The sequence below is a fragment of the Haemaphysalis longicornis genome, unplaced genomic scaffold (assembly GCF_048455015.1).
Source record: "Haemaphysalis longicornis isolate Haplotype H1 unplaced genomic scaffold, Haemaphysalis longicornis Haplotype H1 scaffold_3, whole genome shotgun sequence".
Classification (NCBI taxonomy): domain Eukaryota; kingdom Metazoa; phylum Arthropoda; class Arachnida; order Ixodida; family Ixodidae; genus Haemaphysalis; species Haemaphysalis longicornis.
The window spans coordinates 108,489,862-108,611,757 of NW_027526335.1; the positions used below are offsets into that span (position 1 = coordinate 108,489,862).

At 47.5% G+C, this 121,896-nt stretch overlaps 2 protein-coding genes across 3 annotated transcripts; one reads left to right on the forward strand and one right to left on the reverse strand.

Moving 5' to 3' along the window:
• Positions 1–2,341: 2,341 nt before the first annotated feature.
• On the reverse strand, positions 2,342–10,560 carry LOC144175374 (solute carrier family 22 member 6-like). The gene is made up of 3 exons (XM_077704457.1): positions 9,829–10,560; positions 6,210–6,242; positions 2,342–2,386 (listed from the first exon to the last, which is right to left on the reverse strand). Exons 1-3 carry the CDS (start codon positions 10,558–10,560, stop codon positions 2,342–2,344), a joined length of 810 nt encoding a protein of 269 aa, XP_077560583.1.
• Positions 10,561–59,838: 49,278 nt separating this feature from the next.
• LOC144175009 (apical endosomal glycoprotein-like) lies at positions 59,839–118,070 on the forward strand. Of its 2 annotated transcripts, XM_077704015.1 has the most exons (24): positions 59,839–60,020; positions 61,550–61,702; positions 61,791–61,964; positions 63,202–63,300; positions 64,236–64,384; positions 64,980–65,064; positions 67,403–67,561; positions 68,404–68,509; positions 71,666–71,816; positions 74,554–74,647; positions 76,695–76,820; positions 78,109–78,359; positions 89,559–89,790; positions 93,228–93,350; positions 95,345–95,481; positions 95,866–95,983; positions 99,846–99,929; positions 102,899–102,982; positions 108,855–109,058; positions 109,709–109,831; positions 111,431–111,580; positions 112,106–112,217; positions 117,346–117,401; positions 117,901–118,070. In XM_077704015.1, the coding sequence occupies exons 1-24, from the start codon at positions 59,930–59,932 to the stop codon at positions 117,909–117,911; spliced, it is 3,072 nt and encodes a 1,023-aa protein (XP_077560141.1). In that variant the 5' UTR covers positions 59,839–59,929; the 3' UTR covers positions 117,912–118,070. The 2 variants fall into 2 exon arrangements, with proteins under 2 accessions (XP_077560141.1, XP_077560142.1); XM_077704016.1 differs by lacking the exon at positions 109,709–109,831.
• Positions 118,071–121,896: the final 3,826 nt, after the last annotated feature.

Below are 121,896 nucleotides of genomic sequence, written 5' to 3' on the forward strand. Positions count from 1 at the left end.
CAAATAAATCCCCGATCTCCCGATGAGAGCCAAACAAGCCAGGAATGAATGAGCGCTTTAGAACAGAAATAGCTTCCAATTTGTCTCAAGGCAGCCGATTACGGCAGGTTAAAAAGAAGTTCATTGTTCCCTGCTTAAAGGAATGACCCAAAACCACGAGACGGACAGGAAACCCGGATGCTGCCCCCCGCTTTCCGATGCTTTCTCGCGCTGCGTCGACGCCGCTATCTGGCGGGCATATATAGATATCGGCGTCGCTCGCGCGTCAGCTCGCGTCTCCATGCATTTTTGGCCACGCGCGCTGACGCGCGCTGACGAGGGTCGACGCCGGGCGACGTCAGCGCGTGAAAACGCGGAAAGTACGCTGCATGTGGCTGGGCCTTTATGTGTGCGCAGCCATGCCCGAACCCGTGCGTACCCGTTGCTATAGGGCGACACGCACGTTTGCCGCCATGCGAGCCACGGAATACAAGCTTTAGGTGACGAGTACATGTTAAAAGACCCCCCATTATCAATACTCGGAAAAAAACATCATCAAGAAAAAAAAAAAGGTTACGCGTACACATAGACAACAAGCTCAGTTTTACTTCTCCTATTAACTATATATAAAAAAGTAAACATTATAATAGTCTACGAAAATTTGCAGCCTACAATTGAGGACTTGCCAGCAAACATGTACAAAAATTATATCAGAGCTATAGAGACCATCGTAGTTTATGCCGCTCCAATTAGGTATAAGAAACAGCTCGTAGTGACAAAAAAAATATCTAAGATGTATTCAGAAAACAAGCCTCCTTAAAATTACCAAAGCATTCAAAACAGTATCCTAAAACAGTATCCATTTAACAGTATGCATTTAAAACAGTATGTCCCACCTATTCACAAAACGATCGAAAAAGAAATTGGAACATTTGGCGTATACTCTCTGCCGAAAAATGTTCTCCCGGAACAACTGCGTCTTCACGGGAGACCAAATAAGCAATAAGGCAGATATGCGGCAGCTTCATCCGCCAAATAAGAAATCTTTCACGTATCTTGCTCAACCAATTTTGCAGACAGACTTGCCAGTTTTTGCAGATGGCTCGCAAGGTACAACGGACATAGGAGCAGCTTTTATAATTATCGCTAAAGCCCGCATAATAATTGAAACTAAACAATAAACACTTCCGGAGCACAGCAATAACTTTGAGGCCGAAGGAATCGCTTTTTTAAAAGCCATTTAGTACCATTGCGACAAAGAAGGGAACGTATAGTTCTTTATTCACAGCATATCAACCCCAAAAGTAATACGCAATAAAAATAATTGAAACCCAAATACATTTAGAATTAAAAATGTCGTAAACAGAAGAGAAAACCAGCTCAAATAACATTAACGTACATGAAAGGTCACAGTAGCATTGTTGGCAACGAAATCGCGGGTGAAATGGGTAAGAAAGCAGAAAAATATGGCGGTAAAAGTGACTGGCCTGTACCGTTAAAATTATCAAAAAAATCTCGGGCTATCTCTACTAATGTGAAAAAAAATTACTCCCACCTCCCCTCGCTGGAACCCGTATGTAGACGCGACGCATAGGGGGTTCCGTTATTTCCGTTAGGTTGATTCTCCCATCGCGTGAAACGTGCCGTGAACCCCCTGCCGCGGCTATGACGCAACGTGGCGCGGCTATGACGCAACACAATCCAACACGATCCACTTTAATCCAATCCAAGCCAAGCCAAGCCAAGCCAATCCAATCGAATCCAATCCAATGACCCTCGCGAGAGAGTGTTCGCTACCGAGAGGAGAGGGGATGAACGGCGGAGAGCGCAGCTCGCACAGCGAGGAGAATGGGGGAGGGGTGTGGACGCACAACAACAACTCCGTATGGAGGGAAAAGGCGAGTGAATGAGATGCAGTCGCATCTAAAACCTGGAAAGGGGCGGATCATGCAGTGCATAAGCGTATTCTTGGGGCCTTGGCGTTTTTGCCGACGGAGATTAAACCCTTGGGGGGTAGAGGTATACAGCTTTGCTGTAAAAGTCTCGTGTCTTTAAGCACGAAGCGTACCAGCGCGAGGCGTAAGCGAGGGTCCCGACGTTTTATTAGTACGCCTTACGAACCGTAACAGTGCGAGTCGTAAACGAGTATCCTAATGTATTTTTAGTACGAGTTGCAAAGCGTTATAGCACTAGTGCCCCGGTGTTTTTTAACAGCGAAGCTGTTTAGAAAATCGTAATTTTTTTGTCCGCAGTAAAAAATACCAAGAAAATGCCAAGCGCGCTGTTGCGACCGGGTAACAGCGCGCACGTGAACGCAGGCCTCGCGGCGACCGCCCGGCAGTTAACAAAACCACGAAAATTCCTAGCGCTCGGGTGTGCGTGCCGCCCGACGACCGCCGGGCGTCTCCTGCGCAGGTTTGTGAAGACAAGCATACCAACTTAGAGAGAATGGTCAAGACTGCGGCGACCTCCTGGCAGATAAAAATCAAGAAAATGCCTTGCGCTTGTTGTGCGTGCCTCGCTCAGACCGCCCAGCGTCCCCGGCGCACTTTTTTCAAGCCAAGCATACCCACTGGCCAAGATTGAAAAAAAAAAAAGGCAGCATCTCCACTCTGTAGATAATGGTGAGGGTGCTGAGTATGGGGACTCGAAATGACTTCCAAGTCACCCCGAGTGACATTAGGTTTGCGCCCCGACCATTCGATTTGAGCCGTGAGTTGCACCTTGATTATTCCCTAAATGAAACTGCAACTCACGGCTCAAATCGAATTTCACTTGATATTCACTTAATGGTGGTGTGCGCACGGATGGATGCGGATGGACATTGAGAGGTTCTAAGGTACTTCGCACTGTTACAAGCGAGGGAGTAAGCCATTTGACTCTCGCGTACTAACTCGCGGTCGTAGCCCAAAGGGTAAGACGACTGACACTAACTCTGTCTGGTCTACCAGACACAGACTAGAATCCTGCCGGTGCCTGTGTGATTTTTTGTTATTGTAAATGCTATGCGCACGGACGCGGACGGACATTGTGCGGTCCTAAGGTGCTCCGCACCTAAAATAGCAAAAAAAGAAAAATAGCTCCAGCGTTATCTTGAATGGGGGCAACACTTGCTCGGAACGGGAAAGACACGTCACAGCGTACGCCCCTCTAAGGTGATGTCCAAGAAGGTGTTAATTGGGACAGCAATTGCCTGCATACCACGCAAGGCTAGGTCCACCCGTTAATCAACATTATCATCACCACCACCACCACTTCGAGCATCATTTTTATTCTGCATGACTATCACGCGAGTTGCTACTTATTTGTAGTAGGTTTGCGACTGTTTCCATTCGCTATACACTTTTACAATGCTTCTTTTGGAAGGCCCAGCTAGAACAATTGCTGCTTCAGCAATTAAATATGCTAACCGCTATATTCTTGAGTTTGTGAAATGATGCTTAACATTTCTGCATTTCTTCCTAATTTCTGTATTTTTTGGTGTTTTGGGTTCTGTTCAATTAATTATTCTCATGTAGGCTATTTTAACGGCAAAGGGCAACCACATGCATATTGTCACGAAGCCAGGGAGGACGCAGTTGTTTTGGAAAAGAAACAAGTTTATTGGAGCGAACTTGTGCTCCCCTAACAACTCAAAAGAATACAGAGGCGGCGAAGCAGCGGTCAACAAAGTGACGTGCGTCGGCGAACGTCGCAGAATCGAATACCCCGCATTTGCTCTGCAGGCTTTTTATCTTTCGGCGCGCGTGGTTCTCGAACCGTCGATTCGCATCGAGAACATTGCAGATCCAAGAAGATTATTCCGGGCTGTTCACGTTAGATCGGAATGCTCTCCCTATCAGAACAGATAACACATGCGGCCAGAAAGAAAGAATGGAACATGCGCTTCCCTTGGCACGGAGATAACACAGACCGGCGCCGCCGGGCGGTAAAAGCAAAACACAAATAAACAAACCCAATGCACGGTTCGCTGCAATATCGACGAGCGATTCGGAAGACGTAACTCACCGAGGAAGCAAATATGTACTGTGGGGGATAGCAATTAGCAAAGATTGATTGATTGTGGGGTTTAACGCGCCGACGCAACGCAGGCGATGAGGCGCGCCGTAGTGGAGGGCTCCGTATTAATTTTGACCACCTGGGGATCTTTATCGTGCGCCAAAATCTCGTACACACGGGCGTTTTTGCTTTTCGCCTCCATCAGAAAAGCGGCCGCCGCGGCCGGGAATCGAACCCGCGACCTCGTGCTCAGCAGCGCAACGCCTTAGCCACTGAGCCACCGCGGCGGGTAATTAGCAAAGAAATATGTATACAGAGGCCGCCGGAAGCGTCGACAGCGACAGCACCGGGACGTCGCTTTCGTTTCGTCAACCAGAAGCAGGCCACAAGCGAGCGACAGCAACGAAGGCACCCGAGATGGCAGTGCATACATTTTTATTTTTTCGCTTTGACTACGCTGTCGGTGCATTTGGTTACCATGCAGTTACTATACATGTTAATCGCGCCAATTATGCACTTCCTTGAAGGAGGGGTTACACGGCTGGTTGTTTTCAGGGTTTTCTTCTGGCCTTCTCTCGTTTTTTAAGGCTCTTTTATTTTGGTTTCTTTCTGCTTCACAATCAACAAGAAAACGACGCTTACGGGCACCGCCAATAGGCTGACTTGTGCGCCTCCCGACCTAACCCCGCTCCCTCCAATCTGACAAAAAATAAGTGAATGAACCCAGCCCCTCGAACACCTTGTTAAACAGCGCAAACAAGAAACCGCCCTCACTTACAGGACGCCGGCAGTCAACGCCACCTCATGCTCACATGAGAAGTGCGCGGGAGGCTTACAAAACAATGAAAACGGCAGAAACAAACTGAAAAAGCTCATAGACCTCCCATCTCGCCAGGCGTATGCATATGGCGCCGATTTGCAGCGAGAAAATTGGCACTACTTTTTGTAATCGCGTCGAAAGCATTATCCACACGAATAAAACACAATGCATCTGCTGCGCTCCGTTCTCCACAACACCAATACTAAGCGGTACACAAATAACAGAATACACCAGCTGATCCGCAACACTCCCACCGCCCCTTTCCACGTAATGTCCAAGTTGATCTGTGATCATTCTTTTGGTGACCCTAGTACTTGCCCACCCACTCCCAACACTTGCTATACGGGCCAAGCTAACGCAGCACTAGACGCCCCTTCGCCTTCACTGAACTTCTGGCTGTCGTGGCCAGCCTCACTCGCAGCACCACCCGAGGAACAGACCAGATTATATATCGCACTCTTCACAATCTCGACGAAAAAGCCCTCCAAGATATCCTCCAACTTTACAATTACCACTGGCAAGAGGAACCTCTCCGTGAGCAGTGGTTACTTGGACATCACTCTAATTGAAAAAAAACCAACAGGTCGCTGGTGCCGACTACTCTGTGACCAATCGCCTTGACCTCATGCAACGAAAAACGTTCGAAAACCCTGTCCATCAGGCTTAGCTCTGCACCGTAAGTACGGTAGAGCGCAATCACTGCTTTTTCGTCATGTTTTGTTTTAGGTAATAGCTATCTACATAAGACGTCCTCCAATAGCTCAAGGAACAGGTGATTGACCACCCGAGCCGCACCGCATCCAAAACAGTCTTAGCCATCGACGTCAAGCGTGCATTCAACAACGTCACTCATGCAGCTATACTGGAGCTATACCATGAACTGGGGCGTAAAGACCTTCCCAGCTGTAAAAGCTTTTCTTGGAAACAGAACAGCTTCCCTCCGATTCGTCCCTCTACTCTATCCCACATTCCCCACTTCGGTAAAGGGCATACCACAAGGATCAGTTATCTCTCTCCTCCTCTTAATTATAGCTCTGCTTCATTTTACCGTCAAACTAGGAGCCATTCCCGGCCTATTCCACACATTCAACGCCGAAGATCTGATGCTTTGAAGCACCCAAGGCCTAACGGCGAGCAACATGACAACCTCCAACATGCAGTCCACACCACCGCCGCCTACCTTCACCGCACTTTAGCGTGACCTGTAAGTCATCTAAATATTCCCTTATGGTTCTCTGCGCCCGCACACGAGGGCGCCCGGCCCCACCCACACCAGACCTAGAAGTCACCATAAGTGTCTTTTTTATCCCCAAGCCACCACGCTCAGGATAATAGGTGTTCCCTTCGAGTGGGTTGGTGCAGGCTCTGCCCTTCTCCCCAATTGCTCCGCATAGCCTCGGAGCTCACTTACCTTATACGCCGAATCCCAGCCTCCGCGTGCGGTCTGAAAGAGCCAGAAAGAGCCAGACAAGCGCCCATGGTCAGCCGTCTCACCTATGGAACCTTGCTTGTGAATCTCAAACCTCAAGAGACTTGCAAACTCGACCTCCTAATCCGCAAAACATACAAAGCTGCCTCGGACCTCCTTACATTTACCTCGAACGATGGCCTACTTAAACATCGGCTCCATAATACCTCGAGTGAATCTCTCGAACCCCAACGAACCTCGCACGCCAACGTTTGGCCTTATTTCCACTGGCAGGAACGTCTTTCGCAACATCGGCGGTCCACCCCCTCCGCAACCCACGAACTTCAAGGCCTACGTCTTCACATTAGCCTGGAACTGATGCTGATCTGGAACTGATGCCCAGACAAGCCACACGGATATCTCCCATACTCCCAACTGCTTATACACCATCCTAGTCACGCAGGGCTCTACTGGTGACCTCACCACTGCAGCCACCTTCAAGCACCTACCTTCCCACAGAAGAGGCCCTTGCCGTCATTAACGCCACCACCACCCACCAACAAGAGCCCTACATGGCCATCATCACGGATTCCCAGCAAGCGTACCGATGGTACCAATTCGGCCTCGCATCCCATCAAGCTTTTCCTATTTTTCGCCATCTTCCCGAAGAGACCAATGTAACAATCCTCGGGAGCCCTGGCCACTGTGGCCTTGCTGCGAAGAAAGCGGGCCACACCGGAGCCCGCGCTCTCCTTAACACGCAGATAGCTAAGCCAATTATACATTTTTGGGCAAATGCAGGACTTTACAGTGGCGCAAAGAAGGTACTAAGCATTTAATGCCATGCATTAAAAGCCTCGAATTAGGAGTCGTGTGCGCATGCTCGGAAAGTAACCATAAACACTAGACTTCTTGAATTGCGGGAAATAAATTTTTCGTAAATACACTCACGCCAAGACAACAAATACAGCACCGTAGATTTGCCGCGAAACGCGATAACCACAGCGTTCCAACGGGCTGCATTATGCATCATAGCTCACTATATTGATAGCTGCAGCGGGAGCTCTGGATGAATAGGTGCGCACTGCCGACCGGCAGAGCCTCCAGGAATCAGCGAACGTACATTTGGTTGGGTCGCGCGACGGCCGGAGCCAGACACGAGGGGGGGTTATAACCGCTACCCTAGTTGCAGCACGAAAATCTTTCACCATTACCACCAGTCTGGACTACACTACCACTACCCAACCTTCACTTAGTCCCCCAGATATTCGATTATGGAGGGCGACTAACCCGCTACCGTCTACCATCTCCTCTACCGCCATCACGTATTCCCTCTTCTACTACCTCTACGACTTTACCACCTGCTAAGTGCCGCAATCTGCAAATCATCATCATCATCATCATAATTTATTGTACCCTTAAGGGTCCCTTGCGGGGTATTACATAAGCGGAGGGCAAGTACAAAATTCCCCGCATTTCCCCGAGGGGAAGAATGTGAAAGTGCGAATGCACGAGTTGAATTTGCGCGGTTCGGTAATGTTCGCGAAAGAGAGATCACACACACACACACAACTACAAAGAAAGAAAGATGCATTTATTCACAGACACCTATTTGTGTTGTCGTTGTACTTGATTGCTAGAGCGCATCTCAGCTTTGAAATTTCGTGTCAGTACTCCTTTAAGCGGGTGCATTAGCCCTTCTCAGGCCCGATTCCTGGCCAATCCCCCACGTGGGTATGTGCCATGTCAGCGGCCAGGCAGCGCGCGCCCATCTCCCCCCGTTGCCAAGGAAGACGAGGAGATTCCTGGCCAATCCCCGACGTGGGTATGTTATGCGGACATCGCCGGTGGACGCAGGTTCAGGGTCGCTTAAGAAGTGCATTCGCACTTAAAATTCCACAATGGGCGATGGTACAGGCATACACGTGAGGCAGGTTCTATTGCAATGACCGCCTCTCACGCCCTCCATCTTCTTCTACCACAGGACAGTGGGAGCACGGGCTGACCATCTCGTGGCTTGGAGAGGAAATCACCAGGAAATACCTTGTGATTCAGGCGCGAGCAGCAGTGTAACGCTTGCCAACCTGAAAAAAAAAGACATTATTTTCTTTACTAATGTTTCAATACGAGTGTACCACCACTAAAACACCTCGCCTTAACTTCACGCACTTTAGAGGCGTAACGTAATCATGGAACCTACAACAGTTTAGCTGCACCCGTAGTTGCCTTGTAGTGCTAATTTCTCAATGAGTTAAATCTCTTTCTTTTATCGAGACTATCTGCACCATAGGAAAAGAAAAACAAGAAACGACATGCACTTTACATCATCTAGCTGTATTTAGATCATATATTAGTTTGTTTTCTTGTCCCGCAGCGTGCAGTCACGCATGTGCGACAAGAATAGTATATCCCACGGGTAGTTAAAACGTCCACAAGGCTACGAGACTAGCAACGAAAACAAAGCCATCCCTAACTAAAGAGCATTCCTAGTCTGACCACTTCTTTGTTTGTCCCAAGGATGGCGGGTCGTGAGGGTAGGTGGCTCTCGGGAAACACGCCTTCCCATGAATTCTTCCCGTGATGACGCAAATGGCAGGTCGAAGATCCCTGTCTGAGAGTCGAGTGATCTATTATTGCGGCTTGTATACGATTTCTTATACATCTCAGAACCGGTGACCGAAGTCCTCGATGCGCGTGCCTCCGCAGGTCCTTTGGGAAGTGGTTTCAGGGTCTCTTGCAGTGAGCGCCTAAATGCTGCAGCGGTGAGAACAAGAGAAGTGGTGTCAGAGGAGCGTCTCCTTGCAACGGCTGGCATTCCCGCCTGTCCAGGCAAATACTCGGCCAAAGCCACAAATAGCGCTGTTGCAAACGCAGTGACTGCAAACAATAGCCTCTTGAGGTGCTCTGGAACGGATAATATCTGCGCTATAGTGTCGCCGAGAATCATGCTGCTCAGGAAAAGGCTGATTGCTGTACAGCGAGTTGTCACGGAGTACAATCGAATAATAAGTTGAAAAAGCACTGCCATGGCTACAATTACCGATACCCGCATGATGACATAGAACACGTCCGTGGTCGCCGTTTCTTCCTGCGTGTATGTTCCCGCTAGGCCGACAGTCGCGGAACTCAGTAGAAGTCCAGAAACGACGACGACTCGTTTCGGGCCCAAGATCGGCAGGTAAATGAGCACCGGCAGCAGCACACCGGCCGAGAAGGTGGTGCTCACTACTTTTGTCGGAAGGTTAGTTTTGATGATTTCACTAACGACGAATACAGCAAAGACGCAAGTGATTGTCACCGACATGTAGCCTATGACAACGGTTTGTACCATGTATCTCGGCGAACAAAACCCTCTCCGTTCCCATGCGGCTTGCTCCGGTGGCCAATTTTTCTGCAGTGCGGCCTTCTCGTGGTAATGTGACTGCATGATTTTGTTGAGGCGCGCGGCACGTGACATAATCTTTTCGGCACTTTTCAAGGAACCGCTCGCTATAAGCCAGGCGGGTGACTCGTAGACTGTGCACAACAGGACAAGCGTCGCAGCGGTAGGGATCAAAAGCATGAGCTGAATCCTCGCCCAGCCACTTCTTCCGAGTGCCGCAATCAGAAGTGTCGCCGGTACCATCACTATGCAGGCCAGAGAGACTAGCGCTACGTAGAAGGTGAACTTGTGAGTAGGCGACACCTCGTAAAGCAGCACGAAGAGCGGAGGAACCAGGGCACACGTCCCGGCTGAGACGATGCTGCGTACGGCCACGAAGAAGGAGAAGCCTTCCGGAATGCCGCTCGCTGCGCCCGATATTATCACGACCGGAATCGTCAGGATTACGACGGTCCGACGGCCGACGTGGTCGGCTGCGATTCCGGCAACCATGAGCGCGGTGATGCACATTGCGCAGTACACGACGCTGACGACGGAGAGCTGCCAGGCTCGGTCGCATACCAGGTTCCACTCGCTCACGGCGTTCTGTCCGTATGGCGCCATGTCAAACTCCCATGAGGAACAAGGGACGACGCGGCTTTTGTAACCTCCATCTGGAGGGTCGCGCACGAAGCACGGCTTGTGTTTGTTCTCGTCGTCCAGGGGGGTCGCCAGCCACACCCACTCCTCCACGCTGACATTGGCGAAGGACTCAGGCCGCTGGCACCAGTGATCCATGACAGCGAACGTGATCTTGAAGCTTCGGTGTTGGAGCAGGAAGCTACACGATCCGATTGCAGCACTAAAGACGACCAGCAGTTGGAAAAGGCCGTCACCGAATGGCAGCTCGTTGCTGCTGGGGTGCCGGTGGTCCTGTGAGGCGTCCTCCGCAACTGGAATGGTGCGTAGAACGGTCGCATCCGTGGCGTCCATTCTTGTTCTTCTTCCTCGTCATTCATGCAGTACAATGGCACGTCAATACCAGTAAAGCACCTGTCCAGCTCAGCCTTGTATTTTTGTACCGATAAATGTAATACCCATCACTCGTACTTCTTGAATGATGAAAAAAGGAGGTGCAACTAACAGAACAAACGTTTTGTTTTATTTTCATGATTACGCAAATTTATTTTAGTAGGGCACCTTGCAGTTCTTGCAGGGGGACATGCCTGAACCCATGGAATTGTGAGAAAGCTGGGATGTATTTTTTCTGAAAACGATGCGCTTCACAGAATTCAATCGCAACCCAAGTAATGTGTATTGTTCTGAATATGTTTTATGCCTGCGAGTTTTTGCATTGTTAGTTCATACGTTGAAAAAAATTAAAATTTTTTGCCGATGTTTAAATCATGAGCATGTAATGTTTTATTAGGAATAACACTCAGGCATAGAAAACGAGCTACATGGATCAGAGAAGGAATTAGAGTAGAAATCATAGTTACACACACAAAAAAGAAAGGGCTGGCCATGTAGTGAGACGTACCGACAACCGGTGGACATTAGGGTAACAGAGTGGATACCAACAGATGGGTCTACACGAAGGGAAGGCATTAACCCGATGGAGGGATGAAAGAGAGACATTGGATGGTAAAATGTGGACTCGTGCAGCGCTGGACAGGAGCGGTTGGTAGTCAATGGGAGGGCCTTAATACTGCGGTGTTCCTGAGTGGGCTGGTGATGATGATGATATTTGCTAATAAAATCTGTAGGCCAAAGTAAATTCAAGATAATTTTAAATGCGGAGCATTTCTTAGGATCGCCTGCTCCTCCGTCGTTGATGGCGGCGCCGTCCACACGCTCACTGCGCATGCGCAACTCTCCTCCTGACACCCACAGCTCCGTGATACTACACTATAAAAAAAGAAATAGTTAGCGGCGCCCGGTTTCGATCCCACGACTCTCTGGACGCAACGAGAGGTACGCGGTGCTCTTCCCACTGCGGTACAAATCCGGGACAGGAGCAAGTGCTACGAACGCGCCCTATGTCATTGACTCATTCAAACTACGTCAAGAAGCTACTGATACAACGAAGGCACGCGAAGCTGAACGTCAACGGAAACGACGAACTGAAAAATTTAGAGGGGGATGCTGAATTTCCCGTGGGAAAGCTGTGGCGGGAAGCGCCACGCGCCTTGCAGCTCAACCAGCCCCGCCGGCAGCGCCTCTGATGCTGATTGTGGCAAGATGCCCCTAGGGATTGGCCAACCAAAGAATCCATCACGAGATAGGTTCGCGTTCAACCACCGTCGTCATCTTCCCGTAGGGGAACCGCCGAAGAAGAAGAAGAACGAGAAGACAAAGCTGCGAAGAGGAGGGCATGTACATTGCTCTCAGCCGGTGCACCAATGTCAACAACCTTTACCTCACCAAAGCTGGCGTAGAATACTGATTCTACCACAGAGACAACATCGACAAGAACATGATGGACGAGTTTCGGCGCCTCGAGAACCACCGCCTACTCACCGTAACACAACAGCACTTGCGTGCCTTTGCCACCGGTGTGGACCCGGACGCGGAATTCCCTCTGGCGCTAGTAAAAACCAGATCACTCAACATAACGGCAACACAATGGAACCACACGGAGCCGCCACGATGCTTCGCATCCTCATCAGGGTTCCCCACGGGAAGATGGTGTAATTTTTTTGGATTTTGGAAGGCTTGAAATAGCGCGTTTCCTAAGGTCGCAACGTAAAGTTCACGCTCTTGCTAAATTGATCCAAAGGGTGATTTGACGCCGCCACGTACGGGCTCACCAAATGCTCGGTGTTACTGTTCGGTAAGGTACAGAATAGATATAGTCCAATACGGGGGATTGGTCAAGGGTGTCACTCTAGGTAGAGTAGTAAACGAGAATTCACAGTGCTCGAGACGTTGTCAAAGGCCCATTTGTAGTACAATGCCAGCATTGCCACGGGGGGTGTCGGGTGGCCTGGGCCATGACTTGTTCTTTAATCTCGAGGAGAATGTCCTGGGTGGAGAGGTGTGGTCTGAATCCAAACATAGAGGCTGGTATGAGGTCCTGATCGTCTAGGTGACGCTGGAGGCGAGCGAGGACGATATGCTTCATGAGGTTACCGACGCAGGATGTTAGTGATATAGGTCGTAGGTTGTCAATGGAGGAGTGTTCGGTTTGGGAATGAGGTCAACGTAGGCGAGTTTTCATTCTCCAGAGATCTTGCCCTCTCGCCACACACTATTGTGGCACGCGGTGAGGGACACGAGGGAGTCGTAGTCGAGGTTAGCTAGTAGCTTGTTGGAAATTTCATCAGGGCCTGGCGCGGTGCTTTTCCGTGTGCGGGACGGTGAGGATCTCGTATATCCGAGATAAGGATGTCTCGATCCAGTGCGAGGTTCGGCGATCCATCGTAGTCTATGTGGTGCTGTTGCGGAGCGGGCGGGAAGAAATTTTCCTCGAGGTTCGTCATAAGTGTGCCGGTTGAGTAATTGTGCAGGAGGGCACGTTGTTGCTTTGATGACGCTGCCTTCGAAGTGGAGGGGTCAAGGAAGTAAGGAAAAATTTTCCAAGTTTTTGAAGTGTGATCACGTGGTTGTCGACGGCGTCACGAAGGGACAGCCAGCTCTCACGGCACAGTTCGCGTGCGTATTTTGCCGCCTTTTCAGTGAGCTGTGCACTGCGGGGGCGGAGTTTTTTAATGTGCCGCTGCTCTTTCCAGCGCATTTGCAGGCTGCGTTTAGCTTCCCATATGTGTAAAAGGTGCGCGTCTACGCAGGGACTGTCGGTAGTTGTTTTGATGTTAGTGTTACCGGCGGCGTGGTCCTGAATGAGTTGAGTTATCCATGCGGAATATTGATCTCCCTCCGTCCGAACTGCGGTGTCCTCTGTACGGCGCGACGACCTCATTTTTCGAAAGCCGGGCCAGTCTGCCAGGACGGCACGTTCCACTGTGCGGACTAGCTCAAGGCTTGGAATGACTCATTCAATCAGAAAATGATCACTGCCGGGTGCCTCTTGCTTGTTTCGCCATACCCACGTCACCTGCTGGTTGCTCAAGGAGAGGTCTGGCGTAGTATCGCGAGAGATGCTTGTGACCGTGCGAGTGGGTATGTTGAGCTCTTTGAGTATCAGCCGGGTAGCGGCTGTTGATGCTTAATTCACAACGTGACGTTAGGCCTGTTCACGCCCCGCTGTCGAGTCGACCGCCTGCGTCCCTCCTCCCTCTGCTGCACTTCAACCTTTAGCGAAGGGGGCGTAATGGAGCTGTCGCCAAGATTCGCAGGCAAGCGTTTTCACTTTGTGAACTTCACCCACAATCATCATCATCGCCAAAGAAAGACGGTTTTCCTCCCGGGCGTATTGGCGCACAACGGCATCACTGAGGACAATAAAGCTCGGCTTTAAAATGATCATAAATATATTGTGGCCTAGACATCTTAATAGCACATGACACTACCCAATAAAACCCTCCAGTCATGAACCAAACATCTGCCAAAAACCTCCTTCATATAATTTTCAACGTATGGAGGTACTATTGCGCAACTCACAGGCTCACAGCATACACATATTATTAGATATTTTTTTGTGTTTGTATTGCATACCGCTTTGGGCAAAACACCCCAGATTTCTCACCATTTCATGGGGATTGGGCATTCTCTCCTCCAAGAAATGGTAGACGCCCCACTAACAGCAATTTGCCCAAGAATGAAAACCAAACATAAGAGTTTATCATTTTGGTTGCACCTACTCTTTTCATCGTTCACAAAGTGCGCGTGACGGGTGTTACATCAGGTGTTACAAAAATACCAGGGTATAGGCCTTATACAAAAGTGCTGCCCTCTGTCGCAGCCGAATCGAACCCTCGCTTCGACGCCATGTTTAAGGATAGCGCCGGTCGGGAATACGTGTGCTATAAGGTGCTGCGCGTGCGTGTTATCGCTTCTTGGTGACTCGCTGCACGTCTCGTGCTGTGTTGTCGCACGTAATGACTGATGAATGGTGTGTTGACTTGTCTGCGTTGCCCCGGTTCCCGTACGGCTTCGCGGAGACATATTACGCGTCCAAAACGCAATCGCAACGGCACCAGGAGCGCAGTTAAAAGTTCGCCACCGAATCGTATGTTTGCCTGCCGACGATGAAGACGAAACGGTGCGCCGGGTTTGTTGTTATTTATATGTGCTTTTGAGTTTGCGCAGATGTTCTTTAATGGTTCCTAGAATGAATTACATTCTAAAGCTTACCGAGCCATCAATGGTGCCGCACGCAAATCGAAGTTTTGAAAAATCAGTCGCTCGGGCAGCCGCAACACGCGTGTTCCGTTTCACTTCATGTGCGTTTCTTATTTTATGCAATGAATATTTGGCTCACGGCTCTTGTTTGTTCAAGTAGCGCTGGGGTATCGTGTTTTGCAACAAACAGTGCGGTAAATCGTCCTTATGAAAGCGAAAAAAACATTGACGAATGCTCGCTCTTCCGCGATTCAACTTTGCGCTTGTTTTTGTAACAGCAATCCTGGGTCTCTCGCAAAAAAAAATCCCGTTTTTAAGAAATCAAATAGCACTGCAATGCTGCAGCCCGGTGCAGAGTAAATTTTCAATTGATGGAAGCGTTTTGAATGAAAAATAAATACTAAGGAATTCTTGCCACGATAATGAATGTGCAGATTACAAACGATCGAACAGGGTGTATTCACAGGGGCTTGGACCGCGCGGCGGCGCTACCTGCGCGGCGGCGGCGACGCCATATTTGAGGTTGCATTCCGCCGCGCGGCCAGCGCGTCTCCCGACGCGAAACATGGTTTGCGGTGTGGTGCTAGCAAGAACGGTCGTGTGGACGGTGTTTTTCTCTACGTGATTCGTGCGTTTGAGAATGCCTGGTCGTAACGAGAAGCCAGCATTGTTTTCGCTGCGATATTCCGGATGTGCTGTTCACGTCTCCCACAACCGCAGACCTGAAGCAGGCCAAACGACGAAAGCAAGCGCGCCGTTTTTTTTTTGTTGTTGTTGTTTCGAAGCGAAGGCCAGGGCAGTGCTTGAAGGCGGTATGATTTCGCGCGACGAATGCAACTGTCCGATGGTTTGACAGGCGCGGCCAGCGGCGTGCATAACCCCGTCCGTTTTGGCGATTTCGCGCTATCTCGGTGTCATCCCCGTGCGCCGATTTCTTTATTTCCGCCCTTGCTTGAAGCGACCGTGGCGCGAGTTGAGAAAATTTCTTCACCCAAGGCTGCGAGGATATTTGATGTGGTGGTGGCGTGTGAGATGAGGAGCTGGTTTTACCGTGCCACCCAGGCATGTTGCGCGCTTCTTGAGGCGTATGAGAGAAGGTGAGGTGATCTGGCGACAGTGTTCTGCGCGTTGAACGCACGAAGGTCGTCCATTTGAGCTCCTAATGAAGTGGAACAATTACGCACAGGGTCTGGGTGGAAACCATCGCGAGGTAAGTACGTGATAAAATTAGGTATGGTCGCAACGACAAAGATCCCACCGGTGATTTTCAAGTGTTTTCCTTTCCGTAAAGACGAAGCGGAAATTATAAGCACAACAAGATTATGGAACACGCTTTGGCTACTTCGAAAGCAGCGCAGAGACAAGTGACAAAGGCTGCTCTAGTTTGTCTCTGCACACGTTAACGTTTTAGTCTCTGCGCTGTTTTTGAAGTAGTCAAACTGTGTACCCAACGTCAAGCTTTAGTGTCTGATCACGTAACACGCTTGGTCATTAGAGAACAGTCGAAGGCGACGAAGAAGAATTGGATCAATTTGGATGCCCGCAATTACATGGGAAGCGATATTGCGCACGCGTGCGTTCACCTTAATACTCGAAGTAGCCCATGTTGAGGCTGGGAGCCCAGTATGGTTCGTCTTATCCATAAAGTACGCCGGCTACTTTAATTTGTGAACATTTTAAGCGTGCGAATGTTTCAAACATGTGACGAGGTGCGAGGTGAAAGCTCCGACGCCCATCGTCCCGGGGCCCACCTGAATGAAACGGGCTCAAATAGATTCGGTACTGATTAGCCATATTATCGATAACTTCTTTGGGAAATCGTCGAATGAAGACAGACAGCCTTCAAGCACTGCCCTAGCCGTCGCTTCGAAACAGCGAAAGGAAGAAAAAATATACGGCGCGCTTGATTTTGTCGTGCGGCCTGCTTCGGGTCTGCGGTTGTAGGAGACCAGCGCAGTCCGGATTTTCGAAGCGAGAACAATGCTAGCTACTTGTTACGACGAGGCATTCGCAAACCCACGAATCACGCAGAAAAAACACCGTTCACACGAACGTTCTTGCCAGCAGCACGCTGCAAACCACGTTTCGCGTCGGGAAACGCGCTGCCAGCGCGGCGAAGTGCAACCTCAAATATGGCGTCGTCGCCGCCGCGCAGGTAGCGCCGCCGCGCGGCCCAAAGCCCTGTGAATACACCTAATAGAACTAACGCTATGGACTGCGGGTTGCGCTTTCTGTCGCGTGCCTTGCGAGCTTCTTCACCATCAGGAATGCAGTGGAATGACACCTGCAAAAATGAGATGATGTGATGATTGCCATGGAGGGAAAAAAACAACCTCTTTAGCTTGTTTTCCGTACTGAAAGTGTGTGCTAGCTTGTAATCGCAAGTACGATACGATAGGTTCACCTAAGGAAGGTAGCAAAGAAATACTTGATAAAATGAGAGGGTACAATGGTGGTACACCCCAGAGAACAATGTCTACGAAACAGCTACCCCCTCCTCCCCTTCGTTCTACCTCCTCAATTATGCACTGAAAATGCTCAATAATCATTTATTGCGCTAATTGCAGAACTAAGGCATGCAATAAATGTACCTAAACTGCGTCTTTTTCCATGTATCTTTTTTCGTTAGAAGGGCATCTATTTTTGCGCAGCGTTTTTTTTTTTGCATGTGCTTTTGGCCAGATAATCGTCATTCATGGCAGGAAAAATCGCGGATCAAGCGATGGTTCGTGTTCGGCACGGAGTTCGTTCACGCGACCACTCGAACTCATTTTGCCCTGCATTTGGTGTGAACGCAGAATGCTTACATCGCGTGCAAACTTCTCTTCGTTGTGAGAATGCAAAAAACGAAATCTTTCAAACAGTACATAAAGTATACGTCCGGACATGAACTGTAGCAGCGACGTTCGCCTTGAAGTCGCAAAGCATGTAAACACAGCGGTTGCACTCTCTATGTTCAAGCCAGTTTACACTCCTGCCTTCCGAGGGATCAAATCATTTCAAACACCGGACCAGGAAGCACGAACGCTAATTTATCAGTATTACGCGCACGAGCGCTGGCCGTTCCATTCAGCATTCGCTGTAATTCTTTTGATAGCTTCGATCGCGTTCGCGCCGATCACAGAAGTAGTAGTCCGCAATAGCCGCTGCGTTAGCGCGACGTAATTCTGGCATATTGAGAAAAGCACGCAGTTCTTTGGTAACCCCTTTCATATCAAACGGACATAATTTGTTGTTGTCATTGTTACATGAACGAATTTTACACGGATACGATTCGCTGCGCGCGCGACACGCACGCTGCGGCACGCACACACGCGCGCGCGACACGCAATAAACATTAATACTTTGACTTCTAGCATTCTTACCTTTGCCCCTTGAGCATCCTTGTTCCCACTTTGTGTGCAACATGGCACACAACAGTATGTAGGCTTCCTGGACGACAGGAAACGATAGATCGCCGGGAACTCGCTGCAGTTCGATGCTCCGCTTTCCAGTTGAGCCCTTGAACATGGCGGTCGCGCTTGCGGTGGCCGCGAGAGGGCAGCAGATTTTGCATAAGGCCTATACTTGACGAGTGCTTCAGTGGTATTGAGGTGCCGTTGTAGTGCGCAAATGACGAGGAAGAAGAACAAGAATGGAAGCCACAGAAGAAATCAAGGACATTGGACAATGGGCACAAACGCTAGCCGCAGAAGTGAACACCTACACCAAGAATATTCAGACAAGCATCGAAACGCCAGCAATTGACAACCATCTCGCACACTTATGGGAGGCGAGACATAGCTTAATGCGGAGGTGGAAACGCCAACGTCATAACAAAAAGCTCAGACGACGTATTGCGCAAATCAACACTGAGGCAGCAACATATGCAGCAAAGTTATGCCACCAAAACTGGGCCCACATGTGCGATGGCCTCAGTGGCAGACTTAGTACCTCCAAAACGTGGAACCTCCTTCGCTACCTCATAGATCCTGCCCGAAGTAAAAAACTTGCAAGACAATGCAAACAATAATGCATAAATTTCAAGGAAGCGAGCAGTCACTCATCACTGCGCTTAGGGACAGATACCTCCCTGAAGTACAACAGGATCAGCTCCCTGATTACACAAGATCCCCGAACTTGGAATTAGACAAGCCCATCACCACGGCAGAGGTACGAGCAGCACTTCTCAAACTCCGCAGAAACACCACTCCCGGCAAAGACAAGATCATCAATAAAACACTGATGAACCTCGTATATGAACGAGTGTTGGACCGGCAGCAAGCTTCCCAAAGAATGGAAAGAGGCAGAAGTGAGGCTCTTGCCAAAACCGGGGAAAACACAATGTATAGAGAACCTACGCCCAATTTCTTTAACATCTTGCGTGGGGAAACTCATGGAGCACGTCGTTCTACAGAGACTTCAGAACTACCTCGAGGACACCGATCGTATTCCACACACAATGTTTGGATTCCGGCCAAAGCTATCGACGCAGGACATACTACTACAATTAAAAAAAGAAATTTTTGAGACTGCAAGCAAGAATGCACCCAAGGTAATTCTCGCACTTTACCTAAAGGGAGCATTTGATAATGTAGCCCACACAGCCATACTCAGAAATCTCGCCTCCTTAGACTGCGGAGAATGTACATACGGCTACGTTTAATATTTTTTAACAGCCAGACAGGCGATCCTGAAAGTAGGCGACCTGCAGTCCAACCCCCACAAATATGGAAGCAGAGGCACGCCGCAAGGTGCTGTATTATCTCCGATGCTGTTCAACATCGCAATGATAAACCTGCCCCAAAAACTTGGAAGCATTCCAGACATAAAACATGGTCTTTATGCAGACGACATCACAATATGGATAGCCAAAGGGTCGGAAGGGGAAATGCAGGAGAGATTGCAACAGGCTGCACATACTGTACACACGTACGCGAAAGAATGCGGACTTGCCTGCGCTCCCCAAAAATCTGAACTCCTGCTGGTGCAAAAACGTGGTCATGACCTATCTACCTCGTTCTACATAATGATGGATGGTATACGCATAGAACCCACCGATCACATCAAAATTCTCGGCATGACCTATCAAGAAGACTGCAAGAACACCCGGCTACTCCAAAAACTGGACTCATCCACTGCTCAGATAACAAGAATGATCCGCAGAGTATCGACTCAAAAGTATTGCCTGAAAGAACAAGATACGATAAAGCTCGTTCAAGCATTCGTTCAAGCATTCATAATTTCACGCCTCGCATACGTAACTCCCTACACGATCCTCCAAGCAGCAGACAAACAAAAGCTCAACACCCTTATTAGGAAAGCTTACAAACAAGCCTTGGCCCTCCCACCTACAACATCCACCGAACGTCTTGCAGCACTAGGGATACACAACACCATAGAAGAAATCGTGGAAGCCCATCTCACGGCGCAGCAAGTCCGGCTCAGCCTCACGAGCACCGGTCGATCAGTTCTGACCTCTTTAGAGCTTAACGCTCTCACGGAGACGGAAGATGCGGGCATAGTCCCTCTAGAAATCAGGACAAGACTGCAACTTCACCCCTTGCCGAGGAATATGCATCCCGAACACCATCAAGCACGAAGATCGGCTAGGGCAGAAGCTCTTCAACGTCAGTACGGAAAATCCGAGGAGGTGGTATACACTGACGCCGCGGACTATGCCCGGTATAAAGTAAAAGCTGCGGTAACCGCCACACCCCACTCCCTCCTCAGTAGCTTAACATTACGGAAGGCAACATCGCTGCAAGCAGAAGAGACGGCAATCGCCCTCGCAATCGCCCAAACCCGAGCATCCACCATCATCACGGACTGCTAAGCCGCATACAGAAATTATGCAGCAGGAAGAATTTCCACAATCCCTCTCGGCATCATCCTTCAACACCCACCTCGGAGAAACATCAGAATAATCTGGACCCCAGCCCACTCTTCTCTCTGCGGAAACCAGGCGGCGCACGCCTTCGCTCGAGATTTGGTCAGCCGAGCACCGTTAGAAGAAGAGGAAAGGACAATATACCCCCTTCTCACGTACAAGGACATCACACAGCATTACCGCCTTGGTCGAATGCGATACCCTCCAGTTTCTGAGCAACTAACCAGGCCCCAACAGGCTGCTCTTCGTCAACTCCAGACGAACATGAACCCACACCCTACGAGGCTGCACGCTATACACCCCACCCTCTATGATCCCCTGTGCAGACACTGCGGCGTCCCTGCCACGCTTTATCACATGGTATGGGAATGCCAAGTTAACCCCCACATTGACCCCATCCCAACCCCCTCCCGAGAGCAGTGGGAGAGAGAACTCGCTAGCTCTTGCCCCAGCAGACAGCTGCAGCTGATCGAACGGGCGAAGATGGAGGGTTGCTCCAATGGTGCTCTGGACTGAGGGCTCCACCCACAAGGCTTTTCGAAGCAATAAAAGTTGTACTCCTCCTCCTCCACAGATGCGACCATTCTACGCACCACTTAAGTTACAGCGGATGCCTCATAGGACGTCTCATAGAGGACGCCGCTGCTGACGCCTGCACGCCAGCAGCGGTGACCTCCCATTCGGTGACGGCCTTTTACAACTGCTGGTCATCTTTAGCGCTGCAGTAAGATCGTACAGCTTCCTGCTCCAACAGTGAAGTTTCAAGGTAACGTTCGCTCTCATGGATCACTGGCGACGGGGGCCCGCGCCCTTCGCCAATGTCAGCGTGGAGGAGTGGCTGTGGCTGGCGGCACCCCTGGACGACGAGAACAAACCCAACCGGTTCTTCGTGCGAGACCCTCCAGATGGAGGTTACAAAACCCGCGTCGTCGCTTGTTTCTCGTGGGAGGTTGACATGACGCCGTACGCACAGAATGCCATGAGCGAGTGGAACTTGGTATGCGACCGAGCCTGGCGGCTCTCCGTCGTCAGTGTCGTGTACTGAGCATTGTGCATCACCTTCCTCATGGTAGCCGACATCGTAGCCGACCATGTAGGGATTCGGACCATCGTAATCCTGACGATTCCGGTTGTGCTATCTAACACAGCGAGCGGTATTCCGGAATGCTTCTCCTCCTTTGTGGACGTGCGCAGCATCGTCTCAGCCGGGACGTGTGCCCTGGTTCCTCCGCTCTTCGTGCTACTCCACGAGGTGTCACCTACTCACAAGTTCACCTTCTACGTAGCGCTAGTCTCTCTGGCCTGCATAGTGATGGTACCGGCGACACTTCTGATTGCGACACTCGGTAGAAGTGGCTGGGCGAGAATTCAGCTCATGCTTTTGATCCCTATCCTTCCGACACTTGCCCTGTTCTGCACAGTCGATGAGTCACCCGGCTGGCTTGTGGCGCGCGGTTCCTTGAAAAGGGCCGAAAAGATTATGTCACGTGCCGCGCGCCTCAAGAAAAGAATGCTGCCACATTACCACGATAAGGCCGCACTGCAGAAAAATTTGCCACCGGAGCGAGCCGCATGAGAACGGAAAGGGTTTTGTTCGCCGAGATACATGGTACAAACCGTTGTCATAGGCTACATGTCGGTGAAAATCACTTGCGCCTTTGTTGTATTCGTCGTTAGTGCAATCACCACAACTAACCTTCGACAAAAGTAGTGAGCATCACTTAATCGGCTGGTGTTCTCCTACCGGTGCTCCTTTACCTGCCGATTTTGGGCCCGAAACAAGTCGTCGCCGTTTCTGAACTTCTACTGAGTGCTGCGACTGTCGGTCTAGCGGGTACATACGCGCTGAAAGAAGCGGCGCTCCCTGACGTACTTTGTCATCATGCAGGTATCGGTTCTCGTAGCCATGACGGTGCTCTTTCAACACTTCATTCGATTGTTCTCCGTGACGACTCACTGTACAGCAATCAGTCATTTTCTTAGCAGCATGGTTCTCGGCGACACTATAGTGCACATACTATACGTTCCAGAGCACCACAAGAGGCTACTGATTGCAGTCACTGCGTTTGCAACTTCGCTGTTAGTGGCTTTGGCCGAGTATTTCCCTGGACAGGCGGGAATGCCAGCCGTTGTGAGGAGACGCTTCTGTGATACCGCTTCGCGTGCTCTCACTGCTGCAGCATTTAGGCGCTCACTGCAAGATACTCTGAAACCACTTCCTAAAAGACCTGCTGAGGTGCGCGCATCGAGGACTTCGGTCAGCAGCTCTGAGGTGTATAAGAAATCGTATACAAGCCAAAATAATAGATCACTCGACTCTCATGCAGGGATCTTCGACATGCCAGTTACATAATCAAGAGGCTAACTCATCGAAAAAAGTGTCCCCCGAGGGCCACCTACCCCACGACACGCCATCTTTGGGATAAAAAAGGAGTGGTCAGAATAGGAGTGCCCTTTAGTTAAGGAATACTTTGTTTTGTTTGATAGTCTCGTATCCTTGTGGGCGCTTTAAGTATCCATAGAATACACGATACTTGTCGCACATCCTCGCCCACTATGCAATATATGGGACAAGAAAACAAACAAGTATAGGATGTAAATAAAGACAGAAGATGTGAAGCGCATTGGTTTTTCTGTTCTTGCTGATAGGCAGAATCTTCATGACATAAGAAACAGAGTTAACTCCTTTGCGAGTTAGCACTACAAGGCAACTCTGGTTGCGGCTGTAGTTAGTGTTCAAATTTCAATGATTTAGTTACGCCTCTAAAGGGCATTAAGTTATGTCGAGGGGCGCACGTTACACCTCTGCTCAGGTCAGAATCACGAGGTATTTGTTTTCTTCAAGCCGCGAGGTGGTCAGCCCGTGCTCCCACTGTCCTGTGGTAAAAGAAGATAGAGGGCGTGAGAGGCGGCCATTCCTATGCAAGGAGATGAGTAAATTCCAGCACTTACCAGGTGGTAAAGTTGTAGAGGCGTTGAAGAGAGAATACGTGATGGCGGTAGAGGGCATTGTTGACGGTAGCGGGGTTTTGTTTGAAGGCGCCCTTCATAAACGAGCATTTGGGAGTATGAGTGATGGTTGGGGAGGGGTAGTGTAGTCTGTACTGGTGGTAGTGGTGAAAGGTTTGGTGTTGCAGATTTCTATTTGAAGATATAGGCGGAGTTGGGTTGAGCCTGCTTTGCCATGCAAGAACAGCCGGGGTTTGACGTCGTGGACAGTGGCCTGGGTGGCCCCATTGCACCGAAGGGAGGCGCATGACCTATGGCGTGGAAACCAGTTCCACATAAGGAAGATGCTGGGTGCACATTGTTCTATAGTTCCGAAGTGCTTGCTGGGAGTTTGTGAGAAATAAAATTACACCCATCTCCCCGAAGGGAACCATGAGTAGGATGCGGAGCGTCATGGGGGTTTCGTTTGCGTTTCCGTGATGTTGGTTAGCCAAATTTGGTGGAAATGTAGTGAACCCCGTAATGCTCATATATCCTACTCATGGTTCCCTTCCGGGAGATGGGTGTAATTTTCCTTGTTGCATGCGTATATACGCAAATGAGACGAGATTTAAGTGGTATCTAAAGGTCTGTTAGTGTTTGCGCTGATGCTCTCACTTAATTGCGTCAGCACACTCACTGACGGGGCTGTTGCTTCCATCCTACTTCATTTGAAGAATCACGTAGTCAAGCGCAAGCACAACCGGAGTCAAGCGAAGGTGGTGGTGGTGGTAAACTTTATTGACAAAGGTAGAAGAGGAGGGGGTGGAGTCAAGGGTAGAATCCTATTTCCAGGACTCCAGTGGCGAAAGCCCCTAGCTTGGCTCTTTCCAGGAGTTCTCGCTGACTGGAGAGGTCCGAGCTGGACAGTGCCGCTTCCCAGGACTGCATGCGGCCAATCCCTAGGCCAATCCCTAGGGGCATCCTGCTAAAATCATCACCAGAAGTGCTGCGGACGGGGCGACAGCAACGTACACGGCCTCCTCTTCGCAGCTTTGTCCTCTTCTCCTTCTTCGTCTTCAGCGGTTCCCTTATGGGAAGATGACGACGGTGGCGCATGCGCAGGTTGTGTGCGGACGCCGCACCACCGCAGACGCCGCGGGACATACCCCCGAGCATAAGACGCTCCGCATCTAATACGAAGTCTGCAGATGTTGTAGTGTTTGCAAGGGGGATAGCGGTATGGTTCAACTTAGTCTGTAGGGCAGTTGGAAAGGTAAGGGACGTCATTATGACGTCGTGTGAGTCGGTTACGGCGCGTGCATGTACCGATTGATGAGTTTATCCTGCTAGGACCCTATTTCAAGTTTCAGGTTTTCGGGTGAAATCTTCGGTGCAGCACATGGACCGGGAATGCCTTCTTCCTTGGAATTAGGTGGGGCGCATGTGCCTGGCGATTCGCAGGGAAGGATGTGATTGCTTCGCGGGAGGCTCGTGCAGCGCGGCCAAGGTAAGAGGGGACAGAACAACCAGTTGACGTAGGTGCGGAGCAAGGGGTTTGGCTAGTCTGCTAAGTTCCGATATTCGGGTAGGGTGTTGTGAAGGACGGGACACGGGCTGCGAGTGTAAAGCATGGGAGGTCATGTACTATTTCCCTGCATGCGTATAATAATTACGAAAATTTGCCCAGTACCTGAGAACACTAACCACAACTACCTGTACCTTCTCAAAAATTCGTTATTTGGCGTAGTCAACACTTCTCAGAAATTCATTATTTGGCGTAGACAACTGCTTACTGTCATGAGGGTGTAAGCAGAGATTTCTGGCAAGAGAAAATAAAAGAAGCAAAACAATCAAGGAAAGAATACTATAGAACCTAATTAACAAAATCTATACTTCTAATAATCCTTTCTCACAGGTTGAAGACAAAAAAAATCCAAAATCAGCGAAAGTCGAAAACATAGTGATATAGCACGGACCTTTTTTTTTTTAATTCGCATTTTTGCCATGCGGCATATAAGGAAAAGATAAGACATTAGGTAGAATAAAAATACCGGGTACAAAAGCACAGGTAGTCAGGAAAGCACGGACCTGTATGTGCCAAAAATGTCTATTTAGCGAAGGTAACATATTCATTCGTAATATTTTGAATACGTACAATTATACGAAGAAACTAAAAAGGAACGGCATATAGAAAATGACAATATGAAGAAATGAAATAACCAAATAAATAATTATATTTCATACAGTTTTCACAGGACAACGGAAAATAACAAAAAAAAAAAAACCCGGAGAAACAAAATGAAACGAACAAACGCTTTCATCACATCAATATATCCCACGAGTGACCCATTTTTGAGACATACGCCTCGAGCTTCGCGATCGCTGCGCCGCCTGCCGCCGCTTCTCAGCGGCGTTTACGGGATTTGCGCTGCGTGGCTGATAGGGACTCGTGCACTGTTTTGGTTATGTTGCGCTTCTTTTCGCATTTCCGCGGCCAATCAAACTTGTTATGGTGACGTCTATAAGCAAAGAGTATGTTTAGGTCACTTAAAAAGCAGCTGCGTCTTCGTGGAGTACTCGAACGCCAACAAGAGCTACCCGAGGACGCGGTTCTGCGCGCTTCGTCGCCGCTCTTCCGGGCGTCGGCGACAGCAGCAACATATGACCACTGTCCCCTCCGAATACGTCAGGCAGAAGTGAATTCTGCTGTCGCCTCAGACCTAATACTGGCACAGTCAGATGTTGGTTTCGTTTTGCAGCGCGGACAACGAATGCGGCTTCGTTTCGACAATATACATCGCAGAAAAATATGTTTCGGTGATGCGATTCCCAATCCCGGACAATAACTTATGCCTTTTATAACTATATAAGCCACGCGAAAATGAGAAGTATATTACAAGGCTGTGCTTCGTTAAATATGTGCCCGCTCATGCCTTATAGCAAGAACCAAGGAAGGTAATGAAACTATGGAAAAATAAACGCTGTGCAAGTCCGGAAGAAACAGAATAGCTCTAATGGAAATGAAAAAAAAAGAAAAAATCACGCCATATCCACGGAATGAATGATGATAAGTGGGGCGAAGCTCGAGAGGGGGAGATCATCGGTAATCGTAACTCTCCCGTGAAAGTTCGCCCATTACATCATTAAGAAAGACGTAAGACTGTGTGCGTACATTGTACAAATCAACTTTTATTTTGTTCTTTTATTTTATTCTTGTTCGTTTGTTGTTGTTGTTGTAGGGTTCGTGAGGCTGCAAGCAAACGCTCGTATCGGCAGGCAAACCCCGATGCAGTGAGAGCTCACGAGGCGGCTGCAAAACGCATCAAGCGAGCTCAGCCCGAAGCTGCCGACGCGCGACTTTCTAGACGAGATATTTAGGGCGAACTTGTGCCCGAACAAGACGAGAGGAAACGAGCAAAGGTCCTTGCGTCTCGTTAGATCTCCGAGAACGACTGCCTGCGTTCGTGGCGTGATCTCTTGCGTGATCTCCCCCTCGCAGTGCACGTGCGCTCGCGCCTCCTTTGGCGAACACAGACAAGCTCGCGCTTCCGGTGCCGAGTTTGTGCTGCCGGTTGCAGCCGGTTCTTGCGCGTGCAACGCGGCCCACTTTGCGACATCTCCGAAAGCATGCGGCGGTCACGTACCACGAGACACAAGGGATGGACAGACCCATGGCTTTAGGAGCTTCGCCCCTAAAAACAGTGCAGCTCCTGATATGCTAAAGACGTTCGTCGAAACTTAAGCCAGGCAGGACTCACCAGACCAATAGACACGAACTGCGCTGCTGTTTCGCGAAACGTGAGTGTGAAGGGGGGGGGGGGGGAGGGGGACGCTGTGTACAAATGCGGAGCGATATAAAGCAATGAACGTTTTAGTAATCACACACACAAATCTCGCGTTCACTTTCCTTTTTTTTTTAATTCATCGGACAGCTGATCGTTCGGCGGACGCGTATTTGGAAGTATACAGGGTAGGCAGTTCACAAGCGATGAAAGGTGCCGTTGGAAGAGTGTGGTATCTGATAAGGCCCTCTGATTTCAGTTTGTTTTTTATTCTGCAGGCTCCCTGTCATATGGCGATGTTTTGAAGAAGCTTTTAGTAGCGGTCGCAGATTATATTCCAAGCCCGTCTCGGCGCTGGTAGCGGAGGATATATGTAGCAGTTGAATGTTTACGGGCGCTCACCTCACGACAAGACGACCCTTTGTCGCGTGCTCATCCCCGAGTATAATTCTGCATTATCCATCGTACTTTCGTTGAATGTTCGCGAAATTATGACACACTGGCTTGTAAATGGCGGTGATCAATATATTAGGTATGATATTGGCAACCGCAACGAGCGTGCTGTCAGGTATGAGTGCTCCGCTAGATTATGTATGCGCACAAAACCGATTTGCATCGTAGCGTATAGCCGTATCATGAACATATGAGGAAACGCTAGTTACAGAGACACTGTTAGTAAATTGCAGGTCAGTGTAACTACAATCGTCTCCATCATACGCCGGTTCCGCGACGCTGGCCTGTCAAGCAAACCTGGCGCTTACGCAGGCCGAATGTACCACACTAAGATCGCGTCAGAAACATTTAAACTCTCGTAAACACACCCCATTTGTGAACAGAGTGACTGCTCCACGTAAACATGGATTTACAACGCCCACAAACGGTAAATCTCAGTCGCGAATGTGCCGGCAAAGCAGCGGCGACAGTGGGTAGCGGGCCGGAGACTCCCGCGGCTGCTTTCGAAACGGGCCGCGAGGGGCATTTCAGTAGCGCCCCTACAGGCAGCACTCGAGGCGTATAGCTGAGTCGGGCTATCAAATGGCGGGCGGCGAAAAAGAGCCAAGAAGGGATACGATTTTCGCTGCACCGCCCCCCCCCCCAATCAAGAATATTATCCGTAATAACATTCAAAAGATACAAAGACAAATTCTGGCACACACGCGAAAAAAAATTCTGGAGTAATCCAGAGCATTATCTACTAATGCTTAGCATTCTTATGCCGCTTGCCTTGAATGTGAGTTTTTTCCAGCCACATTTTTGGGTTTTTCTAAATCCTGTCCGACCAATTATCGCGATTTACGCTATTATAACGGTTGGAAGTGGAAATTTCGCGGAATCTCTATTATTGTGTAAACGCAGGGTGTTACAACTTTTGTCATTTCCTGTAATTTTTTTTTATATTCTTATTTTTTAGTGTTTGCAAATTTCTACCAATTACCTGATTTGCGCTAATATAACGATTTTAGGTGGAACTTCTGCTGCAAAATTTGCAATACTGTGGAAATGCCATGTGTTATACGTTTTGCCTATTTCCGTAATTCTTTATATTTTTCTTATTTTTTAACTTTTCGAAATCTTGTCGGACCAATTATCTCTATTTACGCTATTATAACGAGAACAGCTTGAACTTCCGCGAAATCTGCATTGTGAAAATGCCATTTGTTACACGCTTTGCCATTTTCCGTAATTATTTTATATTTTGTTGTTTTTATAATTTCCAAAATTTAGTTCGGCCAATTATCTTCGGTTACGCTATTATAACGATTACAGTTGGAACTTCCGCGAAATCTGCATTGTGAAAATGCCATTTGTTACACGCTTTGCTATTTTCCGTAATTATTTTATATTTTTATTGTTTCTATAACTTCCAAAATTTAGTTCGGCCAATTATCTTCAGTTATGCTACTATAACGGAACTTTCGCGAAATCTGCATTATTGTGTAAATGCACGGCGTCATATGTTTCGCCATTTTCCATAATTTATTTGCACTTTTTAAAATTTTTTAGTTGTTCAAAATTTCGCGCCACCAGTTATCTCCATTGACGCCATTATAGCGATTACAGGTGGAACTTCCGCGATATCTCCATTTTTCTGGAAATGCACGGCGTTACACGGTCTTGGCTGTGGGAGTATTCGGCAAAGAATGCTGTGAAAGCGGTGCAAACACATGCATACAAAAACAAAGTAACGGTGCAATCAAAATGCACCTACCTGTGCACGCCTACAATTAAGGTGAGGCAACAAATAGAAAAAAAAAAGAATCCCAAAGCGCTACAAGAATCCCGACAAAACTCGACGACATAGGGCGGAACAGGGTACGCTGGACCGTGTATTTATACATACATTCACGGCCAAGAACTGAAACACTTCTTCTGTTCCAATAGGCCTTCCCGAACAAGTAGGAGTTGAAGAATTTCAATGCCCAGCCTATGGCGCGATACTCTTTCTCTATTGCCGAGTACGCGCGTTCCCTCGGGAGCAACTTCCGATTCATATATGGCAGAGGGTAAAGCACGGGGTCTTTTATCTGCTGTAACATCGCCCCGCCCCTTTAGTCGGAGGCGTCTGTGCGCAGCACAAACGGTGGGTCGAACCCGGTGACCTGCAATACAGGAGCGCCGGAAAGAAGCCGCTTCAATCCATCGAAGGAGCGCTGCCATTACTCCCGTTACTACCAGCACGGCCTCTCGATGGGAACAAGGTCCGGCGTGCATGACTGCAGAGTCTCCAGTTGCTGCCACTACTTTCGGCGGGGGCGCCCCACATCGGTGACGGCTGAAAGTCGGTAGGGGAAAGTGGGGTTTACACAACAGTTAAAAAGCAGGTAAAGGCAGCAGAGACGACAAAGTGGGCACAAAGAATTGAAGCGAAAAAAACCCTGGAGACTTATAAGATTAGGAAGGAAGGTTTCTATGGGAATACGAGAGGCAGAGCATTGCTCTTCGAAGCCGGACATACACGGGTGTCGGCAGGCAGCAGGATGAAGCATGTGCATGCTGCGGCAGGGATCGGGAAACTATAGACCATATTGTCAAGGGCTGCACATAGATACGACCACCGCACGAGGAGGGGGAAACGACGCTGGCGGAGGCTTTGGGATTTGGGGCGAGGGGGAACCTCAACTTGAAGGCCATAAAAGGGACGAACCTTGTTTCCATCGAGCGACCGTCAGTCTTGTCAGGTCCTCAGAAGGAAAAGTCACCGGTAAATTGCCGAAAGTAGCCAAAAGAACCGTACTTTTAACACATTACTTTTGCAATTAAAAAATATTATTTGCCGGACTTTCTACGATCTTTTCGTGGACACTCGTTTCGGCCGTGTTCAGGAAACAGATCCCGTTGCCGGCGGCCGTCAAACAACTGTTATATCGTGAACCGTATTAGTTCGTCCGAGTATTCCTTCCACTTGCTAATCGCTGCGAGAAATTAAGAGGAAAGGTGGAGGGGGACAACTGTGTGAACAGAGGAACATGTAAACGTCGAGATTACAGATAAACATTCCTCCGAGGTTCTTGCTCACGCAATCTCCCAGAAGTATACACCCCTGGCAGGGTACTCCGTTTATGGATCGGGTACCCATAAACATTTCCGAATCCCATCACGGGTACGTGACGCTGTCATAAACGCCTCGGTGTGCACGGGTGCATCGGTCGTGTAGCTTTTGCAACGACCAGCAAGAACCCGCATTGCTTTCCCAGGACACTCGTGTCTAGAGCTGTGGTGTTGTGGGACGTATGTTTAGGGCGGTGCAGATGTTTCCTCAGCTTCCCGATCGCAGTGAACTTCGGGCGTGATATCGCTGTTAATTGATGTGAAGGCTATATTACATTCGAGGCCGAACTTTGTTGTATGCAAGGTAGAACCTTGAGGACGCGCAAAACGTGGCCAATAAAAATAACGGAACGGCCACCAGTGACGCACGTTCAGTCAAAACTACGCAAGCATTGCAAAACTAGCTGGTCCGAACTTTGTCTCCGTGTGCGTGCGCACTCTTAACGGTTTATTTTAACCCTTATTCCAACAAAATTGTGTCTGTACACGATTTTTAAGATTGGAAGAAGCGTTCTTACGACCCAAACCGAAACTTACGATGCATAGGGCGCCCAACGGTCGGGATAATAGTGCGCAAGTTATAACTGGACACGAGGTAGTCGCGCAATCAGCTCTCTCCGGGGGGAGGGGGGGGGGGAGGGGGGGGTGGGGCGCACAAACATGCTTCTGCAATAAGCAGTGTTGGTGGCACGAAATACAGCATGATGTGTCCGAGTGTGTGCGCGCGTATGTTCATGGACGCAAATATTGCTGACAGGGACGGCATTGCGCTGAGCACACATTAAGAGTCGGAATGCCCAGAGGCGTCAGTCGCCCTTGCAAGCATTCGTCTCCGTGCAAACGAGGGTGACTGGCCATTCCTCACTGACGGGCAATAACTTTGCTCACCAGCAAGCCTGCGCCTTGTCCCTCCAGGCTACTGAGGATACCGAACCGTCCGTCCCTCTACTGACTTTTCAGGACATCACTCAATATTACCGGTTCGAGAGACAGCACTTCCCTCCTCCGCATCCTAAACTCTCAAAAGAAGAAGAATCCCTACTTCGCCGACTGCAGAGCAATACGTTCCCTCACCCAGTCCGCCTCCATCGCATGTTTCCCACGCAATTCCCGGCCACATGCAAGTTCTGCTTACAACCCGGTACTCTTCCCCACATCATTTTAGAGTGCAAGCACAACCCCAACCTCCCCCCTCTTCCATCCCCCCTTCCAATCCCTGAGCTGTGGGAGAACCTTGTGACCAGCAGCGATCTGGACGTCCAGACACGTTTGGCCTCCAGAGCGAAGGCTGCCGGCTCATCGCATGGCTTCCTGGAATAAGGAACCACTCCCACTTCACCGGCTCAATAAAATGTTTCTCTCTCTCTCTCTCTCCGTGCAACGACAGCCATACACGGACCCTTGTCACTTGCTTTCCTACACAACGGCCCTTCAACAAGGCAGATACTGACGGTCACGCTCCTAGCTGGGAATGCCGGAGGCTCCTTTAAACAAGGGTAGCACCGTTCTGCCAACATTCATCTGTCTCTCTTCCCGCCGGGCTGGAACGGTCTAGCACGCTGCCTTTCGAAGCAGGCTGCCTGTGCCGCCCGTGGTAGGCACGGCGCAGCGTCCACACAAGGCATTCAAAGCAGTGCGGTAATTTCTGCTCAGCAGCAATACTGTAGTTAAGGTCCGCCCTGATAACTTAACTAACGAACTGTATGAGAATAGGCATCTTTTGTATATAGCCATTCTTTCATCTTTCATTTGTCGGCCAACTTCAATTCTCTCATCCGCTACCCATGCTCCTTCTTCCCCTTCAACGTCCCAGATACAGAAAAGCTCACCAGAACTAATACAGTCATAGCGACCTTTCTGTGTTTTTATTTTTCATTTCAATAAAATTTCTGTCTCTTTAGCTTGTTTGGAGGCAGTAGTCAACCGCTGTAGCTTTCCCGACCTAACGCAAACGAATAAAATTTGTGATACCGTTTTCTTCTTCTCAGAATTTCAGCATTTCTTTCGCGAACGTGATCAAAAAGTACTTACTAGCATCGCCTTGCTGAAAGTGGCGACTTTTCTGGTTGCTTTTCAAACATGCACTGAGGTGGCGACGTTTCTGGCTACTTTCGTCAATTTGTCAACGACATTTTTTTTTTTCAGAGGACCTGGCAACCCTACCTGCAGGAGATCTTTAACGTGCGCGGATATGACGACACACGAGAGTTTTCGCTTTTCGCATCCACCGGAACAGCAACCAACTGCGGCGCAGGCCAAACTCGCGTCCATGGGCTCAGCAGCACAACGCCTTAGCTATTGAGCCACCACGGGGGTGAGTGCTTCTGTATCCGGTTCGGCCTCGAACCCTGTACTTAGGGCTTCGGTGATTGCGAGATTATACAGAAAACAGCCGGTTGATGACAGTTCGAGCAAAAAAGGTATTTCGATATATCGATGACCCTTTACTTGTATTTATGATGGGCAGTTGATATAGTTTTAAACATTTTTACCCCTCAAACCAATAATCTGGTTTTTGAGGCCTTGAGTTATTGTTTAACATGATTGATCCTGTGTGATTATGGTACGCCCCTCCCCCCCTCACCCCCCCACTTCCCTCCCCCCGTCATCTAAGGGCTAGAGCTGCGTTATTCCTCTGCGTATTGAACTTTCAATTCAGATCAAGCGGGCTGTTGCCAAATGCTGTCTCGGTGCCGCTCCATCAGGGACGTGTGATCACGAAGCGGGTAGTTGTTTCAATGCCTAGGCGGAGCGACCAGACAACGTATGGTATACCCACAACGAGCTCTTGGGTGTCCCTAAAGCCCTGCGAAAGGCAATGTTGAATCTGACTAGGAAGGAAGACCAACATCATTCTTCTGCCACAGCGGCAGCTCCACATACGCATCGAGTGTCATCGGCAAGGCAGCTGTTACATCACTTTCTGCGGGGCCTAACAAACTGAGGTAAAAACGTGGATCAAGAAGCCATAAAAATAAAAAAAAAACTTTCTATAACAATTACATCGAAAAATACGCCAGGCGCTGTTGTGGTCTACGACATACGACTTTAATTTGACTTAAACGTTCAATGCGGAAACTATACGAAGACAATGAAAGAAGACCAGACAATGCGGATTGTCTCGTATTCCTTCTTTGTCTTCGTGTAGTTTGCGCATTGAACGCTGAAGTATTATATGCCAATGCACCCGAACCTATACTTTGTTCAATTTGACAAATGTCACATCGGACAACTGATAGCATGGGCGCGTCCGTTCAGTATTAGGTATGTTCCGAGGCGACCGTCTTGAAGCCTGTTAGCTTAAATTGAGCTGCGCTCCCAGGCGATATTACGAATAAGGGGCGCAGGAAAATCACCGGTCCAATAAAATTTCGGTACATGCAAATTGCATCTGCACATTTCATCTCCCTTCAGACCAAGGAGGGTCTGACCCGGGTGAAGGCTTCTCGGGCATCACATAGATTCCCGGACAACGGTTCCACTCTCACCATCAAGGCACTAACATGTTTTCTTTCTCTCGGACCAAGGATTGACTTGTTCTGCGCCGCATCCAGCCAGCAAAGCAGCCAGCCTGCCAGCCATCCGACAAAGCGAGCACTGCTGCTTCAATCCACCGCGCAGCACTGAAGTCATGGCTGGGGATATTACGAAAGTTTGATTTGACGTAATAACCGGAAGTGATATAGCGTTGGGCTATCACACTGATGTCACAGGCAGTTATGACGTATGTTTTGTCATTAATTATTCTCGTCAGCCCCCATTCCCTAAGGACACCTTTGAAGCTAGTGAAGTTGATGGGGAAAAAAATTGCGCTAGAAAGGACATGAAGAACAGAAACAAGACACGCCACATTTCCCCGAGTAGTGTGTATTCTTTCCGTTCATCCCGTCCTTTTTAGTACATTTTTTCCCTCCATGTCAGACCAACTAGCCCGGCAGATTTTCAGTGAAATTGTATGCGTGACCGCGTGGGTTCACATAAGACATGTAAATTTTATAAATGCTCGGACACAATCTTTCCCCGTGCGTGCCATCTGAACGTTTCCAAGCGAGTTTCGCCACCGCTAACTGCACCGCACTACGGCTGACTTTTCGCGCGTGGACGAAAACGAAGGCGAGAATTACAATCCTCTACATTCGTTTACATGTGGCTTCTTGTCAAATACTTACAGATGACGCCGGCAAGGACGCTGACCGTTTATAATTTATTCATTGAGGTTTGTTGGCGGTGATGACGCCCACAAACGACCAGATTGACCATACTAAAGCGTAATTATAGTACGTTTCACAGAACCGCTTCCGGTGACACAAAACTGCGTGCTTCACCAGAAGCTGCAGCTGTGGCGTGGCCTCATGGTGGACCCACGGCGACAGTGGAAAGCCTGGTGAAAAGTGGGATCGTGAGATAGGGCCAGGTCGACGCGCTGCCGGGCGGGACTCTCCTTCCGCAGCAAGAACTGCCGGAACGCCGACTCATCGTCGTAGGCCTCGCACGTCGACTCGGCGTACGAGATGAAGAATAGTTGCTCCGAGGACAAGTTCTGGGCGTCGGCGAGGCGGTAGTCCGTCATGTTGCCATGCAAGGGCTGCAGGGCCTGCCGGAACTCCAGGTGTGCCAAGGCCACAGACACGTGTTCTAGCACGTCTGTCTCGACCGCCTCGGCGGGTTTGTGCACTTCCAAGCCCTCCAAGGGGTCGAGAAGCGTCGGAAAGCGTGCCATAAAACAAGCCTGCTTGCCACGGTATCGGGAACGCGCAAGGGGCGACCACACGGACCCGTCGTTACTGGTCCGTCCGAGCGCTGCCTCCATGAGTGCCCTGGCAAGCCGAACCCTAAGGCGTGTATCGCGAAGGAGTGACACGTAACCCGATGGGGCCTTTGCACTCGTACTAGGGTTTACAGCCACCAGAGGGACGTGCAGCACTCCGTCAGGACTAAGCTCGATGCGCTTAGAGAAGAAGCTGTGAGATTTCCGTACGCCGCCGTCGTCGTCTATAATGCGCTTTACGGAGGACACGAACTCATTTTCCACGCACCGCTGGTAAAGGCTCAGGGCGCCTGTGGTGTGTGATGGCAGAGGAGGTGGCCCGCCGGGCATCGAGCCTGAAAGGAGGAGCTCGGGCGGGAAAGAGAATTCCACTGTGGTTCTCCGCACCCTCTCAATGACCTTAAGCTTCATCTGGTGGTCCATCCAAGAAAGAGAACGGATGCCCTCCTCGAGACGCCGTTTCGTTTCATTGGCTAGCCTGCGAAGGTGGGTAAGATTGAGGCGGTTTTTGTACACCGCGTACCCAATTTCGAGAATTTGGCGTGGCACGGCCCTCTTAGTCATCTCGAGACAGATTCTCTGCCTTTGGAGAGGTGGAACGACATCGCCCACGCTCGCTGGGGAGAACGCCCAAAGGTGATCGACTGCGTAGTAACCCAGATAGTTGAGAGCGGACCGTAGAGGCACAACAGCCATCATTCGCCTCACTTCGCTTCCGTACTTGGGCGATCGAAACTTTGCGTGGACGTTCTTGTTCTTCAAGTCGATGAGGTCGCCGACTGCAGCGTCAAGAAACGTGGTGAAGGGCGCCTTAGCGGCAAGTGCGTGCGCAGTTTGACTGCCGGAACTTATGCTTGCAAGTCTGAGCACAAAGGTGAGCACTTCCATCGCTCTTATAGCAGTCTCGTTTCCATCCGGGGAAAGAAAACTCATCGATCTCTCGACTCTCTTGAGGAAGCTGGTGGTCGTGGAGTTATCCCGGAAGTCGCGAAGACTCAGTGGTGCCTCCGCAGGCCCCAACATGATGGTCAGAGTCGGGCGGGGGCCGCGCTCCACACTCAAGCTCAGCAGTGCGGCCAGTTCGAGCAGCCGCATTAGTCGACCAGCGGCCCGCCAGGGGTTCAGAGCAGCCGGTGCCTTTTCGAATGGCCAACCCGACAAACCGGACGAATGGAGGACGTCTTGGAATGGAGTCGAACCAAGCTCATTGATGGCTGCCGTGTTCACGCAGCTTGCCCAGACCGCAGTGGCGGCGTGCTTTTTGGATTTGAACAGTTGGATATGTCTCCATACGTTGTCCTGGATATCATTCAACGTGAGTTCGTCCGTGCTGCGCAAAGTTATAGGGGTCAGCGCCCATCGTCGCTTGCAGACGTAGTCGTAAAAACTGTCACACGGCTTTGAGGCTAGCATGTTGGCCAGCCGGCTGGCTTCGGTCTTACAGTCCGACGAGTGGCAGAGCTTGTACGCGTGCATGACAAGCGCTGACGCGGCCCCCGACACGTTGAACAACCAGGGGCTATGCCACAGTGTTCCTTCGTCTTCCTCTTCACTGGTCACCTCACGACCCCTTCTCTCTCGGCCGGAGGCGGACTGGCTAATCAGGGCCAAAACACAGGCGACGATGCCCAAGACGAAGATGACACTCATCACGAGGCCACCTTGGTTAAAATTGCCCTGCACAAAATTGTACGGTGCCCTCCAAGAGCTGTCGTCGGGCCCCTTCACCGGAGGTCCAACCGTGGCACCGCTGTACGTAGATGCCGTTGACGAGAAGCTGGAGGGTTCCCGCTTGACTGAGTAAAGAACCTTAATGCTGTCGCTGCTGTTAGTGGTGGGTTCAGCTCTAGGCGGGCCAGTTTCCTGTTTTCCCAGGAGGGGCGCAGACGCCGTGTAAGATGTCGGTACGGCCGTCGTGGCGGCCGGAAGCTTGGGCTCCTTCCCTACCTCAATTGTGAGCGAGCGCTGCTCAGTGGGTGGCCGTCTGGTGTGCGACCGCTGCATCATCTGAGGCACTCCGAGAGCCTGTTGCACTGTGAACGAAGAGTGCGGCCTCAGCTGCGGAAAAAACGGTGACAAGCCTGGTGTAGGAGATGGTCTCATGCTTGGTAACGTAGAGGGTGGGATGGGTGGTGGCATCGGCAGCATGTTAGCTGTAATCGTCAAAGAAACGGGAGGAGCGCCTTCGGTGGGAGGGAGTGGCGCGCACGGAATGTCGCCCATAACAGGCGGTCCGTAGCCTTCCACGAAGCGGGGATAGCAGGGCGGAACGCGCTCATAAGAACGTCCTTGGCGCGGCCGACCGTGTAACATAGGACCGTACATGTCAAGTGGCGGGACGGGAAGCCTATAGGAGCCGAGCTTCCCAGTGATCTTGCGGTTCATTCTGTAGGGCAGCAGCTTGTCGCGGCGGTAACGCCGGCGCCTGCGGCGGTGACGTCTGCTCGAGCGTCGAGACCCGGACGACGGGCTACTCGCAGACGAGCACGAGCAGTGGCACGTGCTCCTCGATGAGCGCGAAGAGCGCGACGAGGGCGAAGAGCGCGACGAGCGCCTAGAGCCTGACCGGCGCCGCCTCCTCTCGTGGGACCGCGATCGACGCCGTGGCTCGCCATCGTAATCGTCGTCTCGCACACTTAGCCTTGACGATCGCCGGGAGGGAATCAACGGGGCTTCGATGATGACGGGCCTATGTACTATAACGGGAGGCGTAATCGGCGCCCCGCAGTTGGTGCATTGGGAAGAATTCCCCTGAACAGGCGCTGCCCGCTGAACCGGCCCGTCCCAAACCTCGGGAGGAGGTTCCGGCTGGCCCATCTTCTGTCTTGACCAAGACCTGGACAGAGCATTCTGAGGGGGCATTTGGGGCAGTGGGGCCATCTGGTAGCTTTTCTGTGAACCCGACGGGCCCATCTTCTGTCTGGACCGAGACCTGGACCGAAAATTCTGAGGGGGCATTTGGGGCAGTGGGGCCATCTGGTCGCCTTTCTGGGAACCACTGCTGCCTGAGCTGATCTGAATACTCCCGTCCTTTAGGACCACGTTTGTGACAATGCGGTATTTCTTAAAACTCCTACTGCTGCTGCTGCCTGAACTTTCGGAACTGGAGCGTCGACGATGGTGCCTGCTGCGCGACCGCCCTTCGCTCGGCGGAGGAGCGTAGGCCTTGCTCTGGATGCGGCTTGGCGGGCTGCTCGGTATGTCGACCGTCTTTGTCGAATTCGTACTTGGTGTAGAAGCCAGGCTTTCATTCGTGGTGGGCAGGGGCGCCGTAGTTGCTGGTGGTGCTTGCGACAGCGTGGGGCTAGATGAGGCCGCTGATGTGGTAGTACTATCAGGGGTTTCGGATTGCGCCTTAAGCTTCTTTTTCTTTTTCTTTTTCTTGCCCTTCTTTTTCTTCTTCTTAGACTTTTTCTTCTTTTTCTTCTTCTTGCTTGACTTTTTCTTCTTCTTTTTAGACTTCTTTTTCTTCTTTTTCTTCTTCGACTTCTTTTTCTTCTTTTTCTTCTTCTTCGTCTTCTTTTTCTTCTTTTTCTTTTTCTTGGCGTCATCTTCCACGGCATAGGCAACAACTGTCGTGCGCAGTGGGTCCCCAGCGCTAAGTGCACCCCCTTTCGCGTCGGAGTAGTCTATGTCGCCCATGACACGGCCGACTGCTCCCACCGAACCAAAGGTAAGTTTCTCCGCGTTTCGGGCCTGATTACTGTCCTGCGCTCTTTCTTCTTCATGAACCCTGTGGTACATACCCGGCCGTTCGCGTTGCTCCCCATCAGTCCTCTGACGTGGGGCCGCTTCTGTGATTTCTGTTCGCTCTCTACGGCTCCTTCGAATGACCTCTCCTTCCAAGACACCTGCCGGTTCACCTATGACAGCTGTGTCCATTGGCCTCTGATGGATATTTCGATTCAAAACCGAGTTCAAGGATCGACGTCTTGCTTCGCCTGCAGGCATGGATGGTACACCAAAGACTGAAAGCATCGTGGCAGATGTTTTTCTTCTGGAGCGTGTAGACACACCCGTAGACCTGCTGCTATTTTTAGGTGAAACATCACTGTCTTTGCTTTCGCTGCTGTCCTTGACTACGTGATGCTTTTCCATGTGGTGGTGCCTGTGACTGCCGTCTGAAGCCATTACATTGCTTGTGGGACGTTCGTGCGGTGGATCGGCGATACATGGTGAGCTGACCAGCTTATGCACAGCCGCAAGGCTTGACCTCCTGGATTGCTGCACCCGCCGGTCACCCTCCGAGGACAGTTTCTGGGCGGACACGACCCCTGCCTGACCCCAGGAAGCATAGTCGCACTCGTGACCTGCAATCGAACGAAAAACATGGCGGGCTTTCAGATTGTGGGACTCTCCTGAAGTCACGTTAGCAAGGTTAGTCTGTTAAGCTTAGGGCAATGGTAACGTAAAATGAACCTGAAAAGAATTTGTAGTTGTCGTTTCACTGCGGTAGCATTCAAGGGCAGGCGGACGGTAGGATGGACGTACGGACAGATGGATGTTGCAGCCACCACATATAGAACGGAACTCAGACAATCTAATGCATTATTTCAGAATGAAATCTAAATCTTAGGCGCACTGTTGTATAATAAACAGTTTCAGTTAAGCGTTCGCGAGCATTCGAGAAGCCAACCTTCCGCTTTTGAGACCTGCTCCGCAGCGGCGTCTATGTATAACGGTTTGTGCTGTACACGATAATGCTTCCTGCTCTACCTGTCCGAAGCAATGCGAGCACTACCTCGCAAGAAAAGCAGCCTTAAAGGGACCCAGAAAACCTTTGTGAAGGTGGCAATCACATGCATTCAGGTGGTAGAACACACAACGGGGAATATTTGAGCCAAGTGTGAGCCCCATACGTTGTACGGATAATTTGTAAACAATTTTTGAAGATCGCCTTTCTCAGCCGATGAGCCCGACGCCACAGCGAACCGACCGCGGCTGACGCAACGCCGACCGCGTCTGACGCAATGCCGGTCGCGGCTGACGCAACGGCGATGCGCCCCCCTGATTCGGCCGATCGTCGGCCGCCGGCAACGTCACTGCAATCGGCTTCCGGCTGCTCTTCCTCCTTCCTGCGCGATCCCGAGACAAAGGCGGGTCCGCAGCGATTGACGCGTGCCTAGGCGCAGGAATGTAGCTAGCGGAGAACAGAAGTCGAGCGTCGCGATGTCACATGGCTATTCCCAGTGTTTCCAGCTGCTTTGAAAGAAGCAGAGAGGGAGAAGGAATCAATCGGCAAGGGGGGAGAGGTGCACTTAATTGCTTCTCGCGCAGCTAATACTGAATGTAGATCAATAATTCCAACGGCATTGCATCGCTATATTGGTACTACGCGACAATACAGGCCTTTTGTAACTTTTACAAAAGGCCTGTTGCCGGTAACTTTTACAAAAGGCTTGTCTGGGTCCCTTTAACGAGTGATTTATCTCCTGTGGAAGCAACCTGCGACGTTTACAGTAGGCGAGTGTGCGCGCCCTACACTCAGCTAAAGCGATGAGGTTCACAAGGTGAAACGGAACAGTAGGAAAGCAAGTAAAAGAGCCCCATGTACTAGAACTCTAACGCAGTAAAAAATTGGCCGCGTATCTGCTCCTTTCGTTGCAAATGTCGTCAAAAGACGATAGTCTTTATCGACTTTTGCCACGTAAATGCCTCCCTTCGCTTTACCGCTCACCTCTCATGTTCTTCCTCTTGCGTCGCGCTCCTCCCAAGGTAAAGACACCAAAGGTTTGCTTCAATCATTTTAAATTTCCCGCGTTCCACTGCTTCAAACCGGGTGTCTCGATGCGAACGCTGCCGTACGGCAAAGACGCGCGTTAATCGAGGCACCCTACTTCAACGTTTATAGAACCGTGTTTCCCTACTCCACGTGCGTTGCAAGCAGAACGTGGAAACTATCTAGTGGAACCTTGCGTAACTGTTGCCGGTTGATTTCTTAAAATGGCGCCAGAAGCTATAGTGGCGCTGGCGACAGCAGGCGACGGCGGAGTGAATTCTTTTTCTGCAGTTGATGAAGTATTTATTTTAACAAAAGTCAAGCATGTTTGAATTTTTATAAAGGAACACTGCAAATATCACTTCTGTATTGATGTGTTGTCTCATATTTGCGTAATGTCTTGTTCTTCTTCAACAATGTTGACAAGTATGAACATTACACCGGACCAAGACGGGTAGATTTAGCTGTGACTATATAAGACTATTGTGCAGGCATTGTTTTGCTTTGGCCGGGTGCCTGAATCGAGTCACAGACAGACAGACAGACGGACAGACATACAGACACACAGACATACAGACAGACCAAAATTTCTGGGTTTAAGTAGCCCAAGAAAGACTATCGTCTTTAATAAACCGGAGATAAACCACTTGTTTGGAGGCGTTGCACCCTCGGCTGGACACGGGATGAGAATCTGCAAGATTCTGCGTTCTGAATGGAAACGCCAGGCCAGGTTGTTCCGGGACTTGTTGTTCTTCAGACTGCACAGCGCCGAGACCCATCACACATAGCACAGAAGAAATGGCGCGAACTCTGTGTCATCACCAGCCGCACAACGGGATTCATATGGCAACACGCACTCGTTCAGCTCCGGGCTATCTCTCCCAAGAAGGCCTCTCCTCCAAGCAACCCCTTCCACACATCGTGTAATGTGCCCCTTCCGGAAAGTGTCCAACGTGTTCTACGCTTGGGTCCCAAGTTCGCCGTGGAGCCGCACAAGTCGCCCCCGGAGCTGCTCACGCTAGTGTTGCCAGGCGAGCCCCGGAATCTGAGACTGAACGTTGCGTCAGCGCTTGTCCTGTGTTCTTCGTCGTCCTCGCCTCCCGCGCTGTGAACCATTTTTCCAAAATGTTTCACTCCACAGTGGTTGCAATAACGGCGAAGACGAAGCAAATTGAAGAAGCAGAACGAACGAATGGAACGCGCACACTTAAACTAGGCGCCCGCAGGGGAAACGTGTACCGTATCACGTATTCTGTGTCCAGCAGGTCGCGTGATTCCTCTCCCCACAGTCACAGCCGAGTGAGTAAGCCGTTTGACTATCGGGTACTAACTCACGGTGGTAGCCGAGTGTCGTAGGCTAGTGGGTAGGACGATTGACTCTAAATCCGTTCATCTACAAGGCACATGTTTCAATCCTGCCGGCGCCGGTGAATTCTTTTCTTTATACTGTTATACCGAGTTTTCTGAAACGCCGGAATCAACGATTTGCTAAACAACTTCTCCATTAAAATGGTCTGTGCTGCTAAGAGAAAATAGATCACCAGTACATCCCGTTCGGACAGCCCTGAGCAATGAATAAGCAGTAGACTATAAACACAAAGTACTGTATGGCAAACAACAGCGAAACAACAAAGACTTGCAAAATGACACCAGACATGCTCGCTTCCTGGACTTTTGGAACCCCCGCAGTAGTAGTAGTAAAGACTTTTATTCGGCTAAAACTACACGCCGAGCATGTCGACCTCCTGGACGACCAGTTGACACTGGTCTTCTTACTGCTCTTCCCATTGGATGGAAAGGACGTGGGAGGTATAGAGGCTCGATAGCTAAGCCGCAGGGCAGTATAAATGGAAATGGGATAAATCTAGCGTAAGCAGTGGGGCATTTGGGGAAAAAGAGAATATTACACCCAGTTCGATGCGCTCCACGTTGCTTCCCAAAGGTGCATACATAAACCATATGGGACATTAACAAAAAGGTGATTTAATAGGGCCTCCATTGCAAACCGTTCCTTGATGAATAACGCTAAGACTGAAGCAAAATGGAGAGACGAGCTAGTTGGTTCGCAATTTCCATGAGTGAAACTTAAGCGCAAAATTTTTCACAGGGACGAGAAAGGGAACGACACAGGCGCTTACTATCAACTGAAAGTTTTAATGAAAACGAAACACATTTATACCACCCCCAGACTGAACAACCCAGCACGTGTGCCCTTCGCACATGCGTACGGCCGTTCCCTTTCTCGTCCCTGTGAAAAATTTTGCGCTTAAGTTTCACTCATGGAAACGCTAGGACACCATGGTTCGGACGATGATTATGCAGTGCGCGTGAATCACATGAAAACACGGTAACAACGGAAGCAAGACTTCAGAAAATGCTCCAGGCAGTTCGTACTAGCTCAAAGCATAGATGGCGCCGTGTACGGCCCGATGCCCGTTTCCTAGCGCATTAGACGTCACTGCGCTCGTCCACTCACCAGAGGAGATGTCGAGGTGGCCCCCACGCCCAAACCTCGTGAGCTCCAGCAGCTCGTCGAGGCTGTCATCGGACGCCATCGCAGCAGCTCAGTGCTGAGCCGAGTCGCCGGCGGAGGAGGCCCCTAGCCGACGTCGGCGAGACTAGACGCGTCCGCGTCGACGCCCTCCACGGTGTCTCCCAAGCCGCAAGGGCGTTCAGAAACGGGCCATCCAAGTCCTTGGGCTCGATCGTGAGCTGGCGTTTCGGCGCGCCTCTTCCTCTTTGCACCACTGTCACCAAGATGACGATGATCACGTCCTAGGAGTGGACCCGCTAAAGGGGTTGCCCAAAGCTCACAGGAAATGACGCACCCTAAACCCCCTCTCTCTCTCTCTCTCTCTCTCTCTCTCTCTCAGAAGGTCGCTTCTGGAATGCCTGTGCTCAGTATAGCCGTGGAACAAGGTACCGATATCAACCGAGTGTTGAATAATAAATTAGGGGCAAAAAGATATTACATTTATTGTAACTAATAGATTGATACTTTTAATTTTTAATGAAAGCAAGCTATCACACCGTGCGAGGCTGTGACGTCTTGTTTTATAGCCATGGCATGGTGTGATTGCTTGTTTGATAAGAAACCGCACAGCATATCTTCACAAGCAAAAGTTATATCTCTAGTGTTCAGACAGCCTGTCGGCAGTTCATAACTGAAGGAGGTCGCAGACATAGAGTTGCGTGCTAAAAAGTGCTGCGGTCGCTGAAGCGCCGTGCCGTCATGTGGCCGCCGTATCAACTTCCTGTGTTCTATACTTACTTGGTTTGGCTCAAAACATGGCGTCTTGTCGCTCCGGACGACCAAAGCAACAACAGGGATATCTTTTTTGCGTCTTTGTCTTGGACCAAGATTTTAAATGTTCCTGGAAAGTAAATCTCTTAGGGGACAATTTTTTTAGCAGCGAAGCTGCTTAGCACATCGTCATTTTTCGTGCCCGCAGTTAAAAATACCAAGAAATTGCCGAGCGCGCGCACGTAAGCGCGGGCCTTGCGGCTACCACCCAGCAATCAACAAAGCCAAGAAAAGGCTGAGCGCTCGTGTGTGCGTTCCTCGAGACGACCGCCCAGCGTCCCCTGCGCACGTTTGTCAACCTAGCATACCCACTTACAGAGATTGGACAAGACTGCGGCGACCGCCCGGCAGTTCAAAAAACCAAAGAAAATGCCGAGCGCTCGTATGTGCGTGCCTCACTGCGACCGCCCACAGTCCCCAACGCACGCTTTTCAAGCCAAGCACAAACGCTTAGAGAGACTGGCCAAGATTCCTCCCCCCCCCCCCCTAACAAAAAGAAACTCCACCGCTCACCGTAATCGTGGCAACACTTGCTAGGGCAGAGAAAGACACGTCATACCGTACGCCCCTCCAAGGTAGGCAATGTAAGTGATTATCACTTCCAAAAAATGGAAGAAGGTCACACTTTTACCAAACCAAGAATGATGGTCTGAGACAATGTACTTGCGGCAGCGGAGAAGAAGCAAATCGACTCCAATCCTGAACTTACACCGTCGTAATGCTCGTGAAGGTTGCGTACAGCTTACGCGTTATTAGAACACCTCTTTACTGATCCTACCTGTCCATCCTGCGGGGCACTCGACACTCACTACCATTCCCTCTGCGAATGCCCCGCAAACCCGTACCCCCGTTCCCTCCCCTCACTGGGAGCAGATGTTGCGTGACCCGCGGGAGTCAGGCCAAGTCCTGACCACCTCCCGGGCCCTGGCGGTCGCGGCGGCCCTGTGGGCCTCCTCCACCCCCAACACCTGATCCCGATGGACCAAAAAACGTATTCCTTCATTCCTTCCTTCCTTCATTTTTGTAAGTCAAGTGCTTTTGCGTTGTGTAGCAAACACTTTGTAGTTGTTTTTAGAGATAGGCTTTCACTTGTGTGGTCGGAGTGCTGAAAACGGGGTCTTGGTTTCCAGCGCTCATTTCGAACTTGTGTTGCTGTTACTTGGTTCGGCGGTTTACCGGCGTTGCCATCCGATGGAACTGCATACCCCCGTGGCACGCACCTCTTGGGTCGTTTCCTTCCAGCCCCGAAGCAGCTGTATTCGCATAATCGGGATTAGCATCATTAGAGCGCACCTAGGCGTACGCGAAACCGCACTGAGGCCTAGTTCCCGGGAACGCTCGGTTATTTTTATTTATTTATTAAACAACCACAACTAAACACAATGCAGCGGCTCGTGGGCGAACGGCGACGCATGTGATCGCCCGATTTGGCCAGTAGGGTCGCTGAACACAACACACAGCAACATCACTGCAGTTCAAAGTTTACAAAATACTACAATTAAAAAACTGCTCCAAGCGGGAGATCCATGATAACAAACAACAAAAAAGGCACTGTGGCATTTCTATTCCATGACTCGAAGAAAAAATAAAAGCAAATAAAAAGAAGAAAGACAGCGCGAAAGGGGCCTAAACAGTAATGTCTCAAACAGTATTCAATGCAAAGTGTTCAATTTTCAAAGTATTCAAAGTATTCGATACTAAACAACAGTATTCAATGGAAAGTCTATTTTTTGGCCGAAATACTGCGGTTTTCCGGGTGGTATGTTCGTAAAGAGCTTCTTAGCAACGTCAAAAGGTAATAAGGCGTGTTTGCTGGGACCGAAATTTCCGCTGTCAGAGGATAAAAGGTGGGAAGAACATGTAAGGCACATGTGGCACCTAGCGGTGTTCTCCCGTAACATACGGCGGGAGTCGAAACCGCCATGCAACCCCGAACGCCTGGGGCGGGGGGATTTTTGTAGAGCTCAAGAAATCGCAAGAAGAGCGGTTTGAACAGTTCTTAAATTTTCGGCATTTTAATGTGGTGAAGGTCATCAGCACCTGTGAAAGCCAGTGTATATGTGCTGTTTAATTTTGCGTAATCCGCAGCGTTCTCTGCGTGTTTTCTGATTGTTTAGATGCAAAATGACGATTATAGCTAAAGTGTATCAAGGTGAGGGGTTTGTTTATCGTCATTTCTTGCATATTATAGTCGAGCCCAGCACTGACGCGTCTAGGCAGAGTTAGCCTCGACGGCTGAAAGGTCATAGATGATCCTCTTTGTGGAAAGTAATGAAAGTTGAAAGTTTATTGCGACATGCACAGGAATGACTATACAGTTGTTGAGGGGAATGGTCAGAAAGGCTGCAATAAAAGCCTGACAAGGTGACGTCCGCCTCCCCCTTCCCATTTTGGCACGACTCTGCGGGAAAGGCAACGTCCTTTGTGACTATACAAAATAACAGAAGAATGCCCGTAATTATACACTTGATTTTAGAAAATCAGCTTTCAGTTTTCAGAAAGAAACAATAATTACAAGAACTACACAAGAAAAAAACACAGTAGCTTGCAGATTTCAGAAAACAATCAGTAGAATTCGAGATTTCACAGTAAGAAAAAAAAGCCGCTCTCAGTTTTAATAAATACAATACAATATACAATACAACATTTCATGGAGCAAAAAAATTACCTATAAGTTTTTAGAAGCAAACACAATTACAATAAAAAGTTCTAAAAAGTACCCGTCCAATTTCTTTTTGAATGCTTGTTTGGATTGTGCGCCTTTTGTCATGGTTGGAATTGCGGGGTGATGTTTAAAAAGTTGGGAATCTCGTAGCTCAATTTCTGGTGAGCGTATTTTGTGCGAGTTTTTGGTTTTGTGTATATTATCTTCCTAAACTCGTATTCATGCCTTTTTGACGTGTATTTGCTCTAAAAGTCATTAGGGTCAGTCCTTATTTCGTGATAAATAGAGTTTTTTATTTAGAATGTTCATGATTGTCAATACCTGATGTTTCTTAAATAATGGAGAATTGTCACTGATATAGGGTGACTTTTAAATTATGCGGAAGACTTTTTTTTTTTTGAGCCGGTATAGGTTTTCTGTTTGTTTTTCCTCTTGAACCCCACACTAGAAGGCAGCAGTTAAGGCGAGACTGGACTAGACTGTAGTACAGTTGCTTTTTTTAACCAAGCTGGCAGTAAATATTTCAGCTAAAAAATATTACCAATGCACCGGGATCAGCTGGGCAGGGAAATATGTAAAATCACCAATACTAAAAAGAGCCAGAAAGTAGCCAAGTCGCCACAAATTTCTGTCACCACGAATTTCAAAAAGTCGCCACTTTGGCGACAAAGCGCCAACCAGGCAACCCTGGCGGCCGTACTACCAGCCTCGACCCTCGTGCGCGCGCGTTCCATCTCGGTGACTGGGCCATAAATGTTTTCTCTCTCTCTCTCTCTCTCTCTCTCTCTCTCTCTCTCTCTCTCTCTCTCTCTCTCTCTCTCTCTCTCTCTCTCCTTCTCCATTTCTAGCACACACTGTGCTGAGCGACCTTTATCGCCCACCGCGCACTCCCTCTCATACATGTCTTCCTCTTAGCGTCTCTCGCACTCTACCGCTCTCCCCACTCCAAAAAATTACCGAAGGGCGGTACAATCGAAGCCCATCTTTACGAAGGGTGACTATAAGCTCGAAATCTTTCATTCTGCCTGCCACAGAAAAAAAACACACCCGATTCCCGCTATTCTATGCCTCACGCCCGGGCCAATCTTGGTTAGCAGTCCTGCTGTCGACGCCAGTTTGTCACGGAATTGAGAGGTAGCTTAGTAGCCCATGCCTCGAACGGGAGGAGCGACAAACAACTCCCCCCTACGTGCGAACCAGATGATGTAGTTCGGACTTGCCAACTGGAGATAGGTTCACGCTATATCAGCCCTTGGCGCAAGGCACGAGTCGAGACACGGGATGTGCGTAACACGAACACGTACTTTTACTCAGACAGGAAATGCACTCGCGGGTCACGGCACGCATGCTAGGTGCAACACACCTCAGTCGAAACCCCGTTGGGGTCAGAGCTGACATCAGACCGACACAGAAGGCATGAAGACTAAACAACGCACTGCAGTTGACACCACGTTGGGGCCAGAGCTGTCAAGAGACCGACACAGAGCACCTTGAAGACAGCGAAAGAAACGGTACTAGACGTTACGAGCCCAAGACGGCGACAGTAGATGAAGGGGTAGTAAAGTGTACAATAGGTAGGATTGGAGGCTTCCTCCCACTGCTAACAAGGCCCGCGAGGAACACATATGGCATGGTGCACCGAAGGAGGCGGATACAGAAGGCCGTGCAGTCCGCTTAGAGAAGCACGACAGAGCAGACGATTAGAGAGAGTCCGAAGTGCAGTGGTCAAGGGGGAACAGCTTAGCTGCGGTCCGCCTGATGGTCTAGCCGAAGTGACGCGTAAGGCTGCCAGCCGTCTCGGATGGGGCGCCGCACATTAGCTACGCAATTTGGCCGAACTTCGGCCGCGCACTTCCACCTCCTTGAAGCGAACTTCGAGGGCCCGGAGTTCACCGCCGTCTTCGCTCGGCCGCCCCAGCACAGCCCTCAAATCCGACGCCGGGTCCCGACCGTCCGTCTGGCCACCGCCAGGTCTCATTCAATTCTCCCCTCAAACCTCGCGCTGCCCCGCGCACAGTCTTTCGGGTCGCGCGTCTTCAGAGAATCCGTCGGGTGTAGGGTTTTATTGGCCGCGGGACTCCCCGCCTACTCCCCTCCACGAATAACATGGCCATCCGACCCACCTGACGTTCAGGAACGGTGGACGAGCCCTACTGCGCATGCGCTGACGGGACATCGAAACAAATTTACTTTTTTTTGCCGGGTTTGACGTCATAGTTCGAGAAAGATGGCTGCTGTTGTCGGGTTTGTTTCTTCCGTGCAGATCTCGTCGTGGTTTTTTTCTGCGTTTTTTTTTTTGCGGGGGGGGGGGGTGGAGTTCGAGGGAAGGGGGGAACACGGAGCCTGTGTGCCCCTCCCCCGCTACACCCCTGCCCGGTTGCCGACGAGGCCTTACGAATTAAGCATAAAACCTGCTTACTTAGTCAATAATAAAAAGAGCAGATTGCTTTAACAAAACAGGACTTCAATCTTAAGTTACTGGTTACGCTGATCGCTTCTCGATGGGAATATTGCATCTTCTGCAGGGGAGCATGCCCAGTCCCTTTAGAATGGTTAGAAAGCTAGAATGTTTTTCGATTAAGGATACCAGTGATCAGGAGCGTTTAGAAGGACTCCATTCGTATTTATCTTTTTGTCTAGCTTGTGTGCCTTCGAACAGTGTAATTTCCAGCGCAGATTTGCAAACATTCTATGCCGATTGGGGTGTCCGCGGGCTGAGATTCTGAAGAAGACCCGGATGGCCTAGGATCAACTTTGTAGAGCGCCCTAACCCTACAATGACCCCTCCCCCCTTTATTCATAGTAGGCAAATGATTTCCCGTAACTTACTCATGCAAAACTTCTGACGTTTTTTTCTAATGTGTACAATGGAAACCCTATTCTTTCGCGGTTTCATCATATAAAATAGTCATGTACACTCGCCCTTATTATACACAAAATACTTTATATACTTAGGGTCTTTTGCTGCCGTATTGCTGCTACAGACACTGCTAGCCGGCTTGGGCATCAATTGGCGATTTGATTTTTTCGCACTGAAACAATGAATACCGATACCACGAACATTACGTTACCATCAATTCTTCTATCACTTTTTTCTTTATTCCTGGTCCAGACATAATACATTACTGTGAAATTGTGAGTAGGACGAAGAGCGGAGGAACCAGCGCACTCTTCCGGGCTGACACGATGCTGCGCACGTCCACAAAGAAGGAGAAGACTTCCAGAATAGCGCTGGCTGCTTCAGATATCACGACCGGAATCTTCAGGATTACGATGGTCCGACGGCCGACATGGTCAGCTACGATGTCGGCTACCCTGAGGAAGGTGATGCACATTGCGCAGTACACGACGCTGATGAGGGAGAGCCGCCAGGCGTGGGGGCCCCCGCTCACGGTGTTCTGTCCGTACGGCGTCATGTCAAACTCCCACGAGGAACAAGCGACGACGCGGGTATTGTAACCTCCATCTGGAGGGTCTCGCACGATGCACCGGTTGGGTTTTTTCTCGTCGTTTAGGGCGGCCGCCTGCCACACCCACTCCTCCACGCTGACATTGGCGAAGGAATCAGGCCGCCGCCGCCAGTGATCCATGACAGCGAACGTGACCTTGAAGCTTCGGTGTTGAAGCAGGAAGCTACACGATCCGACAGCATCGCTGAAGACGACAAACCGTTGGAAAAGGCCGTCACCGAATGGCAGCTCGCCGCTGCTGGCGTGCCGGTGGGCCTGTGAGGCGTCTTCCGCAACTGGAGTGGTAACGGTCGCATCCATGTCTCCCATTTTTCTTGTTCTTCTTCGTCATCATTCATGAAATTGACCGACACGCCCTATCTGGTAACGAAGCTGTTCTGTCAATTTTATTTGGTTTCTTCCGAACCGATTCGGTATTCACACATTTTTTGCACTTAGGTGATACAATCGCAAGCATTTGCCAGCTTAAGTTTGGGCTTCTTAATCCTGAAGAGTGTGGATATCTCCATTGGTGATTTTCTTGGAGGTTCTGCATGGAAGCATGTCCAATCCTCTAGACAATGGCGTATGCAGGCGGCGAGGGCAAGTGTAGCTCGTCCACGGAACAAGAATTATTGAGGAGGCGAAACAGGGCTTTTTCGGGCGGGTGGTAAAGTCAGGGCATTGGGCACAGCAGAGATTTATTTATTTATTTATTTATTTATTTATTTATTTATTTATTTATTTATTTATTTATTTATTTATTTATTTATTTATTTATTTATTTATGATACCTTACGAGCTCAATGAGAGCATTGAGTAAGGGGGGTACAAATTTCAAAACGTAATAGGGCGGTCATCAACAAGCACTAGGAATACACCGAAAGTAATACAGCGTCCTGACAAACATTGCATAGTAACTTGCACTCAAAACAAATGTAATAACGCAAAGGTTTGCCTATATGGAGAAAAATGGGATAACTAGAACTTCAGGGTACACAAGTGAAACAGTAAAAACATTCGGAAGGCCAAGGTATACAATTCAAGTGAGCGGCAACGGCGGTGTGATTGAGCGGCAAAAACTGGTAGAACAATTACTTAGATACATCAGAGGAAAACACTGTAAAAAAATACTCAGAAGGCCTAGGTCTACAGTCGCCAGCGAAAGTTTGCGGGATGTGCAGCGCGTGGCCGAGCGGCGCGAAACTGCATTGCTGCGCCATCTGCAGTTAGCGAGCGCCGGGTCGAGGCTTAAGGAACTGGCGTGCTAGGTACACTTTGCTCATGCCTGTCCTTTATTTGTTACCGGGCTTCTCTGATCACTCGCTTGCCCGTGATATGCTTTCGATATTCGCGACAGCCGCTGTAGCGCCGCGTGACCATCGCCGTCGTTCTGCTATCACTAGTGCTACAAAATACGTAGCCCGCGGCCGCCGTTTGCTCGGCACTGAGCGCTGAGCCTGAAACTATGAGGGCTTTCTACGAGTTGATGCCGCAGAGGATAGCCGAAGGGATCTCTGCAAGTTCGCGGGTTATTATTTTGGACATAAGGTTCTCAACCTAAGAAATTTGCTTCAGCAAGGACCTCATTGTAAATATATCTCCTTATTCATCATCTGTTGTTTAGTTCTTGTTTACACTTGTTAATGGCCTAGTAATAATTCACCTACAAAATCACCCTTGGGTGCGTAATCTCACGTTTGGCACCACCATGGATGCCCGATGGCGCGTAAATTCTACATGCAACAGGTAAGCATTCTGGCACAAGATATTACAGTGGTGGCGGTCGCATTTTTCCGATTGCGGAACCTGAAAAGGAATCATGTGCCGTACGGTGAGGGCATGTGGCAATAAATTACAGACCCAGATGAGTGCGAAGCACTGTTACGTGCCTCCGCCATAACAGAAAAAAACTCACAACTGTTGAGTGCAGAGCAAATACTCCAGTTCGTACGCAAAGTTTTTCCTATGAGGACGACGAGGTGCACCGGCTGTAACAGGCGGGACACACACCTATGTTCAATTAAAATGAAATGGGAAGAATTCAGAGCCCTTTCAGTCTGTGATGAAGCATGACAAGCCGAATTGGGCGGAATCCAAGAAGGTCACAAAAGAAGGAGGTTTGTGTGTAAGAGTTGCGCCTACTTTTTAGTTATTCCGCTGAATAGAAGTAAGGTTCTATTATAAAGGACAAAAGCGGGGCTGAAAGTGGGTCGCAAAACGTTGTAGTCATCTCAGCAGCTAATTGCCACAGAATTAGTTTTGGGGTAGGTCCGACAAAACAAGAGTTGCAGCCATTTTCTGGAACCGTACCTCCTCCTTAGGCTTTCATGTATTGACACCACACGGGAATTCCGTATCGTTTACAGCTTCCCTATAAACTAACTATGGCAAGTAAATGTGATTTGGCGTAATGCTAACGTCGTCCTCTCGGCCAATTTCAGGGATATTTTTACACGACACCTACATTAGACTGAGAGCTAGACCATTTACCGGAACGTTTTTTTGCCGCAAGATTAAATTTGGCGACGCGAATGTTGTCTATGCACCCCATAGACGGACGCAGTTTACAACAGGTAGCCTAAATAGCGCTTCTAAAATAAATTTAGTCGCCAACCATTACATCACTTGGAAGATAACATTTCTTCAACGTTGCCCGCCGCGCGAACGGGGACCGCGGGCTACGTATTTTGTAGCGCCAGTGATAGCAGAACGACGGCGATGGTCACGCGTCGCCACAGCGGCTGCCGCGAATATCGAAAACATATCACGGGCAAGCGAGTGATCCGACATGCCCAATACCAAATAAAGGGCTGGCATGCGCAAAACGCGCCTATAGCACGCCAAGTCCATAGAGTTTCACGCTAATATATACTAGAGGGAAATCTGTCGCTACAGTCGCGGGCCGCCGTGGTCGGCGCCATCGCCGCTAGCGACGTTCCTGGCATACTTGGCTTAGCTAGCCATATGGCTTCTGTTTTGTCTCTAAGCCAAAATCAACGAAAAAGGGTAAATTTTTTTTTCTTGTCCATCGTACATGAAGCTTTTAAACAACTAATGACAAATTAATCTTTTCGGAGGTTTAATTTTATAAGAACAAATCAATTTCATGAACCATCTACGGCAATATTGTTGCTATTCTGCAGCCAGAGCCAATTTTCCAGCCTGGTCAGGAGCCATGCCAAGGACAAGTGGAACGTGCCCGCTGGGTACATGACGGAACGCTCACTGAAGCGCTGCTCCCCTAGACAGTGGCGCCAGATTTCCCTATAGTATACATTAGTATGAAACTCTATGGCCAGTTCCTTGAGCCTCGGCCCGGCGCTCGCTGGCTGCAGATGGCGCAGCAATGCAGTTTTGCACCGCTCGGCCACGCGCTGCACATCCCGCAAACTTTTGCTGGCGACTGTACAACGCACGCACGCATTCTCCAAAAGCACATATTGCCAGACATACGAAGGCCCGTAGCAACATCAAATGCGCCCTCTGTCGTGAGTTAGAAGGCCGTTCGCTGGCGATTAACCACAAGCGCTTTACGCAGAAATGGGTGTTTCTGGTACGTTATCTTGCGCCTCTTCGCCGTCTCCAGATGACCTCAAAAACTAACGAAAAAGACGCGTCACATACTGAGCAGTTACCTCCTCGCGACAGGTCGAGTTGGCTTTCTCAACCAAAGAAGAGTAGCTGGGACAGTACGGAAATACTGAAGGCACGGCGCCTAGTAACACGAAGGCCGTAAAACTCCGACGCATCAAAGACAGGCGATGCTGTGTCTTGTGCTGCGCATGGACCGAACTTTAACGTGGCAAAAAGAATGAGCTCCCACAACAGCATTTTTATGGCTGAAGCACATGGAATTTTACTTGTTTAACATCACATCGTTCAACATCAAATTTCAAAGTCCCTAGTGTTTACAGATTCTCTTAGTGCTGTACGTGTACTTTTGTCCAGAAAACGCTCAAAAAATTATGTAATCAATCTTGTTTTTAAGGCCCTTATGTCGGCATACGCCTCAAGTCTTGAAATAACAATATGTTGGGTTCCTGGCTACTGTGGAATAGCCGGGAATGAAACCCCAGATCAAATGGCCACTGCTGCTGCACTCTGGAATACAGTGGACACAGCAACAGTGCCGTACAGAGACATGAAGCCACACATTAGACACCAACTTCGCAACGCATGGCAAACACACTGGAGTGAACAGATAACAAGTTACACGTGGTAAAATCACACTTGGGATCATACACTACTGACTCACACAACAGACACATTGAAGTTACCTTAGCTAGGTTGCGGATAGGCCATACACATGTAACACACTCACACCTGCTCACTAGCTCTCCAAGACCCGTGTGTAGCAGGTGTGGGAAGGGCCTATCCGTAGTCCACATCCTAATCACATGCAAGGCACTCGACACAACAAGACACGTACTTCAAGGAGCTATGCAGACAACACATTCCGCTACAGCCTTCCTTGTTTTTCGTGACAATGCCGGGGTTTTTGTGCAACGCGTTTTTAAATATTTGTCTGATGGTAAATTTTTAAACCTCAATTCCTATCATGCGTAATCAAAACTGGCCCTATACACCAGCCATCACCATTGCCGTTAATTGATTTTGTTGTTATTGTGGCTTTAGTAGCCACTATTTTCTTTTAGATACTTCTGTTTGGCGCTCTTTGCCCCAGCTGGCCTTGCGCCAAAAAACTCAAACCATCATCATCATCAACAAAGGCCGTCAACGTTTATCTCAAGGACGCCGCCCAGAAATACTTCTTTTTTGGTTGGCACGTCCCACCAGACTGCGAAATTTTCTGTTTTAGCGAAGAGAGAGAGAGAGAGAGAGAGAGAGAGAGAGAGAGAGAAAGAGAGAGAGAGAGAGAGAGAGAGAGAGAGAGAGAGAGAGAGAGAGAGAGAGAGAGAGAGAGAGAGAGAGAGAGAGAGAGAGAGAGAGAGAGAGAGAACATTGATTGAAGTACCCGATGGTTCAGAGGAACTACAATAACACTCTTCCAGCCATGGCGCCTGGAACAGGACCAGAGAAGCGCACTCGAGGCTACACACGAGGCTACAACGAAAAGAGCAGTTAAAATCGGTTGGAAACCAATGTAAATTCCTCATAGTGGACGTCTTGTAAGGCGTATTTTTGCGGACTACGTCGGTGAATACGTGATGGCAGTGGTGTGCCGTGCGTTGACAAACGAGAACATTATTTCTCAGGTCAGAAGCGCAGCAACCTGTGGCTGCCAGCCTTTTCAAAAAGGATGAATACGACGGAGCACCGTTGCGGCCGTCCGTTCGCTAGTCATGGCTGGCTTTAAGACAGTCCATGTCGTTTCCAGTTTCGAAGAAGCCAGAAGAGCTCCTCTCCTGATATGTTGATTTGTTAGCGTAAAAAGTATTTATTTATTTATTTATTTATTTATTTATTTATTTATTTATTTATTAAAATACTTTCAAAACCCGAAGGCGTTACAGAGAGGAGTAGTTAACAATTCATACAACATTTTTTTTGCGAGAGTTTGCCTTACGGCATAAAAGTTATATATACAACATCACATTTGTTTCACGCAGAAACATCAGCAGAGACCGGTACTGATGGCCCCATATCCACCGCTGTAAATCAGGGGGTCTCCCAGGATGGAGCCCTGTGCCCCGGAGGCGTTGCAGGCGAGAGGTTTGAAGGGCAGGGCAGGTCCATAGAAGGTGGCTCCTGTCGGCTTCGGACGCAGGGGCCGTACAAAAGGGACAGGTGTCCGCAAACGGTGCGTGATAGCGGACAGGCCAAGCGTGGTTACTGCTGGGGATAAGACCACCCCAACTCGAAGCCTCCGTAGCAGGACGAAGCCTCCCAGCGAGCGGGCCCACTGGGGAGGTCCGTTCCACGCGGTGGAAGTAAAGCACACGTGGCGCGGCGGAGGCTCTCCTTTTCCACCACCAGTTCTTCTAGGGTGGACAGCGGAAGAAGTGGTAGCGGCCGTGGAGGGTCTATACAGCAACAGGTGCGATCCGCCGCTATGTGGGCACGAAGCACGTCCCGGCGAACCCACAAAACACGCACAGGGCATGGCTATATGTCCAGGATCGCGTGAATATGTGCTGACATGCTGGTGCTACGCGCAACGCGACGTATACATCGCTGTCATTGAGTCCGTGTAAATTTCCAGTTTCACACCGGTAGTTACTGCCGATGCAAGCGCTTGGAGACCATCCCGAATCGCAGTAAGTTCTGCCAACAGGCTTGGTAGACGGCGGAAGGTCTCGTATGCGCAGCACTGGTTTAAGATTGGGTGAGAGGGACAAGGCAAGGCTGTGGTTGCGAGGCAGTCGTGTGCCCCGGCGTCCATGAAAGCCTGCATGACTCGTGGCAGCGTCGCAGGCGCCCAGTGATGGACATGGAGGGCTGCATCCGGAGGTTGATGAAGGCCAGAGGTTTGGACATGTAGCCTTGCCAGAGGCTTGTTGTCCGTCACCTGATGGTAGAGCCAGGGTGGTTTAGCGCAGAAAAGGCTGGCATTGTATAAGGAACGTGGCCCATATATGCAGCGGGAGCGGTACAGATCCACGCTTTCGCAGGCGAACGGAACGACGCTGATGGATGATCTCATCTAGCGTGTTTAGCTGGGCTTCGGCTTGTAGCGGTGAAATTGGTGTTATGCAAGGGAGGCCAGTAATGGTGCGCATAGCGGCCCTGTTGATGGCCTCAAGCCGAGCTCAGTCCGCTTGCGTCATGTGCTGGAACTGTGCCCGATATACAAGCCGTGGCTGTAGTACGGCGCGCACTAGGAGACGGGCAATCGTCCAGCAGGCCCCGCCAGTCTTCTGAGAGATGCGGCGAACGAGGTGGAACATCTGTCCGGCTTTCTGTCGAGCAGATCGTAGCCACTGAGCTGCTGATTCTGATGCCTATATTTCTAGTCCTACGACACGAAGGCGATCAACCATGGGTATGTCGTTCCCATTCAGTTGCAGTAAAATAGGAGACACTGCAAGGAGGCGGCGGCCCCAAGCGTTGGCCACGGGAAGTAAAGCCGCCTTCTCTTGCGAGAGAGTGAGGCCCGCATACACGCACCATCTCTGGCAGTCTGTTAGGGCTTGCTGGAGGCACTCGGCTTATCGGGACTGGTCTGGATGCACTCACCACACCGTAATGTCGTCCGCGTACGTGAGGAAATATAGATCTCGGATTGGAGCAATGTGCCAAGCTAGCGGCAACAAGGCGATGTTGAAAAGAAGCGGAGACAGCACAGACCCTTGTGGTACGCCGTTATAGCAGTCGTCGCACGTCTTGGGCATGAACGAGTAAAAGTTGGGTTTGCGCGACAGTAAGGAACAGAACCCCTACCGTGTACCTGTGATCTTCACGTGCGGAGTTGTAGGATGGAGCATAAATGAGAGCCTGTTTTAGAATGAGGTTAGTAGAGTAAATTTTATGAAAAGGCGCAAGCACGCACTTTTCCTTCTAGCAGCAGGGTTACTGAGTTTAAGAGAAGATTTAATTGACGGCCCGTTCCTGAATGGCTTCCAAAGATGAAGGCAACACCACCATATGAGGGTCCCAAATCGATGATGTATATTGTAATTTTGATCTAACAAGGGTTTTTATAGTAAGAGGTTCTTAAAGACGCTGAAGCAAGAGAAAAATTACGGCATAAGATTCCAAGCATGCTATTAGCATTATTAGTAACATAATTACTATGTTCATGCCATTGCAGGCTAGTGCTAATGTGAACGCGAAGGTACTATAAGAAGCAGAATATAATTGTATCTTGTTAAATTCGTACGAAAATAGGGAATGGGGTATACTGCTTTACGCCAGACGAAACTGTCGCCTTGAAAAACGAGAGGCACGGAGCGATCGCGGACTTTTTCGAGTGTAAAACTGTTGACACGCCCTACGGCTTCCCGATCATAGCGTACTGTTGCAATGTTGTACTTTCATTATTCCTAACTTTCATTAATACGGAAGGAGGTGGCTTTCGCCTGCAGTTCGAAATTACGAGGTGTTACTGTACCTCAGTAGTACGCATTTTTTCGTAAATAAAGATGGTATTAGATGGTTTAGGTTACTGTAGGGGCGATGCGCGGTATATCAACACGTCCGCCAACGTTCTCATCGCACCAGAAGTGCCGGCCAAGTAACAACTGTCTGGGAATAAACACCGCTAGTAGTCCCATTCGAGATTGAGAGAACCGGCGTGGTTCTTGTGACCTCAATCAACCAATGTCTTGTTGACTTAATTTCTCATTTGCTTCGTCGCATGCAGGTCGGCCGGGTAATTGTTGTATTAAAGCCAGTAGACGATTTCTGTCGGAAAAGTGGAATGAGTCTGATTGTACGAAACAACTTAATAGGCGTGTTGTGGTGCCAGTGTAGGCTGCTGAAAACTAGAAAAATAAACAATCCCAACTAAAGGAAGGATGAGAAATCATCAACTATGGCTTTGTTCGGAAGACATGTTTGGCAGTGTTTGAGTGTTAGTGAAAGCGGGTGGTATGTGTACTCATGTGAATTAAATTTACACGTTCCGTAATTTACACGTGCATTAAATTTACACGTTTACAAGGGCGTGAATAATATTCGGAAGCTGATTTTTGGAACTCCGGCCTGTTAGTACCAAGTGTCATGTGGTGCGGCACAATATTCACCGAAAAACTAAGTGTTTCGAGATATTGAATATATATTTTTTGAATTGAATACAAATCAAATGCAAATAACTACTTGAATATGGTTCAAATATCCAAATTTGCACACCATGTCGAAACATTCATTCGCATAAATACATGTCTTCCGCGCATTACAGACCGAAGTTTCTTAGTGTATGTCAAGAAAAATGCGATAAGATAGCAACGACAGGCGTGCCAGTAGGGGAGTATGACGAGCTATTGTTTCGGTGAGTGGTCTTATCATACCCACTGTCTGTTGCCTTTATCTCCCGTATTCAGAGGTCGCTGAAGGGTTACGTATGCCAAGAAGCTGATTGTATTGGTTTTTGTTGGCGCCAGAGCTAAGCATGGCATTGCTTTCACTGTACGGAGAAGCGTGAGGCCGCTGCGTCTAGGGGGCTGCCATTCCCGCTGGTAAAATGCGCAGGAATCGAAGTTTGCTCCCTCCTAACGGGTCAGAATTGTCGACATTGGCACTTCTGCTGGCGCAGACTTGCACCGTACTATCAGGTAAGGTATGCTTGCATGCACTGCTTTCGTTTGCGACACTTCTTTTTGCGGCAGACACTACAGAACAAAAAAGAGGGAAGGGACGCAATTGAATGATGCAGTTTTGTGCTCAGCGGTCATAGAGAAGGTTCTGTTTATTATATTAGATCTAGACAATAAGAAAACGGGCACTCATCTCGTTATAAAACACTGATGCTCCAACTTTCCATATGAGCCACCCGCAATGCTCCTTAATCTTTTCATTAGGCGGATGGAGAGGAAAAGTCACTAACTATGTTATAGCAAAACTAGCGATATGTGGGGAACTTTCGCTGTTATGTTTTAAGTCAGCATCAAGTTTATTTACACACAGTTATATCCTTATTGTTCTTTAGTGGGCACAGGAGAATAACTGAATGGCAATGCTTGCAAACTTTCCACAACAAAACCTCCCGTGTCCTTGCCTTGAGTGCTGTTGCTCAGGGCATGAATTTTTTTCTAAATCTGCGCCTAATAATAGTGATGGCTGTGAATGAGCTGACACGACTTGTTTGTAAAGGTTCTGTTGAAAGTATATTTGATATAAATAGTTCCAATGTAAGCCGCAAGCATTCGATTTTATGAAAGCGTGTAAAGTTGGCGCTCTGAGACGCTGTTTCTCTACACTGAAGAAAAGCAGGCTCAAAGCCCACGCCCCAAAAATGAATGAAATATCGAGACTAATATCCTTTTTACATCCTTAGGTGCACAGGTGCCGTAGAAAGTAATTGGAACATGGTCTCGTAAATTTACAAATATCTCTTCCAGAAGCTGCCTGGCTGCACTGGTGTGCGTTTAAAGGACTCCTCCATAATAGAAAAAGCTTCCTGTAAACCGGTAATCGCTGTTATTAAGCCGGTAAGAGAAATATTTTGTGATATTCACGAATCCTTTTTCCAGTTACTTATGACGGCACCTGTACACCATTCAGAAATACATAATCTGAGAAATGAAGAAGAAATACCTACTCATTATTTATTTTTACGTCAAATTCTAGGACCCACCTTCCTATCTTGTGTAATCGTCCTGCACGAACCCAGACAGCGCTTTATGTCTCCCGGAGCGCCGAAAGGGCAGCTGCTTGAGTGGAACCCAGGGGGACTGGTAGTCGACTGATGCTTCGAGAGCTACAGGGAAGTAGGATTTGCAGCTCAACTGCTTATGTAGGCAGCGAAGCTAGCGCATGCACGTCATGCCTGCATCACCTACCAGGAAATAGGGGAAAACTTTGCTGGCGGAACGCAAGGGTGTGTGCGCGTTCCGTTGTGTGTACTACATAGTTACATAGTTAGGAATTCACTTTTTACACGTTTTTAACGCATAATGTGCAGTTTTAATAATATAAGGCCAATGAATTTGAAAATACTTAAACCAATAACCAATTACCGCGGCAGCCGCATTCAAGTTACGGTGCAATATTGGGACCGCACGGCAACGCGTTCCCGTGCTTTGTAAACTGGCGTTCGCAGACGTTCTTCAGACGTTGATTGCATGCTACGAATTTCTCGCAGGCCTCTCTGTCTCCCCGGCAACGCCTGCGGTTCCTCCCAGTGTTTGCAACCAGCAGGAATTTCAGTGCAGTGACAGTACGCAATGCGTTCCACTGGAACAGGTGTGCGACTTCAGAAAGGACTGCTCTAACGGTGCTGATGAAGACCGTTGCGGTTAGTTCACGCGTCTAGGGCGCTAAATTTTTTAGTACTTCTGACGGTTAGCCAGTACCTCAATACTCGATCGCTAACTGCACTACAGGTGCCTGTGACTTCACTGATGACCTGTGCGGATTAACAAATTTGGATTTGAACGCTGGCTTTGGTTGGAACTTGACAAGGGCGCAAGATGTCAAGCAGAACAAGATCTTTCCTGACAGAGACAGCGAGGGGAAGGAAAACGGAGCTTACGCTGCCTACTCTCTGTGGAAACAAGGTATGATCTGCGCTGTCTGTGTCACAGTATTCATCTAGACTGCACTGAAGGGGTACGTACCACTTTAAGGCGACTATCTTCGGGCCAAGATATCAGCATGCGTATAGGAAACGTCTGTTTAAGAACTAATCCCTGCAGAACGGCCAAACTAAAACATCTCGCTTATTACTGAAAGAAGGAAAATGGAGAGACGAGCTAGTTGGTGAACATCCATGAGTGAAACCTAAGAGAAAACAGACACAGGGACGAGAAAGGGAAACGACACCAGCGCCGGTGTCGTTTCCTTTTCTCGCCCCTGTGTCTGTTTGCGCTAAGTTTAACTCATGAAAGAAGGAATCAAGCATGAGCCCTGTTTGCCTTTCACACACTACGCAAAAAATGCGCTTCAAGGGCTCTTCTCCTCCACAACGCGCCGCACAAAAGCAGCCCTTGTTTATTTTGTCAAAATGTTTCAAACTACAAATGTTTCGTGGAACATTGTAACTTCACACATTTCCAGTGATATTCCACAGGGCTGTGTGAAGAAAATGATTGAGAACGCAAGAAGTGCATCTGTGTGCTTTGTATTTGTGTTCTGAGCTCGAATGATTGAAGAGAATATTACGAACACTGTATTAAATTCAGTCATCAAACTGAATACTTAAAAAGACAAGTGACATACGGAATCTTCAGTACGGGGAAGTACAGAAAACAGAAAACAAACAAACATGAAAGCAGTTGTAACAAAAAAGAAGATCCTGCGTTTTTTTATTGCAACTTTATTACAACTTATTTATTGATTCCGCCGTACAGAAGAAGGTTTCATTTATAATGTTGCTTTTCGGCTGAGCAAAGTCATCAATGAGCTGTTGCTGGCTCCAAATTTAACATTTACAGTTTTTCTGTAGTTTCTTCTTCTGAACCCCACTGTTCGCGCATGATCGTAGTTGATTTAAGAATGATGCAGTCGGTTCGTGCCCTCTTGTTTTTGAGAGGCATATTTGACAAAACAGTCGAAGTTTGCCTTCAGGAGTGACGTCGTTTTATTGGATATCTGTAGCTGTCTGGTTTGTGAATACGTAGTTAGAAAAGTAATCTCTCTTTGACCATCTGTTAATTTCCCAGAAACCGAACAGAGAAGGACAGCGCAAGCAGTAACTGAAGTTTTGGGTATCTTAATTCCGCAGTCGTTTTTCAGGTAGACTAGACCAGGTTTAATTTGTCATTATAACTCTTGGAAACATTTTGAAAATTGCAGATGCTCCAGTGTCGAAGTACAACTCTATGGTAACACCACGGCTCGGCGCGATTGCGCATTCTTGCATCGTCAGTTTCTATGTCTACGTTCTTGATACAGGTAAATAGGCTCTATTGCACTGCAAAAAAATCGGTCTGCCTCAAAACGAGTTTTATTTTCCATTTATTACTCACCCCTAATCACGCATGCATCCATAACAGCATCCCGACAAGCAATCAAGTTGGTTTTTTTTGCCGGGTGCCTAATTTTTGCATGTGTGTGGTTTGAATACTACAATGGTTAGATATTGAAATTCTCTTACGCAATTATCCGTGCTGACACACTAGTTTCCCGATAGCCAGTTAGGGCAAGTTTTACAGTCAACTAACCAGGATACAGATGCGTACAGCTTCTGACTGAATATATCTATATATACACGTTTCGGACGGGGACCGTCGGACTGGTGGACGGTCTGAAAGTCTGAAAGAAGCGTGTTAAAAGTATGTTAGCCGCAGGGGCACATAGGCTGAACTGCTTTACAGTGTATGTACGGGTATGTGCAGTTGAGGAACGCCTTCGGTCAGAGCGAACCGACGGGTGATTGTACAAAATTTTTCCGTTTGCCCGATAACGTGGGATTAAGTTAGAATGTGTTGGGATTAATTATTAAAGCCTTTCACTATTTAGGAAGTGGAGCGTTGTCGGCGGTAGTAAATTAGTATAAAAAACAGAGGCGAGAAAGAAAAAAAAACGTAAGAAACACGTACGAAGGAATACGTCTGCGCAAAAGACGAGGACGAGGATAGAGAGGACAAGACGAGCGCTCGTTGCGCTCGTATTCTCCTCTCTATGTTCGTCCTCGTCTTTAGCGCAGACTTATCCCTTCGTAGGTAATGAACCAACTAGCAAGCAATCAAGACCTACTACCTCAGGAAAAAGTTTTTGCGAGGGCATAACTTCTTGGTTGAACACGAATAAACTAATGCATCAAAAATTTTAATGATGTTTACAAGTGACTCACAAAGTGTTTGGCTCTGGTTTTTTCTCAACAACAGGAAGTCTTGTCGTCGGTGTGCTGACACAGTCAGTGGATGGTACAGCGCCCGCTTATAGCGTTCCGCTGGCGTCTGTGAATGGAAGCGCACTGAAAGGAAGGTGGCACAAGCTTTCTGTGCCAGTAGGAAATTGGGATGCTGGAGAGAGAGTGAGTCGAGCTTGTCGCTACAGCTTTTTCTTGTTTTGGCGGACTTGCGTGACCAAATTATCGTTGAGGCATCCTCCGAAAAAATTGTTCCATTCCGGAAAAAAAAAAAACTCCTGAGTTTCAAATGGAGAAATTGTATGTCTCGGAGAAATATTCATCAGACAATTTTTTTTGTGTGAAAAATATGCCCGTATTCATTATTTCGTAAAAACGAGAACATTACATCAAAGAACTGGGGTGTCCCTAACGCGCGCAGAAAGCCCACAACAATGTTTTACTTAGGCTCGGTTTGCGACTGTTGGCTAAAAGTAACTCTCTCCATGAAAAACGCTTCCACCTGCCATCAGATAGGTGTAAATTGAGCCCCTCACTGGTCATCTCGTTTTTCTGAGCATGGTAACTATTACAATGTAATGAAATGCCAGTCGGAAAGGACAATGCAACGAGGGCATACGCGACTGGTTACTATGTAAGGGTGGAGCGGCAATCTAGCTTAAAACAATACAGTAACATCTGCACCTTCATTCAAAGTTTAGCTACGAATATCGCTGTGACTTTTCATTTACTAAGAACCATGTAACATTGTTTTTCAAAGTTCTTCTACAGGACAGACACCTTGGGCACGAGCGTTGATGCAATCAACTACAGTGACTGCCATCCGGACACCCGGGCAGAGGGATGTGAGTACTGCCTTGCGACTAAAGCAACATCTGGCCGTTTTATATTCGCATCAGTAATTAAGCCTCCAAATATTATTAGCACTAATTCAGCGTACAATCATTGTTTTAGCATAGGTTTCCTAAACCTCTCACTGAGGGACCTCGCAAAATGTTATTCAGGAAATCAATCCCGTCATTGATGTGGTTGATTCGTACGGACTTGACAACGTCAAATGAACCTGGTTTAGTTGGTGGAAATATAGCACATTAGATAAATACTTTAAGCAGAAACAGGAAATTTTCTAAAGCCGCGCAGGAATGACGTAATTATTTCTCCTTTCCACGCTGTTACGGTTTAGCAACTCAACTTCAAGCATGTAGCAACTGCAGTAGGCGCACGCTACGGCAATTTGCAAGAAAACCATGAAAATTACGAAGTATTTATACTTATTCAGAATTCTCGTTCCACCTTGGTAATTTCCCCTCAATTGGTTCATCTTATATAGGTAAGTTTTATTTTCTACAGAAGTGGAATAAAATTAGAAAATGAGATAAATTCGAGGTACACTTTATATTCAAATGACTTATAATGAGAGGCTGACAGCAAAAACGGCCATGATAACAGTGTACTTTGATAATGTTTATGCCATTTTTCTCTCTTTTAACGCACCAAAAAATATGTTCCTCTCAAGGACTTTGCAATATTCTTATAAATAAAAGTCCCAAAAAGTTGCAAAGAAATCTGGCGCCAAGGCAACACTGTCTCTCCAACCGTTCTTAATCTTACAGTGTGCACAGGCTCGAGCACTGACGCGAAACTCAATTGACTACGGCCTGAGCTTGGTAGAGAAACTGTCTGGTTACAAAGATCGCAATTACAAATTTACTCACATGCAAACGCACTTCGAGACGCGATTTTACATCTGCATGCAACAAACTACTGCGCACTTTAAAAACTGGCAACATTCTGTGCAGTCTCATCTGGAATTTTTGTGACTTCCCGAAGCACAGGCGGAAGCCTATAAAATTATTATTTTTTTGTTTTTAAAACGTTAAGCCTTTTTTCTGTTCCATCTTTCGTTGGAATTGTGTTCCATGCATGACCTGCGGCTCTTGTACACGTCTGTTCCCCCGCTTTCCGTCTTGTTTTAGAAAAGCTTAACGAAAGGTGATATACGATCATCAAAGTGGGCTAATCGGCCGGGCGCTTCATACTGACTTCAATTTGCCTTCACTTTATTTGTAATAAAGCTCGAATGGTGCAAATAGATCATCAGCGCTGTACTTTGGGAAGTAGTAGCATCGGTGTGAATACAACTTCAATTTTTCATGGTCACTGCCCCAGCTTACGCCGTAATCAAGATATAATTGTCGTTGAAAAGTTGCCACAGTACTTGAAAAATTTATCGCCTTTTATTAGGACCATTCATATAGAGGAAAGAAACCAGTCTTCTGCGCCCGCTTGCCTTATGCTACGGGACGCCCCTCATTCCAGAAGCACCGCTCGTGTTGCGGAAGGCGCTGTCGCAAGATCGTAGAACAGGAATAACTCCTACGACGGAAAATGTTTACTTGTTGCCTAAAGCTGTGTACTGGCCCACACAAAGGAAAGTTTAGTTCATAGCGCGGTTGTACACGCCTGTGCTGACTAGATTTAAGAAGATGTGGAAATATATATTGTGGTGGCGTTTCGGGATGTATACCTCTTGGTAAGACGGTCGCGACGTCTGGCTTGGCGAAAATCCTAGCGAGCACAACGAGCGGATGCTTTTGTCCAGACAAGCTACACGTCTTCTAGTTTCTTCTTGATTCAGAATGAGCACACGTTGAGCGGTTGAGAAACCGTCCAGAAGCAGGTGTTAATCTTGGGAACAGTCATGAGCTTTCGGAACGAAACCAGTGAAAGAGTGTGCGCTCTTTGGTGTTACTCTTTGCTACAATATATATATAAGGGCCAAGAGACAGAGCTATAGTGACTCATCCTCGTCCGCCTTCTGAGTGATGATTTAATTATCATTAGCAGACACCGACCACACAAAGTAGCTGAATTTCTCTTTTCATTAGTACCAGAACACTTACGGCAGTCGAGTAACTGCGACAGGCTCGGAAGAAAATTGTCGTGCGTTTATACTCGGGTGGATGTCTTACTCGATAACAGCACTAATTATACTTCATAAACGTTTTCTGAGCTTCTATTTCGGTATAGATGGCACATTTTGAAAGATGAAAAGCCTGCCAAGTTTTAGTTACCTTCCGGGAGAACATAAAAAGTACGCGCGTTTATTGTATTGCACCCAGCTAGAAAACGCTCTCAGCGCTGCCAAGGTGCTTTTTGTGCATTTTTCTGCACTCTTTCCAGCCGAAGCAAGCTTGAAAGTGAGCTGTGATTTCTCCAATCCCTCCGTTTGCGGGTGGTTCCCTGAACGCCAGGACAGTGATCTGAACTGGGTGCTGTTCTCTGGAGCCGCTGAGCAGACGAGACTGAGGTGGCAGCCGGCGGACAGTATGTCTCACAGTGGTGCGTAGAATTTAAATATATGTGAGAATTATATCAAGTGCTTTCCCGCGTTGGACGTTAAGCATTTAGGAGATAATGACGATAGCGCAATGAAGCGAACTAGAAGAAATCAATGACCATAGTTACATTGCCGCTTGGAAACCTCAAACTCCTTTCTACATTTTTATCTACTTTTTAATTGTTAGCATTTGTCAGTCAAATTGGCGCGTGGGGTCGTTTTTTAGCCTTTGCAAATATACTAAGCACTTTATATTCTGCCTGCGGCGTTGGATTGGACCTGTCTTATGTTTTCTTATTCAGAGATTTACCCTACAACCAAATTGGGGGCCATGAACGAACTTTGCATGCCTCAAAGAAGCTTACGAAATTTGAAAGAATGTTGCGGAGAGAGTATAATATCTGCCCATTGCACATTGCTTCATCTGGCTTCTACTTTGTTCATAGTATTCGTATAAGTCAGGTTAAAATGCGCAGTATCCGTTCCTGCGGTATCCATTTCTGCGTTACCTGTTTCAATGGTATTTACCTCGGAATGACCAACTTTTAGGATTTTCAGTCTCCGACTAAATGGAGTAGTCTTTAGTTTTGCTTTGAATTGTTGTTTTTCGGTAACAGAAGTAGGTTTTCTTAAATATTTTAGAGTTTGCTACGTCATGGAAGAAAAAACACTATTTTGTACAAGCTGAACTATTTTGTTGCATTCATGGAGGCACATTTTTTTTAACTTATTTTTTTCCGGAATGTCTTCTTTGCCTATTTGATTGTCTATCTTCTCGTACGCTGTCGTAAAAAAGAAAAAAAAGGCGGGAATTTTAATTTTTTATTTGCCGGAACCTTTGCAGGTGCCTACATGTATACCCACAACCCATTCGCCATCCACACGACCGCGCATCTTGTATCGATCAAAATGAGCCCCACTCCGAAAGGCGGACGTTGCATCACTTTCTGGTAAACATTCTTCCACTATGTGCGCGTGCTTGACTTATGTCACCCTAATGGCGGCAGTAAAAACAGCTTGATTACTAACGTCGTTATAAAAAATGGTTGCAATGAATGGCTTACAATAAAATTGACTTTTTTGGATGAGTAAAAAGAACGCAAGCATGAAAAGTCAAATTTTCCCGATCAAGGTTTTTACTTTTCTTGCTTTGTTTAAAAAGTCGTCTTTGATGTTCAGTTAACTTATTGAACGAGTCCGATCATGGTTGTAGACACCAAACTGTACTAATGGCTTTACCAAAAATAGAATGGCAGAGTTATAAAACAGGGAATTCCGTTCTGAAGTCAATGTCGAGGGCGATCAAGTTGTGGATACTGCTGTTTGGCATACGTAGTTTTCTTTATAATCGCCTACTGATCTGTGGTATTGTTAAGACAAATGCAAAATTATATTGCACATAAAAGTCCGCCTTATTTAGCAAGAGTTTTGGTTCACAAGCAACACGAAAGTGTCTTAGGCGCTTCTTCGCAAACTACCTCTAAACTACGTTCGGGAAAGAACGAAAAGAAAGCTAGCGACACTAACAATCCTTAAAAACGGTGGATTTGCTCATTGACCCATGTAACAAATGCATAGAATTTTCCATTTACTTTTCTATTCTACTTCTTGTCTGAAAACTGCGTAATGTTTTGTTTATCTCCTGCCCCACAAACATTTAAACGTTCCATTGCTAGATTACCATTATCTTACAAGAGTAAACGCATCGCACCGGAGCCTCCACATTATTAACGGCGAATACATCCGAATCACTCATGCAACTCCAGAGTTATAGCTCTTGATCTTGATATCCTGTATTACAACGTTCCTCTAAAACACTTTTCACCGTACATGCATTTCGGTGCTGACATGTTCCTGTCCTGTCATCGCAATTTCATTTCGGGTTTATGACCTGAAATGCTACTGCACTCTTTTTATGCAGCCCTCAGTTTTTGAATTAGTTCAGGTAACCGAATACATTATACCCTAGTTTACTATGTGGCTTTGACCAGGGAAAGCTACATTTTTACAATTTACGTCTTTTGAAGTCGTCGGATGGAATGAACAAGAATCAGATAGTTCTATGTTTCTATTTTCCTCGTACGCTTAACTAGCGCTGCCATATGTGTGCGTAGGAAGTAGCCGGTTTCTCAGGGTAAGGTTGATCAACAGGAATAATGACCCTGCAGAAGCAACAGACGTAACAAAACTGACGATAATCCAAAATGAAACTGTTGGCATACATCAAACTATTCCGGGCATGCGTGCGGGTGTGTTCACGGTGGCGTCAGGACGCCTCATTCTTTCATCTTCATCAATCTCTCACGCACGATGCGCGCAATCTCCAAACTTAGCTAAGCTGTTGCTTGTATTCACTGGCGAGGTGCGCATGCAGGCAACCGTGTGAGTGAGCCGTCACTCGTTATGTGTAGAGCTTACTTTACGGCCGACAAGTTCGCGAAAAGGCGTCCTTTCAGCATAACTTTGTTCTTCAAACGTAAGAACCCGCCAAAAAGTGTTGGAAGGCAAACGTTACACTTAAATGAGGTTAGTGAATACGGGGATAAGTCTTGCCAGCGCAGGCACGGGCGGACCCACATGTGCTTTTAGATGCGACGCTGAGAGTATCTCTTGTCGGCGGCCCTGTCCTTCCTGCGTGCGTCCGTCGTCGTCGGCGTCCGCACTCTCCTCCGCTCACCCCCTCTCCTCTCCGATAGCAAACACTCTCTCGCGAGGGGCAATAGATTGAATTCGATTGGATTGGCTTGGATTGGCTTGGCTTGGCTTGGCTTGGATTGGATTTGGATTTGGATTGGATTGGATTAAAGTGGATTGTGTGGGATTGTGTTGCGTCATAGCCGCGGCAGACGCACTGGCGCCGGCGCGTGCCCAGGTGAGAGCGAACACTCTCTCTCAACATCTGCGGGTGTCCGGCCCAGCGCGCTCTCACTCCGCCGATGAGCGGCGCTGCGTGCGGTGCTGCGCATGTGCAGTACACTCTCTCTCTGCGGTCTCCTCTCCTTCGGGCGCGCTGCGCATATAACCGGTGTGCCGCTCTCCGGCGACCTTTCGGTCGACGGTTGCCCTCAGCTTGCGCTTGAACCCCCCTTCAGCGTCGCATCTCACCAGGGTTCCCGCGAGGGGAGGTGGGCGTAATTTTTTTCCTTGTACTTGCGAGCGGCAGCGTCGCAATAAAAGCGGCAAGAGGAGTACCATCGTGCTCAATGCGGTGAGCAAATAATCATCACCGGTCATTTCGTGCGAAGGAACCAAGCAGCCAACATCCATAATAGTAGAAGCTACCTGGGGTAGAAGCAGCAGGAGCAGAAAAATGCCTGAAACGGCGGGAATACTGTCATTGCTACCAAGGAATTTATGACAACACTTGCAGGCTTTTTTCAGAAACGACATACCTCGCGCACATTTTGTGGGCATGTGCCCTTAAAGATTTCAGCAAATACCCAGCAATAAACATAACTACGCCAAAGCAGTGGGAGACCGTTCTGATCAGTTGCGACTCGGACGTCCAGCTCCGGGTTGAGTCACTTATCCGGCCGAGATGGCCGAAGACGCCGCCAGAGCCCAATGGCTTGTGGCCACCGTCTGACGGGGGACGGTTGAGGAGGACTCCTACCTCCCACCTTACCTGAACCAATCTTTGGCATAATAAAGTTGTTCATTCATTCATTCATTCATTCAGTTAATTCGAGACAGAGCGAGCTGTGACGCTCACCCGATGCTCTCCGCCACCGCGAACACGCAGTAGTGTGGTCTGGGAAACGCGAAACGCGTTCTTAACCACGCAAATTTGCGTGCGCTTTTTTGCGTTAGTGAGCACGTACCTTTATAAAGGTGGCGCGATCCCTGCGGCGGTTAAAGCGCTAAGCACGACTGGTAAGTTTGCACAGAAAACGAGAAGATTTTGTGCACTTCTCAATACATGTGCCGCGATGCAAGCTGCCACCAGACGGTGACAGGTGTTGCTACTTCTTTTGCATTTCGCTAACCAGATTTGGCATGTCGCTGTCACTACATCCGACCACAGAATAAATTAGAAATGTGTCAGAGGTTTTAATTTTATCGCGAGTGAGATGTATATACGTATAGCCGCGCCGTCACTTTGGCAGGTACAACATGTGGCACCCAAACAGCGGCGTCTTGAATGTCTTGGAACGAGTGAGCGAGGTGTCTGTGAACCTTCTGTGGACTCGCTCAGGGCCGCAAGGCAAGGCTTGGCAGCAAGGCCAGGTTCAAGTACATTCCGACGTTCCGCACCAGGTACGAAGCCACGGCAATGTTCTATATCTCATTCTTTATTTTCATGAATTACCTTGTTATTGAACGTTCTACAGGAAAGCAGAACAACAAAAAAGCTTTCGTTGCACGTTGCTTTGATTCTGTACTTTACAATTCACTCAAAAGAACAAAAACTGAGGTTTCCATTGGAAGCCAGAAGTCTACGCATTTGAACACGAAAGGAGTGTGAAATGGCAGTTGTTGCAACTGGAAGGAATTATTAGTGTCGTTAACCCCGACTGTAGGTTGAACACACCTGTAATCGAAAGAAACGATATCAAAAGATTTTCTGCAACGGGGACACGAAGTTCTCAACTGGGAGTGGGCCTGCAAGAGCTCGCAGAGATCCGTAGGCCTCGGCCCGGGTCAAGAACGCATCTTATGCAGGCAACTTCAACCTACAGAAACATCCGCTCGATGTGCACAATTTATGATTGCTGAGACCCTGTTACCTTGTGTCTCGTTTGTGACGCGCCCAGCAAGCAAAACGAGTCACTATTGCAGATTAGTGTCGCAGCGGTAATTTGTGTTGGCAATCAGACGTCATGGTTAGTGAAGCGAAAAGAGAACCCCAAGACACGCATCCTTACGAGCAGGCTTTATATGTGCGCAGGTATATATTCTGTTCGCTATAAAAAAAGGAGGTGAAGCATAAACTCCTATTCAGCATATCTACAGCTTCGTTACTGCAGAGGCACCTGGCTTCAAAAAATGGAAAGGTGAATGACATTACGGTCCCTCCTGGTAATTTTCTTTATACATGGCACAAGTTCGTTGCAGCACTGCGAAAACTAGCCGGATTTCAACCCATCAGGAAAGTGAGCTCGTCAGCTTTGTGTTCTTCCGAACTCGCTTTCAAGCGAGGCCTTGTCCTATAGGTTGAATGCCGTCGCCTTGAAATGTTGTGATTTTTCGTGAACTTGGGTTCAGATCCGAAAAGTTCCAACTCCAATAGGTTCAAAGAGCCGCTCTGAATCATTAATTTTTGCTGTCTTAGATCGAATGCTCCGAAAAGATTTAGAAGCGGCGTTTCTTTTATTTGCGTTTGATTGCGTGCCTAGAGGATGCACGACTCACTCTTCGCCTGCAATTCCGCTTGCAATGACTGGTTCGAGCATGCGCATTCATAGCTTTTGCAAAACCTAATGAACATATGAGTTATTGAGGAGAAAAGTGCAGTTTGCTCGTCAATGGTCATCATGTGGCCAAAATTAACCCGGAGCCCTCCACTATGGCGAACCTCGTAGGCAAGGCATAGCTTCGGCGTGTTACACCCCCCCCTCCCCCCCTATTTAAAAGTCAACATTACGTTTGCAACAGCACATAAAGGCAGTTTTGGCCCTTTTAATTCTTTCCGGCGCATTCGCTTCACAGTGTTCAAATTTCCAAAACGCTTTTTCTACAATCTTTTCAGCAACAGCATGTAAAATTAGTCTTGACCCCTTCGAATTATTTCCGGCGGATTCGCTTAATAATTGCCAAATTTCCAACGGTTTTCTTGGCTGTCAGCAAAAAACGGAACTTCAAATTCTACACTCAAAGGATTTAAACCACCAAGATGAAACTCTCTTGCTGGATCTGAAGTCACCCCGATATTCACAGCAGCGTCTACTTGAGTTACGCAACCAGGAAAAGACTGAAAACTTCAAAGCGCGCAAAAACGGGGACAGACAGGAGCGGCACACACATGCGCTTACACACAGCTACCGGTTTATTGAAAAAAAAAAAACACAAAATTTATACGTGAACACAAATCATAGATTAGACAAACATGGTGCCGATTAGCTCGTGCTCCTTCTCATGAAGAGTGATAGATGATTTGCTTACACACTTGTTATGTTCCTTGATAAAGAAGGCCTCGACCAGTTTCCTGACAATCTGATCATTATGCTGTACAGCACCACAGTCTCATCAACGAAAGGGTGACACCCACACTTTACAATGCCCAGGAACATTGGCGCTTGTTGAATTTGTCAACTAGCCCAATTTGCGGTATCGCTTCAGGAAAAGACGCATATAATAAGGATACTGTATGGCACTGTACACGGACCCCGCCACTGTACGCTCTGCAGCATTAGCCCTGATGTAACCAACTTTTGAGATTGAGTATATAGTTTTGGATCATTCATTTGCGCGAATTATGGGTACTCTGGGAATGTGCAAGGGGCGTCCTTGGGCTGGTTTGAAACGGAATCTTGGGTATGCTCGTGAGTAATTACCTTTACCAAAAGCGGTTCATTGAGTGCAAGCAAATTAATTTGAACAGAATGAAGCACCCACTGCCTTCACTCTTCGAAACAGTCTAGAACTTATGTGGCTACGAAACGTACGTGTGTAGAAATAATTACACCGGTACTGCAATGAGTTGTGTTTTTCAATTGCGATCACTTAATGGGCAGCAGGTAAAGGAATGCTTCTTAAAGCAAGCCATGGGGAAAATGTGATGCTTGTTACGTTGCACGCCGGAGCTCACAGCCACACAAACGCTTAAAGTCTAACGAAATACACGAAAATATTTCCATGAGTTTTTCCATGGAGAAAAAGCCATGAGTAGTTCCATGAGTAACGCAGAAGTTTTTGATGCTCCTTTTGGCTGAAGTGGTATTTGCTATATGGTGCGTATCGAAGTGCGGCACTACTGAGTACGTTAAAAATGGTTATTACTTTAGGTGTGGTCAACCAAGCTCATGCTATTTTTTGTCTAACCCTCCGGCCCCAGCTTGTTTTCGAGGCCATTATGATGCCTTCAGTGCCTGCCGTGATCGCCGTTGATCAGATTACACTTAAGGAAGGCCCCTGTGACACGGGTAAAGGTGCGTGCTTCTGTCTTTTATTCTTGATCTAGCCTGAGAAGTGCCCGAATTTCGCAGACTATGTAATTGATACGTTGATCTGGCGAAAATTGTGAGAACCTGCTGCGAAGCTCTGCTGCTGCTGACGCTTTGAAATATTAAAAACGAAATGTAAAGAACAGAAATAGGGCCACTTTCGAACTCACGTTGACCCTTTATAGTTGTATTTATGTTGAAAAAATTTACTGAAAAGAAAATACTATTGATTAGTTTGGGGAACCCAGCCAAACCTATTTGAAAGCGCGATTTTTTACATACAGCGAGGTTTCTCCTTTGCAGCGAGGTTTCCCCATTTGCATCGAAGCGCCGCAAACATTTGCTGAACAGTCGAAAATTTTCCATATATCTTCGTAAGTCGGATTGCTATAGAGTACGGCTTAATGAATTTCTTCTCGACTTATACTGGTAAAGTGATCTCCAGCCATGATATTCCACCTTTTTAAGTAAGCTGTCCGCTTACTTGAAGTGGGATACTTTACAGGCCACAAGAACGTCCGAGTTATTAGTCGTGAAAGTAATGTCCCCGGCAAGAAGCCTGCACTTGCCCCTCACAAAAAAGGGAGAGGAATTACCTAATTCTGTTTTTCCCTTGGCCGTGCGACCGAACTAACCTGGAATATCGTATATTAGGCGTTGCTCCAACCGGTACTGTTACATTTTTGGAGCTGAGTGTGAAGTGAAGATGAGGACGGAGGGGAAAAAGAAGGATATCTACTTTGCCTTATTCCTCCTGCTTGGACCTTTACCTCAGAAACAGGTGTGGGCGTTTCTCCATTTCATAGAATGCTTAATTAAAGCGTTCGCTTTAGATAACCCAACACTGCTTGCAGCACGTACTCGAGCTGAGCGATAGGAGTGGTTGGTAGAATTTGTGACTCGTAAAACCCTCTATTGCATTGTAATTTATTAGGTATATTGTTATTTTTTTATTAACAGGTGTGATTGCGAAGGCTTATGTTTTTTATGTTTCAGGAAATATTTAAATCAATCTGACAGAAGTCGTTAAACTATAAGGACGATGTGAAATGTGGTAAATGTTGATAAACGGCTGCTAAAGTTCTGAGGAAAAGCGACCGTTTCATGAAATTGGACAACTACGACAAGGCAAAAGGAAGATCGGAATTTTGCTTGTACCAGTCAGCTTCATTGGGACCAGTGTCAAAGAAATACCACGATGAGTGATTCGCCTCCAGTTCGGGCCGGGGGTGTCTCGCGGCCAGTGTTGTCGATTGCCGTCGTACGACACACTTTATAAATTGTTTAATGGTACCCCTTAATAGAAGTGAACAATAGTAGAATGGGAACGTGCGTGACGGAAGTTCTATGTGCAGTAATGTTTTCAACCGCTAATACTGTAGCTATATTTACAGCGTATAATTTCCTCTGTAAAGTTGCGAGTGACTGAGAATGAATTTCTGAACATTTCAATTGGATAATTTGCCATTACTATTTCACAATTGGTTATTAGGGCTTCATTTTAGTCCATACAAGTATATTTTTTGTTTTGCGTGGCCATAAACATAGCGCACCAATTTATGGAGCGATTCAGGTGTTTGAAAACGAAGCCCGGAGCATAAAGGTAGTGAGCCTGGTAACTACTCTTCCGTAGAGAATTTCTAACTGGCTAAAGCGTGACCGCACAAGAACATGTGCTTGTTAATCTTCGGCGGCTGCAATTTCTCTGATTGTGGTTAAAGCGAAACACGCTAGTGTGCCTGGATAGTATGAGTGTACCTAAATTATTCAGTACTCCTGGAGGGCGCTGCGCAGTGGGCACCAGATCTGGCACTAACACTCAAAATCCATATTTGTACTTTGATTTTGAAGAGTTAAAGCTTTGTAAGCAGCTGTAAAAATCCTGCACATAAGAGAAGCAATCTGTGATGTGGCTGGAAAGAAATTTACAAATAGTAGACAGTTAAAAACACACAGAGTGATAGTAATGGCCGAGAAATGTTTTTTCTAGACTCTTCTGTGAATTATCGATAAATTTTCCCCCTCTGCATAGCTTGTACATTTGAGTCAGGCTCATGCGGCTGGCAGTTGCACAATTGGGAACTTTCCAAGAGCAGACTCGGCAAAGGTGGCATTGTCGCCCTCCCTGAAGTTGATCACACTGCTCAAGCACCCACCGGTAAGTTCTGTTCTTCGAACGATGTTTTTATGCGCAGGGTTGTCCGTTCTTTGGCTCGTGTCCCACACGCAGCGTTGTCGTTAGAAAACTCCCGCTGTTAAAAATGTATGGTCCATGTGGCCTTGGCAGCGGAATGCGTCGGAGTGCCATTGGCCCATTGCAAGAGATCTGATGTAGAACACAGAGAAAAACACATTTCTCGTTCTTTTTCCACAGAGTATTTAGAAATTCGTTTTGGGTTCGAGGAAACACGTCATTTTTTGTCCGTTAGCTTCTATGAGTAGTAAAAAAGATTGTTGATGTTTTCATAACATGCCTTATATTTTTGCAAATTCTCAGTGCTTGTTAGGCATACTTTGTGGCGTGCATTTTTGAACACTTCACAAACGCATATTTAGACCAGAACAAGCATTTTGAGAGGAGCTGGCCAGCGTCCAGTGGTAGGTGTGTCTCCTCTCGTTATCAGTATAATCATGTTCTCTTTGTCACGTCATTTTCGTCTGATTGCTGTGACTCAGAGGCTTATTCGGAGCAGCGATAACAGGATGGTTAGATGGACGCCAGCGCTGAATGTCCGAGGAACAAGAAGGAAACTTGTGAAAAATAACAAAACACTGCATGAAGTCAGTCAGGGCCAGACCGCAGGTGTTTAAAATAGTTCTTCAAAATAAACTTGGCCTTCTGTACGAAGACGTTTCTTTAGAAACGTTTCTATAGAAATTTCACTTACGGTTTTCAAGTGTTCTCCCAATTAGCAACACCATTTTTACCTATTAACGCCTCGCCATTCGTATGGTACCATCCCGGATTGTTACTGAATGCGCTAACGTCGTTGAAAGGTTAAGTATTGCCCATTTTTACATACCTTTAATTCAAATTTAACAACCCCTCAGCTGCTACCTTAGCATCCCACCTCTTTAAAGAACTATGAAGACATCATAGAACTTTGGTTTAATAAAAAGCGTGTGTGTTATAGTACCCCAAGCACTTGTAGTGCAGCAAAAGATTTCACTAAGAAAAAAAGACATTCAAAGTGTCAATGCTGCAGTGGCATCGCATGTTCTTGGACATCGGCAAACACATATTGAATACTTGAAACAGAGTTAGTGTTTTGTTTTTATATTCCATCGAAACGGAGAAAACCAACAAGAACTGGAACTGACTCTTATAGAAGTCCATGCCAAAACCGCGGCATGCCAAAAGGCCTTTGACGATTTTAATATAAATAATGCATTGCAAGCTGGGCTTCTGGGATTTTCTTACGCTCCTTATGTAACCCAATTCACAGGAACCTTCGCCCTGTTAAAAGCTTCTGGTGGTCGCATGTTGAGCGCTCCCGGTTGGTACGACGTGTCGAAGCACAAGTGCCTTCGCTTCTGGTACTTCATCGCTGGGAACGATGACGAAGCGCTGAACGTCACACGACTAGCCAGACGAGGTGGACAACCCACCATTTGGTGTGGAACGAAGGCTGATGCCCCTATGGCGCGTTGGTACTCTGCTGCAGCTGCTTTGACAGGTTCGCCCGGAAGCACAATGGTAAGTGAGCCACAAGAAACTGGGAGTTAAAGGGGGCCTGAGATGGATTTAAAAGTGTTTTTGTTTGTGTCAGAAATCTACGTTATAGTTCTTGTAGAAACAAGTCCCAAAATAGTAAGCATATTCGCTCACGCTAACAAAAGTTATTACCCCGACGAGACACAACTATTTGTTGGCTCGGCGGCTTGCGATGACGACATAGTCCGACCTCGTCCGAGGCGAAGCACTCATTTCATGGTTGGCCGCCGGAATGTCCGCGATTTTTGACGGCGGCGGTTTGGTTTAGAGCGTCGTCGTTACCATGGTTACTTCAGCGAGTGGGTCGCACATGAGACGACGACGTCCTTTTTTTTTTTAAGCTACCTTTTCAGTCTTTACGGACTTTGGGCAAGAGATACTGGTGATTGCGGAAGTCGACCTTGCATGCGCGAGAGTTTCCGTGAACGGTAACTTATTTTTACCGTCGCAACATAGCGATACAGAGGCTAGAATTTCTACCGACTGTAGTAGCGAGTCCCCTGCGCCGGCGAAATGTACGCTCGCGTTTTGAGTAGATTACCGGAAAGTTCCGAGTGAACGCCTTCCCCCGAAACATCGCCCACCGGCCCTTTTACGGGTGAAATATTCAATTTACTGAAAGACGCGCGCGCCCACCCCGTAAAATCCATGGCTTTAGCGCCGATGAGTGAACAAAACAAACCCGAATCATCTCTTCATGTGTAGATGCGGTCACTTATTCGTCCTTTCCGCGCTTGACCCGAAATTTCGGTCATCTCGTATTTTTCACTTGATATCACTGTACTTAAATTTGGGTGGGCGTTCTTCTGGAACTTTACGGTACAGCAAATGCGCTGTGCTCTGCGCTTCATGCAAGCAATCTTAGTTGATGTTCTTTACTACATTCTTGCTAAATGATGATCAGGAGCACAATAAATGACAATTTTTTTTAGAATGAGCGAGCAAAATTTCCGCCCCTACTCCAGCTTCCCACGCTTTTAATGGTTCATATGCCTTTATGAACTAGCATAGCTCTTTTATGCTTTCAAAATCGTCTTGGGCAAGGTAATATACGTAACTGCGGAATCATTACAATATATCTTACTCATTTTATATCGAAATATTTAGCGGTGGCGTGAATTCTGGTTAATGCAATACTTGGTCCTAATTATTCCCACTAGATGGCGGCGTCAACGTCATGTTTTCGATTTTTTAAGCTCTACAGTAGAAGTATACGGCTCTTTTAAAAAAAATTATTGTATTGTGAGAGTTCAATCTAAGACGTCTAAGATTCAAGCCATTTCAAGCGTAAGCGAACAGTTCTGGGCAACAAACGTTTGTGTCATTTGCTTTGCGACAAATTCGCCAGATGTCGCTACTCGGCAGAGCCGGTAAGCCGGAATGCAGAAACCGCAGAGTGCAATCCTTTCGTTTTCAGCGGCAAACGGCTACTCTTGCTTCATTTAACACGGTAAACGGTAAAGCGCGCTAAGGACACTAGGCAACAGGTTCATTCAGAAGGCCGGTGCAGCAAACCACACTTTCTGGGATCATGACTTGAAGGGAAGCAATGAAATGAAACTCTTTGGCAGTTGTCGTTACGGGATGAGCATGCTCTTGCCCTTGTCGCGACCGCCGCAGAGAATCAGCTGCGACAGCGTTTGGGCTTGAACTGATTTATACAGCCCGCGTGAGCGCACTTGAGCGTGCGCCTCGTGATCACGAGCAGTGCCCGGCGTCGTCCAAGCGCTGCGTGCGGAGCTCCTCCTCCGTCGTCGGCGCGGCGCTCCGCGCCGTTCGTTACCACCTCTGAAACAACGTCGAGGATACGCTCGAAACACAGATGGTGCAAAGAATCCTTTCGGGTACAGCGTCCAAGGAAGCAAATGCAAAGAAAACTGATGATACTCTAACACCAGACACGGAGCGCTGAGCGATCACGCTGGCTGCAAGCGTCGTTGCTGCTGCGCTCACTGTATCCTTCCGCCCTTCCGCCGAGAACGGAGGAGCGTCAAGCCCGGTTTGGCCCGGTGTGTAAGTGCTTTACACTCCGGTATAAAACAAACATGTGTGACTGTGTAAAAGCACCCACACACAAAAGATGTTTTTTGTAGCTTTCTGATGTTTTTACGCTAGTAAAAAATTGATTAAATCAAGAGCGCACAAACACGTCACGATTAGTTCAAGAAATAGCCGTTGCGCTCCGATACCATCGACCCCCCAAAAACCCCCATCTCAGGGGCCCTTTAAAGTGCATGTGTTAATTAAACCAGCAGTTTCTCTTTTTTCGCGGAATTTGTAATTGTATCAAAACTTAATGAATGATGAGCCTAAACAGACACACGGAAAAGGGCACCAACACATAACGGGTAATTCGCCTCCAGAATATATAGAAACAAACAGCGACCCATTGTCAGTTGTGCGAAAGTTTGATACAGATATCAATACAGAGCCACTTCAGGGTTGATTTCGTAAAATGCGGGAGTTAACATCAAACCGCTTGATTATAAGCAAGTATTTTAAGTCCCCTGCATCATTACTATTCCTCTTTTTGCCGTGAATATGCCAAACAATAGCAATTTCTTTTTGTTCATCCCCAATTATATTCATGACTGGAACCCGCTACGTCGGCTCGCTTCACGGGCCTACGACAGTCATAGTCTGGAGTTTTTCACACATAATTTTTAAGTTTTGGTAACATTTATTGGCAGGATCTTTGTTTGGCAACCTTCACCTGTAATGTACCAATTTCTTAAAATGTTGCTAGCGCTGTGTTGCGTTTGAATTGTCCCGTGATGTGCACACTCCTAGTAAAGACGCATTGTTGCAGTCACGGAGAGTTCCACGGGAAAGTTGCTTCCCGCATAGCTTTTCAGGCATACGGTGGGGCTTTTTTAGCTATTTTTTCCCATTATGACATTAAAAAGTTCCTTGCCCAATGCTTGTTTTTTAATGTACAGCGTGGGGGTTTTCTATCGTTTGGAGTATTTGTATAACGTTCGTTTTGCGTCCCTTTTGAATTCCTGATCCCCGGGAAGCTTTTGATATGGTTCAGAAAAACGGCGGGGCCTTTCTATATTTGCAATGTATTATTTTTCAGAAATGTTGTAATTTATTCTGGTGAACCAGAAAGAAGCAGCTTTACTTATTCGATCTTGTTTCTTATGCTCTTTGTTGGCTTCACTGATTTGATCCGTACAGCACATGTGAAGTCTGGCGCCAAGGGATCAATATACCTTTAAGTTTACTAAACTGTCACCATTTGTACTCCAAGCTTTGGCTGAATATTCAATTGTCCTTGGCACAACGCCAATAACTGCACGCGATGCAGAGTGCAGGATTGGATAACAAATTCAATATTGCGCACAGCGACTAACGTTCGAGTAAAATTCAACTACCGTTTGTTTCTTTTCTCTAATGATGCAAATTTACACCCTTATAGCGTTGAATTCCCTTTACTTCGCTAATTGTCTTGTTTTTACGAAGATGCAAGGTGTACAGCCTGGGCCGTCCCTGTCGTTTACGCTATCGTTTATTCGTTCCTTTCCGGATTTCTTTCATTTATTCTTCGGATTTAGGGGGAGATGTGTAAGATGCAAATTTTTGATTTTGTCAGATCATTTTTCTAAAAATTGTATTTTTTCTTTGGTTCTAATTTTCTGGTTTTACAAAATTCGGTCGGGCCAGTAATCTCTATTTACGCTATTATAACGCTTAAAGGTGTCGCTTCCGCCAAATATGCATTTTTGTGGAAAGTCAGGGCTTTACACGGTTCGCGATTTTCGCTATTTTTAATTCGTATTTTGAACATTTTAGATCAAAGCTGGTAGCCTTTTGTTGGTTGGAAAATTTTATGCCGTAAGCGAAAAACCGAGGTAGGACCCAGAAGTCCTCGCCCAAGACGTCTAGCACATGCGTCAGGCTAATCAGGCGTGCAGCAGAAAAAAAATTCCCTCGCACTTCCCCGAGGGGGAGAGTGTGTAAGTGCGAATGCACGGTCGTTGATTGCGCGATTACGGTGGATATCGTGATCTTAATGAGTAGTCGAGAGATTACACACACGCACACAACTACAAAGAAAGATATTTCACTCGTTATTGCTGGTACCGTTGCCCGGTCCGCCATCATCGTTATCGAGATGCAGGAACAGCGACCGCTCTCGACGACGGCGCGCGCTCGACTAATACCACAGAACAGGGAGGATTTTAGAGAAGCAAAGGTCTAGCTTTGCCTGTAGTGCCAGAAAAAGCGTAGTGGCGGCGTCGTGAACTACCCAGTACGCCCGCTTGATGGCGCTGTAAACACGGCTTTGTAAACATGGCGGATGCTTTTTGCACAGGCCGCTTGAGCTCCTTAATAACATGGCTGCCCTCGGACGGCGGCCGCCGGCTCGCTGCTCCACGGCCGGACTCGACTCTCCTCCTCCCGCGCGCGAAAGGGGCGTCGAGTCCGGCCGTGGCTGCTCCTGCTGGTTCCTGGCTGGCACGCTGGTCGCGTGTTTACTTGCGCCGCGCTAGTGAAGTGATGTTACGCCAGGTGACCAGATGGCCTCGACTGGCACAGACCACAGTGAGCAGCAAGTGAGAACAAATCGTTTATTGACATCCGCAAGTTTACAGAGGCCAGGACATCATTTCATTTCGATCGCTGCAATTGTACGTCGCTTTCATGACAACATTTTTTTTTTGCCATAACAACTCGTTCACTTGCGCTAAGATTTCGAACGAAGGGCACGAATGAGGTATTGACGGCGACAACGGTTTCGTTTGCACCGTCTTTCTAGCGGAGTGCATAACACTCACCTTCTGTTGGAAGAATCAAATATTCTGGCCTCGACAGCTGTCTTCCGATGCGGAATTTCCCACATTTGTCACTCAACAAGCACTCAATTCCCGTGTTTTGCCAGTCCTCTCAACAACTGATGGATGCAAAAGCACATAACAGCAATAACAGTCACGAAACCAGTGCTCCGCGCACATAGAAACGGTGGGCCGTTGCAGCGGTTTCAATTTGAATTGGCGGCTTTGTGGTTGCGAATTCAGAAACGAGGTGGTGCACCAGTCGGCTGTTCGTAAAAAGTTGCGTACATTTTTGCTCAATGGATGTTTGATGTGGAACTTGTTAATAATATTTTTAAATAACACATTGTAAGCGAACTGCGTGGGCTCTTTGAGTCACGGAATTAATGTTTTGTATTCTATACCAAAAGTAACCTTTCGCTTGCGCCGTCTGGTGGGCTTGATGGTCGAAAACAGCGCTTTAGGTTGGTCAGGTGGGGCGTCGATTTTTACGCCGCCTATAGGGAAACCAGGGAACGTCCAAGCTTGCGAGCCCTGCTAATACCCTCCCGCGGCACGCGGCCGCGACACGAGCGCCCTCACGCGTCGCGCCCGCCGTTACGGCGAGGGCTACACGAGCGCCCTCACGCGTCGGAATGCGGAGCGCCCGCTACGCGAGCGAAAGCTCTCCCGCCCGAAGTGGAGAGGAGGCGCCCAACACCTGCAGTCACTGAGCTGAGAGAGGAGGAGGAGAGTAGCGCGCGCCCATCTCCCCCCGTTGCTAGGGAAGACGAGGAGCGCGCGCACCCGCAGCTGTTGCTATGCGGACGACGGCGGCGGACGATTCAGGCTCGCTTAAGAAGTGCATTCGCACTGAAAAAAATTTTTCCTGACATATACATGTAAGGAAAAAATTCGTTAAAGCAAGCATCGAAACAGCATGATAGATGATAAGGCGCCGTAAAACAATGGCACCCCTCTATGTGTTCTGGTAAAGATTAAGTTTGCAGCTTCCCTCAAAGAGGGAAAGGGTTGAGGTCACTCGAGGGCTAGCGCATGCGACAGGCTAGAGAGGACCCCGCAGTTTTCGCCGAGGACGCCAAGCGCATGCGTCAGGAGCCAGCATTCGCCCCAAAGAAGCCGAGTGCAAGCGACAAGACCGCCAAGACAACGAGGAATATTCTACGCCCTCCCCCATCAGCATGTGTGGTGGCTTAGAACAGCTGCGCTGGACCTCCACTTTCTGAGGGCGGATGATAACCATTGTTGTTCTGTAGAATTTTTACTGCCAAGCAGTATACCAGTAACCAGCCAAGGAAATTTTCGTGTCCGCGTCAGCAGAAAAAATTACTCCCACCTCCCCACGCGGGAACCCCTGTTTAGATGCGACGCATAGGGGGTTCCGTTGTTGTTTCCGTTAGGTTGATTCTCCCATCGCGTGAAACGCGCCGTGAACCCCCTGCCGCGGCTATGACGCAACGTGGCGCGGCTATGACGCAACACAATCCAACACAATCCACTTTAATCCAATCCAATCCAATGCCCCTCGCGAGAGAGTGTTCGCTATCGGAGAGGAGAGAGGGTGAGCGGCGGAGAGCGCAGCTCGCGCGGCGAGGAGAATGGGGGAGGGGTGTGGACGGGCAACGACAACGCCGTATGGAGGGACAAGGCGAGTGAATGAGATGCCGTCACATCTAAAACTCCCACGCTACTACTGGCTACACAAACAAACATTCATGGCTACTACTGGCTACGACCCTAGCTACACAAATTACTGGCACCGCCAGGGATCGAGCCTGGGCCCGCATAGAGAAGAGGAGCAAGAGCCCGCCGTCTTGCCGATTAAACTACGCCCCACATGGAGGCTGAAGAGGCAGATGGTGGTTTGGATTCAGCGTTTGGGGAGGTGGAGGGCGCTCTTTCGCCCCGAGCCGTAGGATTTAAAGGTATCACAGAGGAAGTGGACTTCAAGGCTGTCGAGGGGACGAAAAGAAGATTAGAATGCTGGTGGACGAAAAGCAGAGAGGGAAATATTGCCTAGGACAGTTACCACTTGTAACAGAAAAAAAAAAAGTATTTTGTGCCTAATAGGCTTTTTGTGCCTGCCCTAAGCAGCGCTAGTATTGAACCAAAAGTGTAAAACATAGGTATATTAGTCTTTTTTGGTAAGATGACATGTCATCACCCCGATACAAAGGGGAAACCAATAGAAATCATCATCATCATCAGCATTAAACAAGAGTGAGGGGAAAGCAGTGAGAGAGTTGACTCGGTGGTGGTGCTACTTTATTAGGAAAGCAGGGAAGATTAAAGAACTGGGAATATTGTTGAACTCAACGGGGTGTTCACCCTCATACAACCCAGTCCAGGAAAGGGAAGTGGGTGTTTCAGAGGATAGGAAGAGAGAAAGAGAGGGAAGAAGGAGGTGGGTGGGGGTCAGTCTGTGTCGCAGAGAATTGACGCCAAAGACACGCGTGTCGCCCTCCTTCCCACCCTTCCAAAGACGCTAAAAGTGGCCTCCATAAACAGCGCGTGCCGGCATGTGCGACGTGAAAGCAAGTAAAAAAGAACACACCTCCCCCTCGCGCTGTTCCAGCCAGTTGGCGCGCGGGTACTGCGAAGGCAGAAAATTGTAATTTCACTCTATAAGCCTCCGTTCAATCCACCAATAGAGGAGTGAGTCAGCGAGGCGAAGAGGGTGATCGGTGGTAGTAGTGAGAGGGTGCCACGTGTGTGAATTCAAGTGACGCCGTATGGGTAATCGTTGTGGGTGTCGTTTACAGCTTCAGCTTCGCAGTCCAACCGCCTTCACAGCGTGGATTGGAGGCAATTTTTTTTCGTTTATTGTTGTGTTTTAGGGCTATTTTTTATTTAGTTAGATGAGCTTTGTAAGAAAGCTTCTGGTTTTATTTCTGATTTTTTGGTTTTTCAAAATTCTGTCCGGCCTATTGCCTCCATTTGCTCTATTATGACGATTAAAGGTATTGCTTTCACTAAATATGCATCTTTCTGGGAGTGAAGGGCGTCGAATGGTCCTGGCTGGGAGCGGCACTCGGCAAAGAATGCTGTGCATTAAAACGACAATGATGGGGGACGCGAAAGTTTGCAAACTTAAGTCCAGCACCAAATGAGCCATCGCAGAAGCTTGCGGATCCTACAGGTCGGGATTATGGCGTAAGACTGTGCACTGTTTATGCGAACACCTGTTCCTTATCGGGACAGTTTACTGCAGTGCGACAGTACTCTCTAATGCTTTACTCACACGGACATTCCATTGCTTTCCCTAGCGGTGAACTGTCGTCGTCTTTAGACAAAGGGGTGCATTTTTGGTCTAATTTTGCGCGTCCATGCACCATTGCACAAATATAACTTCTTCGACCGTGCTGGAATGGCGCTGCCGGAAAGTCGTCGGCGTCATAACGCGAAGGACCCAGGTGTAATCGGACCACGGAAAGCATTTTAATTTTTACGCACTTCCCCCCACCCCCCCCGACGATCATCATCGTCACAAAAAGTTGGCTTTCCTGCAGAGCTTTTGGGACGGACTACATACGAAATCAGTGAGAGGCTTACAGCTTTGCGTTAAAAAAATACTGGAGGCACTTAACCATGCCTATCCGCTTTGAATACGAAACCTTATCGCAGCGGTAATGAAAGGAACCGCTCATGGTCATGTATGAAGTATGCTTCACCGCGGTTAAGTGCGCTCCTCTAACTAGAAGACCTACATCAGGTAGGGGAGATATACAGTATTTAATTCATGTCTCTTCATACAGAAACTTGTGATTCTCCTCGAACAGGGAGAGGTAGAACATGCAAGAAAAAACGGATAAAGATAAAACATTTGAAAGAGAAGCGTGTAAATAAGTAATCAATTGAAAATAAAAAGAAACTGCCGGAAAGCGTGAGCGTACTCTATCTACATGACCTTCCGATTGTTTCGCTTATTTCTGTGCTGCTGCAGGGCTTTGCAAAATGACTGATCATTGCGGTGGGGCCAGACGCCCCAGTTCTGTGAGCTTATTGCGTAGCTTGCGAGTAATAATTGTCTGCAGTCTTTATCGGATATCACCTCGCTCTCGAGATCGGCAATGTTCGTTGGGACAATGGCCCTTTCGTCCCCCGAGTAATCTACCGGTTAGGACAGCGCACGTGAATCACACTCCATACAAAGCCTGCAGGAAGTCATACGCACATTTATGCCCTTAATTGGGTACATCCATGGTTGCAGAATGTAGTCATAGAGGAGAAGAGCAGGAGAATGAAGTTGCGGAGCCTTGCTCTCAATTGGATCGTAGGCCCCCGCCTTCCCTGTCTAAGCATATGGGTGCTGCCCTGCGCCTCTCATGCCAATAGTTAAGCAGCGTAAAAGCTGCAGTCAAACTTTAAATGCGATGCATGAGTTCCCTAATCACGCAGAATTATCGAGGTATACCACTAAAGGAGAGTAGTGAAACGCGGGCTTTTACGAAAAGCAGAGACCAGTCGACTGTCACGAACACGTCAATATAGGCGCGGTGGCCGTTTCGTCGCGGTATTCCGTTCCGAAATGCATGCAATCCAAACACTTCCGGTGCGGTGCTGCAGTTAAGAAAATTGGCGCAGCTTGCACTGGTGGTGCAAGGCTGGAGAAACAGCGAAGCTAGAAGTCGATCTTAGGTCGCGGGTTCGATTACCGGCCGCGGCGGTCGCTTTTCTGATGGAGGCGAAAAGCAAAAATGCCCGTGTGTACGAGATTTCGACGCACGTTAAAGATCCCCAGGTGGTCAAAATTAATCCGGAGCCCTCCACTACAGCGCGCCTCATCGCCTACGTTGCGTCGGCGCGTTAAACCCTAAAATCAATCAAATCAAGTCGACCTTGCTTCCTTCCACACTGACCACGGATCCCAGGAGAGAGGGAGCAGCCGAACCCCAGCAGTGGAAAGCCGTTTTGGACGGCACTGTAAAGGAAGCAGCAATAAAGGATGTACACCCGCCCAATTTTTTACCAATATCACGGGAGCATCGACCGTTCCGTCGATCAGCGCCGTATGATGGGGTGATACGACAAACTCGGAGAGAGTAACCGCATGCGCATTAAACAAATTCCGCTGCTGTCGTCTTCTGCTAGGCTGTTCTAAGAGCAGACAGCCACCCCCGATTTTTTTATTCGCTTATCACACTACCCTCCAAACCGCCGGTAACGGAGCGAAGAGGGCAAGTGAAAGCGAGTGGTAACAGCAGTACGCGGTGCCTGTCTGCCCTTGGAACAGCCTAGAAGACGACAAAAGCAACGGCCTTCGCTTAGTGCGCATGCGGTTACTCTCGCCGAGTTTGTCGTCGGTTATTACCCTTAATTACCCCGGTTAATTACCCCGTCATACGGCGCTGTCGGCGGAACGGTCGACGCTCCCGTGATATTGGTAAAAATTGGGCTGGTGTACATTGTTTTATTTAGGAGCAATCGTCGTAATCCCTGTTGTCGTCGTCCGACGGCACAGCCCCGTAGGGGCGAATCCTTTTGTAGAGCGCCCTCACCTCGGTGGCCGTCTTCACGTGTACATTGCGGAGGGATGGCTTGGCAGATTCGTCGTCGTTGATTTCGGCGCTGCTGAGCCGTGGCACGCCGGTCGCTACCCAACGACGACGACGATGAAGGCTGGAGCTCTTCACGTGGCGCAAGCGTATGCGCAAGCCTGGGTGACGCAGGGCGTTCCTCACGAGGCGCAAGCTCACGTGCGTTCGGTTTTGTTTTTCTAAACCTGTGCCGGGCGCCTTGCGCCGGGGGAGTTTTTTTTTCTTGGTATATTTTTTGCGAATGCTAACGGACCAAGCTGAACCTTAAGAAGTTCTTCTGTTAAAACGTGGTGGTATACCGCGATAGCGCATAAACCGATATAAACATGAACAAACCACCCTAATTTACGGAAAGAATGCGTAAAACGGACCATAAAGACCATCTCAGAGTAAAAACTCACGGGTCTAGCAGAAATTGGGGCACTGCTCGGGTCGAACCCTGGTCGTTCGCACCAAAACTACAATTCCGCCCCGAGACCAGACAGCAGGCCTCTTTAAGAAGTTGCTCAAAACAATAGAATAAGTGTTAAAAAAAAACTACTAGGTGAAACTGGGGGCTTAGAGGAAGCGGAGGGCTCGTAACGGCCAGGTAATGGAATCGCGCCGTTTCTTCAGCAATGGAAAAAGATTTCGCTTTTGTGCACCAGCTCGTTTTTACTTTAGAAGTGATGCGAAAGACATGTAAGAAGGGCGGAGGGCTGTACTTAAGCGCCCTTACTTGTCATAAACAGTCGCTGAAACACCTCACCCTCCAATGATTCTACTGAGAGCGAGGATAGGAGTTTATGCTATTACATTAAAAGTGCAGCAGTAATAATATTGGCAGAAAGAAACATACTGCTGTAACTATTGGCTCTTAATTGCAGATGGTTTTCCAAGGGTCGACATCGGGAGACCCGGGCACCGCTGTTGCAGTGGACGACATTACTCTGGCCGAAGTGGCCTGCCCTCCTCCTGGAAGCTGCTCTTTCGAAGAGGACATGTGCAACTGGTTCAACACCAGGGGTTCAGGGTACCCTCAGTGGTACAGGAGCCGGGGAGGAACCGCTTCAGAAAATTTCCGCCTCAGTACAGACCACACAATGGGCACCGCTGATGGTACGACAGCGTTCTGTCCCTTCAAAAGTCATTTTCTCTCATGAAGCTGTGAGCCAAGAGAGTACGCTAAGCATTCCAGCACTTCTATGGGGTACTTCCGTTAGTCCTTGTGTGTGGAGCACTATTGCAGAAGGTTAAAGGCCAACTGCACTCAATTTTTTTTTGTCCAAATAAGTAGTCTATGCTCTTAAAATCACCATGGCGAAATCCTTAGCTTCGTAATCACAAAGAGCGCTAGGTACCGCCGTTCAAAGTACCTCCGAGCAGACGACGTTTGCACCTGGCGGAGAGTCGCCGTAACAAGTTCCGAGCGGCCTGTGACGGAGGTTGGGGAACCTGTCCCGTGAAGCTCGCGCTTCTCCGGCGACTTGCAGGGCGCTCCGCCGGGCGCAATGATGCGTTCACCCGGGGTTTCTCTGCTACACCAGCGCGCTGTACCGGCGTCGCCATCAAATGTTTGAACTAACCGCATAGGCAGTAATATCCCCCATTTTTCTCAATGCAAAAAAAGAAAAAATGATTTGAAGCGTAACCCTATTCAGGCGCTTGCGAACGTGTTGGAGTTAGCAAAACTCTTTTTACTTGAAAATAATATTTTTACTCAAAGAAAAAAATAGCGCGAAAGAAGCACCTGCCTTACATTTGTCATTCCTATTGCACTTACCACAGAAAAAAAAGATATATTATAAATTATTGACCACTTGCACTTTCGCGTCCAATATTGGCCTCATTTTGGCTGGCCCTACGCCACCTCTATCCTTTAGACATTTCCAAAAGTTTTACGACCCAAATAGAGTTCTTGTACACGCGGCTATAAACATTTGTGCGACTTTTGTCTCGCTAGCTAAGTGAACCAAAATCAGCCTTTCTCGTAGTAACAAATACACCCGCACAAATATTGGCCATCGTATTTGGGAAGTGCGAAAACTAAACTGCTCCTCTCCTAAACAATAGATTATATTTTTGTTCGATTCCCAAGTGAAGTATTTACTTTGAGCGTTATATTTAGTTTATTTGAAAGTAAAACAACAGTACCTGTCTCTGGTTAAAGTAGAAAACAGCGGTAGATAGGAAGTGTTTTCGTGTTTTAGTGCGTCATTTAGCTCTGGAGGCGGGCTTATAGTTTCAGATCCCTTTTATAATTCGGTTCTCGATGTGCACACAGGGGAAAAAATACTGGGCCGATATTCACGAAGCTGTTTGTATGTAATGTATAGTAGAAATAGTGATTTATCTCCGCCCGCGTGCGATTTGTTCCCTTCAGAGAGGGCGACGTGGTAGCCGAGGGGTCGGCTATAATAAAAGCTGCTTTTCAATATCGTATAAGAGCAAATAGCTTTGTAAATCAGGGTCCGTTTTTTACTTGCAATGCCAAAAATTGCCATTCCGGCAGTTATTACGATGGAAAAAATTACTGTCGGGTGGTCTACTTCATCTCGATTGATAGCAACGGGATGCCGGAATTGCGCCCAACTCCATTATCATGGGCAAACGTTAGTGGAAGTTCTTCTGTGGAAATAAAAAAGCGAAACGCGGCGCTACCACGCGCATTTGAAGGCGGCTCTGAGCGGCCGCCGGCTCTGGCGCGGTCGCTTCCGTTCCCTCACGTACGTCACGTCCGGCCGCTGCTATGGCCGCCTTTTCTATTCAGTTTCGGTTCCGAAAACGCGAATGTCGCGAGCCGTTTTCGTCGCGCGCGTTGATGTTTGGAGCGCAATATTTTGCATTTCGCACCCTTTTTATATGAACTGTTAGGTGACATTATTTTTACGTTGTCGAAAATTTGAGTGCAGTTGGCCTTTAAGCGACAAATCACCGGCTTCCTCAAGCCTTAACATTGTAATAATGGCAGACGGGGAAGGTGAGTGGTAGCATGGCCTTAAAACATGCCCCGCTGTGTGCCTTCATCTGTTAGTTGAGGCCGTTGTTGTTTAGCGGTAAAATCAAAGCTCGAAGAGATTGTGCAGCATGGACAGATATTTTTTGTTGTTGAACGGCCTGATTGCGAGCCGAAGGAGGAGGGCTGTGAGGAGCAAAGTAATTGCACATGGATTATTCCTACTTTTGGACTGTTAATAGATACTTGCAGCCCTAAATTATTTTTACGAAGGCTCAGCACAGCCTTGGTATTCTGCGAAAAGTAAGACTCGTTACGAGAAATGACCAGACTCCGCACATCTATCATTGCATACATACACCTTCATTGGGCCATTTCCTTTCATCACAATTGGTGGCTTATGGATAGTCCGCAGTTCATTTTGAGATTTGCACGAGGTCATGGGTTCGATACCCTGCCGCGGCGACTGCTTTTCTGATGGAGGCGAAAAGCAAAAACGCCCGTGTGTACGAGATTTTAGCGCACGTTAAAGATCGATCCGAGGTGGTCAAAATTAATCCCGAGCCTTCCACTACAGCGCACCTCATCGCCTGCGTTGCGTCGGCGCGTTAAACCTTACAACCGATCAATCAATCAATCAATCAATCAATCAATCAATCAATCAATCAATCAATCAATCAATCAATCAATCAATCAATCAATCAATCAATTTTGAGATTTTCCTTTTGTTCAAAGGAAAATTGCTAGATCAGTGTCTGTAATTTTAGTTGTAATTTTCTGGCTATGACCGCGGAACATATAACGCTGTGTAGTCAGTCACTTTTTCGTATCGCCTGGAGCACTGCAGGACAAAGCCAGAGTTTTCTTGGACTGAGATTTAACCTGCAGAAAGTGTATTTGCAGACTATAAAAAAAGCTCGAAACGGAAGTCGGGGCAAATTGTTCACCATAGTCTGAAGCCATTCAGAACAGTAGATTTGACAACATTCAGGACGATTTAAAGTTCTCGCATAACTTTTCTGGCACATTCGGATGTTCGAGTGATTGTTGAAGTTGGTTTGATTATCATTGAACTCGCAAGTCTCTTGCATTTTATTGCATCGGCTCAGCGAAAGACGAAAGACAAGCGTTGAAGAATGAGATAGGGCAGATACATTTAAAAAAAATCGTTATGTCGGCTGGACATAGCGGTGTCGCAACGTTACTCGTGCAAAAACTAACAGCTGAAAAACAGGTATTTTTGGAAATACCCGATGAAAGGTAAGTTGGACCAGATTAGTTTAAAAAATAAAAATTTTCTCTTACTTTTCCGTACGGAGCAGAACCGAAAAGTCGTCTTTACAGTTTTCTGTTTCGTCACACTGCTACTAGGTGTGACGAAAGCCACCGATTATCCAAGCCACCGATGACATTGTAACCTAAGGCATTCGATGAGTCTGCCATAGTCCCAGTATTCTTTGTTCTGCTCATTCAAGCCTTCTCGGCGAGCTGTTGGCTTTGACACTTGGCCACAATATATTGGCGCTTGGCTTGGAAGTTTTCTTGCCTGCCATATTCTACTTTTCTCACATTGCGGAATATCGCACCCGTTTTTTTTCAGGCTACTACATTCTTCTTGACGCCGAGGACTTGAATTCAGCTAAAGGCGGAAGTTTGCAGAGCCAACGACTCAGTTTCGGTCCCGTCGTCTGCTTCAAGCTCTACTACTACAGGAAGAAGGAAAGTGAGTTCCTGCTCCAAGAAATATGTTGCACCAGTGCTGCAGAATTACAGTGTCACAGAACAGAGGATGCACGTTATTGCTATCGCGCTAGCACGGGTCACTGAAAAAGTCAAACACTGTCTTTGCTTACGCTGAAGAATAGCGTGTAAAGAACAAAAATACGGCCTACAAGAAGGGACATATTGAATGAAAACATTCAGGGACTTTTCACTCTCTGAAGAAAGATGACGAGCGAAGTGGTGGTGACTACGTTAGAGTCGTCTTAGCGGCTAATTGTCATTTATCTGTGCTGAAGATATCTATGCTGAAGTAAGTCTCTGTTTCGGGTTATTTTGTTGTTCGTTCACTCCTTGCACTGCACGGAAAAACACGCGAGTGTTTTGGTACCATATCCTGTGGGAAAATTTGGTTCTGTAGTATTTTTTTGTGCAAAGTAGTCGCACATTGAGCGTTCGAGGAGCACGACTGCAAATGTACTCTGTAGTCTGTGGCCCTCCTTTTTTGTTTTGTTTTTGTTTTGTACACTCGACTGCAATTGTGCAATATAATATACTGTGCCCGCACGCTGCCTGCCGCCGGAGCAGGGTCCTAGTCAGGCTCCAAGCCTTTTGCCTCTGCTCCCCTTTCTGTACGGAAAGAAACAATAAAGAAAGAAAGAGTTTAACAATAATTCGTTTTTGGATAGGTCTGGTAAAACAACAGTTACAGCTGTTGTTTTAAAGCTGTAGCTGTTGATACAGCTGAAACAACAGTTACAGCTGTTTTCTGTAATTATACTCCTTCCGTAGATGACCATGTATTGAGAGCAGACAGTAATTCCGTAAGGTTTACAACTTCACTCTGAACTAACGAACTACGACAAGTAAATGAACCTCGTCGTAATGGTAGAGGCATCGTAGCAGCTAGTTGTCATTTAATTTCTTTCGGGATACTTACCAAAACACGAGTTGTAGCCTTTTTCTGTAATCATACTCTCCCTGCTGAAGGCCATGCTTGACTGTGCAGAACACAATGTGGAATAGTCCGCTTACAAAGGCTGAGCTTACCTCTATCATCTTAAAGGGACCCTGGAACGCTTTTTAAAACTTCTTTCGAAATATTAAATGCTTGGAAATTGTAGTCCACCAACACATGCAGTCGTTGGAATGGGGGTCGCGAAGTACCTCAGCGAAAAATTCCTGCTCTATGCCCATCAGATAACTTTTGCTCAATAGATTTTTCTCTCTTTCCATGTGTACTCGTTTTTAGACCGCTGGAATTACGTCATTACAGCGGTGCAGCGACTATTGGCCGGATTTCAGCTGCAGCAATGCCCTCATTCGATAGCCATTTAAAAAAAGCAAAGAATAAACGGAAGGCGTGTCGGCTGCGACGAGCAAACCACGCAGTGCCGGCCTATGCTGGTGATAACTACAGCTGTCGCAGGGCTTCCAGAAGCGAAGGAAAGAGTGGAAGAGTTGTTGCAGAGTCCCTTTAAAGTCGGGTGGACCTCTAACCAGTGATCTGTTATTAGGAAGTAATTTTTTTTGCGGGCAATATAGCTATTTTTTTTCCAGGCAATGTAAGCCGTCTTATACAAACATATGAAGGCCGCAGGACCTTGTTTTATTTTTTATGATTTTTGCTCCATACGCTGAAGGTGTGGTACTCAGTTTTGCGATCCCAGGGATATGAGTGGGCGCCGCAAGGTGGCGCTACGCTCGCGTGTGATTCCTGTCTACATTGTTCTGTTGTCGAAAATAATCGGCTAGATCCTAGCCGTAGCCAGCTAGCTTCGCGTTAAAATCAAGGCATGGGGCGCACAACTAAAAATCAGGTGCACTGTCGGCAGGTAACACCATGCTCCGTCACTCGGCCAGTGGCAGATGACACACGGTTTTTGATTAGTTATGTGTAGCTGCGAGCGTAATTGTTTCATATATGCCCTAGATTAAAATATCAAAATATTAGGCATCACTTTTACGATTTTTTTCTGCTTCGTCTTTACCGTATAGCCAGCGCCTCGTTCAACGTGTCATTCGTGGATTCCTTGGGAAAACCAGTTGGCAAGGAGTTCAGCACGGACAACAATGCCCACATTGACTGGACGCTTCTTTCTGTGGAACAAAGTGAGCTTCCCGAACAGTTCTCGGTGAGCAACAGCTTCACGCCGAGGTTTCCACTAATAAAATTGTTTGCTGCCTGAATTCAGCTCGAGGAGTCAGACGAGTCAGCTAGACGAGAATTCGTGCCTTTGGTTACTGCAAAAAAACTCTAGGCTCTCTCCCTCGACTGTGTCCGAATATTATTAAGCTTCGACGCATGCACACACAATTAAACACCCCCATACGCACCCACGAACGCCCACAGGAAGGCGCGTAGTGCCCCCGAAGAATTTCCCCAAATAGCGTGCTCTATGTTCTGCGAAAAACTTCGCACGGAGCATGCGTTTACGAAGCGATACTTTTTCATATATCGAAAGACTTGTCGGATACTATATTCCATAAGCTGATACCACATTACGTGTCTTCCGCAGATTGTGATTGCCGCCAAGACAGCGGTTCCCGGAGGTAATATCGCCATAGACGACATTGACGTGAGGCCGGGGAAGTGTCGTGATGGCTCTGACGTCACAAGCGTAGCTCCGAGGCCCGGTACGTCTCGATGGTATAGTCAACCGCTTGTGTGACACTCAGTGTGGATAGCACATGCATTCTGTTGTGCTATACATGTCTTAAATGCAGTGACTGTGTTGAGAACATTTAGTGAAAATGTAAGCTATTCGCAAGAAAATAGTCCTGCGAATTATGTCTTGTAGAGAACAACGAATTCGTTCAGCGGCGTCACTTCTATAGTTTTTGACTTCAAATGACTCATTGTCGCAACTACCACAAGTAAATGAGATGATGCGAGATTTCGGCGCACGTTAAAGATCCCCAGGTGGTCGAAATTAATCCGGAACCCTCCACTACGGTGCGCCTCATCGCCTGCGTTCCGTTGGTGCGTCAAACTCTACAATCAATCGAATCATTTAAAGTAGATGATACATCATTTATTAGGCTGGAAGTGCATATTCTGCCTGAACGTTTCCTTCTTTCTTATCCAGCTTCTAACCGTATCGACGTGTTCAGCCGATATGTGCACTTTTCTTGTCAATAAGCAAGCTTCCAGACAAAAGAACTGAGACACGTATTAGAGGCCATGCTAAGCTTTTAATGGAGCATAAAAGGTACGCCCACAAGCTCTGTTGGTTTGTAGTTCTTCGAGGGACAATAAGAAACGTGAATTTCTACAATCACTTTCGCTTATCACAACGGACATAATATCTACGCCACTTGACGCGGGAAAGTGGCTATGTCAACGCGAGCACACGTATAGGGAATCCAAGAACCGAGTGTTCAGTGCTCTCGTAGTATAGTGACCTAAGCAAGTATATAGAAATTACGCAGCGCTTACTATCGCCGTTTGAGCAGCAGCTCTGTTTTAGACAGAAAACTCTACTGGGCTACTTTCTTAAAATTCAAAATCCTTCATCGCGTCCCAAGTGACCTTCAGCTGCCTTCGCGCAAGCTCCTCATTTTTTTCTTATGGCCTCCCTCACCCGGAGCATCACTGCTGTGGTGACTAGGTGAAAGTGAAACGGCTGCTTCTTCTGAGCATGACCGCTTAGCGCCGGCTGGGCCGTCTGTGGGTGCGCTTCAGCGCAAGTGAACAACGTGACTAGGGGAGGGTTTAACGACTGCGGCGCCAGTGCTTGGTCCTCCGGTCTCGCTGTCGATGGCGCGCGCTGGTTGGTCGTTCTGTGCGTGCCTTTCAGTGTGTGAAATGATACACCTAATCAACCAGTAAATATAAAAATACAAGGCAGGCTGCGAAATATTAAGCATGGCAAACTTTTACGAAACTCTAGGTGGGTTCCAATTTACCCCTTAGACGGCTTCCTTGCCGTCTTCGCGGACAGTGCGCCATGTTAAGCCCCGTTCCAGTTCGAAGCAGTCAAGGAAGACTGCTTGGAAGAGACAGCATCGAAGTCAGCAACGATATAGGCTACCTTCCTGTCTAAACTAGAAAGGGACGCCAGCGTCACCTTTTTGTGTACTCACTTTGCGACAAATTAACTTATTTTATTGAAATATTTAGTATAATTTACTTATGATGTAGATTCTTTTGTTTAGTTTTTAAATCACATAGTGTTTGTAGTAATAACGGTGATAATATTTACGAAACTTGCGGCTTGCGTTTCTGAACATGTCTGCTACAATGTTGTCGTCTGCGTTGGTAACCGGGGCGCCGTTCCTAGTCTGCTTCCTTTAGACGTCTAATTAGACTGCTTCGTAACCTGTATACCAAACCTTCCGCGAATTGGAATGCAGCCTCCGTGTGCATAGTCTTTGCTTTCGCTAGGGGTAACTAGGTTTATATCTGTTCAACCGAAGCCATTTTTCCCCAATGGAGCTATTAAAGATATATTTCGCGCTGATAGCGCTTTTAGATTCGTTGCTGTGTTTCCACGTCATGGCCTAAGAAGGTTGAGCATATTTCATGCAATGTGACGCAGGCCTAATCGAGAGCACTGAGAAAATGACTGGTGTTAGTACAACGCGAAACAAAATTTTATTTCTCCAGGCCGGGAGCCCAACTTCATCCTGTACGATGAAACCCACCGCTTTGGGAGGCTTCCGTGTGTTAACCTTGTTTTGTTCTACCCACCCTGGACATTTTAACATCGGTTGTTTTCATGATCAGCGTACGGTCAATTTTCATTTCTAAGCATGCGCAATTTGTGGCAAAACTTGAAGCGGTAACTACGATGTCGAAAACAAATCCGAGTGCCAAATTACCACAGAGTGGGGGAAACTGTACTGGATTGCAAAATGACTAGTTTTATTTGAATTTTAATGGCCCAACGGGAGTATTTACTAATTACCATGTCTAGTCGGTGATCATACGCTGTCAGCAAAAGCTGGGAAAGGGTTGGTGGCATCGTTTATATGTGGCTGGAAAGGTACGAGAATGTTTTGCGTGGTGAAAGCTTACATAGGGGCATGCTATTTCAGTTTACGGAGAGTAGCGCTTCAAACACTTGTTTCCTCATCGGCGTTTCAAACAAGTGTTTCCTCATCGGCTCTGTCTTGAACGTTTCTTTCTTTCCCGTTTCTTGAAGCATTTTTTCTTACGGGTAGGATGTTTGATGTTCAAAAAGGATAAAAAGATGCTGTTGGAGTTAAACGATGGTGCATTTTACTTAGTCCTTAGTGCTCTCTAGTTCGGCCCTAAACAAAATACCAGGCATGGTAATTGTTTTAATTATTGAATGCCAACAGTTCAAATATTCCCTTGTCGTCGATTGTTCCAAAGAAAAGAATGCGGTTTTTTTAAATGCTCATCATTATTGTTAGTGGCTCCCAAAAAGGGCTGTTCGGTAGGAACGTGTGAATATTTTTCTGAAATATGATTTAGCAACTTGATTGATCCGCCTAGTTGGCGTGCCATTGTTCTGAGCAGTTGAGCGCAAAGAATAGACAGGGACTGTAAAAAAACACGACGCAAAGGCGATAAAAGTGCCTTTGGGTCGTATCATTTGACAGTCCTTGTCTGTACTTTCCGCTCAACTTCTGAGAACCGACACTTTTCAGAACGGGAGCAATAATTCTTCGAAGTATCCCACGAAAACGACCGTTGATGTCAAGACCTGCTGTCACCAGGTCTTCTTGTCAAGTGCGTTGTCAAATGCGTTTTGGAAGGCCTAATTCAGTTTCTTTTTGTGTCATGAGAGTTTAAAGCTTCAAGCACAATAAGGCCAAGTAAAAGTATAATTTTTTGATGCAACAAGTAATACTCGTACGCGTTTTGTTGAAATTTATAGCCTCATCCATTGCAGTGGCTGAAGCAGAGTAAAAGTAATATTTAAGCAACTCGGTTATTACTGTGGCAGGCATTTTGCGGCGCTCGCCCCGCCGGGTGAAAAAGTTGCAGAGAATTCCTAAGCGTATTTTTATTAAATAAAGACGCAAGACGCACAATCGCATTCACTCAACTATTTGGCGGCCATCTTTGCTGCTGCGACGCTGCCTTGACAGATGTTGGAGACCAACTGAGACTGCGAACGAGGTTTCTGGTGTCCACGTTTTTCTATTTCCGTTCGCATGTTATAGAACGCATTGCAGGCAATGGGAGTGGAGTGCACGCCGACTGTTTCCTTGTGCTTATTTTTCTGATAAGCGCGCCATAAACCCCGTACAGCCAATGGCGACTGATTGCGCTGAGGGTTAGTTGCTTGCATAACGTTTGAGAATGCCAGCTGGGTGAGTGTTTTCCCCAAGCTAGCCAAAAAATGCTTTCGCGTTAAAATGTTTGGCTCAGTGCTGGCCCTTCTTTTCCAATGCCCTACGCTTGATAAGAAGCGCCCAGTACTAGTGCGCTTGAATGAGTTGCTTGCAGCACTGCGGATGCTAAACCGATGGAGACGGCACATTAGTGTACTTGATTAATATGCTCCCAACACTTTGAACGCAGAAACCTCGGCTGCAACGGCATTGCAAGTATCTACCGAAACTGATGAACCGTCTTCTCAGGGAACTACGGCTACTCCCCTTCTAGGTATTACCATTCTTTTTTAACGACGGTCGTCTTTCTTGAGCCACTTGGACGCGAAACTCTTTGTCTGTGTGTATGTCTGTCTGATTGTTCCTTGATTTAGCCGCCCGGCCAAAAGTAACATAAAATCTTGTACGAGAGGTTTATATAGGCAAAACTTTTCCAACTCACTGAATCTGGAAACACAGTTCATGCTTGTCAACCTTCTTCAGCAGAAAGAAATAATTAGGCATATTTGAGGCAGAACATCAAACATCAGTGGTATTTGCAGTGTTCGGTCAATTAAAATACATGCCTGCATAAAAAAAATTCCAGAAATTCAGAGGACTATCTACTAATGCGTGGCATTCTTATGCCGCCAGTCTTGAGTGTGAGTTTTTTCCTGCCGAACTTTTTGTGTATTTCTAAATTTTGCACGACCAATTATCTCCAATTACACTATTATAACAATTAAAGGTGAAACTGACACGAAATATGCATTATTGTGGAAATGCAGGGTGTTGCACGGTTCGGCATTTTCCGTAATTTTCAAATATCTTTCTTTTTTTGTTTTTTTAAATTTTGTCCGAAAAATGATTTGCATGTACGTTATTATAACAATTACAGGTGGAAATTTCGCGAATTCATCAATTTTGTGGAAATGTCACGCGTCACACGTTTCGCCATTTTCCGTAATTATTTTATATTTTCCCAATTTTTTTATTTTTTCAAAATTTTGTTCCCCCAATTATGACCATTTACGCTATTGCAATTACTACAGGTGCAACTTTCGGGAAATATGCCTCATTGTGTTAATGGCATGCGGCATACGTTTTGACATTTTCGGTATTTTTAAGTATTCTTCTTCTTTTTTAGTTTTTCAAAATTTCATTCGACCAATAATCTCAATTTACGTTATTACAAGTATTGCATCTGGAACTTTTGCGAAATTTCCATTATTGCGGAAATGCCGGGCGTCACATGGTTCACCATTTTTCATGATTAGTTTATAATTTTCTTATTTTTTATTTTTAAAAATTTCGTTTTTCGTTTGATCAATTCTCTCCACTTACTTTATTATAAGGATAACAGGTGGATCTTTCGCGAACAAGGCCTCATTGCGGAAGTGCCATGCGGTATAAATTATGACATTTTTCGTAGTTCTTTATATTTTTGTTTTTTAGTTTTTCAAAATTTCGCCGGGCCAATTTTCTCCATTTGCGTTATTACAAGTATTGCATCTGGAACTCGCGAAATCTGCATAAGTGTGGAAACGCAGGGCGTTACACAGTTCGCCATTTGCCGTGATTAGTTTATATTTTTCTTAATAGGTTTTTTAGTTTTTCAAAATTTAGTTCGACCAGTTACCTCCATTCCGTTATACAACGATTACATTTGGAACTTTCGCGAAATCTCCATTATTGCGGAAATGCAGGACGTTACACGTTTCACCAATTTCCGCAGTTTTTTTTTATATTTTTCTTATTATTTAGTTTTTTTCAAAATTTCTCTAGTGCGAGAAGTTCTCTAGCGCGAGCAGTTTAAAGTCGTGAACCTGCTCTCCTCACCCCACATGGCCTCTCTAGCCTTCTCAAGGAGCCCACCTGTTTTGGGTCGAACTGTCCGCACTTAAGATGTCCCGAGCTACAAACACCCTGCCTGTTACTGCCACTTCCCCCACTTGACGTAGAGTCTCCCTGCTACAATAAAGGCTACCTCGTCCTCTTCCACAAAGTTTCATGCGACCAGTTATGCGACCACTATATTCATGCGACCACTATAGTTTCATGCGACCACTATAGCGATTACAGGTGGAACTTCCACGATATCTGCATTTTTATGGAAATGCAGGGCGTTACGCGTTCCTGGCTTTGGCGGTAGTCGGTAAAGATTAAAGAATGCTACGCATTAAAATTACATGTATGAAACAATCTTTTCACCAAAAATACAATAAGCGCTCGCGCCCGACCCTATACCTCGTTAGGTCATAGGAAGACGGGATAGGACCGAGACGGGATAGGAAGAGCAAGAGAGTTGGGGCGGGGAAGAGAGAGAGAGAGAGAGAGAGAGAGAGAGAGAGAGAGAGAGAGAGAGAGAGAGAGAGAGAGAGAGAGAGAGAGAGAGAGAGAGAGAGAGAGAGAGAGAGAGAGAGAGAGAGAGAGAGAGAGAATAGCTTTAATGAAAACCAGCGATGTTAGCCGAGCCGTCGGGCTGGCTTGCTACGCTAGATGAGAGAAGAAAAACAAAACGAAAAAAAAGAGAGAGAAAAAAATATGAAAACGAAATGATGTCATTTGATGCGGTCAAAATTGAGGATTTATCTGGCAGGCGAGGCAGACGACCATTGTCTTTCGATGACATTTGCAGCGGAGTCATTACATGCGGCGCCAGTTTTTAAAGCGAAGCTTTAGTGAGCTCTGCTCACTGATGCCGTTGTACGACAATACGCCCTACAGAAAAGCAAACTTTCTGTTACGGTGATGCTGAACGATCGCGGGGGAAGTGAAAGAAAGAAACGCTTCCCGTGGCCAGAATCGAACCTAGGTTCCTCGCGTTATGAAGCCGGCGTCTATCCGATTGCTCCATTTTGACATGGTCGAACCGAACGCGGAGCAGCAGGTACCAATTCGCGTACACCCCCGAACCCAAACGTTAGGCCTACGGAGTGCACACCCGAGAGTTGCTGTGGGTATACTCTAGAAATGTGGTGCGTACCTCCAGAGTGGCACACACTCGTTGTGTGGGAATGGCCAACCGAAGAATCAATCACAAGAAAGCTTCGCGTTCAACCATCGTTATTGTTAGACGGAGGGGTGCATTGTTTTTATCCCTTGGTGTAAGCTTGATAAGGAACGCGAAGTACTAAACGATATTGTACAACCTCCTTGGTACTACTGCACTTGAATGAGTTACTTAAAACACTTTGGAGGCAAAATATGGGCGAGGACGGATCAGGGTACTTCAGTAATCTGCTCACAACGCTTTTAACGCAGAAACTACGGCTGCAGCGGCATTGCAAGTATCCCACAAAACTGACGAGTCGTCTCCTGAAGGAACTACGGCTGCACCTCTTCCAGGTACTACGGTTAGTTTTCTCGTGTGTTCTTGTCGTGCCATAAAAACAAGGTATCGAACAGAAAAAAAATGCATGTTTGGTTTGGCGTGGCTTCATTTCGTCCAGCATTAGTTCCGGTTCTACAAAGCCACTTACCGAACCGGGTAATGCGCCTTGAACCGGTTGGAGAACCGGTTCAATATGGTTGACTCATAACCGAAAGCAAAAAAAAAAAAAAAACGATGAAAGAATGGTAATTGAAGAAAAGTCCCCGAAACGTGAACACAAATCCTGTAGTGAATGCTCATGTACCAGGGGTAATAGTTCTAGTGTCCGGAGCAAAGGAGCCTGGGCGTGATCTCAGAAGATTCCGAACTGTCAGAGCTATTTTGTTTCTTATTTTGTTTCTCATTACGCTTACACCCTGCTACTGAAGACGCGGTCGCGGTGATGAACATATGGGGATGCCCAGACGGCGACTGGCTCACGCTGTTCAAAGTATTCCCTACAACAAAATTTGCAAATTTCTCTCTTAGACAAATGTCTACTGATTCAATCATTTTTAATCAAAATGAGCAGATCATTGAATTTTTCAGTGGAATGGCTGAGGATTACGATACTCCCTAATGCGAAATTTTCGCTCGGCGTGAGCTGCAGTCTTCTCGGTCAAGGCGCACATTTGCTGTGTCTCAGGAAGTGATCGCGTGATCAGCGAATGCATGGCGGCGCGCCGTACTCTGTCGTTATCTCGGAGCGCGTCGGCACCGCCAAAGACCTAGTTACCATCGAGCGGCCGTGGCCAAGCATGTTGTAAATCGTGTTTGAACCTCCCGCGCAAATATCACCTGGTTATGATGAGCCACGCAACGAGGGTGACGACGAAGGACTCGAAGGACCGATGAACGTGCAGCACGCAGCGCGTGCTGGGCTTCTGTGCTTGTTGTGAACTTGGAAGAACAAGACGTTTGCTTTCATTGGTGCAGGGGCCAACTTGCTCGAACAAACGTGCTTATTGGCAGTCTTATTGACAGTGCAGTCTTATTCATGGTCTGCAATAAGTCCGTGAATAAGATTCAGGCTACTGCGCTTTCCCGAAAGCGCACAGGCTAGCTTGGGGAACAGTCTTATTGAAGGACAGCGCGTACCTAGACTCCCCCAGGACAGAACCCTAGGGAAAAGCGGGGAATACGCCGAAAAAATCCTTGTTGCCATCGCCGGCGTTTGACAAGAGTTTATTTCGAACCATGATCGGATAAATTCAAGAAACGTTGACCATCAGGTCGCGTATTTGGACCATGTCCCAAATACGTTGAATTGACCCGCCATCCCTCGTAGTCCCGGGCCGCCGGGCGTCAGGCACCCGGCCGCGTAAACGAAGTAATAAACAATGATCTTCTGTTACGATGCGGTGGCCAGAGAAACCCCCGGGCTGACGGGAAAAGCAAACACGGTGTCTCACGTTGGCGCCACAAAAGTTGTGCTTTTCGTCTCGCAGTGAACGTCCGAATTGCTCAAGAAGAATGCGCAATCAAAGCACCAACCCAAACAGTGAATCTCCGTAACGGCCCCCAACGAAGGGACTGAACGAAAGGCTTGAAGTCTGCGGACTTTCTCTTCAAGACGTAGTTTTCTTTAACGCTCACGGGCAGAGGTATTGCAGGCTGTTAACGTTTTACTGTTGTGTATATTTTTGTTATCACGCTGCAGTTCTATTATGAACGCATAAGCCCTCATTCACACTGCCGTCACCTTCTCCGTCACGGCACCCTCACGTCAAGAAACCGCGACGGAGACGTAAACGGAGTAGCGTTCGTACTGGAGCTCTCGGTCAGAATACAGGGTCGTCTGCCTAGTGACCAGTTTGGCCTAGTATTGAGCGTGCTTATTTTGAAAAGTAAAGAAAATGGCTTAGATTTTCACGTGTGGTGACGTTTCTAAATGTAGCCGTAAAAAATTGTTTTCTGATTGGCTGGTTTACCACGGGGCATGGTCTCGTCACCGCAGAGCTCGGCTGCCCGTCACCGTCGCACCGTTTTCAGCGAGAAATCGCCCGAGAAACCGCCCGAGAAACCGCCCCCCATGACGGAAGACGGTGACATGATGGTGGCGTGACGGGGTGAAAAACGGCTGTGTGAATGAGGACTAAGTGTTGTTTCTGAGTTAACGGGCGTGATTTTACATAAAAAGAATGTGTTTCGTCCTTTCCGTGCCGCCTTTTTACAGCCATGCGTCGACAGCCGACATAACAGACGATTCAAGAATCACACCGCGCGCTCGGCCACCCGATGTCTGATCGGGACAAATATCTGGCCGCAGACAATCATTCCTGTCCATCTTTGTTTGACGTGAGCTGGAGAAAAAAATACGCGCTACCCGGTAAAAAAACAAGCACACGCCCATACACCACAGCGAAAGATGAAATGGTGATTGGCTGCAAATGTCGCTGTCGCATCAAAGTAGTTATAGGCCTTGCCGCTTCCGGTGTCGGAGTTTCCTACCTTTTTACCCTTTCCCCCGACGGCGTTTCCAACGGCGTCGGTCTCCACTGAACAGCACATTTATTTATTTGTTCGAAGCCGACGGTCGGGCGGCCGCCGCTCGGCATCGTTCGCCACTTCTGCGGCTTCTTCACTCGTTGTTCAGGGTAAGGAGGTCGACCTTTATGATAAATGACCCACCACGTCAGCATAAGTCTGTGGATAAGACTGATCGGCAATCTTATTTAGAGTCTTATTCGCTGTCTTATAAATTTCCGGAAGCGTCTTATAGAATAGGGAACACAAGACCCCAAATTGGACTGCCAGTAAAATTAGAATGCGAATAAGTCTGTCTTATTGGGCTTCGAAGCAGGGGGCCTTGGTTTTGTGTTTCCTTTCTCGGGCGCTACTAGACTCCTAGGGCGGTTTTCACACGCGTGTCTGGCGCCGTCTCGGCAAACCGCCCTCCCCCTCGCAATTTTGCGGCACTCTCCTCCTTCATTTTGTTTCAGTCTTCGGTGTTGCGATCGCTCGCTCGGTTACGACGCCGCCGCCGCCGCCGCCAAACCGCTGTAGCGGATGCTTAAGGGCCGCGCTTTAAAAAAAAATCAACATCCGAAAAACAAGGGTCGCGGGTACTACGTCTATCACAGCTGTGCTTTTTTATCTAGCCAGTATTAGCTAGGGCAGCGGGGCCGTGCGGCCACCGTATCAGGATGCGATAAGCGAACCTTCAGGGTCGGAGTTAGCGCAATGCAAACAAGATAAGGGGCGCTCTACAGAAGCACATTTCTTTCGGCGTTCGGCCGCACGTCACCGGAGCAGTGCGGGAAAGTCCGTCACTGGTAGCGGATAACGCCGGTGCATATTTTTTGAACTTCAAAATGCTTCGTAAATTGTTTAGAATTTTAATGCGTAGTACTGTTCCCCCCCCCCCCCCCCCAACCGGGACAGTGTTACGCCGTGCCTTTCCACAAATGCAGATTTGGCGAAAGTAACACCTGTAATCGTTATAATTGCGAAATGGAGATAATTGTTCCGACAGAATTTTGAAGAACCAAAAATTAAAAAAAAATAGAAGAAATAAAATTTGCAGAAAAATGATCTGAGAAAATCAAAAATATGCATCTTATACATCTCTCCAAGAAACCGAAGACTAAACAAAACAAACCCACAAGACAGCGTTGGAAATACGCATAAAAATAACGTCAATGGACCAGTTCTGCACTACGACCTTCATCTGCCAAATAAAAAAAAACATAAATAGAGAAGTACAGGCACTTCATCGCTACAATGGTATAAAGTTACGTCCTTGGCCAATGCATAAAATATTTGAAAATAGATCAACCGCAGTACCATGTTCTGTGTGCATTAAATTTTGTAAAACTGATTCATTCAGGATTGTTTCTCATAAAAGAATCCTATGAACAGGGGTGAGACAGCTGCGCATATTGCGCACTTTTGATACAAATCTGCTATCCTGCGCCACGCTGCTCCAAAAGCTTGGAAATTGCAAAAATTGCGCCAAACTGCTCCAAAACAGTCTGAGAGCCAAGGATTTTAACGCTCCCGCCAGTTTCAGTAAAAAAAAATGCTTACTGACGGCATAATTTTCCAGCACCCCCAAAGTGATCCTGTTTGTAAAGGTTTAATTGATTGATCATACAATAAAACACCTGCATAAAAGTGTCCCCAAGATAGTTTTTTCGAAGGTCACCATGTCGGGTTGCACATGTTATATTCTGTGAGTTTTTTTAAAGTTTTCCCATGGAAAACAATTGCAAAGTCCTGTAGAAAAAATACGTATGCGTACTCAGGCGACAAACTACTGGTGAAAATTGATGAAAAGACGGCAATTTTCTGAGCGCCGTATATCTCCAGAACGACATTACAGGGAGCCGCCGTCTTGGTGTGGTGAATATTGGAAAACATGGCCGTCTGAAGAAGCAGTTGCTCGTGGTTCAGGCAGAGTGCTGTTCGCCGATTTCTACTGTGGTTTTGGTTATGGGGGTGGCTGGGTTTTCATTTAGTCGTTTGATCTGCCGAGGGAAGTTGCGTGACTCGAAGAACGGGAGTTCATCAAAAACAACGTGAATTCGCCATGTTTCGGCCTCGAGTGAGAGGTGCGGTGCGTGCTTGAAGTGAAATTTCGGACTCATTGCGGTGTTACAATAAAACGCTGAGGTATTGCTGCCTTTGACTACGAGCTTGCGAGTGGCGGAAATGGGACGATCGACACTGCAGAAGTGGCGGCGCAGGCAACATCGCCGCAAAATGTTCAAGCAGTGGCCGATAGCGGGACGGGCTATTATTGCACGCTATGTAATAATGGTTTATCTATCTGAAGTGAAATTTAATGCCAATAGGGAGGTGGCTAAACATACCAACGTTATTCAAATGGCGATCGTAGTGAATGCGCACCTTGGGAATATAAATGGGAGGGCTGGTGGGGTGCGAAGATTGTCACCTCGCTTTTCGCAACTTTTGCCATGCCTCTACAATTGTGTGTAAAGCTGAGAGTCTGGGATTACAAAAATAAAATATCAGCGTTCACATGATAATGAAAATGCCTTACGAGTGCTTAGTTTTTTAATTCGATGTTTTCAACGGCACTCCATGCTATCTATACGTAGAGCCTAAGAATTTATAAATGGCTTGTAAAAAGGTTGTGCAGGTCGTGCCTTGTGATACTCTAGTAGAAAAACGTCATTGAAAGGCTGTTTCAGTGTTAGGCTCCTAAGTGACTTAATAAATGTCATCATTCTGCTCCAAATCAAGGTTCTTCTGCTCCAAAATCGAGATTTCGCTGCTCCAAAAACTGCTCCCAAATCTGATTCAGCTGTCTCACCCCTGTATGAATCATCTAGTGTTGGTTTCAATATGCGTTTTCTCGACATTTACCTACCAGAAAAGCACGATGTACTCACAGTTCGTTGTCGTACAAACCAATTCTACATGATTTTATAGTTATTCCGGTGATAGAGACCCTTTCAGTAATCATCGTTCTCAAGAGTGGTACTAGTAAGGAAGAAAGTCATACGGCGCAAGAGTCTGTAGAGCTCACGCCACGGAGACGTTGAAGGAGACGACCTGAGCGCGGAGTCAAGTAGGTTTATTGCGAACCCAGTGGGATCTCACTCCACTGATGCCAGGGGCGCGCGAGGCTTTCGAAGGGTGGGCGCGCTCGTTGTCCTACGTCACGCTGCCGCTGCCTCGGTGGTTTGTCGCTACTGGTCATTTTTGGCCACAATGAATATTCAGCCACACGCAGAGTAGTGGACGAATAGAGAGCCAGAAATTATAAATGCCCTCATCCAGTTATTGAACAGCAAATATTAGTTAAAGTATAATATGCGTAGGAATGTGAATAATTGTTTTTTAGGCACACACAAACTGTAACTGTTCCCGCCGTTTCAGAACAACCGTCTACTGTTGGTCCGGAGACGAAAATTACGGCTGTAGCAACCACAATCACCCCGCCACGAAGCGTACCGCCTCCAAATCCACCGACCGAATGCTCGCGCGGCTATTTTGACTGCCAGGATGGTGCGACCTGCATCCCTTCGATATTGCTGTGCGACGGCATCCGCGACTGCCCCAACGGACTCGACGAGTACTGTGGTATGGGCAAGCACTTGCATTCGGTTGGTTTGGTTATCGCGCCGATAAATTCATGAAAGATAAATGAATCAGAAACGAAAGCACCTGCGCGTTTTACGTTGCTGGTTAGGAGGGAGGAAAGAGGAAGTAAAATGACGATGACTTCCCCCTAATTAGATGGACTCGAAAAATTGGTTGACTTAAGGAGCCTGTCTTCTGTAGGCGTGATTAAGCTTAGAAAGATCTCTGGGCGAGACACCATGGGCGAGATTCTTAGTGCTGTTCATGCGTTTAATGGAAGGGCAATCGGGATTAACCTGCGCCCACATACACTATAAGAAATCGACCCATATTAGCTGCACCACAACGCCGTAAAACAACCAACCAGCGCACCAAACGTGCAAGTTTGGCGAACGACGAGGCCAAGCATGCTATTTAAGTAAAAAAAATAAAATCTACGCATGAACAACAGCGTAAATGCACGCCTTCCACTGGATTTACGCAATCCCTCTGTATGCATGGCGAGCCCTGCACTCAAAAGATCTTACAGAAGAAATAGAGCTGAGTGCTTTGGTTTTTTAAATGGGCAGCGTATTATTCAATGGCTAAATCAAGCGTGCCTTACAGGATTCTAACCTAATGCCGTCATGCGTTTTGTTTCCGGGTTGCAGGAAGCACAAACGTGTGCAAAGAAGACGAGTTCTTCTGTGCGAGCGGTTCTTGCCTTTCACGCTCGGTTCTTTGCGACGGCAAAGAAGACTGTGCTGGCGGATCGGACGAGTCTCTGTGTCGTGGTGCGTAGATAGAATGTGCTTTCGCGTATCTCCGTCGCCAAATCGGCAACCATTCGAAGAATACAGTATATACTGTGTGCTTAAAATGTGCTTTACAGGTTTAAGTTGTATCCTTACGGAAAAAATAACCCCGAAGACCTCTAGACATTACAACCTCTACTCTTGAGACACAGATGTGACTGCCACGCCCCATCGAAAATGAATGACTAACATTTTCTGTTAAAGGAACAAACTATAGGCAAAACTCAGGCTCTGATAATCCGTTGACTCGATAAGCGCTATGGGAATCAACATTAAGGCACTCTTGGTGTTTCGCGTTGTGTAAAGGCACAGCACAGATCAAAATAAATAATTAAATCACATGTAGACCCTTGTTAATCAAAGGAGGTCCCTCGGAGACCGCGGCTGCTTACTTGCGAGTACCGCGGTGAAGAGGGCAGACGAAAACTCCTGAGAGTGTATCCTGGCTGGTTACGTGTCAGCCACGCAAAGCTTAAACGATTGTCTGCTGGCTGCATATGAATTTCCAGCGTTGGAAACGCAAAAACATAGCGGTACCTTTACCAATACTTCTAAAAAGCATACAGTTGGCTTATCTTTATGTTGGTGATGATGCCTTGCGGGAGTTTCTTATTAGACAATAAAAAAAGTAATTGTCAGGAAACGCCCATTAGACTAATATGTTTTAAAAGAAAGCTTCATCGCTATACAGGGCTGCTTGGCATGATTCAACACTCATTGAAATAATAAAAATGGGAGTTATTAATCCCCGCCCACAGCTTGTAATTAACGTTTAGTGGCCGGGCTACGGCAGAAATTGTGTAAATGTCACAGTTTGCAGTACTGGCTACAAGTTCGAAACCAGGTTTTGATGTCGTACGCCTTTTCGCCTAGTATAAAGAGAATAAAGTTGGTTTCAGGTGTGGCAAGTTCGCTGTTGTTTCTTTCGCCGTTAACTATATTCATTTTTCTTCTTGGTTTAAAACTTTAGGCTTAAAAACCATAAAAATAAACTTCACGTTCTTCAACATTTTAGGGAAGAGCCTTCACAAGAAGCCAACGGTCACATAACTTAACCCAGAGTGTTTTTGCGCCCCAGCCCCTTGATCGTTCGAAGTGTAATGCTGCGTACTTTTATTCAAGAGATTTTCGTGTTTTGTCTACGAAGCTTAGCTCAGAACTTGTTGGGTATTTCGGGGACTACCCTATATAAACTTAGATTTTGTGGCTTTTGAGCGCTCATGAGCTTTTTATTGACAGGGGCGGGTCACTTGGGATATACAGCGTCATATGTAGAACATAAAGTAATTGCCGCAGTGTGAAAGTGGTCGTCGCTTCATCACCCAAGACTGGTGGAGCAGGTCTGCAGGGCCAGCCAGGTTTAAAGAGTCTTGGACTAAGGATGCCTCTCATGGTGTAGAAGCCCGAGCAACATCCGCAGTCAATAAAATGTTTGTCTCTTTTCCTCTTTCCCTCTAGCTTTGCCTTGTTTGCTTGAGATTTCGTCGCTGCCGAGTTAACCATTTCAAAAAAATAAAACGCGAATTTCAAACAGTGTGAGCGCATTTTAATACACTTTGTGTTTCACCTCAAATTTAGCATGCCCTCACAACCTGTGCCTGAATGGAGGACTCTGCACATGGACATCCCGGGAACCAAGCCCTATCTGCAACTGCACAGGAGATTACGAGGGCAGCAGATGTCAATTGATCACAAGTTCAACTGAGACATCGAAAGAGGAATTGAAACGTAAGGGCGTCTCGCATGTAAACTTAGCAACGGCAATTGGGTTCACAAATGTCGCGGTGGATTGCCTTCCGCAGTTATCGAGGCGCTGCTTACGACCCGCCGCGGTGGCTCAGTGGCTAAAGCGTTGTGCTGCGCATCACGAAGACGCGAGTTCGATTTCTGGTCATGGCGGCCGCTTTTCTGATGGTCGCGACAAGAAAAAACGCCCGTGTGTACGAGACTTCGGCTCACGTTAAAGATCCCCAGGTGGTCAAAATTATTCCGGAGCCCTCCACTACGGCGTGCCTCATCGCCTGCGTTGCATCGGTGCGTTAAAATTTACAATCAATCAATCGAGAGGTTGCTTACGTGCTAAAGAACTGTAAGAGCTACTGAGTACTCAAAACACGAATCGGTGGTAATGGCTGTATGATATGTGAGAAAAAGAAGCGCCGATGTTTGTGGGCTAGCACAAAAGATAAGTAGATGCTGAGCGTTGTTACTTGGGGATACCCAGTAGAACTAAGTACCCTCTTATTTTTACAGATGTCGGAGCCATTCGTCCTGTGGTGACAGGCATCCTAGTCACGCTGGCGTTTCTCATCACTGGCGCAGTAATCACCGCAGTCGTCCGCCGTAGGCGGCGGTTTAGCGTACAGTAAGTGTCTGCATACTGTATACTATTTGATTTATTCACGATGTAAAATGAGCTTTGCGTTTATATCAAATAAAACTTCACCGAAATTACTGTAAAAATGCAAATTGCCGTTTGTAGCAGAAAGAGCTCAGCCTACGTTTGATCGCCTCCAACAAAGGACCGTTGAAATCAACTTTTCCAATTGTACCTAGCATTAAAGCTATGATAAATAGGCCATTCCTGTCTGGCACTTGAACACACTATGGCTGTATATTTTAACCGGCTCGTATACCACCTTGATTAGCCATTTTACGTTCTTCCTCCAGCTTACCTACGTTATATTTAAAGGAAATGCCAACCATTACTAAACGTTACATCCATCTCTGTCCTTTCTCTTCCTTCACGTAAGAACTTATTTTTAATGCGAACTGAACAGTTCATTGGTCTCAGTCGCCAAAATTCACCTTCCCAATGTCTTTTTTATATTCTGAACGTGAAAAATAGAATTACACGCTACTCATCTCTTCATTTCTTCCTTCAGTGACGCCACCGATTCCATACGCAAGAGTTGCTCTCAAAAGTCCTTTGCTGATTCAGGGGTGAAATGTACGGTTATTACCTGAATTATTAACGTTTATAGAAGCTCATAAAAGGAATCAAGTTTTGTTTTTCTGTCCACAAATCATAGCGCAATGCGAAACCTTCAGGAAACATATGAAAGCAGGCATTTTAAGGAAGGCATGGTTTACTGTCCCGTAATAGAAAAGGCACTGTCAAGGCGGTAGGGACACGTATGGTAGTTTTTTCAGTTATATCCAAATATTTATTGAATTTGTACAGCTGAGAAGGTCATATTTATTGTATTGCTGAAGTGTGCCAGTTTAAATATGGTCGGCAACCAAGAAATATAAATTTTACTTTTGCCAAACTGGAGGTGAACAGGGATATTTAAAGAACGTATTCAACTATCGCGCATTGATGATTAAAAAAATTTCATCATCCATTGACATCAGGTATGTTGTATATCAGGCAACTATTTATGACATGGTGAGCCGGTCGGGTTACGTTTAATGCCAGAGACGTAGCTGGGGAGCGCCGCACTGATTTTAATGTCTTAAAATGCAATGATGGTTGAAGCTCGTTATCAACTTGCTCAGAAACGTACCACACAACAAATTTATTAGAAGAGCAACACGAACGCGCCCAAACAACCCCCAAACACGCACTCGTACGCACGCGCGCACGCACGCACGCACGCACACACACACACACACACACACACACACACACACACACACACACACACACACACACACACACACACACACACACACACACACACACACACACACACACACACACACACACACACACACACACACACACACACACACACACACACACACACACACACACACACACACACACACACACACACACACACACACACACACACACACACACACACACACACACACACACACACACACACACACACACACACACACACACACACACACACACACACACACACACACACACACACACACACACACACACACACACACACACACACACACACACACACACACACACACACACACACACACACACACACACACACACACACACACACACACACACACACACACACACACACACACACACACACACACACACACACACACACACACACACACACACACACACACACACACACACACACACACACACACACACACACACACACACACACACACACACACACACACACACACACACACACACACACACACACACACACACACACACACACACACACACACACACACACACACACACACACACACACACACACACACACACACACACACACACACACACACACACACACACACACACACACACACACACACACACACACACACACACACACACACACACACACACACACACACACACACACACACACACACACACACACACACACACACACACACACACACACACACACACACACACACACACACACACACACACACACACACACACACACACACACACACACACACACACACACACACACACACACACACACACACACACACACACACACACACACACACACACACACACACACACACACACACACACACACACACACACACACACACACACACACACACACACACACACACACACACACACACACACACACACACACACACACACACACACACACACACACACACACACACACACACACACACACACACACACACACACACACACACACACACACACACACACACACACACACACACACACACACACACACACACACACACACACACACACACACACACACACACACACACACACACACACACACACACACACACACACACACACACACACACACACACACACACACACACACACACACACACACACACACACACACACACACACACACACACACACACACACACACACACACACACACACACACACACACACACACACACACACACACACACACACACACACACACACACACACACACACACACACACACACACACACACACACACACACACACACACACACACACACACACACACACACACACACACACACACACACACACACACACACACACACACACACACACACACACACACACACACACACACTGTTGAGTAGTGTTTTCTTTGTCGAAAACAGTACGGAAAACCGCAGGCGTGAACTTGCCTTTGGATATTAGCGAGTTCCCGCTCGACTGCGCGTAACTTAACGGGGCGGCTGGTGCCGCGCGCGCAGGAGATCTCCAAGGAACGATGCGAACAGTGTGGGTTCACTTGAAGCTCTGTTTTGTTATACTACAGAAAGAGGGTAAGGGCACGAACAAAGAGGAGAGTCTCGGTGCCTCAAATGGCGATGGTTGGCGTCGGTTCGTCTGTAAGCGCGCACACACATAAACACACGTCGCTCGCTGGCGCCGCACCGTCCGTGGTCTGTGGCATGGTGTCGGATGCGCCGCATGGTGTAAACAGCGGCCGCTTTTCGTTCCGATCCTCGTCTTCGGTTACTTGATCCGGGGCCTCAAGGTCCTCCCGAGATCTTCCCCGTCAGCGACGTGTAAACTTTAGATACGCCTTCCGTGAACGGAGGAATTCTTAACACACACACACACACACACACACACACACACACACACACACACACACACACACACACACACACACACACACACACACACACACACACACACACACACACACACACACACACACACACACACACACACACACACACACACACACACACACACACACACACACACACACACACACACACACACACACACACACACACACACACACACACACACACACACACACACACACACACACACACACACACACACACACACACACACACACACACACACACACACACACACACACACACACACACACACACACACACACACACACACACACACACACACACACACACACACACACACACACACACACACACACACACACACACACACACACACACACACACACACACACACACACACACACACACACACACACACACACACACACACACACACACACACACACACACACACACACACACACACACACACACACACACACACACACACACACACACACACACACACACACACACACACACACACACACACACACACACACACACACACACACACACACACACACACACACACACACACACACACACACACACACACACACACACACACACACACACACACACACACACACACACACACACACACACACACACACACACACACACACACACACACACACACACACACACACACACACACACACACACACACACACACACACACACACACACACACACACACACACACACACACACACACACACACACACACACACACACACACACACACACACACACACACACACACACACACACACACACACACACACACACACACACACACACACACACACACACACACACACACACACACACACACACACACACACACACACACACACACACACACACACACACACACACACACACACACACACACACACACACACACACACACACACACACACACACACACACACACACACACACACACACACACACACACACACACACACACACACACACACACACACACACACACACACACACACACACACACACACACACACACACACACACACACACACACACACACACACACACACACACACACACACACACACACACACACACACACACACACACACACACACACACACACACACACACACACACACACACACACACACACACACACACACACACACACACACACACACACACACACACACACACACACACACACACACACACACACACACACACACACACACACACACACACACACACACACACACACACACACACACACACACACACACACACACACACACACACACACACACACACACACACACACACACACACACACACACACACACACACACACACACACACACACACACACACACACACACACACACACACACACACACACACACACACACACACACACACACACACACACACACACACACACACACACACACACACACACACACACACACACACACACACACACATGGTCGTGAAGGTTGCGTGCAGCTTCGCTACCGGCAAGTATTAGGCGTTGGTTCGCGGAGCTTAAGTATACATAATTGCGCTATGGGCACAGGCTACGGAGCCTGTGGCTAGCTTCAGATATGCAATTCGTGTCCTGCCATATGTAATGAGTACCGCCCAAACAGAGTACTTTAAAAATGTACGGAGGCATTTGCCTTTCAAATATCGGAATTATTAGGCCAAAGGCAACTTTAGATTTGTTTTTCTGAAAGGACATGCGTGATACGGCTGCATAGGACATTCGCGTTTATTGTCTTCTTGGGTTTACATTGAAGTAAAATAACAGTCACACATAGACACACATAAAATGGTCGTGCAAGGAGAAAAGTTGATGACGTCGACGTGCTAATGAGAACAAAAAACATATGACAAAGTGAACCCCCTGTCTTTTCAGGAACTCACCTATGTACCATGATAATCCTATATATGATTCATCGACCAAATTAACACGTAAGTACAAGATGCTATCGTCTTTTTCAGTGAGCATAAAGCCAAGCACAGATTAGCACGTTTTGCAGTGTTTCTGCGTTTATCCCGAGAGTAATACACGCTGTTGCAAATAAACGTGAAAACAATTAAATGCCAGCGCCTCTTGACTTGTACCTCGTCCTCTGTATTATGACGTTTTAAAAAGAGTCAGGCACTCCCACGTGAAATAGAAAATCTGAGAGCTGATGACGGACAATTAGAATGATTAAATAATAATTTTACAACCCTACAAAAATCATTGAATGACGAGGTACAGTGATGTTATGGTGGTACGGAGCTTTAAACTGCGCGGGTTTTGGGGGTTCTCTCAACAAAAACTTTAGCTTAATTTTGCTAAAGAAAACATGGTTTTCTGCGAAGTGTGCTGCGGGATGATTGGCTTACTTTATTGCACAAAAAAGTGATCTTACAGCGCATAAATCTTTTTTGCCTATTTCCTTTTATTGTTTTCTTATTCCAGGTTTTTCGTAATAACCATCGGCACTGGGACAGTGAGGCTGAATGAGATTCTGCAAACGTTGTATATTGCTACATTTGTGAACATCGATCAAGATTGTTGTTTACATTTTGCGTATGAAATACATCAAGGAATATATTCCCTAAATAAAGGTCGGCTTTGTAGTTTGTGTATTCATATTTTCTTCACTTTTCTTGGCCGGTGGCTCCATAGGGTGATCATATTTTGAAATGCGGGAAATATTTTGTTGCTGAAGTCAAGTATGATTACAGCAGTTGAATTTTTCAAAATTTTAAGCGGACGCTCTTCTTTAGAGCTTTGAGCCTTCAGAAAAGGTTTTCCGGCAGACGGGCGTGACCCGTGTCATGGCTCGCGGCGCGTCGGTATCGCAGTCTGTATGCATGTTTATTCCACTACACTTTACGTTTCTTCACATTAGCAGACTTGTTTGTCGATGTTCGTCTGCGTTTGCAAGCGCAATGTAAACCATGCTCTGCTGCGAATGGCAAGGAAGACCCTACGTAATATAACAAAGCACCGTAATATTGTTTATCTGGGAATATGACTATTATTCAGATAATTTCCAGTAAACTAAGAATGTACACGTGGTTCAAACACAGTATCTCTATATGCCCTCCAGGCACAGGTCTGTCAAAGCACAAAATATGTTCAAAAATGAGCATGTGATATTTAGCAAATTCTACGCCCATATAACCTGGCTAGTAATTGATGTTTGTCGAAAAGACATTTAGATAACACATGATATTTTAGGGAGGTCTGGCGACGGCTTTCGCCGCTACATGAAGTCCATCTAATGTAATGGCTCTGTGGATGAGGCATTATAACTCTTTGATTGAGCTAAGCCTTTCCGGTTTCTTCCACAGCTGCAGTGTTATACTAAAGTTGCAAACAAACTCACTGGATTGCGCGTCATTAGGTCCTGGCAAAAAACACCAGATGTTCTAAATAATGCAGCAACCATAGCTGAGGACGCGCATCATGGCTTAATGGTTGTTTCAACTCCCAAGACGGGAATGTGAAAGGCGGGGAGTTTCGCTTGAAAATTTCAGAGCCAGTTGTTTTCTACTTTGGTGAGAACTGGTTTTCTGCATATTCCACAAAATGGATACATGGGTCACACAAATGTTGACAGAGTGAGTTACGAAGCAGAGAGAAATCGGGGAAGTTTGCACTCACGCGCAAGACTTGAATAGCGAAGCTGTAGGTGACCATTGAAGGACACATAGTTAAGTTTCATTGTTTATTCGATAGTGCTAGTCGTCGTCGTTGTCGTGTGCGTCGAAGAAGTCGTCGTCTTCGCGAGTGGTGGGCGCGAAATCACTGCGCAGACGCGGCCACGCGAAGGGCTCTCATACGGTACTGAACGCATGCGCATGACGACACGAAGACTGGCTCTTATACGAACCAACCGCGAGGTGAACGCTATGACGTGGAATATTGTTCGAGCAGGTGTTGTGACGATTACGGCGAAACGCACCTCTCTAGTGCCGCGGCGGCCGATTTTCCGTGTCATTCTGTTGTATAGCGGGTATTTCGACAGCTGCGCGATAGCGTTCCTCTCGGGTAGTTTTATGCAACCACGAACTTAACGGAAAGTAACAGCTCCCATGTTAAAATTACCTTTATAGGTAAAATTACTCTCAGGAGTATAGTTTACACAGATTTTAAAGTGTTATCAATCGAAAATCAATAATCATACTCCCGATGAAATATATTTAATGCTTCGTAAAAGATTTGTGTGGCTAGTTTGAAGGTGTCAAGTGGACATTCTATACAGTCTTGTGAACAAGAACAAATGCACCTGTATAAAATACCGTTGTTTTTACCACGTTGAAATGTGCGGAATGTGAAAATTACAAAATTTTCTCGTACACCTACTGCAGTCAGTCAAAAGGCACGTGTTTGAAATTGAATAACAGGTTCGGTTCAACAGTAAGACTGCGAACACGTAAATGGGCAAAGGATACAAAAGGCGCGCAGTGTTTTACTATGTGCGTATGTCCTGTTTGATCCGTTACGCGGTGTTGTATAATAGATTCTTATGCACTTCGGAACTGCAATTTGGTGAGATTTTACATCCTGGTGAGCATTAAATTCTTGGACGGATCACTAAATAAATACTTATCATCATTTTCGCCGTATCACTCGATACCAACGAACCGAAGCGATTAATTGTGCAGATTCAAGGAATGACGAAGTCCAGCTAGTGATTTCTCTTGTGGTGTGGGTCTGACTCTGACGGTCCTCCTCACGCGGCTGCCGTGTAGACGGCGCCGGCATGAGAGGCAGGCAAGAAACAAAGGCAACCGACGCCAACCTCCAAGGGTGGTTTATTCCCAAAACCCTCCCCTAGCTGGCCCCGTCTTCTCGGTCATCGACGAGTCCCGCGTTGCTCGAGCGGCCGGAGTCGTTCGACTCCGCCGCTACCGGTGTACGATGTCGGTCCAGGCTCGAAGGGGAAGGCGCCGGGTCGCTCCGCCGCCGCCGCACGCTGTCTCGTCCTCGCTCGCAGCAGCCGCCCGCCGCCGAAGCGACTCCCAGCTCTTCGCTCCCACGCGCGCCGGTGGCACCATCTCGCGGCGCGCAGGTGAACCCCTCTATTCTTGCCGTCTTGTTGCGCAATCCCGCAAGGCCTTCTGAGCGCTGCCGCGTACCGAGTCGGGATGGTAGGCAGCCACAATTCCCACACTCTCAATAGTGGAATAGGCGTGCATGAATTTTTCATTGCGCTATGTGTGTGCACTTACTATTTTGAAGTCAAATTTTGACAAGGTTAGCTATCTAAGGAAAAAGAGATTATCGTCCAAATCGAATGCGTCTCTACAAATGGAGTTTTAGCATTTCGTGTGTTTCATACGTCCCATGCGTTCCGTATGTGACGGGACCCGACTGGGCCCTTGCGCATTCATTGCTGTAGGGTGGCTTAAGTGGTGGGCACATGTGCGTCTGAACAATGCGGTTTGCGACGCGGCGCGGAAAAATCTAGCAGGCTGGACTCGTGCGGGAGCGGCCGATGCGGCCGTTCATCCGGCAGTCAAACCGGCTGTCGGGGCGGAGAGGCGTGCGGGGACGCGTCCTTTTCCGCTTATGTCTCCGGCCCTTTAGTTCCGCTTCATTCCGGTTGTGGCGCATCCGTCGTCGCCGTGCCCGCGGGCACAGGCGCAGTTCGGTCCCGGTAAGCGCGGCACATACGGAACGTACTACAGAACGACTGCGCATGCACGCATTCACCAGTGGCGCCTGCACGCCACTGGCCAACACTATGCACCCACGCGCATTTACCGGATTTCTTCCGTCGAGCGAGACAGAAAACAGGTTTTAGCACACCGTTTGCGGTTTTCGTATTCCGGCTTACCGGCCGTCGGGATGCAAGTAGCGATATCTGGCGAATAAGCCTCAAAGAAAATGGCACAAAACCGTCTTATCGCTTGAATCTTGGCGTTTTTAGATTAGCACTCACAATACAATAATTGAGTTTGAAAGACCTGTAGATATCTCCCACACAGCTCTAAAAGAAAACAGGGTGTCGATGGCGCCATCTATAGCCTACGATTAACGCCAAATAGTGTATGCCAAAATTCACGCCTCCGCCAATTATTTCGCTATGAAATTAGTAAAATTTGCTCTAATAGTTACGCAATAAGCCGCAATACACTTCACTACTATTTGGGAGGCGCTAAAGAACTTTGCGAGCTGAGACGCTGATCAGAATAATTTGAGGCGGCAGAGGTTTCGCAAGAGTAGGAGCGGTCATTTTTCTCGCCTGCCTTAAAGAAATCGTCGTTTGCCGTACTCCTGAGCAGCACCAAACCAGAAGAGCGTAAAAAAACATCAAATACATTTGCTTTTGTCTGCAGCACCAACCATCATGCGAGAAACCACTGCATTTGCTGTAATCAAGACGCAAGGGTACACGTCGCCCCCGTAGGGACCACGTTGGCGACCTTAAAGGGACACTGAAGTGATATGTAAACATTG

Bases quoted from the DNA above. Each gene is read 5' to 3' on its own strand.
- LOC144175374 (XM_077704457.1), bottom strand. From the start codon at position 10,560: ATGGACGCCACGGATGCGACCGTTCTACGCACCATTCCAGTTGCGGAG. The intron at 6,243-9,828 runs GTACCGGCGACA...TGGCTCTTTCAG, and splicing joins CTCTGGCCTGCATAGTGATG to ACCGCACGCGGAGGCTGGGA. The intron at 2,387-6,209 runs GTAAGTGAGCTC...AAACCTGCGCAG, and splicing joins GCTGGGATTCGGCGTATAAG to GAGACGCCCGGCGGTCGTCG.
- LOC144175009 (XM_077704015.1), top strand. From the start codon at position 59,930: ATGCGCAGGAATCGAAGTTTGCTCCCTCCTAACGGGTCAGAATTGTCG. The intron at 78,360-89,558 runs GTAAGTGAGCCA...TCTTAATTGCAG, and splicing joins GTTCGCCCGGAAGCACAATG to ATGGTTTTCCAAGGGTCGAC. The intron at 109,832-111,430 runs GTGCGTAGATAG...CCTCAAATTTAG, and splicing joins GGACGAGTCTCTGTGTCGTG to CATGCCCTCACAACCTGTGC.